This window comes from Quercus robur, chromosome 2 (assembly GCF_932294415.1).
Source record: "Quercus robur chromosome 2, dhQueRobu3.1, whole genome shotgun sequence".
In the NCBI taxonomy this organism is placed as follows: Eukaryota; Viridiplantae; Streptophyta; class Magnoliopsida; order Fagales; family Fagaceae; genus Quercus; species Quercus robur.
The window spans coordinates 87893430-88037608 of NC_065535.1; the positions used below are offsets into that span (position 1 = coordinate 87893430).

The 144179-nt window shown below is 35.0% G+C and overlaps 10 protein-coding genes and 1 non-coding gene across 18 annotated transcripts; 5 read left to right on the top strand and 6 right to left on the bottom strand.

Moving 5' to 3' along the window:
- Positions 1-11294: 11294 nt before the first annotated feature.
- LOC126715631 (transmembrane 9 superfamily member 10) lies at positions 11295-15254 on the top strand. Its single transcript, XM_050416336.1, has 7 exons — positions 11295-11559; positions 12609-12773; positions 12864-12973; positions 13079-13187; positions 13297-13409; positions 13524-13674; positions 13779-15254. Exons 1-7 carry the CDS (start codon positions 11419-11421, stop codon positions 14934-14936), a joined length of 1947 nt encoding a protein of 648 aa, XP_050272293.1. The 5' UTR covers positions 11295-11418; the 3' UTR covers positions 14937-15254.
- A 2444-nt stretch (positions 15255-17698) lies between these two features.
- LOC126715632 (probable cyclic nucleotide-gated ion channel 5) lies at positions 17699-34859 on the bottom strand. 4 transcript variants are annotated; one of them, XM_050416339.1, is made up of 8 exons: positions 34687-34859; positions 32404-32489; positions 31035-31536; positions 30019-30231; positions 26867-27150; positions 21787-21898; positions 19087-19323; positions 17699-18549 (listed from the first exon to the last, which is right to left on the bottom strand). In XM_050416339.1, exons 2-8 carry the CDS (start codon positions 32460-32462, stop codon positions 17851-17853), a joined length of 2106 nt encoding a protein of 701 aa, XP_050272296.1. In that variant the 5' UTR covers positions 32463-32489; positions 34687-34859; the 3' UTR covers positions 17699-17850. The 4 variants fall into 4 exon arrangements, with proteins under 4 accessions (XP_050272296.1, XP_050272294.1, XP_050272297.1 ...); XM_050416337.1 differs by having other exon boundaries at positions 31035-31617; positions 34687-34858; XM_050416340.1 differs by lacking the exon at positions 34687-34859 and adding an exon at positions 33880-34075.
- Positions 34860-43242: 8383 nt separating this feature from the next.
- Positions 43243-49848, bottom strand: LOC126715633 (1-acyl-sn-glycerol-3-phosphate acyltransferase BAT2, chloroplastic-like). Its single transcript, XM_050416342.1, has 8 exons — positions 49566-49848; positions 49418-49461; positions 46697-46772; positions 45690-45884; positions 45192-45598; positions 44917-45018; positions 44162-44459; positions 43243-43511 (listed from the first exon to the last, which is right to left on the bottom strand). The coding sequence occupies exons 1-7, from the start codon at positions 49609-49611 to the stop codon at positions 44247-44249; spliced, it is 1083 nt and encodes a 360-aa protein (XP_050272299.1). The 5' UTR covers positions 49612-49848; the 3' UTR covers positions 43243-43511; positions 44162-44246.
- A 7319-nt stretch (positions 49849-57167) lies between these two features.
- LOC126715634 (uncharacterized) lies at positions 57168-61235 on the bottom strand. The gene is made up of 3 exons (XM_050416343.1): positions 61018-61235; positions 60096-60264; positions 57168-57561 (listed from the first exon to the last, which is right to left on the bottom strand). Exons 1-3 carry the CDS (start codon positions 61075-61077, stop codon positions 57365-57367), a joined length of 426 nt encoding a protein of 141 aa, XP_050272300.1. The 5' UTR covers positions 61078-61235; the 3' UTR covers positions 57168-57364.
- Positions 61236-61259: 24 nt separating this feature from the next.
- On the top strand, positions 61260-61333 carry TRNAI-AAU (transfer RNA isoleucine (anticodon AAU)). The gene has a single exon. It is a non-coding gene; the product is annotated as a tRNA-Ile (tRNA).
- Positions 61334-66502: 5169 nt separating this feature from the next.
- On the bottom strand, positions 66503-73651 carry LOC126715635 (APO protein 2, chloroplastic). 4 transcript variants are annotated; one of them, XM_050416347.1, is made up of 5 exons: positions 73553-73614; positions 72089-72354; positions 70070-70422; positions 67005-67837; positions 66503-66916 (listed from the first exon to the last, which is right to left on the bottom strand). In XM_050416347.1, exons 2-4 carry the CDS (start codon positions 72254-72256, stop codon positions 67006-67008), a joined length of 1353 nt encoding a protein of 450 aa, XP_050272304.1. In that variant the 5' UTR covers positions 72257-72354; positions 73553-73614; the 3' UTR covers positions 66503-66916; position 67005. The 4 variants fall into 4 exon arrangements, with proteins under 4 accessions (XP_050272304.1, XP_050272302.1, XP_050272301.1 ...); XM_050416345.1 differs by having other exon boundaries at positions 66503-67837; positions 72089-72361; positions 73553-73651; XM_050416344.1 differs by having other exon boundaries at positions 66503-67837; positions 72089-72257; positions 73553-73650.
- A 7146-nt stretch (positions 73652-80797) lies between these two features.
- LOC126704958 (early nodulin-like protein 1) lies at positions 80798-82137 on the bottom strand. The gene is made up of 3 exons (XM_050403935.1): positions 81963-82137; positions 80955-81415; positions 80798-80860 (listed from the first exon to the last, which is right to left on the bottom strand). Exons 1-3 carry the CDS (start codon positions 82135-82137, stop codon positions 80798-80800), a joined length of 699 nt encoding a protein of 232 aa, XP_050259892.1.
- Positions 82138-85499: 3362 nt separating this feature from the next.
- On the top strand, positions 85500-86447 carry LOC126715637 (early nodulin-like protein 1). Its single transcript, XM_050416350.1, has 2 exons — positions 85500-85741; positions 85857-86447. Exons 1-2 carry the CDS (start codon positions 85561-85563, stop codon positions 86204-86206), a joined length of 531 nt encoding a protein of 176 aa, XP_050272307.1. The 5' UTR covers positions 85500-85560; the 3' UTR covers positions 86207-86447.
- Positions 86448-87261: 814 nt separating this feature from the next.
- Positions 87262-91751, bottom strand: LOC126715636 (uncharacterized). Its single transcript, XM_050416348.1, has 10 exons — positions 91529-91751; positions 90022-91008; positions 89163-89247; positions 88955-89050; positions 88671-88823; positions 88382-88489; positions 88131-88250; positions 87854-87979; positions 87652-87735; positions 87262-87534 (listed from the first exon to the last, which is right to left on the bottom strand). The coding sequence occupies exons 2-10, from the start codon at positions 90987-90989 to the stop codon at positions 87409-87411; spliced, it is 1866 nt and encodes a 621-aa protein (XP_050272305.1). The 5' UTR covers positions 90990-91008; positions 91529-91751; the 3' UTR covers positions 87262-87408.
- Positions 91752-105978: 14227 nt separating this feature from the next.
- LOC126715638 (serine carboxypeptidase 24) lies at positions 105979-113785 on the top strand. Of its 2 annotated transcripts, XM_050416351.1 has the most exons (9): positions 105980-106527; positions 109727-109834; positions 110198-110293; positions 110385-110477; positions 110574-110659; positions 110734-111134; positions 111325-111420; positions 113168-113273; positions 113408-113785. In XM_050416351.1, the coding sequence occupies exons 1-9, from the start codon at positions 106257-106259 to the stop codon at positions 113555-113557; spliced, it is 1407 nt and encodes a 468-aa protein (XP_050272308.1). In that variant the 5' UTR covers positions 105980-106256; the 3' UTR covers positions 113558-113785. The 2 variants fall into 2 exon arrangements, with proteins under 2 accessions (XP_050272309.1, XP_050272308.1); XM_050416352.1 differs by lacking the exon at positions 110198-110293 and having other exon boundaries at positions 105979-106527.
- A 6080-nt stretch (positions 113786-119865) lies between these two features.
- Positions 119866-126453, top strand: LOC126704964 (serine carboxypeptidase 24-like). Its single transcript, XM_050403941.1, has 10 exons — positions 119866-119961; positions 121841-122129; positions 123534-123641; positions 123727-123822; positions 123915-124007; positions 124110-124195; positions 124278-124681; positions 124908-125015; positions 126059-126164; positions 126295-126453. The coding sequence occupies exons 1-10, from the start codon at positions 119866-119868 to the stop codon at positions 126451-126453; spliced, it is 1545 nt and encodes a 514-aa protein (XP_050259898.1).
- Positions 126454-144179: the final 17726 nt, after the last annotated feature.

Below are 144179 nucleotides of genomic sequence, written 5' to 3' on the forward strand. Positions count from 1 at the left end.
ATGTATGCAAACAGCACCTCGTTTGCCTCAGGACTGGACATGATGGGTGGTCGGGACAGGTAGTCTTTAAGCTGCTGGAAAGCCTGAACGCAATCCTCCGACCATTTGAACTCTTTCCACTTGTTTATCAGGAGGTAAAAAGGCCGGCATCGATCCGCCGATCGCGATATGAATCGGCTTAATGCCGCAATCATGCCAGTGAGCTTCTGCACCTCCTTCGGGTTCCGAGGAGTCTGTAGGCTGTTAATGGCTTTGATTTGGTCAGGACTTACTTCTATTCCCCTGTGGGTGACCATGTACCCTAGGAATTTCCCAGACCCGACTCCGAACGAGCATTTGGAGGCATTTAGCCGCAAGCGATGCTCCCTCAAGATAGCGAAGATGGTTCCAAGGTCTTTCACGTGTTCGGACACCCTTTTGCTCTTCACGACCATATCGTCTATATACACCTCAATGATTTTGCCCAGTTGTGGCTCGAACATCCGAGTCATCATCCTTTGGTATGTCGAACCCGCGTTCTTTAGCCCGAAAGGCATCACCTTATAATGATAATTTCCGATGGGCGTCATGAAAGCCGTTTTCTCTTGGTCCTCCAGCGCAAGGGGTATCTGATGATAGCCCTGGAAGGCGTCCAGGAAACTCATTCGAGGGTGCCCCACGGTTGCGTCCACCAATCGGTCAATTTTGGGTAGGGGGAATGGGTCCTTGGGGCACGCCTTGTTCAGATCCGTGAAGTCTACGCAGACCCTCCACTTCCCCGTCTTCTTCCTTACCACCACTGTGTTTGCCAACCATTCGGGATAAAAGACCTCTTTGATAGCCCCTGCCCTTTTTAATTTTGCCACCTCGTCTCTCACGGCACTAGCGTGCTCCTTTGAAGGGCGTCGGGGTGGCTGCTTCCTCGGAGTGGAAGAGGGGTTGACGTTCAAGTGGTGACAAATAAGGCTGGGATCGACTCCCGGGGCATCGTAGGCGTCCCAAGCGAATACATCGACGTTTTCTCTGAGAAATCTGACAAGTTCCTCCTTTTCTTGAGAGGGCAATTCAGAGCCGACCTGAAAGAACTTCTCCGGGTCATCGTTGACCGCAATCTTATCTAGGCCTTCACACCTTATCTCCTCGGCCAGCCCCTCGTCTTGCTTTGCCGAGGAGGTTGGTTGCTATAAGCTCTTTGGGGCCGAGGTCTCGACCAAGGGCCGATGTAAAATGGCGGCCACCACACACTTCCTGGCCACGGCCTGATCTCCTCGGATTTCTTCTACTCGTCCTCTGGATGGGTATTTCACTTTCTGGTGAAGTGTGGAGGTCACGGCCTCTAGGCTGTGGATCCATGGCCTTGCGACTATCGCGGTGTAGGGTGAATAAGCGTCGACCACGATGAAATTCACCTCCACCACTTCCGCCCCAGTCTGTATGGGCAGTCGGATTTGCCCCTTTGGCGTTACAAGCTTCCCCTCGAAGCTGAGGAGGGGGGAGTCATAAGCCGTTAAATCTTCTGGCGTCAAGTTTAGCCCCTTGTATAGGTCGGGGTACATTATCTCCACCGCACTTCTCGAATCTACTAACACCCTTTTAACATCAAAACCCCCAATCCGCAAGGTGACCACCAAGGCATCATCGTGAGGTTGAATTGTTCCTTCTTTATCCTCATCCGAGAATCCCAGTATCAAAGAGCTTCCCTTTTTTAACCTCTTGGGCTCTCTTTGCCTGCCCATGTAGGGGAAATGATCCACGGCTAATACCTTGGGGATGGGCGGCCCAGTTCTTCCTGGTGCAGCGAGGATGACATGTATCGTCCCGGTGGGGGGTCTTAAAGACACGTCCCTTCGAGGTTCTTGTGCTGCTTGGCCGGGATGGCCGCTTGATGGGTGCAGCAGGTGACGTAACTTTCCTTCTCGGACCAATTGATCCAGGTGATTCCACAGACTCCTGCAGTCCTCAGTAGTATGCCCGTGGTCCTGATGATATTGGCAGTACAAGTTCTGATTACGATTGGCAGGGTTTCCAGCCATCTTTCCCGGCCATCTGAAATAGGGTTCATCCCTTACTTTCTCCAGTACCTGTTGTACTGGCTCTCTGAATACGGCATTCACTGTTTGCGGGGTGCTCTGCCCAGCCTGTCGCGGAAAATCTCTCCTCGGCTAACCAGGATTGTGACGTTCCATTCTGAAATCATTTGCCTTAAAGGGGACGACCTTCTCCTTGCCCTTCCCTTGCAGCTGATCCTCCTCCACTCTTTTGTACTTGTCGATCCTATCCATCAGCTGTTGGACGTCAGTAGCGGGTTTCCCGGTGAGGGATTTCCTTAAGCCATGCCCGGTGGGGAGGCCGCTTGTGAACGTGCTGATAGCAATGTTATCATGGTTGTCATCTAAATCGTTATACACCTCCCAATACCTATCCGAATACGCTTTCAGGGTTTCTCCTTCGTGCATGGACAAGGACAGCAGCGAACTGAGAGGTCGAGGGACTCTAGTGTTTGTAATGAAACGGGAGCAAAAAGCTTGAGTGAGCTGCTTGTAGGAGCCCACGGAGTTTGTCTTCAGGCTGTTGAACCATCTCATCGCCATTGATCCCAAGCTAGAGGGGAAGATTTTGCACATCAGGGCCTCGTTTTGCGAGTAAATTGCCATCTTTTGATTAAACTGACTCACGTGCTCCACCGGGTCTGCTTTGCCATGATAAATGGCGAACGCCGGTTGGTTGAAGCGTCTTGGCATCTTAGCCCCTTCGATTCTATTCGTGAAGGGTGATCTTGAAACCTGATCCAACGCCTTCTTCATGGCGTCGCTCCCCGAACCTTTGCTGGACGGGCGCTCATACTTTCGTACAAGGCGTGGTTCCTTTTCGTAAGAAAAGGTTTCGCTTGGTGGGGTCCTTGACCTTCGTCTGTAACTCACGTCTTCTGGACTAGAAGACTCGCCTGAGTCAGAGGGAGATCGTCTTCGCTGCGCACGTCGTAACTTCCTTTTTAGGTCATCTATCTCTCGCTGCATGGCCTGGTGACTATTTCGCCTCTGAGACACGTGACTTCCTATCTGAGTGTGACTCTGGCTCGTCCGGGTGGTATGCACACTCCCTTCACGATTCCCCCTTTCACCTAGGCCAGTTGGGTTATTTTGCCTCTGGGACTCGGCATGTCGTGTCCGTTGGGAGTTAGCTTGGTGAGGATCCTCTTGGTGCGGGTCTAGTTCTGACATGCTTGACCGTTGCACTAGCTGATGCCCTAGTTCTTCCCACAGACGGCGCCAATTGTAGTTGCACGATTTTCCTGGCCTAACTTCTGTTGATCAGGCCTTCGCCCAAAGCACAACCCACAATAAATATTTGTAGAGAATGGGTTAAAGAACTTGGCCTCAATGAAACTAGCAGGTCTAATGCATGTAGTGTACTGTTCGCAGAAGGAAGTAAGAACGTCAAGAAAAATTCCTCAAGTCTGATTTTATTTCCTTTGTCCCTCTTACAATTCTGCCGTCCCCTTCTTTGAGGGACTTCACTACATTATATATTTTTCTTCTTTTCATCCCAGCCTTACACCTGTTAATCATCCAAGCATCCACTCGAGCACCTGTCCCATCAGACGCCCTCATCAGACCCTTTGTGAGTTGCAGAGGCCAAGGCGGTACTGTTCAGGAGTCTTTTCCTCATTAATGCGGCCAAGAGGGTGGTTGGGGCGCAATTAATGTGGTGGTAGCCTTCCGTGAGATATTTTGAATTTAATTCGTTTTATATGTTGGGAAGGTGAGCTGAAATGGCTGAGCAGAGTTTCTCGTCTGGGCTTCGTGATGTCCGAGGAGGAATTACTCCTCGGACAGGTCTCCTTGACGCTATTGGGGTTGAATAGCGCTTCATATGAGGCTTTTCGTTGGACAGGACACTCCTCGGACGGGCCTGAGCTTGGAATAGCCCATCATTTTTGGGCCGGGCCCCACAAGGGGTATAATAGGAACATTAGTAAATTAATAACTCTTATTTTTAGAAAAATGACAATATTTTAGGACATCCAAAAATGAAATAGAGGACAAACAAAGTGGGACGGAGGTAGTATATTAACCCAACAACTACACAGAACTGCAACAAAATACAAAAACAGAGTAAGCTAAAATAGCTAAACATTTGCAGACACTCCACGGGATGAAACAAAACCCATGGAATCCCAGTAGAGGCATAGCAGCAAAAAAGCAGGGCATGTCTCATATAGCACTTCGCAGCATCTTTGCTTCTCTTTTGTTGTTTCTTTCTTTTATTTTCTCTAAATGTTTGATTTGGTTTGTGTTTTATGGGTGAGGGTTAAACTCAAATGAGTTTTGTTTTCTAGGTTGGAGATTCTATTTTTATGAATTTTGTTTTGTTGGTGGGGATAAATTCAACTGGGTTCTATTTTATTTGAAACAATAAGACCACCAAAACAGCAAAACAGTAAACACCAAAAAAAAAAAAAAAATGAAGAAGAAGACCTTAGACCACCAGTGTATGGGTTCGTGCAAGAGAGATAGGAAATAAAAAGAAAAAGAAGAAAGGAGAAGACAATCAGTGGGTTTCGTGCAAGAGCCGGAAAAAAGAAAAGTCATTCAGAAGAGAAGAAGAAGTTGTCTTTGTTCACCTCAGTGAGTCCCACGAATTTTGATATATTTACAATTGGTGGAAAAAAAAAGAAGAGGTTTTTTTTTTTTTTTTTTTTATTTAAATTTGGTACCGTTGTAAAAAAAAATTTCTCATGTGTACTTTTAATTTGTAATTTTTTAATTAAAATATGCCACATCATTAAAATAAAATATTAAGTTATTGTCCGTTAGCCACATAAGTAATACTGTTAATGGCAGTTAGTAAAGGAACTTATATTGCTCATTTTACAAACTAGAAGGACCAATTGAGCACACAGGATAAACTTGAGGGATCAATATTGTAGTTTCGCCGATATAATAATAGGTAAACCTGAGAGAAAATCCAATTAGATTTTAAATTGGAATTTAATTAAAATCTAATTTTGCACCACTTGTCTCATCTAATCTAAGTTTTAAAATTTTTGTGCTGTAAGAACTGAATTTGGATGGGACCAAGAATAAGATTGGGTTTTAGCCCAACAAGTCCAAACAATGAATTTATAGAGCGTGGGTGAAAGAACTAGTTCTACTCCAAAAGAAAGACAATAAAAATTGCTAAATTGAGGTTATTGAGCACAAGTAAAATGAGAAAATCTGTCATCAGCACAGCCTGAGGAGCTTATGTTATAATGTTTTGTTGATGATCAAAGTCCCATGAGTTCACAATGTTATTACAAAGATTTCTTTAGTTTTTTTCTTTTTGATCCCCCTTTTTAGGTCACCTTCCCATGCTATATATTACAATCTTGGTATCATTCCTACCATACACGTGTAGATTGGATTTTAGGAACTCCTTCTTGTCCCATCCAACACCTCCCAGAACCATCAACTAGTAGCTGTAAGGCTGCTTGATCACTGTTCAAGTATCACCTCTACATTAATGCGGCCAGAGAGTTGGTTGGGAGGCATTTAATATAGAGATAGCAGCTTTTAAAGATATTTGTTGCCATCCTTTGCTCCTCTCTTATCCAATGCCCGACTCTTAGTTGTGATGCAACCTTGAAGGATGCTTGGGATGATAAGACATTCTTACTGACCTCGGATCTCCATTTCCGAGATGAATTTTCTCCTCGGATGTATTTTGGACTATCACATACAATCTTTATTTCTTCTTCTTATACCATTCCCATTATAACCTTATTTAACCATCCTCGGATTGGGCTACAGGCCCAATTCATACAGCTTTAATATTACCTTCTAGATAGTTAGCCCCCACATGTGCCAAGTGAGTTAATTCAATGTAAAAATTAGATTTCAATTAGAGTTTAATTTTACGACATGTGTCCCATCTAATCTAAGTTTTTTAATTTTTATACCAAATGAGTTAATTTAGTATAAAAAACGAGGAGTTCAATATATGTAAACCATAAAAAACATAATTTTTAAATGATTTTATATTTATGAGCCTTTTTTTTTTTAACTAAAAACAAATCAATTTTAAAAGTCATCTATATGTATATGTGTGTGTGTGTGTGTGTGTGTATTAATAAGTAAAACTGAGAGAAAATCCAACTAGACTTTAAATTGAAATTCAATCAAAGCCTAATTTTAAGCCACATATTTCATCTAATCAAAATTTTTAAAATTTTGAATCAAGTTAGTTAAGTTTAGTGTAAAAATTGGATTTCAATTAGAGTTTAATTTTACAATACGTGTTCCATCTAATTGAAATTTTTAAATTTTTGTGCCAAATGAATTAATTTAGAGTAGAAAACGAGGAGTCCAATATAAATAAATCATAAAAAAACATAATCATATATCTAACACTATATATAAAATTAGAGGAAGAGAGAGTTTGAATGATTATATATTAATGAGCTTTTTTTTTTTTTTTTTTTTATAACTTAAAACAATTCATTTGGCACCAATTTTTTTTTTTTTATATATATTAATAGGTAAAACTTAGAGAAAATCCGATTAGATTCTACAATTGAAGTCCAATTTTGCGTCATGTGTCCTAAATTATTTATTTTTAGAGAGAGTTTTATTTCTTAACTTTGGAATCAAATGTAGGACCATATCATAAATATCCATTCAAGTGAGTTATTGTATACAAAAACCAAAGAGTTTAGAATTAATGAACATAAAAATATTTTAAAAATAGACAATCTATATTTTCTACCTAATGACATTCTTACAAGACTTTTTAAATAATTAAAAAATAATAATAGTGACTATCAATAATATTTAAATTATATACGTAAGATTATTATACTATGCATCTTAATGTGTATCTTTTAAGTATATTCATGCATATGCATGAGGTTACAAGCTAGTTTATATAGTAATAAATTACTAAAACCAAACTCAATTCCTAATTAATTTGGGTCAAAGCTTGATTATTGAATTATAAAAATAACCTTTAACTCTAAGAACTCAAATAAAATATTAATAACTTAATTAGCTAATAGGATTTAAAATAAAATCTAATTGACCAATAATTGACTCTTAAAATTAAGAGAAGTGATACGTTCACAATATTTTCAAGACATTTTCACAACAAATCTTAGATTGCAAATTATTACATATTTTTAATTTGAATTCACCACTGAAAATTATTTCCTTATCTATTAGTAATAACTCGTAACAATCTGACACATAGAATTTATTGTGAAAAAATTGTGCAAATATTATGGACGTAGCATTTTTCTAAAATTAAATAATCAATATTCCTGCTTAAGCAAGTTCAGGTCAATGTTGGCCTTTGCGTAGGACTTCAGTTTGCACTGAACCCTTTATTACAAAGCAACTATAATCAATTTCACACTTCATGTACATAATACATTAGTGTGTAGCCCACTATGCCACCACTACCCAGAAAAGGCAAAAGGGAAACTTTGTATAATAAATAGACAAATTATTATTGCCGTACACCTCCTTATTTAATGACATAAAAACCCACCAAACCAAAAAGAGAAAAAATAAATAAATTAAAAAATTAAAATAGGCAATAAGAAACAAACCATAATTTTGTTGGTGCTTAGTGCCTATATTAGGTAGTTGCATTGATAACATTTTTGAGGTCCCTCTACAACCTTGCTATTTTCTGCTGAGTGGTCACTCTCTCACAGTGTTGCATCTCACTGTTTTGTGCTTTTTAATATACCAAATATGATATAAGAAGTTAAGAATGTCATTCTCAAAAGAACGGTTTAAATTCACATGTTTAAAGGGGCCTCTTAAATATTTCTTTCTGAAAAGGATATAGGACAAGACAACTAATTCCCACACCTTTCTAAATTTTATTAGAGATATAAGTAAGGGGGGGACCTTATTCGACACTTACCTTAAATTTTACTACTTTTTTTTAGCTTTTTATTTATTTATTTTAATAGTTACTTTTTTTAAAGCTTTGAGACTGATATGAAAGACTGAAAGTGATATATTACACAAGTAAGGTATGTTACAACTTACAAGTTACAACAACATTGAATTTGGATTTTTTTTGTTACTTCATTCATACCACGTTTGGTTAGCATGGAATTGGGACACGGGGTTTCAATGCAGTTTCTTTCTGCAATCTAGTTTCTATGTATTTTAGTGCATAAAAATCCAAAAACCAATTTAGCTCAACAAGATCAAATGTACTAAGAAGGTTGTGATTAATTGATCCATGATGTAACATGAAAATCTAGTTTTACATTATTAAGATGGAGGCTACAAATTAATCATCAAGGAGGAGGGTTTCAAAAAACAAAGGTGACAAAAACATAAATCCCTATAATCAAAAAAAGAAAAGAAAAGAAACTAGCTTGCTTTATATATAAATTAGCTTGTAATTCCATGCATATATATATGGATCACTTAAAGATATACAATAAGATGCATAATATAATTCCTATATATATAATTTAAATACTATTGATAGTCATTTTTATATTTTGTTAACTCTTTAAAAAATGTTGTAAGGATATTATTAGGTATCAAATATAAGTTGTCCATGTTTATTTATTTATTTATTTATTATTGTGAAGCAATTTTTTATTATTATTTACGATTCATTTATTCTAGACTATTTGATTTTTGTACTTAATAACTCATTTGGATGAATATTTATGATGTGGTCCCATATTTGATTCTAAAATTAAAAAATAAAACTCTTTAAAAATAAATAATTTAGGACACATAGCGCTAAATTGAAACTCTAATTTGGAATTATAATTTGAGTTTCTTTCAGCTTCACCTATTATATATATATATATATATATATATAAAATATAATATAATATAATATAATATATATATATATATATATGTTCCTATTACCAAAAAAAGAAGAAGAGATTTTTTAATTTCAATGGAATTATGGAACTATGCTAAAGAAGAGAAATAGTATAAAATTAAATGGAACTTAGGGTTGTTTGAATTGAGGGAGAAATGAGGGGGAGTGGAGGGGAGTAAAATAGAGTTAACTAAAAAATGCTAATTTTGAGCCAAATTTACTATACTTTGCTCTGCTCCCCCTCAATTTAAACGGACCATTTAATGATCCAAAAAAGTATTTTCTATTTTGACTCAACCCAGTAGTCCAACTGGAAATTGCAGTTTACATCCGTTTTTGAGTTATTACAATGTTTTAATTCTTTATGAAATATTTTTTTACACTAATTATTTATTAATCTATACCCATCTATATTTATATCTATATCTAATATAAGGACAAAACTTATGAACAATATCTTAGGTATTATTTCTTAGGTTATTCTCTTTAAATTCTGCCATGTGACCACTTAACTAAAAAATATACTTCTATCCCATGAGAAAAAAACCACGTGATAGAATCTTATGATGTGAATCTAAAGAATAGCACTTAAGTATTGTACCTAAGTCTTGCCCCTAATATAAAATCAAAAGTTATCTCGATCATCTAATATAAAATAAAAAATTCTAACTTTTGTTGACTTTCTATATTTACACTCTTTTTTTTTTTTGTTTGAAAACTCACATTTTTCCATGCCATTATTGTAATATATGTTTCTTATTAAAAAGTCTTGCCCCTAATATAAAATCAAAAGTTATCTCGATAATCTAATATAAAATAAAAAATTCTAACTTTTGTTGACTTTCTATATTCACACTCTTTTATTTTTTTGAAAACTCACATTTTTCCATGCCATTATTGTAATATATCTTTCTTATTTAAGTTTAAATTTTTAAATAAATATTTCATATAAAACCTCCTATATTTATACATCTGATCTTTAAAGTTTGGGGTTGTTTCATTTTGGTCCTTTATCTTTCAAAATTTTCATTTTGACGTTTTATGTTTGATTCATTTTAATATTGGCCATTTAAATTTCAATATTTTCAGTTTGGTCCTTCATATTTGATTTAGTTTTCTATGTGTTACTTTATGTTTCAAAAGTTTCATTTCCATAAAATCTAAACTGAAAGATCAAAATAAAAAAAAAAAAAAAAAAAAAAAAATTTGAAACTTAAAATTTCAAAAAAAAGAAAAGAAAAAAGAATCAAATATAAATAAAAATTTTAAAACTAAATGGCAAATATGAACATAAAGTCAAATATGACTGACCAAAATTAAAATTTTGAAACATAAAAGACTTAAAAACAAATAACATTAAATTTTACGGCATCAAAAGTTTACTTTGGTCAAGACTTTAATATGCAATCATAGGCTTAGATCTAAAGATTTATTTTAAATTTTATTATCAAAGCTTTCATTTACCTAGGCAAGATTCCGAACTCTTCAACTTTTTGTCTCACTCTATGAGTAGGAGACAACAATAAATAAATGCAGATTTCTCCACCGACGTTTTTTTTGTTTGGCAAGTACACCTACTCTTTTTTTTTAGTACCTGAGAGATACGATCTGATTAATTACTCAAGTCTTAATTTGTATTCATCATTCTATAATTAATTACCTTAGCTTAGTCCCAACTCTAAAGCTAATAATGTTGGCTCATTAAAAAAAAAAAAAAAAAGCTAATAAACTTGGCTTAATTTTTTTTTTTTTTTTTTAGAATACTAAGTATTTAACACACACAAAGAGAGAAGAAGCTTGGCTTAAGTTTTTATAACTATATCACAATTTTTTTGTCATAATTTTGACATGACATATTGTAAATAGTTGTTTATCACTTATTTATAAACTCACAAATTTTTTTTTATCACTCATATTTTACTACATCATAATTGTGATAAAGAAGTTATAAAATAGCTTGTGGTATTAGATTTTTTTTTAAAATATTTTCAAATGCAAGCCCAAAAAAAAAGTCTAGTACCTTACTTTTATTAAGCTTTTGTTTTTAGAAAGAGCTTTTATTAAGCTTTAAGTGGTATACTTTTCATATATATATTTTTATTTTTATGTTTTTAGTTTTAATGGGCTCGAGTGATATACAATGTATAAGTGATATAATTCAATAACTCATAAAAATTATCCGAAAATTGCAATTAAAGTGTCCATAAAAGAACTGAAAGGAAAATGAATTCCCACATTGTAATAAATTAATAATAATTAAAGATAATTAAGGAAGTGGAACCAATAAAAAATGTTGACTAATGGAGTAGATTTCAATTGGTCCAATATGGACCGCATATCACGGTGAAAAAACAAAGATCGGACGGTTAAAGAAGCTTCTGATTGGTGCATCGTAAATTCCCCCCAGAAAAAGAAGAAAGATTTGTATAACATCTCGTTCTTCTCCGATCTCGCGCTATATTAATAAATACACTATCAAAATAAAGAAACAAAGAATAAACTCACACACACTACACATAAACCAGTTGAGAGAGAGAGAGAGAAGGAGGTTAGGGCAAATCTTGGTGGATCTAGATCTTTAGAGAAACAGCCATGGCGAGAGGAGCTCTCGCTTTTCAACAACAACAACGACGACGATGGATCTCTCTGTGTCTCTTGCTTTTCTTCTTCGTCCATGTCGATGTCGCTCGCTGCTTCTACCTCCCCGGCGTCGCTCCCCAAGATTTCCAATTGGTATATAATCATTCTCTCTCTCTCTCTCTTTTTAGGGTTTCAGCTTAGATCTTGGATCCATTTCTGTTTGGATCTGTGTCAACTTGATTCATTTCTATATTTAGGTGAAAATTGTCGGGATCTGTGTTGTGTAGTTGATGCAATGATTAAATTTTTCTGGATTTCCTATGTGTAATTATTGTGAATCGCAGCGTTTTCTTTTGCTATAAACTTAGCTTACATGTTAATCTATAAAGATATATCTTTTCCTATAGGATTTGATAAAAAGTTTGAACTTTGTATGTGTGTGTGTGGAAGGAAATTCTAAACAGTGGTTGAATTAGAAATAGTTTTGACCAATATGAAATTGCGTGTTTTAGGGATTTAGAATTTAGCCTGGGGAGTTGTTGACCGATGATCATCGATTCTTGAACTCTAGATCTATAAGATTTGTTACTTTTGAAGACTTATGTATTAGAAATTTGTTTTCTTGGAGCTATTGAATTCCCTGGATACTTGCATACTTCGCTGTATCTACGAGATATGTGGACATATAGGGAGTTTGTCTCAAATCTGTAGATTAAGCAGCTTACGAACAAATGATCCCGACTCTTGGGATCTATGTTTTTCGGTATGTTGGATTTTATTGACTTCCAAAGTTTTTTCTAAACGGGTGCCATAAGATGTGTAGATTGAGGATGCTTGCCAACAAACCTGTTATATGAATGCGATTTAAGTTTAGATATATTTCATCGAGTTTGAATGCTCATGTGTATACTTTTATAGAAAGAAAAAAAAGTATGTTGCATATACCAGCATGGGCTTTTTTTATCCAATGAAATTAGAAAGCTTAAACTTTTTTTACTCTGGTTACCTAGTACTCCTGCGTTGGTAGAAATCTAGCTGTTTTAGTGGTTATATGATGATAATGAAATCCTCCCATATGTTATCTCATGCTTTGGATGTTTGCCCATTGATGTAACCACATTCCTCTGTTGTGATGCTAAAACCAATTTTGGATAAATTGAGATCGTTTTGATGTTTAAAATTTTATTTTACATTGCCTGCAGGGGGATGAGTTGAAGGTGAAAGTGAACAAATTGACCTCTACAAAAACTCAGCTTCCTTACTCGTACTATTCCCTCCCATATTGTCCTCCAGAGAAGATAGTTGACAGTGCCGAGAATCTTGGGGAGGTTCTTCGTGGTGATCGTATTGAAAACTCTCCTTATGTGGTCAGTTAGATTTTTTGGATGAATTATTTTTCCTCTTGTTTAGTCAATATGTTTGGCTATTGAGCTGCTGATCACTTTTGTTTGTTGCAGTTTAAAATGAGAGAACCACAGATGTGCAATGTTTTATGTCGAGTAACTCTCAATGCGAAAACTGCAAAGGCATTCAAGGAAAAGATAGATGATGAGTATCGGGTGAACATGTAAGGCAGTAATTTAGAGGATTTTGAATGTGAATTATAATCTTATGTGAATAACCAGCTAACTTTATGACAATTTTTTTGGTTACCTTCATTCCATATGTCAAGGATTTTGGATAATCTTCCTCTGGTTGTCCCTATAAGAAGGCCTGATCAGGAAAATTCTATTGTGTATCAACATGGCTTCCATGTGGGTCTGAGAGGACAGTATGCAGGGGTAAGAAGTGGAACAATTACCATTTGTTTTAACTAGTAAGCTAAAACTTTTAGCAATGTAGTCATCCAAGTAATTTTTATTTTTTACTCTTTAATATAATTATTTGCAGAGCAAGGAAGAAAAACATTTTATCCACAATCACTTAACCTTTACAGTCAAGATTCATAAAGATCCAGTGACAGAATTATCAAGGATTGTCGGATTTGAGGTCAGACCATTCAGGTAAGATTATTATTCCTCTCCGTATCATCTGTTTATCAATTTCTGCTAATTTCTTTCTTCGATAATATTTTTTGCCTGTATAATAATGATATTTTATAATTTTTCTAAGTACAGTATCAGGCATGTATATGATGGTCAATGGAATGAAAAGACCCGTTTAAAAACTTGTGATCCTCATGCAAAAGCCTTGGTTACCAACTCCGAAACTCCTCAAGAGGTTGAAGATAAGAAGGAAATTATATTTACGTATGATGTTAACTTCGAGGTCAGTTACCATACCTCTTAGTAAAGGAAGAACTTTGCTGTTTGCCATTGGGTTTATTATGATATTCTCTTTTTGATTATCTTGCCCTTCGTTAAACCCTGCAGGAGAGTGATGTGAAATGGGCATCTCGGTGGGATACCTATCTTCTGATGGCTGATGATCAAATTCACTGGTTCTCAATTGTTAATTCTTTGATGATTGTTCTTTTCCTCTCGGGCATGGTGGCTATGATCATGTTGCGGACACTTTACCGGGACATCTCCAAGTACAACCAGTTAGAGACTCAGGAAGAAGCCCAAGAAGAGACAGGGTGGAAACTGGTGCATGGGGATGTTTTCAGGCCTCCATCAAACCCAGACTTACTATGTGTTTACGCTGGGACAGGAGTTCAGTTTTTTGGGATGATTGTTGTCACTATGATGTTTGCTGTCCTTGGATTCCTCTCTCCCTCAAACCGGGGTGGATTGATGACGGCCATGCTTTTACTCTGGGTCTTTATGGGACTGTTTGCTGGATATTTTGCAGCCCGCCTCTATAAGATGTTCAAGGGGGCAGAATGGAAGAAAATTGCTCTCAAAACAGCTTTCTTGTTTCCTGCAACTGTCTTTGCGATTTTCTTCATCCTGAATGCTGTAATTTGGGGGCAGAGGTCCTCTGGGGCAGTGCCATTCGGAACCATGTTTGCTCTGGTTTTCTTGTGGTTTGGCATCTCAGTTCCCCTTGTTTTTGTGGGTAGTTATGTGGGTTTTAGGAAGCCTGCAATTGAGGATCCTGTGAAAACCAATAAGATCCCTAGGCAGATCCCTGAACAGGCTTGGTACATGAACCCAGCATTCTCTATCTTAATTGGAGGCATACTCCCCTTTGGTGCCGTTTTTATCGAGCTCTTTTTCATCCTCACTTCAATATGGTTGCAACAGTTCTATTACATATTTGGGTTCCTCTTCATTGTCTTCCTCATCCTTATTGTCACATGTGCCGAGATTACAATTGTACTTTGCTACTTCCAGCTGTGCAGTGAGGACTACCTCTGGTGGTGGAGGTCGTATTTGACTTCGGGTTCCTCTGCACTCTATCTTTTCCTCTATGCTGCCTTCTACTTCTTTACAAAGCTTGAGATCACAAAGCCGGTGTCTGGGATGTTGTACTTTGGCTACATGCTGATTGCCTCATACTCATTTTTCGTGCTGACTGGTACAATTGGTTTCTATGCATGCTTCTGGTTCACAAGGCTTATCTACTCATCAGTGAAGATTGATTAGTTAATTTTTGCAAAGTGAGGAATGTGGCTGTTTGGTACCACCTGAGGAAGCGCACAGAATTACCAATTGGGATGAGAAACATGGTGAACCCTTCTGGACCTACCATTCGGGTTCAGTTTTGAATTTTAAAATCATAGAAATTGTTATTATTGTTTAGTCTTCTCTATACAGGTTCTTTGGCAGTTCTTAGTTTCTCCCTTTCCCTCTTCCCCCCTTCCCTTTTGTTTCTAATTCTTTGTTCTCATTGTCTTCTTGTTTTGTATTAAACGTTTGCCCAAATGGCCTACTTTAGAAATGAAAAACAGATTCTTGTATCAACTGCCTGTTGTTTATCTGTTTGTTGTAGCCGAATTCCTTAAAACTAATCAATTTATGCTTTTTAATAATACAATAAAGATGGAAGATCAATTTATGGTGCCCTGTGCTATAATTGTCCTCAAATCTGTGTAGTTTAGTAGTATATCTATTCTTCTCTCTACGCTACTATGTTTATTTCTGTGGTAAAAATACTTTTGACCCTATATGTTCGAGGTGGATCGGTCAAAGATTATCTATTGCAACTTTTAGCCAAGCAAAGAGGCGAGAAGATAAAAGATGACACGGGCAGTGTAGCTGACAGGTTATTCAATTGAAACTGTAGAAGCAAAATGAACTCCTAACCTTTTTTAACTAGCTAAATTGAAGGCATATTGGCAGTTGTGAATACCATTAAGTTATAGTAAAACACATGCTTTAAGCTGTTATTGGTAGTTGTCAAATGTTATACCATTATGTTATAGCAATACTCAAATGTTTTAACTTCAAACTGGGGCAGTACTTAGGATGGAACTTGAAGACCTTAAGACTCCTGTACTGACAATTACCTTGACTTTGAAAACACCTTCATTGCCAACACAAATTAAGGAGACAAAGGATCTCATTGTCTCAAACTACCACTGAGGACCCCAAAATTCATAGGGACACCAAGAACAAATAGGCAATGTAAAGCTTAAATATCTTGAAATTGACTTTTCAACAACGATTCAGTCTTCTCCATCTCCCTTGAAATTCTTAGGTTCATGGTCGTGATATTTCAACGCTAATCAGTTTATTTTAGCATAAATTGTGAACAAACTTCTCAAGTTTAGTATTGTGTATATGTCATACGAACTCGGATATCAGGACATCCTACTTAGATCTTACGTCTTCCCAAAACTTGGTGGTAACCTAACAAACATTATCTATTTTTGGGACTTGATTTTAACACAACCTTCTTTCATTTTGTTGTTCACCCTGGCCTGCTTCCTTTCCTTTTATTTACTTTAGTTTTAATTTATTTGAGAGAAATTCCACTTTAATGCTTTATGGGGGGTTTCAAATTAGATTCTGTAGTTTTATAAGTCACAAATTAAACCCTAAACCTTTTTTCAATTCAAACCCTATGCTCGTGCAATTAGTGACAAAGAAAGAGAGAAGAGAAGGTTTGAATTGAAACATATTAAGTTAAATTTAATTTGTAACTAATGAAATATTAGGATTAATTTGAAAATCCCCTAAATTATAGGGTTTAATTTGCACCTTCTAAAACAATAGTATTTAGCGTGCCTTTGGCATGCTAAAAAAACAGCTGCGTTTCTCTATTTTGCTTAATTTTGTCGATCCCTTTTCACTGTTCATGGGGCCCATAGTTAAAAGAAAAAAACGCAAATTATTTTTGACAAAACGGTGCGTTTAGCAATGGATAGTTTTTGAATTTGGCATTCCTCTTCAATCGTATCTTGCAAGAAGATCTCCCTTCTTCTTCCTCATCAATACCCCAAGTTCGTCCTCAAGCTCTTCAATTTTACATCTACCACCAACTATCCCAATTTATGTGAAGTATCTGATACACAAAAACTCTCTAAAACAACCTTTATTCGGATAAAGTGATACAAACTCTTTGGAACAACTCTTATCATTGTGATTTTCTTGGCTGCAAGAGTCTATCCACCACAAAGCTGATGCTGCCGCTGTGAGGAAGAGATGCCGATGTCATACCACTGTGAGTTGTATTTAAATTTTTTGAGTTTTCTAATGTGTCAGTGTGTTTTCCCTTTTTGTTGGGTGTGGCCGAATTTTGCATGAACAAAATTTCAATGGAATTGTGTGGGTTTGTTTGTGGGTATTGTATTTTTGTGTAACTTATCCGTGGGTTCCTCTATATTTCATTATTTTGTGGGTGTCTTCCTATCTTTAAAGTGGCTCTAATTGAAATGCAATTAACTGTTTGTTGAAATGCCTCTATGAGCTATCTATGGAAATAAGATACATCTGTTGAAGTAATTGCTGGTACATGGTGAAATTTCCTCTTTTAAGCATATTCCTTATGGCTTGGTTAGCAGGTTAAGTGAATCTTTCGCCTTGCTGGGAGAGTGGCTTTTCCTTTTCTAGTTTTCTTTCTCTGAACTTTGTATTCAGAATCAAGTGCAATTTGTATTAAGCAAAAAGCAAAACGTAAATGTCCCATAAGTGGTCAAATGCTTGAGTAGCTCTAGATCTCTTATTAAGCAGAAAAAATTCCTTCAGCGTGGAAAGAATCCACAAAGTTACTCTTAATTTGAAACCCTCCCTAAATATTACAATGCAATTTTTTTCTTTTATTTTTCTGCTTTATAATTTATTTTAATCGGGGAAAAAAAAGAGTTAATTATTTATGCAACAATGTCTAGGAAATGTAACCAACCACAAGGCTTCATGATGTGTGGCACTAGCAAAGCTTAAAGGTTTGATGGAAAGCAAGCAAGTAGCAACACAAGCATACAATCTTTTACATTTTCTTCCCTCAAACTTACAAGCACTATTTCAAGTAGTATTATACATTGTTTTTTAGGCAGAGTATTATCACAAAAAAAATTCAGTCATCAGCGTATCAAACGAATTATTTTACATCACAAAGTCAGTCTGCATCATCAGCAGTAAAATCAGGCTCAGAAGGCTTCTGCAGTTTTACCAATTCCCTAGCTGTCCTTGCATTCCGATTTCGGTGAACACCACGAAGAGCATTTGCTGCAAACCTGGAAGCTAAGAAAGTGGCACCAATACTAAATGAACCTCCACCAACACTGCTGTGGCTTCCTTCTGATGCTTCAGCTTCTTCTTCTTCTTTGCGCCGAAGCTCTGCATTCTTCCTCTTGTGATATCTGCGCCATGCTGCTTGGATAAAGCATGCAGCCCAAGTTCTCCACTGCTGTGAGTAGAAACGGAAGGTATGTTGAACCTGTCTACTGTGAAGGCGTCTAAATTGACTTGCCACAAATTTCAACTCTTCAGCTATTAGGGCAAAAGCCTCAACTTCAGTTATAGCCTTCACTGTCCGAGTAGAAGATGGGAGGTTAGCTCCCGATTTGGGATCCAGTGCCCAGGTCAGAAGCTCCTCCCCACAGAAATCACCTTCTTTAAGAAAACTGCGGTTGAAAAACCCACTCCTCCCACCATCTGTGGTTACACTCTCGAGGCGACCACGTATGATAAAAAGCATCTGATCAACTGGATCTCCTTCCCGGACTATGTAAGTACTCTCTGTGAATAAACATGGTTTCAGTCGCTCACAAATGGCATCAAGCAATCTCTCGTCCATATTGTCGAATAGAGGAACCTATGATTACCAGCAAAACAATTAATGACATTCACAAAGCCAGATGCCACAGCACCAATTATGAAGAGGGCAGTAGGATAAGAAAAGGCAAAGAGCACAGTCCCATAGAGTGACAACAAAGACAGACACCAACTTCTCAAGAACACAATATATCCCTCCTTAATAACAAACCTAAGAACAGTTTGTTATTCAGACAACATTCAAATAGACAAGTCAGCTCAAGAAACCCCTTATTCAATTACTTCGGGTCATGAATTAACTGGGAAAGAATTAAGAATAAATTGGTAAAAAGCAATGCACATTAGGACAAGTAAAGAAGCCTTTATCATTCGATGATTCATTTGACATTTATGAAATTACTGAGAAATTATTAGCTTGATGCAAGCAAAAAATGACATGCCAAGAAGTTTGGTTCCAAAATTTTTGGTATGGTTGTTTTACAATAAAATTGTCACAATGCTTCATTAAAGGATCTGAAAATAAGTATCCTCACCGTTGAAAGGATACAAAGATGCCAAAAAGGGATAAAAAATTTACCCTCCTCACTAAAGCGAGACAGAGGTGCCGCTTGATATCTCTCCTAAGATCCTTTGGTAGAGTCTCAACTAAATTCTGTTCGTCTACTCCACGTGTTTCCAACCACTTGTACTGATCATAACGTCTAACCCGCTCTCTTAGGTCCTGTGGGAGTAAGCGATGATGCATCCACTGTTCTGAATCACGCCTTTTAACTCTCATCTCCTCAAGCCGAATTGTTAGTGACTGAAGATAGGTCTGTCACAATAGCACAATACCCAAAGTTAAATATTCTGCTTTTCATTTTACTATTAATATTTAATACTATGCCGTTGTGATGCAAGGACTGATAAAAAAAATGATAACCAAGCTAAATGCTTTAGTGACATAATTGAAATTGAAGAATAAATTAGATACTAAAAAAAAAAAGAACAAAAATTAATTAATGTTACATGGAATGTAGGACCAAGATTTTATCAAAACCAAAAATAATTAATATATTATTAAAATAATTTAAAAATAATAATAAAACTCTTGAAACATTTAGTAATTAAGTTTTAATCAGAATAGTATTTTCAATTCCTTGAAACTTTGATAATAGAATTTCATTTAAAGTAAACTATGCTAATAATTTTATGTACACATAAGAACAAAAAATAAAGGAGAGGGTGTCCATTTGCCGCAACCACGTGTTGGATGCAATTTTTATTATATAATTAATGTATGATGGTTTAGGGCCTGTTTGGGTATAAAAAAAAATCACTCGTCACTTCTCACTCAAATATCATCACTCATCATTCTATAACTCATTTTTTATCACTCAAAATTCCCCAAATATCTCCATAGCCAGTTTGGCACCTAAACCCGGTTCTGTTCAACTCCAAAAACTCAAAAAATTGGGACCCACACCTAACATATACTACCAATGCACCAGAACCCCTACCCACCCTTCTTTACTCCACTTACCCCAAAACCAAACCAGAGTTCTTCACTACAACTTTCTCAGGGAAATGGTCATGAAAGAATAGAACGAATAGTATAGGCTTCAACTACAACATTTTATTGCAAAGTATAAGCAAGGATCGTCCTTTACTTATTTTTGTTAATATTATTCCAAAATTTTCAAGACCATATTAAGTCTTAAGATTATGTTCTCGACTTTTTTCTGATCAACCTACTTGGGTCAAGTTATAATTTAGGCATCTTTGACATAAAGTAAAGGCATTTTAACTTGCATTTTGGCTGAAATCGGTACAACTGAGAAACTAAGCACAATACCCAATACCCACATAAAAATTGCCGAGCAACTGAGCAACAACTCTTTACTCCACAAAGACAAAAAAAAAAAAAGAAAAAAAAAAGAGGAAGCTTGCAACGAAGAAAAAAAAATTGGCAGAGCATATTTTTGTCTTCCCCACTCCAAATCTCATATTATTTTGCCTTACCCACAGCCCAGATTTGCTGTGTTCCCCACTCCAAATCTCTTACCCATAGCCCATATTTTCTCTCTTTCCCACTCCAAATTTCAGATTTTTTCAACCACCAACAGCCACACAAAATTCAACCATCAACCGCACTCACAACCAAAAAGCCAAACCCACCAACATACAAATGTACAAAAAACCCAAACCCAAACCCAAACCCACAAACATAGCAAACCCAACTCAAATCCGAGCCTTCACCGGTGGAATTCGAAGCCGGAGTCGCCGAAGTTCATTGTGAGGAGTTGTCGGGATTCAGATTGCTGGAGTCATTCAGATCGGGATTCGTTCTTCGTCATCGTCAGGATTCAGATTCGGGTTTGAGGTTTGAGTGGTTTAGTGGTGGCTTGTGGTAGCGGTGACTAGCGGTTTGTGGAGGAGTAGTGGAGGCTCTATGTAGAAGAAAAAATGAAGAATGAAGAGATGAGGAGAATAGAAAGAAAGAAAACTAAAAAGAAAGAAAAGAGAGTCTGAGAAAGAGAGAGCCGTTGGGTGCAAGTTGGCATGACATGACAAGACAAATCTGTCGGTCCCATAAGTTGAATGAAATTACCATATTGCCATGATAACTCATTTCTCATAACTCAGAAATACCTAAAAGTTGTTTTCAGTTTTGCTAACTCATCACTCAAAAATCAGAGAATTGAGTGATGGAAACAAATCTTGAAAGCACAGCCAAACAGACTTCCTCTCCATGGGACCCACTAGTTTTGAGTTATGGGTGATAAAAACAGAGTGATGGGTGATTAAACTTGCAAATCCAAACAGCCCCTTAATTTTCCATTGTGGTAAGATTTCAACAATATATACGCATTTAGTGAAATTTGAAAAGAGATACACATCCATGATACAAAGAAATTGTGCACTTTTCCCTTACCTCTCTCTTGCCTTTTGAATGATATGTTTTAAGAAACAAGATAACAAGAGAAGCAGTCAGCAGAACAATTTTTTTTAGAAGCAGTCAGCAGAACTTGGTTAAGGAAGGTTATAAGATTGACACGGGGTTAGCTACACTATTAACTTCCAAACTCAATTCTATCCATCCAGCTCATATCTTCTGTTCATCTCTTAATAAACACAAGTTCCCAATGAGCATTTGATAAGCAAGGATCTACAACTTTACTAAATTCATGGGCGCAAAAATGCATCACTACCAGAAACTCCAGTAGTCTCGAGCCAAAGAAATGATTCTATCAATTTGTATACAAAAGTTCTCTAAAAAAAAGGGTTCCAAGTTTACCTGCATGTTACCAATCAGAAGTGCAAAGAGGATGAGACCAGATATTGCAAGTGCTATGGAAAATATAACCTCTCCAGGATAGGTGCTGGTTTGAAGTCCCTGGCCAAGTGTACTGTTGACAAAAACAAGGAAAATGTAGTTAAAGTGTTGAAATTTAATTATCATTATTACTTATTTTTTTGAAAAGTAAATTATAGTTTATTGACATAAAATCAGTGGATGAGGGAACTAAAAGTCACATTATTGACTAAGTGATGAAGTTAAGGTGATAAGTTGACTTTCAGAATCTTAAAGGCAAGGTCTAAATCAAACATCTTTATGGAAAAAATGTTCAATAGTCACACAAGCTGTTCAGTTCCTGAACTCAAGTTAGAACATGTTAACACGTTGAGTAGATCAGACAACATTTGTTAGTAAGGAAAATCCACAAAGTTTTGATAATCCATGTTTTTTCACCATGATAGTAAGAAAATTTTCAAAGATCACATCCTCTACCATAGCTCCCCCCAACGCAACCCCCCCCCCCCCCCCCCCCTCTGGTTCACAAATCCACAGCCTCAATCTCCAAAAAATCAACCATGCCATGGACATGACAAAGGCAGAATTATCGCTAGGAGTCAGTGTAACTATACCAGAATCAAATAAGGAGGACTGCCTAAGTCGACACCAAAGACTTCACTCATGGAGGGAGGTCCTTCCCAAAATCTGTGACTTCACTGCATCAAAGGTTGGCGGCAAACAAAGAGAAAACAGGCTACGTACATACAATTTTGCATGGAGGTCATAAATACTGGTAAATATTAAGTTCTTCAAAAATACCTTTAAATTTTGCATAACAATCCTTCACGGAAAGATATTGAGAACCAGGGAGAAGTAATGCTGATGAAGGTCATATATATGTCTAAAATGATTTAAAACAAAGTCTTGAGTCTGTTGCCACACAAGTTTGGCAGTTGGCCAAAAAAGAGGCTACCACTTATTTTAGTCCACACTGTTATGCAGACAATTTAAAATTTGTACATTCTCAACCCTCCAATCAGCATATTTGGAACTTCAACTGAGATTTTTTTTTCTGCCAAAAATGAAAATTTCAACAACTTGGTCCCACTCTGTATAATTACTTCCATTGAGGTGAATGGATGTAATAGAGGGAATGTCAGGAGACAACAAATAATTAGGTCAAACACTATTTGAGTCCACAGAAACACTCTGATCAAGAAACTAACTAGAACAAACACAAATAAGCTCAAGGACCCATGAAGAATACTAGAAAGTAAAAACTAAGCCACCTAACATAAGTGGACAAACTCAACACCATTAAAATAATCCAACCAATCAGTGACCAAAACATTTCTCCCACATATTAACAAGTCCTATTCTCCAGACTCGCTCGCCCACTAGTTGAGCAGAATCAGAAGGGAGAATCAGCGCAATTAAAAAAAAAAAAAAAAATCAACAGAAGCAGCTGAGACAACTGCAGATCAGGGGTCACTACATCAATTAAGCCATAACAAGTTAGATTGGCACCTTCAGATGGAGTTTCAGCATCTCAAAGTTGGAAAACTCTACTGGGTGAAATGGCAATAGAGAGAATAGACTTTCCAACTGGGAAAAACCACCCACTTGTGTTGCTGATAAAGGAGTCAAATGCATTACATGAATGATCCTGACGTGGCATGATGACATGTTGTAAGGGAGTGGCATAGCACAATGCTAACCAAGCCTAAGGGCTGAATTTCAAAAATGCCATATGATTATTGTAGCTAAATCCACATGCGCCAAGTTTGTTGTAGTATTTGAAAATGAGTTCTTCTATGGGCACAACAAAATTTCACAACGTTTTCATAACAAGCTAGTTGCCAATTCACCATAGGTCAAAATAATGAAATGAAATAAAAAATTATACTAGGACCCACCACAACTCAAAACAAGAGAGTAGTGAAAATGTTGTAAGATTTTGTTGTGCCCCTAGACTCTCTCTATTTAAAAATTGGAGGAAAAATTAGTTTGGATTTTAGGAAGTTGTAAGAAGTAAAAGCCATATGCTTTATTAAATCTAGCACGTGATTAATATGTTACACATGTATTCAACCATGTGATAAATGGGTGGTTTGGGAATTCGGAATTTGGCGTCTTTTAATCAAGCCCTATTAGGGAAATAGCTTTGGAGGTATGGCCATGAAACCGCTCATCTGTGGCGGAGGGTCATAGCCATGAAATATGGGGAGGGAAAAGGGGGTTGGTGCACTAGAGTTTGTAGAAGGGCTCATGGTTGTGGTTTATGGAGGAGTATTAGTGCAGGGTGGGAAAGTTTTGCTAAGCATTTGTCTTTTGTGGTGGGAGATGGTTCTCGTATTCTTTTTTGGCATGATAAGTGGACTAGGGATGTTCCTCTTAAAATTCTCTATCCTCAGTTATTTATGTCTTCAGCTAATAAAGAAACTTGTATTTCTGAAGTGTTAAGCCCTCCAGTGGGTGATAATGACAAAGTGTGGAGTTCAAGATTTTATAGGGCTTTCAATGATTGGGAGTTAGCAGCTTCCTACTCCCTACTTCATTTCATCCAAACCTGAACTCCTAGGGGTGGAGGTGTGACAGGCTTTGTTGGGACCTTAATGGAAGTGGGGAGTTTGATATTCGGTCTTTTTATCATAAGATTCAAAATGCAACTCCTTCTACTTTCCCTTGGAAGGGCATTTGGAAAGTTAAGGTTCCTAAAAGGGTGGCATTCTTTATGTGGACAATAGCTCATGGTCTGATTCTGACTTTGGATAACCTTATGTTTCGTGGTCGCCCTTTGGCGAATCGTTGTTGTATGTGTTGTTGTAATGTGGAATCTGTGGATTGCTTGTTACTTTTTTGTTTGATAACTCATTCTTTGTGGACGTATATACTTCGGTTGTTTGGGATCGACTGGGTCATGCTAGGTTCAGTTGTGGACTTATTATTTTGTTGGTATCATTGGCTTGGGAAACATAGTTCTAATATTTGGAATTTGGTTACAGGCTATTTAATGTGGACTATTTGGACTAAACGGAATCGGCGGTCTTTTGAGGATGAGGGGAAAACTGTGGTTCAGTTATTAGATTTAGGCCAACGTACCCTCTTTGATTGGTCTCGGTGTTGGGGTTTCTTGGATTGTTCTACCCTTATGGATTTTCTTTTGTCTATTAGAATAGCTTAGCGGCTGCTTGAGTCTATTTGTTTTCCATATTGTTTTTGTTCACTACCGTAAACTCTTTGTATTTTTCTTGTTTTTCCTTGATTAATAATATTTTCTTCTTACTTATCAAAAAAAAAAAAAAAAGATAACTGAGATAGTTATAGATGATGTCATCCTCTATAACTAACTCTAAGGCTATAAAATGACTTCGTTTGAGCAAGCACCACCTTGCAATTCCAAAGTTCGAAGAGATGATTTTCAAGACCAAGTGCACTCAGTGCCACACCATCAAGAAAGGTGCTGGTCACAAGCAAGGTACTAATCTTATCATCTCTCTCCTCTTCCAAATACATATATTTCTTAAAAATTTAGTTTTTTTTTTTTTTTTTTTAATCATGGTTTTAGTTTATATATATATATATATATTTATATTTATATATATATATATATTCGATTTGGTTGTGGCATGTTCGGATCTGATGGATTCAAATTTTGTGATTTTAGTTTTATATATACTGGATTTTTTTAGAATGATTTTTTAGGAAAATTGTATTCAAGCATGCTTGAATACAATTGTAACATGTTAATCACATGCTAGACTTAATAAAGCAAATGGCTTCTTTTTCTTACAACTTCCTAAAATCTAGCATATGCAAACTTGGCAAATGAGGATTTAGCTGCAATAATTTCTTATGTGTCACTAAATAATTTCCCTCCAATTTTCAAATACTATAGCAAACTTGGCACATGAGGATTTAGCTGCAATAATCACATTGCACATATGAAATTTAGCCCTTAGGCTTAGCTGGCCTTGTGCCATGTCACTCCCTCATGCCATGTCATCATCATCCATTTAATGCATTAGACTCCTGCATTAGTCTCCGAATGCAGCTAACTAGAACTGTGAGTAAATCTCAGCCAGGTGACAACAGAATCAGTTGTCGGACCCAACCAACTTGTTTAGTGAGTGAATCGTGGTCATTGGAGTCAATCAGTGACAAAAGGCTGTGGTTGTGCTTGCCGGCAATATGGAGTGTCTGAGTTAACGTTGATGAGTGGTGTGGCTCTTATATTATGATTAGATTTGGGAAGTGTGAAGGGTTTAAATTATTATCCCAACACAACACATTATTTATGAATGTTTTTTTTTTTTGATAAGCAATACATTATTTATGAATGTTTCTAACACATTCTACGCAATTGGCCCCTCATACGTATGCTACTCATAACACTTATTAAGTTATAACTACATAAACTTTGTATAACTTTTGTATGGATTGTCATACCAGGATGTAGAATACCCAATATAAACCCAATTTGGCCTCTTCTAGTTTATATACATTACCTAGCAAATAAATAAAACCAATTGTTGTTTGTTTCATGGGTTTTATGCTGCACATATTTTATGTGGATCTATTATTGCCTTTTGTTTTTTAGGGTTCAAGTGATAGCCCAGTGATAATGACATGCTTTGTGGTATCCCATGTCTTTGGTTTGAACCCCCCCTCCTCCACTATCTACCTATCAAAATTTATTGCCTTTTGTTTGTTGTTTTTTTATAATTTAATTTAATTTAAATTTTTTTTATTTTTCTATGATAATAATGAAATATTATTGCATCTAGAGGGAAAGGTTGTTATAGAAGGAACAAATGTCATTTAGAAGCATGGATGTAACTGGAAGCACATGCGCTTATAATCCAATGATTTTTTAAGGGGCTTAACAAACAGACATGTTCAAATGAATATGCTCAATCAAAGTCAAATAAGATAAACCAACAAAAAGATAAAACATAAAATATATTACTAAACAATTTACTAGTCCAAACTGAAACTACACTCCAGTCTAAAAAAATTAAATAAAAACTTTTACTGTTATGAAGCAGCACCTAGATCAAATAAAGAAAAATTAATATACCTTAAATTCTGTAGCCCCCACCATAAACAGTAACAGTATTTGGAGACAAACTTCCTGGATGAAACAACTCCAGATGACAAAGCATTTTTATAGATTCCAAAATCAAATGGTGCAGTATCATTTGTTGAACAATTTGAATTAAGAGAAGTCCCCCAGGTATTTGATGCTGGGCGTGGGTTGCTGCAAGACAAGAAACTTTTGCATTTGACATCATCAGAACAAGCCTGCCGCCAGCATGTGTCATTGCGATCTACAGCTAACAGGTACCAGAATGCCCCAACTATCTGCAAAGATTCATCCAATAATTAGAAAATGTGTCATTTCCTTCTCTATAGAATCAACACTGAACTCAGATTCAGTGGGATGTTACATTTTACAGGGCTCTACGTGATTGGGAGTTGGCATTGTTGGAAGAATTTTTCCAGTTGATTTACTCAACAAAATTAAGAAGGGATGTAGAGGATACTATTTGCTGGGTGCCAACAAGAGGTAAGCTTTTTGAGGTAAAATCTAATTATAAAGCACTGCATGTAGGGATGGAAACTCCATTTCCTTGGAAGAGTATTTGGAAGGTTAAAGTTCCTACCAAAGTGGCTTCTTTCTTTTGGACTGCAGCCTTAGGGAAGATTCTTACTATTGATAATTTAAGAAGATGGAGGATTCTCATTGTGGATTGTTGTTGTATGTGCAAGCAAGATGAAGAGTATGTTGATCACCTATTGTTACACTGTTGTATGGCTAGAGAGCTATGTTCTTTCATATTTTGCTTGTTTGGGGTGCAGCGGGTTATGCCTAAAAGGGTGGTAGAGCTACTGGCAAGTTGGAAGGGGCAGTATGCTAGGCACTGTATGATATTTGGAATGCCATCCCTCTTTGTACCATGTGGGTTATTTGGAAGGAGTGGAACAACCGGACATTCAAAGTCTTGGAACAATCTATAGTGGGCATGAAGCTCAGTTTTTCACAAACTTTGTATGCTTGGATGGCTACATTAAGTGGTCATTCTTTCTCTCATTTGTTGGATTTCCTTGATTGTTGTACCTTTCTTGGTTCTTTTTTTTTTTTTTGATAAATAAATTGATCTGAAATCAAATGAGTAAGAAGGGATGGGGCACCTGTGTTATAAATAAGGCCCATGGCCACACTAGAATAGAGGAGTGAAGTATGATGAATGTCGCTGAAAGTATTGTTGGTCACTGAGCACATTGGTTCCTTATTTAACAAACAGCCATACTTCAACACTGAGCACAATCTAGAAATGGGTTGATTCATTGGGAGTTGAATTTTAATCGTGAAATTCAAGATTAGGAATTGGAATCTGTGTTTTTAGATCTACTGTATTCCGCTAAGGTGGAGGGGGCTGGAGTAGGTGAGCTGTGCTGCTGGAAGCCTTTGAATTAGAGAGGTCTTGAGGTTCAATTTTATTATAGAGTTTTAGAGCCTGTTTGGTTTAGCTGTTTCCGTAACTCAATTCTCAATTTCCATAACTCAATTCTCAAAAATGATGGGACCCATCTTAATTCTCAAAAAAAAGTTTGTTTGGCAAGCCATAACTCAGTTTCCAATTTTTTTATTTCCATCACTCAATTCTCTGATTTTTGAGTTATAAGTTATGGAAACTGAAAACACCTTTTGACTGTTTTCAGTTTCCATAACTCATAACTCAATGGCATTTTTATAATTAAACACACATGAGGGACCCACTCAGCCGCACCTTTTGACCAACTGACTTTTCTTTTTTTTTTTCTTCTTCTTTTTCACTGGTTTGGTCTTCACTGGGTTTTTTTTTTCCTTCTTCTTCTTTCACTGGTTCAGTCTTCACTGGGTTTCTTTTTTTTTTTTCTTTTTTTTTTCCTTTCTTCTTCATTGGGTTCTTTTTTTTTTTTTTTTTTTCACTTGGTTCAGGTTTCTGGGTACTGGGGAAAAAAAAAAGCTGCACTGTGACAGGCGTGGGGTCCATGAATAGTGTGAAAAATATTGAGTGATAGAAATTGGGTGATGAAGGCAAACGGATGTGAAAAATTGAGTGATGAGTTATGAGTTATGAGTGATGAGTGATGAGTGATGGAAATTGAGTGATCAAATTTTGTTGGCCAAACAGGCTCTTAGCTCCCTTGGTCCTGATAGTTTCCCTTGGAAGAGTATTTGGAACTACTTGTCCCTAGTAAGGTAGTGTTTTTCCTTTGGGTTGCTGCTTTGGGGAATATCCTCACAGAAGAAAACCTGAGGAAGCGTAACATTATTTTGGTGAGCTGGTGTTGTATGCGCAAGAGGGATGAGGAGACTGTAGACCATTTATTGTTACATTGCCCTATTGCTAGAGATTTATTGGATGTGGTTTTTGCTCTTTTTGGAGTGGAGTAGGTGATGCCTTGAAATGCTGTTGATCTTCTAGCTTGTTAGCAAGGTAGTTTTGGACGTCATCAAAGCTGTAATATATGGAAAGCCACTCCTCACTATTTGATGTGGTGCATTTGGAAAGAAAGAAATGTGAGGAGCTTTGAAGAATGTGAGCGGACAACTTTAGAATTAAAAGCCAATTTTTTGAAGACCTTGCTCAAGTAGATGGTAGCGTCAGGGAAGTTTTCTTTTTCAATTTTTATTTTTTATTTTTATAAGTCTTTTTCAAATTTATTTGTTTACATCATTCGTTGTAATTTTAGATCTCTTGTACCACCTTCAGCTAATATACTTCTTGTGTACTTGTTGATTAATTTGAATAAATATTACTCCCTCCATCTCAATTTGTTTGTCTTCTGTTCCATTTTGGGATGTCCCAAAATATTGTTCTGTTTCTAAAATTTAAAACCATTAATTTACTAATGTTCTTGTTATGCCCCTACTTTATTTCCAAAACTATTTTTGATAAATTTATTTAAGGGTAGTTTTGGAAACTTATACATTTTTATACTACAGACAAGAAAATAGATGACGTTCCCTTAACAAGTTGGATTTTCTAAATAGGACAGACAAATTGGGATGGAGAGAGTATTACTTATAAAAAAAAAAAATGCTAAAACAAGGTTTAAGGAACAGTTCATGCAAAAGAAACCTAAAATAACAAGAAAAGTAGTATCCATATAGTGACCAAGACAGAACATAACAGTGAACTTCAACTATGATAAAACACTACCAAACCGAATAGGACTTACATGACTAGCGAGCATGTATAATAGCAAGTAATATGCAGCACCTGCCCAAGCAGTTTCAGCAAAAACACCTGCTGTCCTTTTCAGTTCCGAAGTTAAAGGTAAGATTCGAATAAATCTGGGGAAGTATTGAAGCAAGACAATGAAAAACAAGGCCTGTTTTGTAGCCAGTGCATCTGGACCATTTGAACTCTGAAGAAATCTCCAAACCACAATCTGCACAATTTCAAGAAATGATAACAAAAATTTATTTTAGATGCTCCATTAACTCCAGAAAATCTGCAAGTGGGGTATTACAATGCCAACACACTTTTCAGGACTACAAATATCTATTTTTGCAAATCTTAAGGTAGCAAATTGTAAATATGCATTTTACCACTGTATATTTGATGATTAAAATGAGAATCTCCATATGTTTGAGAGACTATCCAACCCAAAAGTTTAACCCATTAAGTGGAAAGGCCCAACTAGTAGTGAAACATTATAAAATAAGATACCCAACCGATATGGGTTCTCTTAACACCTCTGACACCCGCTGGCCCAACAAAACAGAATGAAGCAGAAGACAGATAAATGGGCTCAACTGAGTCTGAAACAATGACAAAAGGACCTAGTGGTGGAGTTGAAGAACAAACGAACAAAGCGGGCTCTAATAAGTGATACCATGTTAGATGCCTAACTAGAAAATAAGCCAAATACAAATGCAAAACTCAACCATTGTAGCAAGCTTTTAAAAAAAAAAAAAATTAAACAAGATTTTACAAGGAAAAAGCAAAGATTTCCATATAAAAATCATTCTGTTTTCAACAATTGACATGGAGATCATAAAGAAACAATAGTCAGTGCAACTGTTTTTCATATCTATGGCATAGCAATTGTAAGATGTCAACAGCATATAAAACATAGATGAAAAATGAGCACAAAGTTAAGAGACAGAAGTATATTAATGAGGTGGAAGCAGGCAGCTCAGTTAATTAAGAAATGGATTAAGAGCAGTATAATTGTATAAACATTTTAACCTGTGGTAGGGGTAGCACAGAAAGGAAATCAACGATGAAATACCCCCGCAAATATCGCCTGGCTATTTTTGCAGCGTCTATCACAAGTTCACCTCGTCCAAAAACCCGAGATGATGGGGCAATATAAGCAATTCGGAATTGGAGAGCCATGTGAATGAGATAAAAAGCATCAACAATCGTCCGCAATGTAGTCACTGTGATTGCTAACCTTCGATCCAAACCAATGCAAAATGATGTTTGATTAATGACTGGAAGATAATAAAAGAGAGGGTCCACAGACACTGCCAAAATACATGATACAACAGAAAGTCTATTCCACAAGAGGAGGAATTTGTCTTGAGGATCAAATATCTTCTTCTCTGAAGCTTTAAGATCTTCTGGAAACACTGCCCGAGAAACCCCAAATCTAAGTGATCGACCAATTGATTTAAGTCCTTCGGATCCTTTTTTCATTCCTCTCTTAAAAGATCTAGATGTTCCATCTCTTGCATGAGCTGTGCGGCTAAATCCCTCAACATTAAATCCACATTTATTCAAGCCAGTATCAGAAGATGATGATATTCTAGAATCCAAGTCATCCAACCTAGAAAATAAATAAATAGCACCGCCATGCAAATAAGATGCTTTATTGTAGCAGTAAAAAATTAAGTTCATACACAACTAGCATCAGCCTTAAATTTTCATCATGATAAATAGAGGAAGGTAGAGAAGGGTAGTGTTGGAGGAGAGGACATAACCCCACTTTTGACATCAATTACAATCTGTTGCATGGCTCAAGAAATATCTAAGACCTTTTCAGTGCAGTATATCTAAAATAGTGAAAGTGAAGCCAATGAGCTATAGCTCAACTGGCACTTCCTTCTCCCATAATAATGGGATGGAGGGTGAGGCCGTGGGTTTACAACTCAATGATTGAGTGTGTAACTTACCAATCAAATCTACATATATATATATATATATATTTGTGACTATCAAAGTTGCATAATGAAACTGAAAATGGTCTTGGTCAACATTCTTACTTTTTTACTTTTTTTAAATTGAAGAGTATAGAAATGAAAACAAAATTTGAAGTTTTAAGCTACATCAAAACTTAAAGCCATGCAACAGATTCTGGGGACTCTAGATGACTACGCAACTCATATTCATGTAAAACAGCCAATAAAAGTGAAACTGCCCTTTAAAGCCACGTGTGATTGCTATACTGTCATATGCAGTTTATATGCCCCCCCCCCCCAACAAAAAAAAAAATATACACACACACACAAACACCAGACCAACAAGTACAAGTATATAAACATATAAACAGTTTAACTTTCTTCTCCTTCATAAATTCAGAACCATGATAGTGCAAACAACTATTTTTGTGTACCTTACAAACTTCTCTCGTTGGCCACCCATGTATTGTGACTTGTAACCGCAGTCCATCATTCTTTACAACTGAATAAATAAAGCCACCTGCAACCAAAGAAATAAAATGCAAACCAATTGGAGTCAAATTAATCAAATCAACCTAGGTGCTTGGGCAACCTCACAAGGTCAACACCAAGCAACCAGGGGAACATGACACTAGAAGCATGTCAAGGTCCAACCATGCACCCAAGAATCCTGTGTGTGTGCTTATCCAAAAAAAGAATCCTGTGTGTGTGTAGTTTTCTCAAAAGTCCATGCTCCCTCTGTGATTGATAAAGTGCCATATCAACTAAAAGCATCAAGTTACATAAATCACAAACATGATACTAGTTATTACACATTGCCATTAAAAGGAGTCAACTACCTAGCTAGTAAAAAAGCCAAAACCCAGTTCCTCTATTTTTAACCAAACCAAAACTTGTCTAAGCATCTTAATTAAATAGTCCCAATTAACATGATCACACGCTTTCTGTCCAATTTTCAAATTATCCCTACAGTCTCAGATGAATCTTGCTATTGTATAAGTATTTGTAAAAAAATTTGTCCCTCAACAAGGCATTTTAAGTCACCAGCTTACCACACCATCCTTCTCAACCAACTAGCCAGCATATTAATCAAAAGTTTGATACATTTCCCACCAATATAATGGACCAAAATCTTATATGTACAAAGCACCACTTTCTTCAACACGAGCAGCAAAAGCAGCAATCAAAATTTTCCAAAAAAAAAAACTATGTAACAACATTCTTCACTACTTGCTAGCAATTTTAAGGAAACCAATGGCAAACCTGTCTAGATCAGATGATATATTTGTAATGAGTTGTCTAAGTGCCCCTAAAAACTTCTTCTCTCCAACTAGCCTCTCTAATAACCCTAAAAAAATAAATAAATGAAGGAGCTACATACCATGACTGTATAAAGATTCTCATAAAAATGTAAATCCCTTCCTTCAAATCATTCTCCTCATCCAATGGAACAAAACTTTTCATTTCCAACAAAGTTAGTTTTCCTATGAAGTTGATAAAAATATTCATACTTCTACCTCTATCTTCAAGCCAATAAGCCCTTATGGAAATCTTATGGGCACAGATTAAGACCACTGGAGGCAATCCATTATTATGCAAAACAAGTTCTACAAGAGATTTACTTTATATGACTAACTTTGTTCCCACAGACCTAGTCCATCAACAAGGACACTACTTAAACATGCTTAAGAGTTTTGACAATTTGTGACCTGGATAAACAAGGATCAGATGTTGTCTGTACAAGACTGCAGTGCTACTAGAAATTACTCACGATAGTTCTAAATTCTCTCATTGCAATAAGAAGCATACCAATCAAATTTTAATAACAAAGTCATTTACCAATGACGGGTTAACTAAAAACAATTAAAATAAGCTGCAAGACTAATGAGAAAAAGAATCATCAAACACACCTCAATCAGCCTTGGTCAATCTCACTTGTCAGCAAAAACCCTTCTATCTATCACCTCAGCACTCTTTGTTTCACCAAATGGTTATGAAGGATATTCTCCTCATTTTTTCCATTCCAAATTTTTGCATTTGGTGGCGCTTCACGTCATCAAGAAGTAGTTCCAAACTTCCAATTGTCAATCAAAGTGACACCTATACCTCAAACCCTCAGATGGATTTACTATTTGTAGTAGTGCCCTCATCTAAAGCCCAAAACCATTTTTACTAACTCCCATTATCGTTCAAGAGATGCCCTCCAATTCAAATTCCAAAATTGCATCCTCCTCAACTGCCTTATCAACTTAAAGTCAAAATCTTAACATTAGCTTAAATCATTTCCAACAAATCCAAACACAAATTTCCTCATTTCCTTGAGTATCCAAAAGTCCTCCATGTAACTAAATCTAAAACTAAAACACTCGCAAAAGCCTTATTCTTTTGCTTCTACAATCCATAAAAAGTAAAACAACCCAATACTCCAAATCCTCCATCTCCACCGTTGACCACTAAATTTCATATATTTACATTTTTTTTTTTAAGAAAAGCATGACCAACATGATAGATTATAAGTTATAACCGAAGAAACACGAATTTAAGCTTAACAGTAAACCCGTTCATACCTCCAGATTCCAAAAAATAGCTCAAAAATCCAATCTAAGCTAAAATCAAAACCCGAAACAACTTTCCCTTCACAAAAACTTTATATATCTATATATATATAAATCAACACATGCATATACACATATATAAATATATAAAAGAGAACATACAGATAATCTGTAGAGGGTTTTGCTTAGCTCATGTCTGCTGAGTCTGAGGTGAAAAACCAAGAAAGTTTGGCTGACAAACAGAGAGAAAGATAGACAAGAACAAAGTACTAAACAAGTGGGAAATATATTTTTACCAGAAACAAAGACAAAAAAATTAAGAATAAAAAAATAGTGAGGAAAGAAAGATTCTTGGAAAGTGTACTGTACTTTAAGGATTTTGTAGGAAAATATGTGAAATTACTATAACTGCCCCTACGTGTGCCCGCTGTTTGTGGGCGTGTGTCTGCCCGTGCTGTATATGTATGTATCTGAAGTGGCTACGGGTTCGAGTTCGAGTTATAGACCATTTTGACCTTTTTTTTGTTTAACACTCAAACGTTTGCAAATTTTTTTGACTAAGTCTGTGTGGAAGTCAGAATTGATTTATTTGGACAGTTTGAAAATTCTTGTACTTCAATGATTTTTTTTTTCTCGTTTCTAATGGAGGCATCTAAGTTCAAGTCTGGTTTTCTCTAATATTATAAATTCCGTATAGTATCATTAGTTAATCTGTGAAAATTGTGTTCCGAAGCAAAGTTTGAAACGATCCGAAACAAAATACCAAATAAGCAATTGTTCAAATCTGGTCTTCTCTTTCCCAACTATTAAGAGTTTTGTATTTTTACTGGTACTTATTAGTATTTCTAACTTAAACATACCTGGTTTAAATCCATCCATCCCCAACTATTGAATTTTTAAAAAGAAATTATTCAACTATCAATGTATTGCTAAAAGCCTCATAACTCAATTGTCAGTGGACACTTTTTAGCATTTCCAACCTAGATATTATCTAACCATCGCACATACTTAGTGCAATAGTCACTTCACAAGTGCTCGTGAGGTGTGGGGGGTAAGGGTCAAGGTTCAAACCCTCCAAGAAGAAGTTTCACACGCATATACACGTAGATTAAGTTAGAGTAGAATTTTTATCTTGTATAAAAAAATAAAAATAAATAGACATTATCTATGGGTTATTCTTCTTATAAATTTAAATTGAGTTAATAGTTGAAATTGATTTGATTGTGAATTTTTTACATTTTCATAATTAGGCTGTCCTCGGGTTGGTCTGGGTTGGGTTTGTGCCCAACCCAGAACTTGCCCGACGGAATCGGGTGGCAGAAAATCTCACCCATCATCGACCGCCAGAGTAGTCAGGTCGGGCGGATTAGACCTTCAATGAGTGGTGGACGGGTCGGGCAGCGTCATAGATCTGAGAAAATAATGAGAAAACAGTGAGAAAAATCAGATCTGGCAAAAATCTCATTGGATTCTTTGAGATTTTGCTAGATTCGGCGAAAATCTCACCAAATTCGATGACATTTTGCTAGATTTGGTTAAAATCTCATCGAAACTACGTGAAATATCGTCGGAATTTGGGTTTTTTTCACAAGATCTGGAAAATTATCGCCGAAATCTAGGCTTTTTGCTAAAATCTGAGTTTTTGTCAATTGGTTCAGGTTTTTCAAGTTTTGAGGGAGGGAAATTGAAATTGACTTGCCGAAGTTGGTTTATGGTGGTGAAGACCCATCGCCGACCATCCGATGGTCGGGTTGGCCAGCGTTGGATCAGATCCGGCCGGTTTCTTCCGGTGGATCAAGTCTTTGGATGAGTTTGGACCACCCTATTCATAATAATCTTTTAACACGTGCTTCTTTTATCAAATAAGCTAATTGTTAAAATTTAAAAAAGAGAGAAGGTCAAATTTACTTAATTTTGAAAGTTGAGGAGCTAAATTAGACAATACTAATAGTTGAACAATTAAATTGAAATTTATTTAATAATAAGAGAATCTAATTAGTAATTTAACTTTTAAAAAAAAATGAAAGAGGGGGTTTTAACATGTAAAGGACTTATGTATGAAAATTGTATTCTAAAAATCTATCTTATGGTTATTCCCTTTGATTTTATTTGTTTTGGGGATTTTCTCAGGTTTTATACATAATGGTCTATTCTGCATACCAAATAAAATAATTATTAAAAAAAAGTATTTGAATAGATCAGCCCCACTTGAAGACTTGTTGATCGGATACCGTAAAATAAAACACACAAAGGCCACACTTTTTAGAGACCTTTGTAATAGAATTTTTCAAGGACTTTTGAACAAGATAAATACCTTCCGTGACTTTTTGCTTGAAAAGCTGGGGGACTGGATGCAAATATTTTGTCTTGTCTTACTTTTGGGAAAAACTTTGGTCTCACCCTAAAGAATGGTAAGTTGTTGATTTGAAATTTACTTATTTATGCTCATTTGTTTAGAAAACAAGTTATGTTTATATCTAAGTTTAGGCTCAACTATTAAACAAGTCAAGTTTAAGCATAATAAATGTTCAAAAACATTGAGTTTCAATTAACTATATATAATTATATTTTATACTCATCTAAAAATATATTTATATAGACTTGAAATTGGATTTTGTAAATTTGTAAATAGGTTTATATAATATCAAATTATTATTTCTAGTTTATAGATAATATAATTAGTCCATTTGTAAATTAAATTCATTGATTTGCGAAGGAATAAAAAATTATAATTTTAATTTTAATAATATAAAAAATAAATAAGTTAATCAAGTAGTTTGTGAACATGTTCAAGCTTGTTTGACAATAAAATGTGTGGGGCCCAATAATTTGTGGCCTTGGCCCATTTTTACATTGGGGCCCAAGGCCCGAGCCGAGGAGGGATATAGCCGAGGACGTGTAATAAAAGTCCAAGCAGTCTTGAGACATAGCCGAAGATGATTCTGTCCTCGGCATATCCGAGGTCCCCCTGAAAGAAATGACAAGAACGGTATAGGAACAGTTTTGGGAAAAACCTAAAATATCTATGTTAATAGAGAAAGGATTGCTGGACAGTATGACGACCAAGGACAAAGGGAAAGCTGTCATTACTGCTATTGAATACTCTGCACCTGACAGAACCATGCTCTTCAACTTTTACAACCACCCCCAACCACTTTGGGTATGGGCTAATGGGACAAGTATCAGTCCTAGAAAGTCGAACCTACACGTGGACGTTGGATAAGGGATACAAGCTAATATAAAATGGGGAAGTAAGCAATCTGGGGAAGGGGCTGGGAAAAAGGCCAAGAACCAGAGCCTCCCAGATCGTATCGAAGAGAAAGACTCCTCGAAGCGAACCTGGCTTACTTTTGTATGAACACCATGGTTAACCACCGATCAGTGACCAAGGCCTAGCCTTTTAAACCCACGCTCTACAAATGATATTGTTTGGACCTTTTTATGTGCGAACCCAACACTATTTCGAGGTCGTCACGAACTGAGTCCTTACAATTGGCGCCGTCTGTGGGAAGGCTTGTGTGTTGGCACAGGCGGTGGGTTGAGAAAGTCCCCCCATTATTTCCAACAGCCGGTTGTAGTGTCCTAGCATAAAGTTCCACTAGGGGCTACGTTTCTTCAATAGGGGCTACGCTTCGAAACATCAGTAGCGTGGATGGTTTTAGGGGCTTGGCCGAGGAGCTAATCCCCCTAAACCAATGTCCCATGCCATAGCTGAGGGGTTAATTCCCCCAACTACTTAAAAATCAAGTTTTGGACAGAACCAAGGTATTGCATGGTTCTCGGACTCAAACCTATGGGGAAACCAACTACTTAAAAATCAAGTTTTGGACAGAACCAAGGTATTGCATGGTCCTCAGACTCAAACCTATGGGGAAACCAACTACTTAAAAAACAAGTTTTGGACAGAATTAAGGTATTGCATAGTCCTCGGACCCAAACCTATGGGGAAACCAACTACTTAAAAAAGCTAAGTTTGAACCAAGGTATTGCATGGTCCTCGGACTCAAACTTATGGGGAAACCAACTACTTAAAAAAGCTAAGTTGTGGACAGAACTAAGGTATTGCATGGTCATTGGACTCAAACCTATGGGGAAACCAACTGCTTAAAAAAGCTAAGTTTTGGACAGAACCAAGGTGTTGCATGGTCCTCGGATTCAAACTTATGGGGAAACCAACTACTTAAAAAAGCTAAGTTTTGGACAGAACCAAGGTATTGCATGGTCCTCGGACTCAAACCTATGGGGAAACCAACTGCTTAAAAAAGCTAAGTTTTGGACAGAACCAAGGTGTTGCATAGTCCTCGGACTCAAACCTATGGGGAAACCAACTGCTTAAAAAAACTAAGTTTTGGACAGAACCAAGGTGTTGCATGGTCCTCGGACTCAAACCTATGGGGAAACCAACTGCTTAAAAAAGCTAAGTTTTGGACAGAATCAAGGTATTGCATGATCCTTGGACACAAACTTATGGGGAAACCAACTACTTAAAAAAGCTAAGTTTTTGACAGAATCAAGGTATTGCCTGGTCCTCGGACCCAAACCTATGGGGAAACCAACTACTTAAGAAAGCTAAGTTTTGGATAGAATCAAGATATTGCATGATCCTTGGACTCAAACCTATGGAAAAACCAACCACTTAAGGAGAATTCTAAGTCGCTCAGTCCTCGGACCGAATACCAGAAAAGACTAAGGCTATGAAGGTCATTAGGAAGATGGCGAAACACCTTAGTACTCGGCGACCCGTGTGGGCAGTTCATTTTGGGTTACATATCCTCGGATGATTACCTCCTGCACAGCACCGAGCATTCAGCCATTATCTCGATCAGTTTGGGGTATACAACCCTTTTTCAGGTCGGCTCTATTGTGCAAGATAGTTTCAATAAGCTCAGAATAATATCTTTTTCTTAATAAGGGTTTCTGCCCTAGATATCGTTTTTTCAGGTCGGTATTATTGTGCAGGATAGCTTCAATAAGCTCAGAATAATATATTTTTCTTAATAAGGGTTTCTGCCCTAGATATCATTTTTTCAAGTCGGCACTATTGTGCAGGATAGTTTCAATAAGCTCAGAGTAATATCTTTTTTCTTAATATGGATGTCTGCCTTAAACATCGTTCAGAATATAAAAAGAAAAAGAAATCATATGATAGCACATCTATTCACGGCATAACTATTGCAGAAAAGATAGAATACACAAAATAAAGCAATGTTGACTTTTATTAATATAAAGAAGTAGTACAACGTACAATGAAGGGTTTAAACAAGCCTCTACAGGAAACAAATTACAAAAGCAAGAATTAAAAAAAAACAAACAACAACAAGAGGTCTTTCTAAACTCTGTTCCAGTAGCAATCATATTGAGAGGATGACCCCCTTTGATGGAAGAGGAGAAGAAGAGGAAGAAGTAAAAGCACCAAGATGGATCTGGTGATGAGAAAGAAGAAGAAGGGGAGGCAAAATGAGGCACCAGTAAAGGAAGAGATGAGGAAGTAGGGATACTGAGTCCCTGCGTCAGTCCTAACTCCTAACACGCTGGTGCCATATTAGCTATGCTCATAGGAGAGCGGGTGGTGCTGATGGTGAGCAACCCCAGCTCAATTGCACCAAAAGCTTGATACGATTAGCTCCTACTTCGGATTTTGACTGAGGAAGGATGAGAAGTATCTTGAGTCTCTGCGAACCCTGCCCTGATCGAGCCATCTTAAGTTTCGAAGGGACATGGTGCTTTTGGAAAGGATGTGGTCTCTTCACCCCCGCTTCTGCCTCAGACATGTCACACTATAAGCTTTGACTGTGCTGATAAAGAAAACTTTGAGCACAGCTTGAGGTTCAAGGCTTTAGAAAGTTTAAAGGGTCTTTATGCGAAGGGAATACCCTCTCATCTGGCTTCTTATATGGAAGGTAAGTTCAGTGGCATTTAATCCGTACAGATTTCCAAGAAGATCTGCAAACGAGATCGTGTCTGTTCAAATTCCCCAATGTCATCTATAACCGTCAGGTTTGATCGGCCTCATAATGTAAATCTATTAAAGATGCGCCTCGTACTCTGTAACGGCAAGAGCGCACCGTGTGAAAATCTAGACGAATGTCTCGTAACTCGGCGCATTTCCTAAGTAGATGAAGAGACACCAACATTAACGAAGGGCAGAGCTAAATGAATTGAAATAAAGGCTTGGCATCACCAAAACCCTCCTCTCCGACTAAGAGGTCGGACAACAGGATTTTGAGGGGCTATTGTGGGGCCCAATAATTTGTGGCCCTGGCCCATTTTTACATTGGGACCCAAGGCCCGAGCCGAGGAGGGATATAGCCGAGGACGTGTAATAAAAGTCCAAGTAGTCTTAAGACATAGCCGAGGATGATTTTGTCCTCGGCATATCCGAGGTCCCCTTGAAAGAAAGGGCAAGAACGGTATAGGAACAATTTTGGGAAAAACCTAAAATATCTATGTTAATAGAGAAAGGATCACTAGATAGTATGACGACCAAGGACAAAGGGAAAGCTGCCATTACTGCCATTGAATACTCTGCACCTGACATAAACATGCTCTTCAGTTTTTACAACCACCCCCAACCATATTGGGTATGGACTGATGGGATAAGTATCAGTCCTAGAAAGTCGAACCTACACGTGGACGTTGGATAAGGGATACAAGCTAATATAAAAAGGGAAGTAAGCAATCTGGGTAAGGGGCTGGGAAAAAGGCCAAGAACCAGAGTCTCCCAGACCGTATCGAGGAGAAAGACTCCTTGAAGCGAACCTGGCTTACTTTTGTATGAACACTATGGTTAACCACCGATTAGTAACCAAGGCCTACCCTTTCAAACCCACGCTCTACAAATGATATTATTTGAGTCTTTTTACGTGAGAACCCAACACTATTTCGGGGTCGTCACGAACTGAGTCCTTACAAAATGAATCAAGTTTGAATTGTAATCTTGTTTGGTGGTAAACTCAAGCTTGACTTGTGTTCAAAATAAAATTGAATAAACAAGCTTGAACTTTTAATATTGAATCAGCTCGGCTTATTTATAGCCCCACACAATATATCATCTCAATAAATTGTGAAAAAGAAAATTGTGTCAATAACTAAATTAAAATTAAATACTCTTGCAACACTGTTAGATGAGAGATCTATCGAGAATGTACGGAATACCTTTTGATTTTCAATTGATAATATTATTGTTTGATGTCGATAGAAGCAAATGGTAAAATTTTCTCTTCTAAATTACATGACACTGTTAAGTCTAAATGATCCTATTATAATTTCTTTTAAATTTAGAGGCATCAATTTGCTTATAAAATTAAGAAAACGGAAGGTTTTATTTTTATTTTTATTTTTATATATATTTATTTTGACTTTCTTTCTATGCATTATGTTTGATATTCTTTAAATAAATGATTTGATTCAGTTTTTATTTATTAATTTATCAATTTGCGTTCCTTTTTTTTTTTTTTGGGAGAAGTGCATTTCAGATACAAAGTGCTTTTCCAATGGGTCCCATGCATTATTTACGGGACCCATGAACTTTTTTTTAACAAAAGTTTTATTAAAAATGAGTCTCGCGATACTATTTATATATTTAAAAATTATTTTACTACAGTGTTTTCAATTTTCAACAAAATAAACGGTATCCAAATGGAACCTTAGTATTTAAACTTAAGTTCTATTCATGAAGGATATTGACCAAGTCAATGGATTGAAAGTTGAAATTGAATTAGTGACTTGTTCATTATTTTATTTGATTTCATTGTTCATATACATATATATATATATATATATATATATTTTGAGTAAAATACTATTTTAGTTTATAAACTTTACTAAAAGTTTGTTTTTCATGCTTAAACTTAAAAAAAAGTTATATTTTCCCTTAAAATTTGTAAATTCTTTTTTAATAGTTTAAAGACAAAATAATAATAATAAGAGAACTTTTTAAATAGTTTTGAGATGAAAATTAAACTTTTGGTAAAGTTCAAAGATATAAAGTAAAACATTTTTAATAGTTTTAAGGTGAAAAAATAACTTTTCAATAATTGAGGGATGAAAAACTAATTTTTTAAAATATAATGATTAAAAATAAAATTTTGATAATATTTTAGGTCCAAAATAATATTTTATCTTTTTATTTTTTATTATTTTTATTACCACAGATATAAAGGAAGACAACCGTGAGGTCCGTGACACACAATAGACCTGGTTTACCAGACCCCATCTCCCAGCTGTCCAATCCATCCTCCCCGAGATGGATATCCTATCCAGATTCCATATTTGGTGCAGTGCAGGCACCACTTGTGTTCACAAATACATTTCTACCTCCTTTTTTTTCCACATCTTGCATCGTGTGAACTGAAAATGAAATATTCTGTCTTATCTTTGAATAATCATATTCTTCATATGTTCTTCATCCTCCACATGACCTTTCATTCAATCATTCGATTACTCCATCAATCAAGTTATGAAATTTTTTGTTTCTATATCATGTTGATGTCAAAATATAATACTCTTTGGAATAAAAATTCGATATTTTTTTTTATCATATCTTTTATTATAATTAAAAAGTCAATATTTTTTTATTTACTAGTTGAGGATAGTTTTAAAAATTTGTATTTCTTTACTTGGAAAACAGAATTGTTGAATAATGTGTCCTCAGCAATATGATGAGGAAGTATCCAATAAGTTATAGAGTCAATATGGACTATCAGCAAGCGCACAGAATGGGCCAGAAGGGCAAAATGTACAGGCATCTGTAATTCTATTGAGATAATCATTCACTACATGAAAAACAATGCCTAGTACAGTTCAGGCACCACGACAAATTTGTTAGTGATATATGGTCTGTCTACCAATTTAGTGCGTGGATGTGACTGACCATGTAATGAAAGTCATTACATAGGCGATTGCAGACTGTAGCCATTGACACTGCAGAAAGACCACCCAACCTTCAAGAAATGTATCTGATAGCTCTGAAAACCACCTCAAAATTCCTGAATTAATATTGCAGAAAAAACCCCTGTTATGAGCTCAACAATTGTATCAAACATCTCCCAAAACTGCCTCAAAATGCCTTAATTGACAGGCAAAGCTAAGAGCTATTACAAGTTACAGCCACAATCAGTTCAAACTAGAGTCAAATGACACTGCTTCAGAATTACACAGCCAGCAAAAATAAGAAACAACATCAACCATATTGAGTACCTATATATTTTTTTTTGATAAGTTTTATTGATATCAAAAAAGGGACACCCTAGTACACAGGGAGTGTACAAGGGGTCAACAATTCAAGTACAAAAATTACAAGAATCAAGGAACATATTGAGTACCTACATTAAAAGAATTGCGCATTGATTGGGAAGTAAACTTCAGGAAACAAAAGGGACCAATCTATAAAGCTGAGAAAATGTTTGTTTTGGTAAAAGATGAAAACTTCGATAGTCTCAGTTTGATTACAGAAGTCTTTACAAAAGAAAGCTACAAGTCTAAATATGACAAGATAACAGATTGCAACCCAGAGTGTGACAATCATATTAATTGGCAATAAAAGTCGCCTTACTTTTCATATACTGACACAGTGACTTGGAAAGAATGAAAAAAGAAAAAAGAAAAAAAAAAAGAAGCAAGGACAAGTGATTTATACCTTCCACTTTAAATTTCTTCAATCCACATTAAAGGATTAAGTATCATGCTGTGTACATCAAACAGAACTTGTAGCAGATATCTTGTCATTGGTGATTGAGCTCATCTGCAATTGTTTTTCTAGCCTTATTGCATAGTTCTTCTGGATCACTTCCTTCTATAGGCTTATGAATAACAACTTCCACAGAACCTAAATTTAAGATGCCCTCCATTCCTGCAGGCATGATTTTGCCAGTTCCCTTAAGGGTAATAGGTACTACTGGCACTTTGGTTTTTGCTGCAACACTGAATGCACCTTTCTACATATCACCATCAAAAAAAAAAAAAAAAAAAATATAATCAGAGAAAACTAATAGAACTCCTGAATCTCCCCTCAAGCATAGTTTTCATAAAAAAAATTGAAAGTAATGCAAATTGAGAGAGGAGGAGCAGACTGGAGCCAAATAGGAAATAATTACTGCATAAATTGAAATTATCTAGAGATTGTTCACTTCAACTTTGAACTGCCATGGGGGTGACTTTTTAAATGCAGCAAGAAAAAGTACTAAAGCATGTCAAAGTACACATGTGTTATAAATATGATAGGACTCTAACCTATCTTCTATTTTGGTTGTAGAGAAAATTAAAGAATCAAATTTTTTTCTTCCTTTTTGTTCATGATCCTCAGCAACTAGACACTACAGGTGAGTTTCCGGTTCTTGTTTCCCTAAATGACCATATCAAATCAGCCCCAAAAGATTCCTGATGTGAACTCACCTTGAAAGCACCCAATTTTCCATCTTTACTCCGTGTTCCCTCAGGGAAGAAAAATACAGAGGCCCCCTTCTTTGTAAGATCCATGCATCGCTTAAGGCAGTCCTATATGAGAAAAATCCCAAAATTCAAATCTATAGTTTCAGATCAAGACTAAGTTTACCCAGACAGGAAAAAAAAATTATGATAAAACAGTTGTGGTACATTTCCATCTGACCTAGACATGCCAAATGAAGACAACTGCAATGAGAAACAATGTGAAAGAGTAAAGGAACTACCAACTGGCTTTTGCTGTCCATGCGCTTCAAAGGGATGACACCCAACAAAAACATGGCCCACCCAATAATGGGATAAAGGAATATTGAAGTCTTGCTGATGAACTTAAAGCTCCTTCCAAGAGTGAGAAGAGTATAGATGTCTAAAAAGCTCTGGTGGTTGGAAACATATACAGCAGGAATATCAGAAGGAGGCAGATTCTCCAATCCCTCATACTTAATTTTTATAAATGGAGTGACAGTTAAAGTTGCCCAAATTTTGGCAATGAAATGCTGAGCTTTTCTTCGGTATCGATCAAACAAGAGTACAAATGGATGTACCACCAGCATCAGCAGAAACAGAAAGATGGCAGTGAAAGCAGTGACAACATAAAAACATATTCCTCTAACTTTTGAGCTCAACTTATGTTCTGCACTTCAGAGATTTTAAAAGGAAATGGATTAGGCTATAAGCTTGAATATAAAGATGGAGAGTGTCTGAAAAAGGCGGAAAAGAAAAACCTGATAATGGGTAGCTGGCATCAGGGTACCCTGTTTCAGCAAGTTCAGATCTTACAACTATGTATCTGGACAATCTATTTTTATTGCAGACTTTATTATTAGAATAAGTTCTATTCAACTCTTCTTTTGGCTTAGAATAGTTCCACGGTACGCCGCCATCCTTCCTTGGAACACATGAATACCTACTTTGAGCAGCTTTTAAAGAAAAAGAGCACAGTCAAAAAATTTAAAAGATTATGGCCACTAGATAAGGGATCAACTAAAAGAAGGAATAACAAACAGTTTGATACATTGTCTATAAAATCATGAAGATATATCAATAATTTGAGCAAAAACTTTTTATGTGGTCATATTTAAAGCCAAAAAATAAAAAACAAATGAAAATTTCAAGACATTTTTTGGCAAGGATTGGGACCAACATTGATGATTTCCACCACCCGCAAAAGCACAGAAAGCAGGGAATCAGCTAATGAGGATAAGTAACAAAGTGGACATTTTAATCTGCTGTTCAGGTGACAAAGTAGAGTAGTTTGTAAGGGGAACGAATAGGAAGGACAATTGTGGGCTTGGGGCTACATTTTCTTAAATGGCAGTTCTTGGAAGTGCATCCATATGAAATTAAATATATATTCTTGTTATATGATCACACAACATAAAAATGAGAACATAAACCACACGTCATTATTTCTACAACCCATTACTGTAATTTTTAATATCACTCAACTCAATTAATCATTAACCCCGACTAATTGAGGTCAGCTATGTGGGTCCTTTTAAGCCACTCAACCATATCAAGGGAAATTTTTTATAATATCACTGATTTCTAGTCCAAGAACTAATTTCATGATCCAGGTGGTTAAGCAAGAGATGGAGAATCGGCCACATCACCAGTAGTAAACTTTCAACATAAATCTTAAACAGTTAAAAAATGCCGCAAGTCATTAATCATTTATTTGGGCACGAAGCATATTTATAGTGTGCTTATATGATAGAGATACATTACTCACAGATGGTTGAATTTCTCAAAACTGCCCGTTTATGTGGAAAGCAATGGGGATTAAGTCCTCTGTAAGTGCACGATTGCTGAAAGAAGGATCAAAAGCAACGAAATCATAAAACAAATTTCACAGGAAATAACAACAGCATCAAAGGCAGAGGAAAATTTCCATTTCTCAAAGTCGCTAGATAAATGTTTTTTTTTTTTTTTGGGGGGGGATAACAAATTTTATTAAATAAGGCGATGTGTACTATAGACGCACACACAATTAAACTCTAAAATCAAAATGATCAATTAAGTCAATTGCACAAGCCATGCCTACCTATGCCATGTCTTCTTTCAACATCCCCACCAAAATATGTGACAAGCTTGATGCTTTAGCAAGACGATTCTGGTGGAAACCTAAGGCTTTGGATGGTAAGTTTGTTGCTTGTAAAGCTTGGGACAAGCTTTGTCAACCTAAGTGCAAGGGAGGCCTTGGTTTTAAAAAAGCCAAGGATTGCAACAAAGCCCTCCTGGCAAAATTAGCTTGGACGGTAGCATCAAGGAGAGACAGTCTCTGCATGAGAATCCTAAGAGCAAAATATAAAGTCAATCATGATTGGCTACACAGAGATCCTCCTAAATATGCATCTCTAATCTGGAAAGCCATTGAAGGTGCCAAAGAGATCATAGTAAAAGGAGCTTGTTATCTCATTGGTGATGGAGTCTCAATCAATATATGGAAGGATCCATGGGTCCCCTGGATCCACAACTTCGTCCCCAAACCAAGGATAGATATTTATGCTCTCTCGCCTCTGACAGTTTCATAGCTTATTGATTGCGAATCTTGAAGTTGGAGAGCAAGCTTGGTAAAAGAATTGTTTGAGCCTACCTCAGCCCAAGCTATCCTCTCACTCCCAATTCCCTTCAATTCGAGAGCTGACAAACTAATCTGTTTACCTACTTCCAAGGGAGCCTTTTTGGTTAAATCTGCCTATCGCACTTGCACCAACCAAGCCAATAACAATAACCATCCCAAAGTGCCATGAGGAAAGCTGTGGAAGTTCAAGGCACCTGAGAGAATTAAAATACTATTATGGAGAGTAGGTGTTAATGCTCTGCCCACTAGAGAGAACCTGATGTCCAGAGTTACTGCCAGTGATCCAAGCTGTATTCCCTGTGGCAGTGAGATTAAATCATGCTGCCATTGTTTGTGACCTGTCCAGTAGCTCGAGCACTATGGCATTCTACCTGCTGGGGTTTTAAAACAAATGAAGCTAATCTCACCACATGTGAGGACATCATCATGTTGGTTTTGAACCCACCTAAGACAGCAAACTCCTCTGTAACTCAATGGTCAATTTCTCTTACCATGGCATTCGTGCTAGAAGAGATTTGGAGCCTGAGAAATCATAAATTGCATAACAGAGGTAATATCGATATTCTGAAGGCTAGCAGGCAAATTCAAGCCAAATCTTTGGAGTTTCAATCCTTGATGGCAGCTGAGAACGGTAAACTAACAAGCTTATCCCACTTGACATGGGAACGTCCCCCTCGAGGCTCGATCAAGATCAATACTGACGCAGCAGTCTCGGATTCAGTCACTGCCTTAGCTGTCATAGCTAGAGACTCTAATGGTAAGGTTATGAAGGTTTGGGCTAAATTGCATGAAGAGTGCTCCCCTCTCCAAGCTGAAGCTACTGCACTCTTATGGGCGGTTCAGATTGCTGCTAGCAAGCAATGGAGCTATGTCATTTTTGAGGGTGACTCTAAAGTTTGTTTTGAGCCCTTAATTCATAGAGACCTCCCATCTGATTGGTCCATAAGTAACATCATTTGTAATATTATTAGTATCTCCGATTCTTGTCTTCGTTTTAGTTTTCGATGGGTTAAGCGGGTATGCAACTCTGTGGCTCATACAGCAGCAAAGCTTGCTATACGCTCCAACATGTCTTTTTATTTCAATAATGATAATCTGCCTGCAGAACTTGTCTCTGCTTGTAAGGTAGACTATCCTCATGTTTCCCTTGTTTAATGTCAATAGACGATTATCAAAAAAGAAAGAAAAAAGAAAGTAATCCTGACACTGACATCCACTCAAACAAAAATATGAAAAACAACAGTTTTAAGGTCTAAAATAGTCGTCTCACATCCCACAATGCTTAAAGTGTTTCTTCCCCCAGTTTCAGTTCTAGTCCTTCTATGAAACGGTTTAGTAATAGCCTATCATATAAAGGCTTTATTATATCCAACAACATTGATATCTAGCAGTTTATTTTTAAGAGGGTAGTGTCTACCATTCTTTGTTTCTTGTTCCATTCACTGTTTTAACACCAAACAGCCATCAAAACATATTCAAGATCCAATCTTTTTCATTACCTAGACCCTTCAACATCAATCAATGAAGGCTTCAAGATCTCATCAAGAAATCTAATTTAGTGCCGAATTCCTAAAGATCCTACATAATCATTCTAGAACAGAACTTCTCAATTAACCAAAATCTCTAAAAAAGCATTTCAATAATTTTTCTTTGATAAGTAACTAACTAAAAAGCAATTCATATTACAGCAACTAACAATTGAAAGCTTATTTCCGATCAAGAAAACCTAGTATTATGCTTGGTTAGTGAGAAAATGAAGAAATCCAATAAAGTCAAACTTCCGCTAACACTGACAATTTCACTCATATCCTAATATTCTCTTTTTTTCTGAGCAAGCAAACATAGGCTAAGGGTAAAGCGTAAAATTACCGGCAAAAAAGATGAAGCAGTGGAAAGCCTCGAATCCTTGTAACCTGAAATTTGAAGCAACAAGAACAAGAGAGAGCAATTCAGTTCAGTTACACACAAAGTGTGTGTGTGAGAGAGAGAGAGAGAGAGAGAGAGAAAAGGAGCGTACCAAAACGGTGTAGTATTGTAGTGGAAGAGTGGGAAACGACTTCCATAGATAGAAAAGAAAAAAAAAAAAAAAACTGTGTCTCAGTTGAGAAAACGATGTAGTATTCTCCAAAAAAAGCGGGGCTGAATTGTGATTGCAAAGTTCCTTATCTTCTCGCGTGTGTTTGTCTTGTCAATCAGAAAATTCTCTGCTTTTTTCTGTTTGGGTGTGTTTGCGAGTTGGAGTTGGCGTGGGACTGACTAGGATTACTCTCTAGCTGTGTCTTCTTCTCCAATGCACCCGCCTGCTTTTTTTTTTTTTTTTTTTAATTAAAAAAAAGAATCTTTTTTGACAAATTAAAAAAAAAGAATCTATTAATATTAAACAAAGAAAAAAAAATTGGGTGAAAATAAAACAATGAACAAGAAATTCATTAAAAATATTTAGAAGATAATAATGAAAATATTCTTAATCAAATAAATATTATTTAATTAATATTCAAATACAATAAATAAAATAAAAGGTCTCACTTGAAGTTTTTGCTTTATTGGCCTCAAAATTGGTTGATACATCCTGGCGCTCACTAACAAGGAATACTCAAACATTACTGCTATGCCACTTGCCATATTGGCGTTTTGTGTTGAATGTATCATCGATCTGTTTGTTTCGGTCAAAAAAACCTTACATAAAGATAATTTTTTTGTATTTTGCAATGTTTGGTAATGTGTGGCCCAACAATATATGGGCCAGGCCCACTTGTTCACGGGAAGCTTTAAGGCCCAAGCCGAAGGAGGTGGTAGTCCAGGCTCATTAGTGTAAAGCAGAAATGGGCCCAGAGAGGCAGCCGAGGACGGTGCAGCCCTCGGCTGGTCCAAAGCTCCACCAAGAAAAGGGGCAAAAGCGGCATAGGGACAATCTTAAAAGAAAATCTGAAATATCTAGGAAAGGCTGCCCTTACTGCCTTTCCCAGACTGAGTTTTGCACCTAACAGAGCCGTGTTCTTTAGCTTTATCAACTACTCCCAAAGACTCGGGTATGGGACAGATGGGACAAGTATCAGTCTTAGAAAGGATGACCCTACACGTGGACGAAGGAAATTGAACGCATGCTGGTATAAAAGAAAAAATATGTAACCTAAAAGGAGGCTCCAGTCCCACTAGGAAAGGGAGGGTTCCTAAAGTGAATACACCTGAGCCATGTATGAACACCTTAACAAAAACCACCGCCGGGTAAACGCGACTTAGCCTTTCGATCCCACTCTCTACAAATGATATTGTATGGGCCCATTCACGTCCTGACCCAACTACAATTTTGGTTCGTTCTGGAACGTGACCCTACAATTGGCGCCGTCTGTGGGGAGGCTTACGTGTTAGCTCGAACGGTGGTGAAGTTGAGCTTCTGTCGAACAAAGGACTACGAGGGTGCCTTTGTCACCGGTGACACATTGTTGCTATTCCAACATAAGTTCCCACTAGGGGCTATGTTCCACGGTGTCAATGACATGGGCAAGTCTAGGGGCTTCAAACATCAGGCTAGCTTCCCCCACCTTATTCGAGGAGCTAAACCTTCGGAAGATAAATAAATAAAGAAGAATACAAGTTTTGGACAGAACCAAGGCCTTGTATGGTCCTCGGACCCAAGCCTCTGGGGAAACCAACTACTTAAGAAGAGAATACAAGTTTTGGACAGAACCAAGGCCTTGTATGGTCCTCGGACCCAAGCCTCTGGGGAAACCAACTACTTAAAAAGAGAATACAAGTTTTGGACAGAACCAAGGCCTTGTATGGTCCTCGGACCCAAGCCTCTGGGGAAACCAACTACTTAAAAAGAGAATACAAGTTTTGGACAGAACCAAGGCCTTGTATGGTCCTCGGACCCAAGCCTCTGGGGAAACCAACTACTTAAAAAGAGAATACAAGTTTTGGACAGAACCAAGGCCTTGTATGGTCCTCAGACCCAAGCCTCTGGGGAAACCAACTACTTAAAAAGAGAATACAAGTTTTGGACAGAACCAAGGCCTTGTATGGTCCTCGGACCCAAGCCTCTGGGGAAACCAACTACTTAACAAGAGAATACAAGTTTTGGACAGAACCAAGGCCTTGTATGGTCCTCAGACCCAAGCCTCTGGGGAAACCAACTACTTAAGAAGAGAATACAAGTTTTGGACAGAACCAAGGCCTTGTATGGTCCTCGGACCCAAGCCTCTGGGGAAACCAACTACTTAAGAAGAGAATACAAGTTTTGGACAGAACCAAGGCCTTGTATGGTCCTCGGACCCAAGCCTCTGGGGAAACCAACTACTTAAGAAGAGAATACAAGTTTTGGACAGAACCAAGGCCTTGTATGGTCCTCGGACCCAAGCCTCTGGAGAAACCAACTACTTAAGAAGAGAATACAAGTTTTGGACAGAACCAAGGCCTTGTATGGTCCTCGGACCCAAGCCTCTGGGGAAACCAACTACTTAAAAAGAGAATACAAGTTTTGGACAGAACCAAAGCCTTGTATGGTCCTCGGACCCAAGCCTCTGGGGAAACCAACTACTTAAAAAGAGAATACAAGTTTTGGACAGAACCAAGGCCTTGTATGGTCCTCGGACCCAAGCCTCTGGGGAAACCAACTACTTAACAAGAGAATACAAGTTTTGGACAGAACCAAGGCCTTGTATGGTCTTCGGACCCAAGCCTCTGGGGAAACCAACTACTTAACAAGAGAATACAAGTTTTGGACATAACCAAGGCCTTGTATGGTCCTCGGACCCAAGCCTCTGGGGAAACCAACTACTTAACAAGAGAATACAAGTTTTGGACAGAACCAAGGCCTTGTATGGTCCTCGGACCCAAGCCTCTGGGGAAACCAACTACTTAAGAAGAGAATACAAGTTTTGGACAGAACCAAGGCCTTGTATGGTCCTCGGACCCAAGCCTCTGGGGAAACCAACTACTTAAAAAGACGATAAAAGTTTTGGACAGAACCAAGGCCTTGTATGGTCCTCGGACCCAAGTCTCTGGGGAAACCAACTACTTAAAAAGAGAATACAAGTTTTGGACAGAACCAAGGCCTTGTATGGTCCTCGGACCCAAGCCTCTGGGGAAACCAACTACTTAAAAAGACGATAAAAGTTTTGGACAGAACCAAGGCCTTGTATGGTTCTCGGACCCAAGCCTCTGGGGAAACCAACTACTTAAAAAGACGATAAAAGTTTTGGACAGAACCAAGGCCTTGTATGGTTCTCGGACCCAAGCCTCTGGGGAAACCAACTACATAAAAGGAAAACTGTGTTACATGGATTCTCTAGCTTACCCTCGGATCCTCAACACTAAAGGGACCAGTATGGAATGGAGTAACGTGTTTCCAAAAGCATAACTGAAGTCATGCAATGCTCGGTTACTCCCTCGGATGAATTATTTAGAATTTGTCGTCCTTAGACAATATTCTCGCGCTTATTACAGAACGTTCAAACGCTATCTCGGTTAGTTTCCTAAATTCAACTTACCATGAGTTATTATTATTATGCCTGATAGTGTCGGTAGATTAGAATTAGTTGGATTGTGTTTCAAGAGTTCTTGCTTTAAATACTGTTGAGGGGAAACACCCACGCGGAGCACACCAACTCACAAAGTAGTGTTATCAAAGGAACAGCATTCAAAACAAGTAAAGAAATCGCCATTTTTTTTGACTAAAGCAAAGGAATAGTACAGCGTACAATGAAAAGCTAGAATCAGTTTGTGTCAAAGCTCACTACATAACCAAAAAGAAAGGAAGATACAAGAGAATAAAGTAAAGCCGAGGAAGTAGATTAGAGGAGAGGTTGGCTACAGCTCCAAGACCTTGTTCTTCCTCAACGCTTTCACTTGCCCACAACTCAAACAGCAAAAGAGACCCAACTTGAACCTGACACCGCTGAAGGAAAGGTGCAGGGAGTTGGAAGTCGAGGGGCTTTCTCTAAATATTCGCCCGCCACAAGGCAGAGGCGCTGATGACGGAGAATCTTTCTTCTGACACACCAAAGTTCTGGTATGAACAGAACCTGCTTCGGATTTTGACTAAAAAAGGGAGAGACATCCTTTCCCCTCGATTGAAATGGAGTACTCTCTTGAACTTATGCTTCCTGTGCCCATACCTCACCATTTTCAGTCTCATAAGGGCACGGTGCTTCGATGGCGGAGAGATTTCTTTCTTCCCAACCCTCGCCTCAGACATATTGTGCTAAGGGAGGACAGCACTGAGTATAGGAGCTGTGATTTGGGAGAAAACTAAAGAATTGGTGTGAGGATGAAGTGACTTTCTCTCCTATTTATTAAAAGAGATAAGGTGGTGGCATTTAATTCACGCAGCGTCCCAAGGAACGCTACGGACAAGATGGCGTAGGCTCAATCTCCAACGCCACCTGCAACCAGGGGATTAAAGGAGTCTCTGGAAGGTGCACCTCGAACATTGGGACGCCAAAAAGTACTAAGTAACCAAAAACTACATAAATACCCTATAAGTTATGGGCCAAGTGAATTCGCGGCCCAGGCCTGATCTGCATGGGAGCCCAGGGGCAATGGCCCACACCAAGGAATAACTGTTGCCGAGGACAACTTCCTGCTCGGCACCTCGTGAAATACCTGAGGACAGGGAGAAGCTGAACTCAAAGAGTCTTGGACAGAACCTAGGCCTTGTATGGTCCTCGGACCCAAGCCTATGGGGAAACCAAGTACTGAGAAAACCTAAGTTTCGGACAGAACCTAGGGTTTGCATGGTCCTCGGACTCAAACCTATGGGGAATCCAAGTAATGAGAAAAAATCTAAGTTTAAGACAGAACCCAGGTGTTACGAAGTCCTCGGACTCAAGCCTTTCAGGAAACCGACTACTCGAATGGGGAAGGTTCTCGGCTCAAATACTGTAAAAGGTTAAAGCCAGTGTGTTAAAAAGATGGCGAAACGACCCAACTTTCATTAACCTAAGGAAACTGTCCATTTGGCGAGTGAAATGTCCTCGGATAGTTATTTCCTACACTGTATCGAGCACTTAGTCCTCATCTTGGCTAATTTTAAGGTGAGTTTCGTTCCTCACTGGTCGGCTTTGCTATGTTAAATAATTTTATTAAAGTTATGGTGACACCTTTTTATTAACAAATATTTCAGCCTTAGTTGTCATTAATTTAAATGCTATATTATTGAGCCGAGCAGCATGTGTAAACTTATAAAACATAAAAACAGAACATGCGAAATAAATGAATAGCAACTTTTATTAATATGGAAAATTGTTACAACGTACAAAGAAGGGCTTAAACAAGCCTCTACAAAAGGTGAACTGCCGAAGCAGCAATAACCACTGCAATACAGATAAGTAAACAGTCAGGTGCCTTTTAAACTCGCCTTCAAAGCTTCTCCAATCTCTGCCTCAGTACTGTTCATATCAGGAGAAGAACCTTTTTTAGAAAAAGATAAAGGAGAAGGAAGAAGAATTGGAACACATGGAAGCACTTCAGCAAGCTCTTGTCACCAAAGAGCACAAAGGAAGAAGAAGATGGAGGACATGAGCAGAAGATGGAGGAGATGAATGAGGAAGATGGAGGACATGAGCAAGAGAAGGAGGAGAAGAAGAGGGAAGAAATGAAAAGAAGGAGAAAGGAGCAAAAGAGAGAGAAAGAAAAGCCCCAGGATGGAGCTGGTGGTGGAAAGAAGAAGAAAGAAAAGTAAAGGGTGGCGCCAGTGAACGAAGAGAGGAAGAAGCAGGGGCATTTAGCCCCTGCCCCAGTCCTGACTCCTAGCACACCGGTACCACATTAGATATGCTCGTGAGAGAGCGGGTGGTGATGATGCTGTGTGTCCTCGGCTCAGTCACGTCGAAGGTGCGACGTGACGAGTTCCTGCTTCGGATTTTGGCTGAAAGGTAGGCAAGACAAATCTTGAGTCTCCGCCATCCTTGCCCCGACCGAGCCATCTCGAGCTTGGTCAAAACAAGGTATTTTTGGGAGGGAGAAGGTTTCTTCATCACCTATAACTGTGGCGAACGTATTACGAGTCGGGATATAATCAAAGGGTAAATGTAAATTCTGGGAAGAATCTAAGGACTTCAGTTTTCTGGGGGATTAAGGGATTCATTTATGGAAGAAACAACTCATGTCCACCCACTTTATATAAGGGACGAAGAGGATGGCATTAAATGTGTTCAGATCTTCAAGGAAATCTGCCAGCGAGAATGCGCCTGTTCCGCTCCCCCACGTCATCAGTAGCCATTGAATTTGAGAAGTCTCGTGAAGGGAAAACATTAAAGACCTACTTCGGGTAGCCAAACGGACAGAACGTATCAAGGCTAAATCAAGAAGGATATCTCGTAGATCGGAGCGTTCTCAGGGCATTTGGAGAATTGCCAACGCCAGAGAAGGGTCGAATTAAATGAGCCGTAATAAAGGCTTGGAGTTACCAAAACCTCCCTTTCCAACCAAGAGGTCGGACAGCAGGGTTTTGAGGGGCTATTGTGTGGCCCAACAATATATGGGCCAGGCCCACTTGTTCACGGGAAGCTTTAAGGCCCAAGCCGAAGGAGGTGGTAGTCCAGGCTCATTAGTATAAAGCAGAAATGGGCCCAGAGAGGCAGCCGAGGACGGTGCAGCCCTCGGCTGGTCCAAAGCTCCACCAAGAAAAGGGGCAAAAGCGGCATAGGGACAATCTTAAAAGAAAATCTGAAATATCTAGGAAAAGCTGCCCTTACTGCCTTTCCCAGACTGAGTTTTGCACCTAACAGAGCCGTGTTCTTTAGCTTTATCAACTACTCCCAAAGACTCGGGTATGGGACAGATGGGACAAGTATCAGTCTTGGAAAGGATGACCCTACACGTGGACGAAGGAAATTGAACGCATGCTGGTATAAAAGAAAAAATATGTAACCTAAAAGGAGGCTCCAGTCCCACTAGGAAAGGGAGGGTTCCTAAAGTGAATACACCTGAGCTATGTATGAACACCTTAACAAAAACCACCGCCGGGTAAACGAGACTTAGCCTTTCGATCCCACTCTCTACAAATGATATTGTATGGGCCCATTCACGTCCTGACCCAACTACAATTTTGGTTCGTTCTGGAACGTGACCCTACAGGTAACATTAGAAAAAATAAGTTAAAAGAAAACTATTTTTAGTTGATATAAAAAATATTATTTATTTTTAGATTATTTTCCACTATTTTTTTTGAAAATAACTCAATCTTTCAGTAAACTAAGTAAAGAAAGTTAAGAGATTGTTTTTCAACTCATTTAAAGTACCAACACATAGAAAAATGAAATAGTTTTATAGATTTTTTTTTTGAAAAATAACTAATTTTCTAGAAAACATCATTAATAAAACAAACAAAATGTAAATTCCACATTAAATAGTGAGGATAAAAATGGGTAATTAATATAACATCACTGACAACATTCTCATTGCGCTGCCCAAGGTGTTATCTCCCCCCACATTTTGGTCATTGTCTATTGCTTTGTCTCTTTTACACTTCCTCTATGATATGTTCTCTCTTTCTATTTTTCTCTAATGTGCATAGGTTTGAGTTTCATTAATAGAGCACAGTCAATACTGAGCTAGGCCATGACACAGAGTCCACAAGTTTAATCAATTTTAACAATATGATTTTTGCATACTCCAATACAAAGAAAATCTCTCCATTATTGAATATGTCATCCCGCAAATGCTTAGTAATTTGCATAAATAAACATCAGAGTGTGACACAAATCAAATATATAGTTATCTTACACAAACTAGAAGATAAGATTGCTCTGAAAATATACATTCAAAGGTAACAGATCAAAAGAAAATAAAATCAGATCCAAGTTGCAGAGAATATCATCGGCCCAGCAAGGCGACACAATCCTTCTGTACTGTCTGCGAAAGGTTGAAATCAAAAAGCTCACACCGTATAGGCATCTCTATCTCATAGAAGGGATTCTTCAACACATAATCTGTGTACAATTCATAGATGACTTTCAAGAGAGCTTCCATCTGCTGTGTCCCAGGCTCACAGACCACAAAGAACTTTGTCCCTGCCAAAGAAGCAATTATTCTTTTAAAGTAAAAAATTTCCAGAGAGAACATCAAATACATGCTCATTATTTAAGAGAAACTCAGGTTAAATTTCACTTCCAAAGTGTATAGTACATTGTAGTAAAACCCAATCATATTCCTATACTCATGAAAGAGCATTTCAACTTAATATCGTGAAGCTCACATAGCAGACACAATGAGCCCCATATAAATGCAAGAGCAAAACATACCAGCATTGAAGCAGATGACAAATCTTTAATAAAGTAAATATTATTATTGGCTGATTTCAAATTATACGGATAATATCTAACTAATAGGTTGTTACAGTAAAAAATTTATGAATGCTATAGCAATCAAAATTTGACCAAAATTAAAATTCAGAAGTTATGAAGTGGACCTCATATCATGCATCTTACCCTGTTAACAAATGGTAATAGAACAAACAAAATTGTAGACATAATCACATAACAACAGTTCACTATGAAGTAGAGCATAGGGTAAAAGAGCTCTCTTTGATATGGAAAATTGCACTAAGACCCCCGAACTTTCATGTTGTTGCACTAACACCCTCCTCTCTCTCTTTTCAGCCAATTTTGTACAGTCAACTTTGATACTTTATCAAATAGGCCCCTTATGGCCTTATGTCAATACTCCATCCATTTGGGGAACACATGGGTCCTATGTGTGCCTAGTCTTTTGGCACCAAATTGTGAAAAAGGGCCTGAGGGGAGCACAGAGGAAACCATCCAAAATGCGAAAATCAGGTCTGCCGTGAAGAAAAAAAAACTCATGAAACAAAAGTGAAGAAATGAAGAATGAAGAAAGAGTGAAGAAACGAATGAAGCTAGATCTTCATTGAAATTATTGCTAGTGAAATTGTCACCAGCCCTTTTTTGAATCCCATTCTCAAGGCACGTTCTCTATTTTCTCAATCTTTTTTTAATTTTTTTACTTTTTTAAAAAATGAACTTTTATTATCTGTTTGGTTAGTGGGGAATCACTGACAGCTTTGAAGACTGTACTGACACCTCTTCCTTCTTCCATGGACAAGAACGCTTTTTAGAATAACGCTCACATTGTCTGAGAGGCCATGACCCTTTGAATTTTTTTTTTTTTTGGTAATCCATGATTGTGAGGAACCCTCAAGATTTCAGGTCTGTGAATCAAAATTGTCGACATATCTAGGTTAGGAGCTGTGGAACCTCCAGAATTTGTTTGGGTTTTGTTTTTGTTTTTTGTTTCTTGTACAGCTATATGTCGGAATTCTGGATGGATTAGAGTAAAGTGTGGAAGAGATTGCTAACTGATAAGAAGGTGTTTGAGTTTGTTTAACCCTGCAAATAGTGAAGAAACATGCTATTTATTCAAATTTTAGAACAAGGTGTTTTTTATTTTATTTTATTTTTTTTAAAAGGTGGCGTGGAATTGTATACCTGTTTTAAGTTTAACTGTATACTCCATGGGTCTAGCTTCATTCAATTCTTCACTTTTTTATTCGTCCTCTGCCCATTCTTCGTTGCTTCACATTTGATTCATGCAATTTTGTTTTTTTCCTTCACAGCAGATCTAATTTTGGCATTTGGGATGGTTTCTCTATGTTTCCTGCCTTTTTTCATGATTTGGAGCCAAAAGATTAGGCATATGTGAGACCCACATGTTCTCTCCGTTAGAGAAAGGACAGAACATTGACAGAAGGGACCTATTTGGTACAGAGTTACCATACCAAATTAACTGGGAAAAAGAAGAAGATAAGAGGGTCTTAGTGCAATCTATCCTTTTTTGTGTATGAGTAACTCCTAAAAGTTTTATCATGCTCAAAAGTGGCTCTTAATCCACCGACATCATAAGAGGTGATCTCATTAGTGAAAAAGTAAACAGTTGGAAGCTCAAATCTCCCTTGTTCTAAAATATCATCAACACTCCAATTTTCCCTCAATACTTGAAAGGAGATCCATAATGAACTGATTTCACAGACCATGGGATAAATAAACAAAAAGCCACCATATTGTCATAAATATTTGATATCAACTTGCAATATAAAGGTTGCTAACTCAAATCTTTATTTTCTAGCATTTCAGAGCATAAATTTCTCTATACAATTTAGTTTCATTTCGTTATAATCATAAAAATGGCGGCAATGCTGGACATAAATTCACGTCTATCAATGTCAAAACATACCAGTCCACATCCATGGAGGCTTACCAGATATGCAACATCTAGGTACAAATAAGTCTTTTTAGCTCTTATATGCACAAGTATAAAATATTTTCATATCTTGACACTCTCAGAATTACAACCTTTTTTGTTTAGATCAGTAAAGTTGTGGCCCCAAGGGACAGGTACAACCTTAAAATTACTATGCTTAATACAAAATTGTATGAGTAACAAAAACATAACACTGATATGCAACGATTTGTTGAGGCTTATTAGATTAACAACATACAGGTTAGCAATAACTATGCTTAGCTTGTAGTATCCAAGTCATAATTTTTTTTCACATGTTCAAGGGTGATAAGTTAATATCGAAATGTACCAGTGAGTGATTGGAAGCAATGGAGATCAAATGTATCAGCTTCGAGAAGCTCAATGCCCGAACAACCTGCAACTGGCGATAACTGCTGAGAGATTGCGTGCATCGAGTGCCATAAACTCGCAACCCGCAAGCTATCATTTGTGTCCATCCTTCCAGCAGACCCATAATCCTAATTGTCAAACACACACACAGATTTCATCAGACAAGCCCTATTTCCAATTAACAATATCCACTCTTTTCCAGGATATATCCATCAGTACTACCTTCACACACACACAAGTAACAAGTTTTATTAGAAAAATAAAGAACACCAAGTACAGTGGATTTATGCTAGATGTTTATCACATCTAAAGCTTTAAAAGTACAATGATCAAGAAACTAATATAAGATTGAGAAAGAGATACTCCACGAGGCTTATTATGCCTTGACATATATAAACAGGATCAATCTACAACTACTGTAACTCTTTACAAGTGTAATTCTACTGGAAAATTGGAATTTATCCGGGAAAGGAAATAAATAGCCACTCATTCATCAGACCCATGATCCAAAGTTTCTATTTTTTTTCAAAAAGAGAAAGCTAAACATTTCCAATATTCAAATCACTAACACACTGCTTTTTTCCATGGTAAATCGGAAAAAAAAAGTACCACATACCCATCGGTTTGATTTCGAGTTGCAAACTCCTACAAGTGAAAAGGCCAAGTCTTTCTCAGTCCCCAAATTCCATTTGGCTCGTTTTGTTTTTCCCACATTTTCTCAGCCACCCAACATAGCATATACAACCCCATTCAGTTTTCTATCATCTCCACATTTTCAGTTTTCTATAAGGTAAATGTTTGTGTATATAAAACCAAAAAAAAAATGAAACTTTCTCGGGAAACAAACTGAAAATTATATACAAAAATACATAAAAATTTACCTTGTAGAAAATCAAGCCACCTGATTTGTTGATGATGTAGAGGCTGTAAATTGCTGCCATTTCAAAGGGCAATTTGCGAATATGATAAACTGTTGAGAAAGATAAATCAAGAAGATCGATGATGAAGCAGAAAAATGGATTAACTTTGCAGGGTTAGATCCGAGTGCTGTTTCGTAGAGTGGTAGATGGGACTCAGGAATTGAATAGAGAAAATGATATACTTTATGCCTTGAGGAACATCTGGCCTATTAGCTCAGCTGGTTAGAGCGTCGTGCTAATAACGCGAAGGTCGCAGGTTCGAGACCTGCATGGGCCATTCTATCCAGTTTTTCAAAATTGTTTTACAAAATTGACTTTTGTCGTTGATACAAAAACGTTTTACAAAGTTTTTATTTTATTTTAATTCTTAACAATAATACCAATATTAATATAAACACATCTTACAATATTTTTTTTTAAATTCTTAACAATTTTTAAAAATTTTTAATACAAGAACATTTTACAATATTATATATGTAGGGATAGGGGCCCAAAATTATATATTGGCCCTTGGGCCTTGGGCGAGGATGTAGGTTGATCCGAGAACGAATAAACAGTGGTGAGAGTGCTAAGCTCAGAGTCCAGTGAATAAGTTGCAAAATGGAAAGGTTGGAGAAATTGGTTCGAGGAGGAGTATCTTCTCGGATGAACAAAGTATAGATCAAATGTATATCTTATCGTTCAAGGTGACCTTCCAAAAAATTCCACTAATAGGGACGTGCATTATAAACATACAAGAGAGATGGAAGCTCAAAAATGTCTAGGAAAAGGCTACTGCCACAGCATTAAATACTCTACAGCTAACTTCCTGACCGCATTAATGTAGAGAAGACCCCTCAACAATGCTGTCTTGGCCACTCCAACTCACAGAAGGCTTAAAGGGTGTCCGATAGAACAAGCACTCAAGTAGTGACTTAGATGATCAACAAGTGTAAGACCAAGATTGTTCAAAGGCGTCTATATAACGTGAGAGGCCCTCCATGGAGAAAGGGGGGGGGGGGAATCTAAAAAGAAACACTATAGCAATCAGGAAATAAACTTGTAATCATACGTAAGATAAATATACAAGCACTGTTTTAAAAATCGGACCGGACCGGCCGGTTCGACCGGGAACCGGAGGCTAATCCGGTTCGGTTAAAAGGTCAATAACCGGTCAAAAACCGGAAAACCGGCCAAAAACCGGGGTTGAACCGGAAATTAAAAAAAAAAAACGGTTCTTTGACCGGTTCGGTTTTTAAAACCATGTATACAAGAACTGATCTCCTCGAACTTGTCTGAGGACGATTTTCTTTAGTTGAAATCCATCTATCTTTCTGTTCTTGTCATTTGAATCCACCTTGTTTGCTATCTAACTCATTCTAGCTCAGTTTTCCAATTCACTCTTTACAAATTTATTGTTTTGTGCTTTTGGGCCTGAGCCTATTCATTCTTTGGGCTAGGGACTCAAACTCGGTCCTTACAATATATATTTATTTATTTTAACAAATTGTTAAGGTGATAGTTATGATTGGAGTAATATTGCTTCTAACATTTTTTTATAAATTTTTAAGGTGATTAGTGTAACATTGTTTCCATATTCATGTTAGAAAATGATGTCTCCATTTAAAATGAATCAATTTTTACAAAATTAACTTTTGCCGTTAATGCAAAAACATTTTACAAAGTTTTTATTTTATTTTAATTCTTAACAATAATACCAATATTAATATAAACACATCTTACAATTTTTTTTATTTAAATTCTTAAAAATTTTTAAAAAAATTTAATACAAGAACATTTTACAATATATATATATATATATTTTAACAAATTGTTAAGGTGATAGTTATCATTGGAGTAATATTGCTTCCAACTTTTTTTATAAATTTTTAAGGTGATTAGTGTAACATTGCTTCCATATTCATGTTAGAAAATGATGCTCTCCATTTAAAATGAATCAATTTCTTGATTTTGAATATATATTACCATTTAAATTGTAAACCAACTTTGAGTGTAACTTTCTAGTGAAATGGAAGGTATCATCTTCAAGTTCACCATTAGCACTGCTTTTATTGCACACCAACTATTGTAAATTAAACTTAGAACTCAATTGGTACATTGTACCAAAGAATTGCATGGAAACATTAATTAATAATTTAAGGAATACAAGAAATTATAATGTGGTAAATACTATCATCTATTTATTTGGTGATGTCACAAAAATGTAATTATGCAAATATATTCCAGGGTTTGACAAACATGATAAGATGATGGAATGAAATCATATTTAATTCAAATTTCTCTTGTAAAAAAAAAAATTATATATCTTGGTATGATTTTTAAGGACCTTTTTGAACTCACACCTTATTGATAATGACCAATTAAGGGGAGCTTACTCAGGGTCCATTTGGTTGGGAGGTAGAAAAGTGAGAGAATAGAAAAAATTTTAATTTCTCTCATTTTTGTTTGGTGGGGAGTGAAAAAGTGAAGAGATGAAAAAAGTGAGTTTGTATAAATTTATTCATATACCCTTATTAAAAAATGGTGCCAAATTAAAACAAAAAAGTGAAAAACAAAAAAAATACAATCACTCAAATTTATTAAAAAATAAAAATCACGTCTAAACTTAAAAAAAAAAAAAACACAAAAAAAAAAAGGAGAAGAAGTGCAACGTATTGGACAAGCCTGCCCAGGAAATCAAAAGAAAAAAAAAAGAATAAGGAAGAGGCAACGTGCAGGAAAAATGAAAAAAAAAAAGAAAAAGAGAAAAAAGAAGAAGAGGCAACGTCCAGAGACCAGAAAAAAAAAAAAGAAAAAAAGAAAAAAAAAACAACGTATTAGACGAAGCCAATGTGCAAGTGCACATGGGCATTTTCGTCATTTACCTATCAAACTCCCCTCACTCAGCTTTCTCCCATTTTGGAGAGAACTTTTTGGCGAGTCTAAGGAGAAAACACTTGGCCCCAACCAACATTTTTCTCTCTCTCTCTCTTCCAACCAAATACTCTCCAAAAAGTTTTTTTTCCTCATTTTCTCTCATTTTTTTTTTCATCTTCCCTAAAATCCACTCTACCAAACACACCCTCAATGTCAAGAATGCTCCAATGTGACATTTTCAGAGTCGCATCTAATTTATAACGACCAATTAGAGAGAGCTTCCTCAATTGTCCCGGTGGGTTTTTTGTTTTTGTTTTTTGGATTCACATCTTGTCAATAACAACCAATTAGGAATAGGAAGAGCTTTAGAAGCTGATATCTAATTTTCTGTGTAGGAAGGAATAACAATGTTGCCCACAATCTAGCTAGCAAGGCTCACTTGAAATATATTAAGCAATGCTGTAGATATAAAATTTTTCAATAACATTTTTTCATAATTTGCTAAGATGATAAGTTATGATTAAAGTAAAATCACTTTTACTTTAGCCTATTATTGACATTATTTTTATTTTCTACCAATCACGCCACATCAATAATTATATTTGTAATGCATATTTTTCAATAAATATCTATCTCTTTGCATATCGGGAAAAAAAAATTATATCACTTATGGAAAATGGCTGGAAGAAGAGTCATACAACACATTTTTCAATAAAAATTATTATCCCTTTACAGATAATAATTTTTTTTTAAAAGTTGGTTGAATTCAACATATTAACTTGCATAATTTACACATGTATTTCCAAGATATAACCATATATGTCAAGCTCGATCTCATGTCATGTCGTTATGTTATGGATTACCAATATGGGAAAAACCATTCGATGTCTTGCACTCTTGCCCATAATGCTTTTCCTGAATTTGATTAAGTTCACATGCTATAGACATTTCTTCAAATCAAATTTTAGAACCCTGAGCTCAATTTAAATAAGAAAAATTCTGATATAATTTATGAGACTTATAGTATAATATGCAATGGATATTTTATTTGCACTGCATCTCAAGTCAATACAATGAAAGAAAATAAAAGAAAATCATACATCTAAAACATAAACAAGAGAAAGAAAGCAAAGATGATAGCAATCACAAGACAAAAAAAAGGAAGATGTCTAGAAATTAATAGAGGCATTAATCAAGTTGGCAATGATATCTAGTGGCGTGGGCCGGTGATTTCTGGATGGGAAATTCCAGTGGTAACTTTGGCAACATCAAGTGCAGAGGCTTCAGGCTTCTTCTTGGAGTATAAGACAAAGAAACCAAGAGTGGCAGTGATGGCTAAGCCACCAATGGCCATGCTCATAGGACGGAAGTGTGGTTTACTGCGCTGGTGAAGTATCCCAGTGGCATGCTGCCCTGGTGATGGCTGCTTCACTCCCTGGTCTGCCATTGCTTTCACTTCTTCTACTCCTGCTAAGGCCTTCTATGTCTATAGCTTTATTATCTCTTTCACTCTTCCTCTATGTTGTCTCTCTTTCTGTAAAACTGTGTTTTGTGTGTTTTTTTACGTGGTTATGAAAGTTTTAAGCTGGAGAGAGAAGGGGACATGAGGGTGGTGAAAGAAATAGGAGGCGAAAGTGAATCTTTGATGGACATTTGGAGCATGTAGAGTTTGAAGTGTTCTTAGTTTGACATGTGGTGGTTGACTTCCACAACTTCAATAATTTTAGGAGTGATGTTAGGGGAAAAAAAATCTAGTAACACATACTATTACTTAATTTTTTTGTTATAACTATGATGTGACAGAGTGTGATTGGTAAAAATAAATTGTAAATTCATGTGTAAGTGATGAGTAAACAACTCACAATTTATCACGTCAGAGTTGTGACCAAAAAAATTAAATAATTTGTAGTTCTAAAATCACTCATTTTAGGAAGACTACAAATTTCGTTTTAGTTCTTTCTAGTGGATTTGAGTGGTGGAAGGGGACACGATACTGACATGTGTTAGTCCTTTGTCTCATCCTATGCTCCTATCCAAAGAGGGAAGCCTTGTCCTACCAATTTTATTACATGAACCTTCACAAACTAATGTATCTCTAATATAAGAAAAAATTAATTAGTTAATTCTATTGTCCCCAAGTGGACACTTTTGATCATATCACACCTTCTTAAGGTCATAAGGTGTAAAGGGTTTCGTTCACTTCAAAAAAAAAAAAAAAAAAAAAAATTGTTTCCTTTAACTTTTTCCATACGGCTATAGAATCACTCGGTATAGCTTTACAATGGGCAAAATAGAAGATCAAAATCTATTATATATTATTCAAAATTTATTTATTTACTTATTATTCAAAAAAAAATCTATTATTTATTTATTTTTATTTGAGAAAGAGCTAGAACGGTCATCCAATTAAGCATAATAAAATAGAAGATCAAGATCTATCTACATTTGTCTGATAATAATTTTGGTGCCAACACTATTTGTCAATAATCAGACGATTGCTATTGCGACCACTTTTTTTTTTTGATGGTTATTGTGACCACATTTTAAGGATATACAAAACCTTGGCTACAATTAATGGTAAAATAGCAGATTAATAATGATCACCCTACATATATAGTAAATATGTTACAATCTGTTTTATAACAATTTTGGTATCAAGCCTATGCTATGCTCATCCTCTTGCTGTTGCAATTCTGTCATTCTGTGTCCCCATTGTTCTGTAGAAACAAGTGGCAACTGCGATTAATCTGCATTAATATGGTGAACACCAATATCTTTGCAAATGCATTCATCTCGAAGCTGCTGCTAATGCAGCTGTAATAGTTATTCATTGGTCCAGGTCTTTTCGGATATTCCAACAATGAAGTTAACATGGTCTCAGTGGCGGGATCAGAGTAACTCCGTAATCGCAGGATCTCCCTGTCCTGATGAAAGGCAATTGTGTGACGTAGTTCTTGTTGCTGACCACCATCAGATTGAGCTTTCCAAGTTTCCACACTGTATTCTATCTCAATATTCTACATACATTATATTGTATTTGAAAGAGGAGGTGTAGGGGGGCAAAAAGAAACTGAAGAAAGAAACAAAATCACCTTAAACTACCAGTTCAGCTTCTCTAAGATCCGAGGGGATCCCCACATCCAACCTCATTGTTGATTTGTACTCATCCGGCACAACAGCGCCAGCTTGTGTGCATATTTCGACTACAGCAGGTGCTTGACCATAGAAGTTCCTCAGCTCTCGCTGCAATGGTGGTCCATTTACATCAGGAACATGCCACACATATCTTGGTGGTATCAAGTCATTTAGCACTGCCGCCTGCCAACCATGCTGCCCATTCCGCTGCTGGTGCTTGTGAGCCCCACAGTTCTGTGCCTTGTGCCCACTAGGACCAACATGTACCTCTGGGCAATACCCACAAACCCTTACCAGGTACTTCTTCATCAACCTGCTGGCTCCTCCCCTCATCTTTTCCCATGCTTGTAGTGTTTCCTCAGCAAGCCAAGCAATGCTGGCTTCATCAGATGGGGCTACTATCTCTGAATCAGGTATTTCCGTTAATAATGGCGTCTCAGGAACTTCAGGGACAGGATCTGGGAGTTCACTTTCATCTGCATCAATGAACTCCTTTCTCCCAGTGCGGATGATTGGCTTTCTTCTCCTTTTTGTTGGAAATTCAGGAATATTGACACCAGCTTGGATGCAGAGCTCAACTATGGCTGGAATCCGAGGAATTGAGAATCTCTCCTGATGAGGAATACGCTTTCCAAGGCGATCATAGAGGTGGTAGGCTTCTACTTCCCAGACTATGTCATCAACAGTTGCATTTGTCCACACATGAAGACCCTTGCGGAAGCCAGCATTTGGACCTCTACAAGATCTGAATGGATGTCCAACAGGTCCCACGTGAATTTCATTACAGCCGCTGCATTTGCATTGCACAAAAAAGTCACAAAACTGTTCACAAAACAGGTTGAATGAATTTTATTAAAGAAAAAGGGTTGAATATATTTTGGTCCCTCTAAATTTGGATGTGCTATCAATTTAATTCTTATAGTTTCAAAATATCAATTTCAACTTCATAGTTTCAAGTACTGGATAATTTGGTACTCTTGTCTATCCCTGTTAATCATAGGCAAAGGGTCATGTAAATTATGCCTGAATGAAACTATTTTGATAGTTTTCTTCTTCTTCTTCTTCTTCTTCTCTCTCTCTCTCTCTCAATATGTGAAAAAACAGAAAAGAGGGAGTTGGGAGGGAGCTCAGGTTCAGGCAGCATGTCCACAATGGAGTCACCAATGCCACAGCAAAACAATGTAGCCAAGGATTGTCTCTGGTAGTAATCCACCATCTATTCACCATGTAAACAACTGCTGGTGTTGAAATCAGAAAACATCAATTTAGTTTAAAATTTCTTCCTATACCATTTTCTTCACTTTGAACTCTAGAAGATTTGCCAATCCCTCAAAAACAAAGCAGTTGCATGCTTTGGTCATGAAGTTGCAGCTCTATCAGGATCCATTTCATCCGACTAGAATATTATTTGTTTAATTGCCGATTGTCTCAAAAAGTTAAGCTGTTAGGAAATGATGAATTTAATCATTTAACCATAATTCTAACACTCCCTCTCAACTATGGGCCTAAACTCCCCCTTAATAAATGAGGCCCAACCAGTGGGATTTTTAATATTTTAAATGGGAATTAGAGTGGAGACAGAGATCTAACTCAGGCTCTTCTGCCTTGATATTATATTAAATAACTGATTGTCCCAAAAAACTTAAGCTGTTAGGAAATGATACATTTAATCTTAACCATAATTCTAACCGTATTGATTCTATGCCATCATAAGGATATTTGTGTTACTTGCAGCTTAGTCAACAAAAGTTGCCTCCAAGGTTTTTTTGGGAACTCCAATTATCAGGCTGAGATTTGTTCTTGGAGGAATAATAGTTTATGGGTTAGCATGGATTCAATTAGTAGAAGTGAATTTGAGTCGCACTTGCATCTATAGTCCCTAGCATTGGTGAGGAAGCCAAAGGTCAAATTCAAATCTGCTGAGCCAACAGAAGCAACACTAGCAACAAAAACAAAGAGAACATACCATTCAAACCTTAGGAACAAGTTGAAGACCAAGGAAATGTTCACGAAGAACAATAACACAATGAAGGGAAGAGGATTGCAAGGTTTGCAACAAGATTTCCAAAAAATCTCTCTTGTATTTTCTATTTGATTCATTTGATTTATTTTATCATCTATTTTATTTTTCCTCTAAATAAAAGTTTTGAAATGACCTTGTTTTATGCTCACCTGCAACATCACATAAAATTTAATGTTCCTATGATTAGCAGAGATAGACAGAAGGACTAAATTGAAAATAATCCAAAACTTCAATTTTTTTTTAAGAGTACTTTATAGATACTATAAGATTTGAAACTATGACATCAGTTTCATGATGATTGCTCTTTACCAGGAAGGCAAGACATCAATTTGGCCAAAACTTTGAAGTTAACGCTGCTGGAATTAGAACTACACGGACCATATTGATAACAAACTCAAATTTACAGGAACCAATGCATATTTTAGCTTTAAAAAGAAAAAGGAAAAATGAAGAAGAATCAATTTAAGTTTCAAGCAAAGTTGACACTGCTAAACTTGAAACTAGATGGATCAAAGTGAAAAAAGTAACAAACTCAAATTTAGCCTAAAACAACCCCAGTTTAAGTACCAAGCAATTTTTTGACAAGAGATAATATTTTGTCTTAGATAACAGTCATCTAATATTTGTTCAAGGAGAGAAAGATGCTTACTGGGCAAACATTAAAAAAAGAAAAAAGAAAAAAGAAAAAAGAAAAAAGAAAAAAAGAAGCTCATCTAAAGAAATCACATACAATGAAAGAAAATTGAAATTCAACCCAGTAAAGAGAGCTAAATTTTTGTCACATGGACATCAGCTAATTGAAATATTTTTCAATATGCTGTTGAGTCAACATGTCTGCATTCATCATGCAGTATAGATATATCTCATGAGACACATGCAACAGGTCAGTTTAACAGATTGATTTGGATAACCAAATAAATTTCTGTCACAGTGCTTAACAAAGCTGATTTTATTTTTTTCCATTCCATGAGTCAAATATTAGCAGAGGAATTGAATTACCTGCAAGCATGCACACGAACCACCTTTAAGAGTTTCTTGAGATTGTTAATCAGTGTAATCCTCGCATTAAACACATCATAAGCAACTGGTATGAGCCTCTTGACAAGTAGGCCATTCTTTGGTGGTGGAGCAGGTCGTTTAGGCTGGCCTTTCATCTTCTTGACCCTCTCCCTAGCAGCCCGCCTCAGCTCCACAACGGGTACTGGAAATGGCTTTTTCTCCTTCTTTGAATAGTAGCGTGGAAAATCAGCATTTTGAGGAAGTTCACTCCTGATGACCAATGGATATGATCGACACAAGTTCAGTGATGGACTTCTATACTTCAATGGGAGTTTAATTTTAATGCTACTATGCTGCAAAAGAATAAAAGTAGAGTCATGAAGCATAAACATTAGATGGGAAGTTCCTTAAGAGTTACAGTTATATAGGAACAAAAGAGAGTTTCGCACAGGCTAAATTTTCAAGCTGCTATACAGAAATTGGAGACACTTAATTCTTGATTTTGGCTTGTCAAGAAACAAGCTAACAATCAGAATTGATTGTGTAAAAAGCTTTAACAGAAAATCACAGTGATTATTACAGTAGACCCTAAATATGTTATAACTTGAAGCAATGGCACAATATACAAGCTGTGGCTGGGGCTATTTTTCAAGGCCATTACTAGGAAGTTCACCCAAAACAATAGTTCATTTAATTCAGGTCTTTTCCTTTTTTATTTACTTTTTCCTTCTTTTATCTAGTCTTTTATAAGCACCGGAATACATGACTGTGGGCAGGGACGTAGCTATGCTTGGACCAGGGGGGGCAATGGCCCCCCCTGGCCCAATGAGAAAAAGCAAAATATAAATTATATAAAGCTTGGTTTTGAATTTTCATGCTCCATTTTTGTTCGATACTTCCATGCTTTCACAAAAAGTACACTTTCTTTATTCAAATTTATATTAAATTTTGATTCTTTTTGTGAGTTTCTATCTAGATTCTAAATGATTTATGAAATTTATCTTAAAGCATTAGCATAGGATAATTGCAGCTAAGTGTTTGATGAAGTTCCCCAAAGAAGCTTGGGATAAACACACACACACACACACATATATATATTCTTTTATAAGTAGCTTGGATAAAAAAAACATGGTTGTCTTTGGGTTAATCTAGAGGTACAATATGAAAGTTTAGGCTATAACAAATTTTTTAAGCATTTGGGTTTGAGTGTATCTCGCCCCCCCTCACTCGAAATCCTAGCTCCGTCCCTGACTGTGGGTAACTTATTTGGGGGTTTGGAAGACCATAAAATTGGCTAGCCAAGAATATTATAATTGGTTTTTAGTTTTTTTGTGTTTGTCAAATTTTATAAAATATGGAACTGGTTATCAATTTGTCATGTTTGCATTCAATCTTGGTGCTTAAATGTTTATATAAAAAGAATAAAACACAGTTATCACATGGTTTATAAAAACTACATATAAACCGAAACTAGTTCAAGAATAAATTAATTTTCTTTTATAGGTGAGTTCAGTGTTGTTTGCACTAGAACTCGTTGACTTAAAAGGAAAAAAAATGTTTTATCTAGTGCCAAAGCTTCCACTTTTGCGGGTCTTGGAGAGGTGATTGGTAGGCACCCTTGCCTTCCCACCCACCCTTTTTTTTTGCAGAGGCTGATTCCTGGAACTCATTGACTTGAACTTGAACTAATTTTTTTTATTGGTTCAAAACCAGACTGAATTGGTCTTGTGTGTTTGCCAAACACCCTAATTGTAATTGGAAGTTTGACATACATACACTTACAAGAACAAAAAACAGCAATAACTGACTAATAAGCAATGCCTGAGTGTACAAGTACGGAAATACAGCTGTAAAAATAGAGGGTCCCTAGAACCTTGCATACGATGAATTGGCTTAAAGCTAGATGGCTAGTACTCCACAATTTTCCCAAATAAAATATCAAGAGCTTTCATCAATGTTTTCCAATCAAGTGCATTACACAACCAACAAACTGAGCTGTGAATTCTCAACAAGGCATACCTGGAAAGAATCAAGTGAACCAAGACCCCGATGTCGGCTAAGCTTCAGGTGTTCTGCATTCTTTTGGAAGGAAGCATTTAATGGCCCCACTTTGGGTGTTAGAAACTTTCCTTTACCACACAACAAGACCATTGCGCTATGTGTAAAGGTTAGAGAACCACAGTCCATCCTTAAGACCAAGATAAAACGTCTGCTCAGAAACTTTCTAAAACAAGCTTTGAAAGAGTACAGCTTGAGAATTCACATCAATCTCAATATATCTTTTGCTAAATTCTTGCAAAAAAAAAAAAAAAAAAAAAAAAAGAAAAAAAAAAAAAACTATTTTAGCTAACCCACATTTCACATACACCTGCATCAAATTCTCTATTTTTACTCAATTCCATTTGAATAGTCTTTCTTCATTCTTTCTTTACTATTTTTCCAACCATCACATTTCAAATGGTCATATTTTCTCCATTGGTTATAAATTACCTCTAATATTTTATTAACTAGTAAGTTTTATACACACAACATAGTTTCATTTTTCTAAGTTTTAACTCCTAAGTTTCAAAATTGAAACTCAAAAAAGATTACAAAGAAAGAATTGAGGAACCTGTGCATATACTTAATAATATTTTGAAAATCACAAAAGGTACTTAAAAACTTTTAAAAGAATCATAAAGTCCAACCAAGAAAGTTGTTGTTTGTTAAGTTAGAGTATCAAAATATGTCATTACATTGCAACCACAGCACACAATCATGAATAGCATGTTAGCCCTACTATTTTGAAATAGAGGATCAAAACCAGTCTATTTTGCCTACAAGGACAATGAAAGACATTTGGAAAAGACAATTATTCAGACAATTAAATATTTTTTTTGTATTTCAGTCACTATTGATTACTTATTCTCAGTCCCTATTCAGGAACTAGAAGCAGTCCTTAGGATTTGCCTCTTAATTTTACACAGGTGAATTCAAAACTATGCTACAAAAGGAGCTAAACATGGACTTTTCTTCCTTTGGAGAGACCATTCTGGACATTTTTAACTAATGGCATTGACAGCAAGCCAAAAAGGAGGTTCTTTTACAATGAGAACCAAGTTGATTCTAAAACCTCTTTGCAAGAGGAGATAAAAATTGGTTCTTGAAGTTACTTTCACAGACACATGCGTTACACAACCAAGTTCAGCTCCAGTTTCTGCTTATGCTAAAAACCCACCACCCCAATTCCTAAAACCGTACACCAACTAAACCAAGACACCATTAATATGAACTAAAATCAGCTAAAGTCAAATGGGTATGTGCAAAATCAACAAACTTTAGATAAAAACACACCAACACACACTCAGCAGGACATCATAGTATCATACATTCATACCCATTATCAAAACGCACAAAAATTCATCATATCACAAAACAAAACAAAATGCAACGATTTTTTTTTTTTGGGATAAACCGAAATGAAAAAGAGAGAAAGGAGGGCACCTTTTGGCTAAGTTTTGGAAGCGAGCTTAACAGAGCATGTTTTTGAGTCAGATTTTTGTTTGTGTGGACAACTCTCTGGCTGTGGTGGATGAAAAAAGAAAAGGGTGTTCTTGTGATTTAGAAAAAAATGTGAGGGCATTTTTGGACTTCTGTCAAATTCATTGGACCTCTGGGCTGGAAGCCGGTTTTTTGATGCTGGAAAAAGCCCATTACTAAAGTGGGCTGGGCATGTCCACCTTGGTTTTTCTTTCCTTCCATTTTTAATGGACCAAATCAGAATTTTTTTTTTTTTTAAGAAAGAAAAAAAAAGAATAAATTTTTTATATGTTTAAAGTTAGCTTCATGTTCCATATTATGTAATTTTTATCAATTCTATATTATTTGATAATTTTTTATTATGTTTTTTTTTTTTAACAAATCACTACTAGATTATATTGTTTTATAATGCCAACCATGCTAACAAAATATTAAAATGATCAGAAATTAATAACTATCTCATCTATATAATGTTTAAATGTCAAGTTTCTTGAACTTTAAAATTAAACCAAAAAAATGAGTTTATAGATTGGATAGTAAATAAAATTCATATAAATTTGACATATATGTTAAAAACAAAGATAACATGTAATCAAATGATGAAATTTTAAAAATACAAGTCAATAAAATTTTATGAACTAGTTTTAATAAGTGTAACTTGATTATGATTCATTTTTCTATTTGAAAAATGGTAAAAAGTAGTATAAGTAAGACTAAGCATGCATGCACACATACACACACAAGTGGAGGAGAGGATTTGAACCCAAAGTTCTCCATATTGCAAAAGCTAATAATATTAATGAATTACAAGACTATTGACACGGTTATATGGCAATATGTATCTGTTTACTTAGAAAAAGTACTAGAGTTCTATAAAAAATAAATAAACTAACCAATAAGAAGGAATTTTCTTTAATTTTTCTTCGGGACTTTTCAACACAATGCCTTTTAAATAGAAATCACCATTTTAGGTAAAAGTGTAAAAATATTGTGAATTATTAAAAAAAGAACAAGATAATTATGTAAATTAGATATTTATACTATCTTTATAATATATTTGTAGCTTTATTCTCACTTTGCTAACGATTTTTTCTTCTTTGAATGCTCTTCACTTCTGGAATATTTGAATTTAAGGCATCTAAAATTTCTTTTTCCTAAGGGGAGCTCATAATTTTTGGACGGACAAGAGAAAAAAAATATTAATTCTAATAATATTTATATGACAAATTGATAGTTTCTTTTTAATTAATTATTTGGGCTTCCGATCATTCTACCTAGTTTCATCTTAATCCACGAAATGACACTTCTCTCAAAAGAGAAAATGACACTCAACCTCTTAAGGTTTGTATAAATAACAATTCACCCAAATTGAAGGATGTAATTTGTCCCCTACCAAAAAAAAAAAAAAAAAAAAAGAAAGTGTAATTTAGATTTTGACCTATAAAGTACAATAATTTATAAGAACGCTAAACAATTGTTAGTGCATTTTGTAATAACAAAATTTTGTGCCAGATGGTTTTAATTGTATTAGCATATTCTTATGTATTTTATTCATTTTGGGTTGTATTTACATTGGAGACAAGGGGTTCAGGAGCTAATATTAGTATACATGTTTTGGAATTTCGCTCAAGTGAAATTATGGTGTCAGGCGGATTGCGAACAAAGTGAAAAATATTCAAATAGAGAGTTTCACTTGAAATTAGGTCGAGTGAATTTTCCACTTAGAAAAATTAGTTGGTTTTATTTCTCTTATGTTCCTATACAATTACCCTTTTTGTAGTCTTATAAATCCTACGTTTTCCCACCCTATTTCTGAGATGAAAAAGAGAGAGAGCTACCCATTCCCATAGAGAGAAAATCCCTGTAGCCTCTATCCTTCACCATCTCCAAATTCACATAACTTTGAGAGGAGATTATCCAAACACTCCATATTACCTTTGACTGATCTTTGGTTGAGTGATTGGTGTTGGAAATCATAGAGCAATCCCATAAATCCAAGAAGAGATGGTGGCTTGCAGTTGGTGGCTCAACTTGCAGAATCCGGTGAACTAGTGAGGAGAAATGGCTTGACAAAGTCGGCTGCTAACAAGAGTTTGGGGGGCTTGAATACATTTGCGGTTTTATATATAGTAAGAAAACCGTACAAACAACACCGTGTCGCACCATCTATATATATATTAATATATTTATTTTTTTAACATTAAATATATTATTAATAGTTTAATAACCCTATTTTTCAAAAAAAAAAAAAGTTTATTAACCTTAGCAAGTGTTGATTAGAAAAGCTAGTCCAAAATAAAGAAAAACTAGTTCAATAGTTTAAAACTTTGCTCAAAATAAAGGTAAAAATTAGTTTTGGGCTGGGCAGAAAAAACCTAAAATGTGAAAAATATACCAGTTTCAAATCATTCAAATTGTATCTTATATATTGCACCGCACATGTGATCTCAAAAATGAGGTGCGATGCGGTTATGGTTTTGGCTAAACTTTGAACTGCACCAAACTGCACTGCACTGCACATGTAATTGCAAAAATGAGGTGCGGTGCAGTTATAGTTTTAGCTATACCGCATCGTAAAGTGCTGTGCTAAAAATGGCCCAAAACCGCATCGCACTGCACCGTGAACACTCCTAGTCACTACATAGCTTGGAAGGTTTTGTGAGTTGATATGTATTGCAACTACTTTCACTAGTGGATTCATTACTAACTGGACTCGGAGAGTTTTTGCCTGATTTGGGTTTTCTTTCTAGCATAACATTGTTTGTCAATGATATGATTTTTGGGATTGTTTACTGTTTCAGTTTATTTTCATGCAATTGTAAATGAGCAAATCTATCAATAGGGCTTAAATTGTTAATTTGTTTAAAAATTGGTAATAAGACATAATTAGGGTTCTAAACAAGCATTAATTATCACATGTAAAAAATGGGAAAATACTAAAACTATTGCAAATTTTACCACCTAATAAATAAATGTCTAAATTACTTTATATCTATGGAATGAAGGACTACACATCAAGAAATAATATGCTCAAAGTACTCTGAACACCCACGTTAGTGAGGGGAAAAAAAAAACCATGCAAAAGTAAAAAGAAATAGATTAAAACTGGTTGATCATATTTAAATGTATTTGAACATCAAATATAACAAGCCAATCCTTAACATGTAATATTTATTTTTCACAAGTTCATGTCTCTCTTTTGCATCCTTACCAAAACAAAGCAAAAGAACGATTGTTAGGGTACTTTTTTTTTTTACACCTAAGTTTATTTGAGTATCACCTATTTATTTTCAAACACCACTAATAAGTTATTGGGTTTTCCCAAATATTTTTTGCTCTATTATTATGTTAATCACAAATGTTTCATATCTCATTATTTAAATTGAGTTATGATATAAAATATCACAAAAAAACCTGAAAACTCATATTATATCCAATTTTATTATCATTATTTAGCTAAGCCCAAAACCGGCCCTATGAACCTAATAAACACATCCTATTCTATTTAAAGCCCAAGAATATTTGGCAATATTTGAAAAGCCCATGATTCAAATCCATGACAAAACAATTTTATTAATGGAATTCAAATCCATAATCAAAACCTATGGTTTAAACCCATGACAATTTATTTATCCAAAACTCAATTCACATTAACAATATCAAAGCCCAATTCTCATTGGCAATATTAAAACCCAGTTCTCGCTAGCAATATTTAAAACCCAATTTTTATTGGCAACATCAAAGTCCAATTCTCATTGACAATATCAAAGCCCAGTTCTCGCTGGCAATATTTAAAACCTAATTCTCATTGGCAATATCAAAGCCTAGTTCTCGCTGGCAATATTTAAAGCCCAATTTTCATTGGCATCATCAAAGCACAATTCTCATTGGCAACATCAAAACCCAATTCTCATTGGCAACATCAAAGCCTAATTTTTATTGGCAACATCAAAAGCCTAACTTACGTTGGCACTATTAAAAACCCAAGCTAACTACTTGATACTATTTTATCAAAAGTCCAAGGTTATTAATACTTGGCAAAATACTATATCATAATTATTTCACTTAAAAGTCCAATAATGAACAATACTTTAGATTCTTAAACCTATAATATTACAAGCTCATGGAATTTATGAATTATCTATTCTCAAAACCCATGGCAATCATCTTATAAAAGCCTATGGAAAGTTATGATTATTAGACCCATGACATTTATTTATTTCATGTTATAAACTCATGTTCACTATCTATCTTACATCACAACATTCATAATGTTTATTACCAAAACTCATGGTAATTATTCATCCTACTTGTCCATTATGATTATCTATAGAGAAACTCATGAGAACATCACATTATTCCACTATAGTGGTTGTTACCATATTTATTTAAAACCCATGGTAAATATTATTCTCAAGAACAATATTGGAGGTCATTATTTAAAGAGCCCCAAAGAAAATATCATTTACAAAGTAATCCATAGCAAAAATTATGAGAAACTATACAAGTTATTGTTTAAAGCCCATGGAAATTAATACCCAAAATCTATTATAAATATTTATTAAAGCTCATGGATTCATTTTATTTCTACTAATAACTAAAACTCATGAGGAGCAAAAAACCCATGGCAAAGCATGTCTTTAATGCCTATTTTGTAGGCCCAAGAATCTCATGGAGTAAAGAACAAGCCCAAGCAAAGAAAGGGCCACGTGGCTCGACTAAAAGTGTTGAAATGGAGCAAAGTTCTAGCCCAAAAAAGGTCCCCAGCAAGAGGCTTGAAAGTGGGCAACCAACCCTTGTCCATCCCTAACCAAAAAACAACTAGAGACCCACAAGAGAACCAAGCTTTTGAGGATGAACTAGGGGTTATCGCATCAGTTTTCTGCCACCTTCTACTTGATGTGAACAGTGCCCAAGGGCTGTCATATCGGCTGAAGTCTGAAGGATAATAAATTACTAACAATATAGATTGAGGATATTTCTAATATAAAAAATTACATTATTGAATCTGAAGTATCTTCGGATGTATTCCAGAATTTTCAACGTTAAAATGAAATAATATCACGACTTTCTTATATATAAAAAATTACAATATTGAGCTATGTGATCAAATAATTGAATAGTTTAATTAATTAGTGTATTTTATGAATTCTTTAATTTGATTCTATTTCAGTTTATAATTTAGATACCATGATAATATCTACATTTCACTGATGTTTTGAAGACAAATAGATTTATAAAATCTAATAAAAATTCAAATAAATTATAATTCAATTCCCCTGCGAGAACCAAACGAAGTCCAGACTCAATTCCCACGCCAAATTTAGCTGCAAATGGAACTACTTCACATTTGGTGATGTTGAAACTTGCACATGAATAATGCATATGCTTCTGTGAAGTTAATCTTTGTGGCCAACAAAATTTACGAAAACGTCAAATTGAATTCAAAGTTGAATCAGGGTTTATGGTATATTATATCATTGGGCCAATAACAAAAAGATAGCAAAATCTTGGCATCTTATCTCTGTTATGATATCTTATAACAGGTTACAGGTGTGAGAAACTTACCCCTAAATATATACTAGGACAAGCGGCGGGCTGTTTCATATCATTGTTATGATATCTTATTTAAATCCTCTACATTTTTTAAAGTACTCTACCAAATAGATTTCTTTCAATCTTAACCATTCTTTAATGATTTAATGGTTTAGATTTTGCTATGTCAACATTTCACTAATAATAATCTTAATTGTTTTATTTGTAACATTATTTTATTATTTTAAGAGTATTATTAGTGGAATGCTGACATAACAGAATCTAGATCTTTAAATCATAAAAGAGTGGTTAGGATTTAAAGAAATCTATTAGTAGAGTACTCTAAGAAATCTAGAAGATCTGATAAGATATCATAATAGTGATATGGAACAGCCCGCTTGTCATGGCATATATTTAGGAGTAAGTTTCTCGCACTTGTAAACTGTTATAAGATATCATAACAGAGATAAGATGCCAAGATTTTGCTATCTTTTTGTTATTGGCCCAATGATATAATATACCGTAAACTTTGATTCAACTTTGAATTCAATTTGACGTTTTCGTAAATTTTGTTGGCCACAAAGATTAACTTCACAGAAGCATATGCATTATTCATGTGCAAGTTTCAACATCACCAAATGTGAAGTAATTCCATTTGCAGCTAAATTAGGCATGGGAATTGAGTCTGGACTTCGTTTGGTTCTCGCAGGGGAATTGAATTATAATTTATTTAATTGAATTTTTATTAGATTTTATAAATCTATTTGTCTTCAAAACATCAGTGAAATGTAGATATTATCATGGTATCTAAATTATAAACTGAAGTAGAATCAAATTAAAGAATTCATAAAATACACTAATTAATTAAACTCTTCAAAGATCACATAGCTCAATATTGTAATTTTTTATATATAAGAAAATCGTGATATTATTTCATTTCAACGTTGAAAATTCTGGAATACATCCGAAGATACTTCAAATTTAGGAGTAAGTTTCTCGCACTTGTAAACTGTTATAAGATATCATAACAGAGATAAGATGCCAAGATTTTGCTATCTTTTTGTTATTGGCCCAATGATATAATATACCGTAAACTTTGATTCAACTTTGAATTCAATTTGACGTTTTCGTAAATTTTGTTGGCCACAAAGATTAACTTCACAGAAGCATATGCATTATTCATGTGCAAGTTTCAACATCACCAAATGTGAAGTAATTCCATTTGCAGCTAAATTAGGCATGGGAATTGAGTCTGGACTTCGTTTGGTTCTCGCAGGGGAATTGAATTATAATTTATTTAATTGAATTTTTATTAGATTTTATAAATCTATTTGTCTTCAAAACATCAGTGAAATGTAGATATTATCATGGTATCTAAATTATAAACTGAAGTAGAATCAAATTAAAGAATTCATAAAATACACTAATTAATTAAACTCTTCAAAGATCACATAGCTCAATATTGTAATTTTTTATATATAAGAAAACCGTGATATTATTTCATTTCAACGTTGAAAATTCTGGAATACATCCGAAGATACTTCAAATTCAATAATGTAATTTTTTATATTAGAAATATCCTCAATCTATATTGTTAGTCATTTATTTCATTGAGGATATTCAAAAGAATATTTGCTTTTATTTATTTATTGAAAAGGTAGAAAAACATTTACATCATGATAAATTGATAATCTTTTCATATCTCCGAAGTTCAAGTTCACATCTCTCTTCTGCAATCTGCAGCATTCACACAAGATAAACTCATAATAAAAGTACAAGTTCACATCCTTCTCCTCTTCACACATGTCCCTCAAATAAAAAATATTCTCACCAAACTCAAAATTCCCACAACAATACCAAAAAATCCACCCCTCAATCCAAACGCACCAGCTGTTAGTGGCTGAGACAATGGTGCTGGACTTGATGCAGGATTCTTTGGTGGAGGAGCCGGTTGTGCTGGACTTGGTGCAGGACCCTTTGGTGGCGGAGGCAATGTTGCTGGACTTGGTGCAGGACCCTTTTGTGGCGAAGACAATGGTGCTGGACTTGATGCATGACCTGGTGGCGGAGGAGGCTTAGGATGCTTGTGCAACACAACCACAGTCAGCTTCTGGCCTTTCTCACAGCTCACCACAGCGTTACTTATGAAATAGAATGGTCCTGACCTGTCCAACTCTACTTTGGTGTTGACATCCGTATGTTCTTTGATTGGATTTGATACGTAGCATTTATCGTAGTCATCCTTTGTCACTTCAAGTACTGAGTCAATCAAGGGGTCGGATTCATCAAAGACTGAGATTCAAGAAAATGAAGAAATTGTGGTTATACGATTGAGAAAAAAGTGGAACATCAAAATAAACCTTACGGATTATATAAAAGAGCAATATGCATTAAAATGAGACCCCAATCTTTTTAAAATAAAATAATAATTTTCTACACAAGCATGCATCATGCACGAACTGGGTTTTCAATTTCTCGTCAAATGGGGTTCATTTATTAAGCAAAGACGTGAATAAATCCAGTTTGTAAATATAAATTATAACCCTAACAAAGAGGATTAAGAAAATCAGAATCGAATCCATATTCCCATTATTATAACTATCAAAATTTATAAAATAAAAAATGCCCTAACAGTCTAACCAAATAACACCATTTCTTTTCTAAAAAAAAAAAAAAAAGAAGCAAATTTCAAAAAAATTATCCAAAGAAAAAAAAAGTTTAACAGTAATATTTCTAAATACAGTTTTTAATCCTAAATTAATCTTATTTTCAAAAAATTGAAAAGTAAGTTGTACAAAGCATCAGACTAATCTCAACAAATGAGAGAGAGAGAGAGTACTAAGAATATCGCCAACTTCAAATCGCTCTTTCTGAGCCCAGCCATTAAGAGAGTCTGAAGAAGTTGGAAAACTCCATGAATTTTCATGGCCTCCAACCACAAACTCTCTAGCTTCAGAGAAGGTAAACAACACAATCAAGAGGGTGATTGGAATAACAATTTTCAGGGAAGCCATTGATATATTCAAACACAGTGAACACTGACCCAAATGCTACACTGACTTGTACTGATCGAGAAACAAAGGTAGGGTTTTTGGCCCTCTTTATAGCCCTTAGGTTCAGTTTAAGACCATGGCTCGGTTGTTGGTTCGGAGTACTCGAAGCTGCTCATGAGTGCCACGTGTGAAACACAACTAGTCACAGTTGTACGTATAATTGGATTCTGATTAACCCTGGGCTGTAAACGTGAACCGGTTTTGTTTGTTTTCCAAGAAAAGGGGATTCAAGCATTTTACCTTATTTTTTAAAAAAATTTAGTAATACGTCTCTATTTTGAAACTATTTAGGATTAAACTTGATTTTGAAAATCGAGTTTCAATGTAAAACTCGATTTGTAGAAAATCGAGTATGGGGCGATCAAACTTAAAAAAAAAAAAAATGCAACTCGAGTTCATGGAGCTTGAATTCCAATCAAAGTACTCGAGCTACAGGAACTCAAGTTCCACTATTTTTTTATTTTTTATTTATTTTTAAGTTTCATTTGGCATAACTCGATTTTAAACAAATCGAGTTTTACATTAAAACTCGATTTTAATAAAATTGAGTTTCAAAACAGGGACATGAACCTAAATAGTTTCAAAAAATAAGAGCATAAAAATTTTCAAAACAGGAATATATTGTTAAATTTTTTTAAAAATAAGGGCATAAAGCTAGAATTCCTAGGAAAAGTGCCTCTTCATGTTTATTAGATGACTTAAACATAAAAATACCCTTTCAGGTTTGATAGTATTACAATCAATTATTGCATCAATCATGTAACATATGCCACTTTCCCAGATAAAATTTAAGGGTTACATGGGGAATTAGGATGAGAAACTTGTTACTATTAACGTGTTAATTAATAAAGGATTAATTTTTCCATGCTGATTTGGAAAATGAACTGGTCTTTAAGCTATGGATAGGATACTATGTATGAACATTAGTGAAATCGTATAATGTCAGTAATAAATTATTATTAATGAGATCTACTTAATCTAATTGACTAGTGAAAATTGAACGAATCTGTTTTGTTTTTAACGTCAATTATGACTGGACTGTGTCCTATTATATTATAGTATAAGTTATCTCTTTATTAATTATCCTTAAAATTGTTATTTGGCTTATTTCAAATTTTAATCTAAATTAAAGTGAACTCACTGGCCTGTTTCTTTTTTTGAGAGGGCTGTTATTGTTAATTGAAATATAGCAATATCTTAAATCCCCTTTTCTCCCCTTTTAGAGCATCCGTAGCAGATGTTCCAAAAATTATGTCATTTTACCACATCAAATGCCTACTTTATTATTTTATCACATCATTTTACAACATCCCATTTATCAGATGTTTTATAATTCAATTCTATACATTAAAATAATATTTACTACTCATCAACACAATAAACAAACAACAAACAATATACCACATCTCTTCCGTACCGTGGCAAATTTGCCACGGTACTGTTCAATGTTGCAAAAAAAAAAAAACAATATCCCACATCTACTAAATGGGCTAAAATTGGGTTTGGTGTGGGATATGTGCCAAATATTTAGCATTTGGCACATATCCCACATCTAGTGTGGGTGCTCTTACAGTGATAACTTGTGGTCGCTTTCTATTAATTTGCGTGCCCCAAATATTCAAAATTACCAAAAGCACTTTCATTATAAATTTTTCTTAAATGAAAAACATGTTTTTTTTGGGGGGGGGGGGGGGGTTGGTATTAGCTTTTGCGTACATAATGATGCTACTAGATAGCGGAGATTTCCTGAATGTGAGTTGCTCTTAGATACCCTTAGGCTTGCTATATATCATCATATACTACTAGTATCTGAGCACGTGCGTGTTTAGAGATTCTTCAAATTTTTTTTTTTTTTTGGTAAAAGTTAATAATTTACATATATTATAATTTAGAAATATATATATTTTTATTTTTCAAACAAATAAAAAGGATAAACTTTAGAGATAAGCTTTGAGAGGTATTACGTCTATAACATTTCCACAATAAATCAGAGGTAGTTAGTTGTTATTGATTCAAATTTGAATTTATCATTTAAATTATTTTTTTACCCCACCATTAACAACTTGTACCAACTTGCTACATAGAATTTGTTGTGAAAATGTTGTAGACATAGCATTTGCTACGTTGACAACATTTTCACAACAAATCAGAGGTGGTTAGTTGTTGTTGATTCAAATTTATAAGAGAGTTTCCAGTATATTATTGTTGGCTTTGAGGTGGTCCGGCCACTTGATTAGAAAACTGGAAAACAGTGAAGCGAAGAAAGGGAAAATAGGGGAGGAGAGAGAGTGTGGGGTTGAAGCCAATCCTAACTCTCTCTTTTTTTTTTTTTTTTTTTGGCATAAGAATAAATAAAATCCAATTAAAAATGACATGGAAACTTTATAATTAAATAGCTGATATGGCATAGGACACTTAAGTTGCCATGTCAGTTTGTAAATGCCTGCAGTAAAATTACAAATGCCATGTCACTTTTCCGTTAGCCACATAAGTAATACTTTTAACAGAAGTTAGCCGAAGGACTAGTACCGCTCATTTTTTAAACTTTATGGATTAATAGTGCTCACTTGAAACTTAAGAAACTAATTGCGCTCACATGATAAACTTTAAGGACCAATAGTGTAGTTTTGCAAAAAAAAAAAAAAAAAATTAATTAAGGGGATCTATTTGCTATAATATCAAAGTTTATATACAAATTGGCTAAAATAAAATTACATTGTGTAAATGATTTTAATTAATAGCTACTAAGTGAAAGTTTATTTTGGTTGTCTCTCTTGTATCACTTTCTTTCTCTCTTTTATTTTGAATCATAAAGATTGGTTTAATAAGTTCTCCTACAAATGTAACAACTTATTAAAGTAGTAAATTAAAGTGATAGATTATCACTTTCACATATACCCTCACTTTTTTCTACAACTATAGTTGATCACCTCAACAAGATATAGCAAAAGTTGTAAATACTTCATCTATTTTAATAGGGTAAATACTAGTACATAATTATTACACACAACCGTACATACACACTTTTGCATTGAAATCATGACTTGAATTCAAAACTTTTTGAACTGAAATTGTGATTTTAAATCATGAATTGAGTGTAAAAAGTATAAGTGTATGGTTGTGTACAATAACAAGTGTGAAATAAACACAATCCATTTTAAGAAGCCCAGGTCTGAAATGGGTCCACCGGATCTCGAACGTTAAAATGACAGGGAGAAAGCATAAAGATGATGCGGCGGCAAACCACTTTGTCACCTACTTTCAGAACCTGCCGTAACGGCTAGTTTTCTTTATTGTGCCACTATATAAACAGGCCACAAAGGCCTCCTTCTCCTCACTACTCTCTCTCTGTCTCTTAAAAATCTTAAAAGAATTATATCCACCATGGCTTTACACAGAGCTCTACTATCTTCAATGTTGTTCATATCTCTCTTCATTTCCTTCACAGAAGCTAGAGAATTATTAGTCGGGGGCAACAGCAATGCATGGAAAATCCCATCCTCAGAATCTGAATCCCTCAACAAATGGGCTGAAGCCTCACGTTTCCAAATTGGAGACTCGCTAGGTACAAACACAATCCCTAAAATTTACATTTTTTTTTTTTCACATTTCCTCATCTGGGTCTTGTTTATTTGATTCAAGAATTTGCATACTCATCTGGGTTTTGTTTTGCTTTACAGTTTGGAACTATGATCCTAGCAAGGACTCTGTGGTCCAAGTGAGCAAAAAAGACTATGATAGTTGCAGTACTTCCAGTCCTATTGCTGTATACAAGGATGGGAACACCAAGGTCAAGCTTGACAAGTCAGGACCTTTCTATTTTATCAGTGGAGCTGACGGCCAATGTGAGAAGGGACAAAAATTGGTGACTGTGGTGTTGTCTGGAAGGCATGGATTCTTCCATCTTTCTCCGGCACCTTCTCCGGTGGAATTTGAAGGCCCTGCTGTGGCTCCAACCAGCGGTGGTACAAGTTTGAGGGGTGATTTCATGGTGATTTTTGGGGTTTTGGTGGGGTTTCTGTTGTTCTGAGGAGGAGACGGAGATAGTTTTCTAATAGTTCTAGTAATTGGTGGAATGATTCAATTTATTGGTTGTAATTGATTTACAGGGACATATTTATGTTCTCAATTTTTATTTTGTAACAATTTTTTTTTTTTTTTTTGTAATTGATTTACAGGGACATATTTATGTTCTCAATTTCTATTTTGTAACATTTTTTTTTGAGATTACAGTTAAAATATAATTATGAATGATATTTATTCTTTTAAATCGTCCTCAGTATGATAAAATTAGAATTAGCAACACATATAGTAGCAATCAAAAGATTCAAACTCGTCCTCCATTTTGCATGCGTTTATTTGCAAATCAGAAGTCTGAACACTCGAAATATGTATGGGTCTGAAGTCAACAATTACTGTTAAACTATGGCCATCTTGGAAAACATTGGGAAACATGAATTCTGGGATCTGAAGCTTTGAATCCTAAGTCCTAACATAACACAACCCGTCAACGCGACAAATTTAAGTCTTCTACATGGATCACAACTCCATTAATATAGTTTACCAAAAAAAAAAAACAACTCCATTAATAAAACATGCTCCATTCACCACATCAATAAATCATTCTTCAACACCAAATAAAACATCATATCATTCTGCACTTCTTGGATGCAAAAAAATACGATTGACAGGACTTTATAAAGCCACAACTTTCAATTTGTCACCCACAACTTTTAAGCACACAAAGCTCATCCATCAGCATTACAAAACCAATCATCTTCCTTGATGAGGACCATCACAAAATTTGGATGTAAAGCACACAAAGCTCCATTACATCACCCTGAGAACTTCAACTTCTATCCAGATTAATTCTTAGAAACAATTTATACTTTAACCAAGAGTGAATACTTACAGAGTTTAGCACAAAAGTCTTCTTTAGTAATTTTATTCTATTGCTTTTGACCAAAATTCTGAATGCATTATTTTTAACCCAGCCTCAATATGGGCATTATATGGGTGCATGTGTACAAGTGGGCTCACACACACACACACACACACAGAGGACTCACAATGGAACAGATCAAATAACACAATAAATTTCAGCCACAAGGGATTTATTCACCTCCAACAAGTCATGGGGTCATGGGATTACACACAAGTTCAGCAGCAACATAAATGTCCATAACTGACAGACAAACAGTAAGCAATGAAGGATGAAACTAGAACACATTCTCATTTAAGGAGGGTCTTGACAATTGATTTGACATTGAGTTTCTTGAGGTCTGTATATGACTGCCCACAGCCAACAAACATGACTGGTGCCCCAGATATGTAAACCATTGAAAGTGCAGCTCCAACCTATAACATGAGCAGTTACAAACAATAACATCAATCAACAATTGTAGACCATGAACAGGATAAAAGAATCAAGCAAGAGAAAATCTCAACACTCCTTGCAGTTTGAAGAGTGACTACCTTATCATCAATTGTATCAAACTTTGTGAGCAAGATCCCATCTATCAACCTGGCACTAGGTGAAGATGAAAGGTCGGCTAATTTCTGCAGGCACAACAAGAAACATAGTTCAGATAACTTCTGATAAAATAATGATTGAACAGATCATGTTTTAAAAAGAGCCGGAAAACAATTTATGCAATCCTGGATAAAAAAATCAAACCTGATCGAATTTGGAAAGTTGATCAACTGCATCATTTCCAACCAGTGCCTCTCCAACAAACAAGACCAGATCTGGCTTGTTAAGGGAAATAAGCTTTGAGAGTGCTCTCATCAATGGTTCATTATCCTGAAAAGCATACAAATTGTATCAGAGCAAAACAACAAAGAAAGAACATGTAAGAAATACTTATATAGCCCTGTCATACACATAATTAGAATTATACATGTAGCATAGAACACTACTAAATCTTTCTGATAATACCAGCTAAGCATGATACCTGCATTCGACCGGCTGTATCAACAAGAACCACATCAGAACCATTGCGTGTTGCCTCCTGGATGGCTTCCTTTGCAACTACGGCAGGATCTTTCTCATAGCCCTTCTCAAATATAGGGATCTTACAAGAGGAAAAGATAACAAGTCAGTTATCAAAATCCACCATGCAATTATGATATATTGAGTGAACATTAATCCTCCCTGAGTAATGCTAGAGACCATGGTAACCCTATGCTACATCAAATATTATACCTGGAGTCTTCGTGCATGAGTGCGCAGCTGCTCAACAGCTCCCGATCGGAATGTGTCACAAGCAGCCATCATGACACTGACCTTATGCTGCTGAAGCCAGTAGGCAACCTGCAAAGTGATTTTTGAAAGAAACTATCTGATCAAAAGCAATACCATTTTATCTGTGTGCCCACAGGACATACATATATAAATACACACGAATGCAAACTCTACTACAGAGGATAAGGGGGTTAAGCTTAAACTTTGCTAGATTGGTAAAGTTCCCATGAAAAAACAACACATCGCAAACCTTGGCAAGATTAGTAGATTTCCCAACTCCATTAACACCGACAAAAACAACAACGTATGGCTTCCCTTGTTCCTTGGCGACGTGCACATCCCTTAGTATGTCAATAGAGCGCCGTGGTGTTAGAATACGAACAAGAGCTTCTTCCATAGCTGCCTGCAGTCATTGTTTCAAGCCATGATGTTAATCTTATTACAGTGTGAAATAATAAGAAACCAATTGGTTCAGATTAAGCATGAGAGAGAGAGAGAGAGAGAGAGAGAGAGAGAGAGAATGCATTCACAAACCTGCACTGTTGAAGATACCCTTGTGAATGAAGCCAACTTTTTCCCTTCAAGACTAGCTGCCACTGATTCACAGAGTTTCTCAGCTATCTCCTCAGCCTATGAACATCATAACATGAAACTTCCATTAGAAGGCTCAGCGAGACTGAGAAGAACCAACAAAATAGAGACGAAACATATGTAGACCACAGTAGCGGGAGGAGAAACATACCACATTCTTGGTCATAAGCCTATCCTTGAGAGCTTTCAAAGCTGGTTCCAGGTCTGACTTCTCCAAATTTGCTTTGCCCGCAATGCTGAGCACAGGAAAGTAAATAAATGATAAGGCAAGTATCTGCTAATTTCAAAAAAAAAATTCAATGAAAACGGATATGGCAGCACAATAGTTGCAACATTAAAGCCATTTACATGCTGGAGACCTGAAGTTGACAGTTAATCTTAGGGTTATTCTAAACTACAAAAATATAGAGGAAATATTTAGCCATCATTAAGTTAAACCTAAGGAAGCACCCTTGTAAACTCCAGCATTTAAAAAATAAATGAATAAATAGAAATAAAAAATTAATCCAATCTATAAGACAGATATATTATTGTCACAGGAAGCAGTCTGAATCTGAAAAAAATTTCAACAGAAGATAAAAAATAAATGAATAAATAGAATTAAAAAATGAATTCAATCAATATGACAGAAAATATTATTGTCACAGGAAGCAGTCTGAATCTGAAAATAATTTCAACAGTTAATTTCAACAGAAGTATATTAACCGATGCAATGCTGGTGGGCACTGACAACCAAATACGAGCCATCTAAATTCTTGTTCAACCATTTACATTGAATAATTGAAATAAATGTCTGGAAAAAGATCCTTGCCTAAGGGATTTTTCCCCCCCACTCCCCAAAAAAAAAATCTTGCATAAAACCCAAGCAACATCCTTGAACTGAATATCTCTAAAGCAACTACAAAATGCAATAATAAGCAGAAGTTTAAAAAATAGAATTAGACATAATCAACTCAACTAAGTCATAAATGCACATAACTATAACAAAGGATTGAGATCAATAAATTTACCTTTGGAACATTGATGAAAACCACCCCTTCTTCTTAGTTTCAGGTTTGCTGTCCTTCCCCACTTCCTCATCTTCTTCAGACTCACTTTCACTGCTAAGGATCTCTTCCTTGTCCATCATACTTTCACCATGATCTGCTGCAACAACCTCTATATGATCTCCATTCTCACCCACAGAATCCGTAAAGTCCAATTTTTCCTGACGAGGCGAATCGTCCCAAACTCTATTCTTCTTTGTTACCTTTTTCTTCAGCTCTACCTTGGAGCCCTTGCTAACAACAGTCTCTGTTTTCTTCCCACCTTTAGTTCTAAGCTTCTGAAGCTTATTTACATCAAAAGCCCCACCATTGGAACTTGTATTTTCTACACTGTTAACCGAACCATTCACCTTAGATCCACCAATATCAACATGATTGCCATTGGAGTGGCCATTCTCCAATTTACCACCTTTCCTATTATCACCATCCCCACCATCATTGGCTGAAGCACCCTCACTCTTTTTCATATTTCCTCCTTCAAATCCAGTTTTTTGCACCTGCCCTTGCTTCTTACCATTACTTAAAGGCTTGCTCACCTGCTTTGATTTCTTCAATTCCTCAGCCCGAGCCTCAGCCTCTTTTCTCAGTTGCCTAAATGTTTCGTCAAAATCATTGTAAACCGTCCGTTTCGGGTCATAAATTTCCGAAAACTCACGCTTCACCATTGCAAGCAGTTCATCTACATACAACAGATGAAGGATCCGCTGATACACAGCAACAAAAACAAGGCCAAGCTCATTGTGGAAGGTCCACTTCAGCGTGTAAGCGGCACCTGGGCCATCATAGTTGTATGATGCTGCACTAGATCGTTCTTCCAAAAGACAAGACTGGATCAAGTTGTCAATTGGTGATCCCTTAAGAGCGTTTATAAGCTCTTTACATGACCAGAGGATTAATCCCCCTCGAGTAAATATTAGTAACTGCTCTAACATCTTTTATTACGTCTACAACCTGCAATCAAATCCAGCCCAATTCAACATCAAAAACCACCCTTTTCATCTCCATTTTTTAAAATTGAAAGAACCTCGCTCTAATCATATTCAAAAACAGTTTAAAAGATGAATTTGAATTTGAATTTAAACCCATAAATAAATTTTGAAAAGCAAGCGTTTTCCTTAGGTAACAGAATCAAATTCACCGAGAGTTGAGAATTGCCACAATAATTTTTAAGATTGTTTCTGGGCAACCAAACAGAACCATTTTGATATCTATGATTTCCTACTAACCATGCAAATAGCCCTAATTTAAATAGGAACCCCAAAAAAAAAAAAAATGAGATGAATTTGAATTTAAACCCATAAAACTGACAGATCTTGGATTCAAAATTACGAGAAATACGAATCAGATACATCAAAATCATTCACCAAATCGAACCCAACAACAAAGTTTGTGATCTTAGAATACACGAATCAAAGAAAGAAAAAAATAATTGTGGAATTTGAAGGAATCAGAGAAAGAGAAATCAAATTACCTGTCTTTCCTCGGAACTCTCCCTACAAATGAAGAAAAAGTGAAAAAAAAAAACCCAAAATTGGAAAGAATTAGTTTTTTTTTGAAAAAAAGAAAAGAAAGGCACAGAAAGAGATAGAAACAAAGAAGAAAAAGGAATCAATTTGAGAATTTACGAATGTTCCTGTATAAATAGGTGCGTTTCTGGTGTTGGTCGGTGGGGGGCTGGTTAAATTCGTTTAGTTGGATTGTAAAGTAGTAAAAAGTAAAAATCCGCCGTTAAAAGATCGGTTTGTGATTTTAAATTTTAATAGACTTGAAAAAAAGTCTCATCAAGTTTTAAGTCCAATTTGCTTCAATATTAAGGCCCGTCTAGTATGTATGTTTAAATAACAGTTTTAAATTTTTTTAAAAATACGTGTGAGTGAAAAAGTGTGTAAAAATATATATAATGTTGTGGAATGGTTGAGTAGGGACTAGACTAGTTAGACTGAACATGACTCTAGACTTTTCAAGTTACTACATATCATTTTTAAGATTATGAGTCACCAGAAATCAATTCATAGAGTTTTTGGGGGTGTCTCTTATTCAATTACCAACTAAGCTATTGGAACTTCAATGATTCAAATTCTATTATTTGTAAATTCAAGTATATATATATATTTTGGGTTATATTTTGATTGGAAAGGGTGTTTCAAAACTTTGACCTTGGAGATAGAAACATTAAAAAAAAAAATTGAAATATTGATGAATTATGTAAATTTTTAGATATAATACAAGGAGAAACTTATGGTTAGCTCATTAAATGTCATTTTATATAATAGGTGAGTGACTGTCTTAAAAATAACTTTTTTGTATTTTTTTAAATGTGAATATATAATAAAAGTTTGTATATTTTTGTCAAAATATTGTAGTTTAAGTGATATTTTTTAGTGTTTTCAATCGAGGTTTCAGAATTTAAGTCCATTCTCCCTCGTTGTTGTAAGTATTAAATTATTTTAAAAAATTGTATACTTAAAAAAAATTGTGTATAATAGAGATATGGGCAATTGGATTTTGGATATTTTGTTCATGTTTGCTTGGGTTAGTTGTAAGTACGGTGTACTTATAGCCTATCAATCAGGTAATCTCTAAAAGTTATCAAAATCACTAACAAATCATATGTTTCCATAAATAAAAACAAATCACTAATATGATGTGCACAAAAAAAGGGACCGATTATGTATGCATTGTAACTATTAATTTACTACTTTCTATTTATATTTTTGCAGATAAACTTGTAGTACTTATCAAAAAAAAGAGAGATAAACTTGTAGTAAATCACCTATCTTCTTTGACCTCTTTTGAAAGATCAGGTATTTCCGCGTACCTAGGCCAAACAATAAAAAAATAAAAACAAATTCCCATTAATTGTCATAAGAAGTCTTCCTTTCTTTTGTGGTCAAACAAGTCCTTCTCTTAAAAGAAGTCAACTTTTTCCTACCCATAAACTTGCTGAGTCAAAATCGGAATAATCATTACCACCTTCCAAACGCAGTCTCTCTCTCTCTCTCTCTCTCTCTCTCAAGGTCTCTCTGTTTTTTTTTTTTTTTTGGTTGGAAAAGTTAACCTAACATGATGAAATTTTGATTTGGGAGCGAAACGGACTGGATAACCTTCCAAACACAGTGTCTTATTGCTTGTTGACGTGGAATCTTAAATGAAAAAAAGTCTGTAACCACAAGATTTGCAATGGCTTTAATTAGTTGCATCTGACCTAGACCACAACTCTATTGGAACATTGGATCACAAATTATGGATTTGCCCTTAATGGATATGACTAACAAGTAAATTGAGAAAGGGATGGAAACATCAAAGAGAAATTAAGTATTCGCTCTTGTAGGCAGACCAAGTCAAAAATTTGCATTGTTGATGTGGTCCTCTGGTCAGAACGAATAGTTTCTCCAGATGTAAATGGGGAGAGTTTATTGTGAAGTTAATCTATTATTTACTTGACTCAATCCAATATTGAATAAGTAATGAATCACTTAAGACATGTTTGGTAGATTGTAACAGTAATTATATATGAATAGGAATAGATATTATAGGGAATACAAAATGTTATAATGCAATGTTTATTACTATTCATTTGTTTGGTGACGACACAATAATAGAACCCTAAAGACAATGAAATGAAATCATTTTAAATTAAACTTAAAATATATTTTAGGAAATATCTTATTCATCAATATATTATTATTATTATTATTATTATATATATAAAACCGAAACCTTTGAAACTCTCACAATTTTCCACGTTAGTACAATATTAAAAAATATATAAACACAAAAAAAACTATAAACACAAAAAAAAAAACTTTTCTAAAACCAAAAATAAAAATATAAACGCAAAATAAAACTTTTCTAAAACTCGATAAATGGCTCTGCCGTTCCACCACACGCAGCTCTCTGCCTTCTCACTCCACCTTTAGTCCAAAATGCAGGCCATCATCAGTCCTTCTCTCCCACAACTCAACGGCTCCACCTTCTCTAGCACCACCCTTCTTTAGCTCTACATTTGTCAGCGCTACCCATCTCTCACTCACAATAGTTTCTCCCCCTCTCTCACCCTCAATTCTTCTCTCCCACAATCTTGTCGACACCTGGGTTTCTACCATCGGGTTTGTTGTTGGGTTCTACCCCTATCGAATTTTTATTTTTATTTTTGGTAGCTAATTTGAGTTTGGGGTGAGTTTGTAGAGAAATTCGAGTTTGGTTTTGAGAATATCTGCTTATACATGGCTGTATTTTGATTGAAATCAGAGAAGTCCCAACACCCTAAGGCAAAACAACCCCACTTGAGGGCGTGGTTGAAGAGAACAGAATCCCAACCCTTCACCCTCAAAGTGTTTGACAAAATTCTTGAGCCCCAACGCTTCCATTCCTCTTTCTCTTTTGTCTTAATTTAAGGTTTTGTGTGTGTGCGCGCGTAGAGTTTCCACGTCTTCTTCTTCTTCCAAGTTTGGGTTTGAGAATATCTGCTTATTCATGGCTGAATTTTGATTGAAATCAGAGAAACACCCAACACCCGAGGCAAAACAACCCCACTTGAATGGTTGCCTAAGTCCCTACCATTAAGCAAATCCTACCACATGTCCATTTGTGGCAGAGGGTGTGACTACCTTTTTGGTTGTCATCATTGGCCACTTGGCCTCACCAGGTCTATCTCTATCTCTCTTCAAATTTAGACTCTCTGTTCTATAAATTTTTTCCCTTTACAAGATATTTTTTATGGTGGAATGCTTGTGATTAAGATGACTGATATTTAGTTAATTGTTATTTGAAGCTTGGTTTTATGTTTAGTTTAATTGTTTCATTTCAAGACTTTCATTGTTTTTATTACTTCTTTATCTAATTTTAAGAGTAGCATCTACATTTTTGAGGGGTTTTGTTTGATTCTAATTTTTTAGTTATGCTAAAATTTGTATTTTTAATTTTGGTATAACCATGGCAGCTAAGATCCATAACTATCAGCCTACTACTGATTTTTATATTTTGCTTTCTGCCATGCACATCGAAGGACCAAGTTCATAGAGTTTAGAAGCTGTCTACAAATTCCAGCAATAGCAAAGTGAAAAGGTAGAGCTATGTTTTTTACTTCTTCCATATCTATTTTTGAATCTATAGTTTTTTGATGTCTCTGCTTCTCCATTACTTTCTTTGGGGCTTGATTTAAATTTTATTTTATTTTATTTAAAGTTTGGTTGGGTGGGCTGTTGGGATATGAGTTGCATTTCAACATAATACTTACCAATTTAAATTCTGCTCTTGCAATATGCCTTAATGGCTATCCTTTTTTTTTTTTTTTTTTTGGGTGGATTACTTCATGCTTCCTGAATCTCATTCGAAATAATTTGTTGATTGATTGATATTTTTTGGCAACATGTAAAACCAAAAAAATATGGAATCCATGATTCAATGAAAATTATTAATGCTGAAAGACTGATTGCACAATTTTTATTAACATTTTCTATCAAATGTAAAACAGCATATATAGCCACCAAACACTCTACAGCTGACATGAAAAACAAACTGAATTTCTGTCCCAACATCAAACAATATAATAGAGGGAAATTCAGTGCCACCAAAATTAAGCCTTTAATAGAATGAAATGGAAAGCTCTGTTTGTATAGAGGATAGAATGAAGGAAATGAAGGTCATATTACTTGAAATTGATTTACTTAATATTGGGTTTCTTCCTTTTAAGACTTGTATGAGCTTTATTTTAGACTTGCTTGAATTAGAGTAGGATATCTGTGGTTGTCAATACATGAGGTGAGATTAGCCAAATAGGCAGTTTGCTTAGCTACAGGCTATTTGATTAGCATGGACTTTAGGAGATGATGGCTAAAAGAAATTGACTTAGGACACCAGTTGCCTCAGTTGTTGCAACTCTGAGTGGAGAGATCTGTTTTGTCGATTAAGTCCATGAACTTCTTGCTTGAGATTTCTAATTTCTTGATAAGTCTATCCTCTTGGAAGTACAATTTTTTTTTTCCTCAAAGTCATAATAAATTTAGTGTTAATTTAGTGATTTTTTTGGGGTTGTCCTTGATTAATTTAAGTTGAATATTTGAATTGAATAGTGGGAGAAATCCCAATTCATAAGGTTATTATTGTACAATCTATTTGTATTTTAGATTGAGCCAATTGTTTGAGAAATTCACTAAAGCTATTTGATCTGTCAAATATGGGCTTAGATAGCAAATTTGGAAGTACTAATAGATACATGTTTTGGAATTTTTTCTGTTACATTTGTAGTTTTGCAATGATTTATGACTATTATGCTACTATTTTAAAGTTGAGTATAGACATTTTTAATAATGTTCACTTTCAATAAGTGTTGTTTCTTTTACATGTACACAAGGTGTTTGATGAAATTTCTTATGAGTTCTAGAAGCCATAATACATGGAGAGTCGTAAGGAGGAAGATAGGTAAGAAATGTGATACTCTATTGTTGATTTTATCAAGGTAAGCTGTGTTTGATTCTTATTACCATTTATCAATTAAAAATGTATTGTATAAATGTTTTTTTTTTCTTCTAAACTTTGTCTCATTATTTTTATTTTCTTTTTTCTCCTGTTTTATCCTGTACAATTGTTCAACTCAGGACCACTCCACCAAATTTTAGATGCCTTTTCAATTGAACTACGATAGGCTTTTAGATATACATACTCCAACTTATAGATAGACTATCCATTTGAATTAAAAATTTGTTGTTTTTTTACCTCCGGTAATATGCTATTACATCATTTATGAAATTTGTGTTACCAAGATTTTGTATAGCTCAGTTTGTTGAGTTGTTTATAGTGATGGAGCTATTGAGAGTGTACCGTGGTTTCTTCAATGAAATTGGTAGGTTTAAGAATATTTGCAAAATTGAGAATATTGTTTAATGGTGGGGAACATAATTTTTTGTTGGCTGGAAGCATAGAAATTATATGTTGTTTTAGGTTTCTACAAGTTTTGTGTTTATTTTTATTTTTATTTTTATGTGAACTTTTATTTTGAATAATTTTTTTTTTCATATATTTTCAAGTCAATACCTTGAACAAAATAAATATATTTAATTTCTATTTAACTATCCCGTGCATTGCACATGTTAGCAACTAGTATAATTATATTTCCAAAAAATAATATATATTTTTTAAAATTTAAAAAAAAGATTAGTTATTTTTATGATTTTTTTTTTATTTTCATAATTGTTATGTACATATGAAAAATTTGTTTATTTAGAAATATATTAATTGTAGAAATTTATACACCTACTAAAGAATAACTATTACATCCCTTTTATAGATAAATAATTATTAATAAGGTATGAACCATATGAATAACTATTACATTAAAATACTTATTACAATCTATTCAACATACTCTTGCCACGTAAATTATGGCAACTCAGGATTCATGAAAGACTAAAAATGCATTTATGAAGAGCTGCATGTGGTGGAAATCCCACAAACAAAAGAAAGGCTCTCCCAGTTCAGCCACTTGGCACACATAGCATGCCCCATTTGCAATAAGGCAGCTGAATCCTCACTACATCTATTTCAAACTTGTGATTTGTGAATTTGCTAAGGCAATCTAGTTTTGCAGCAAATGGAATATCAAAATTGAAAATTTAAAGGTGAACAGTGCTTGTGCTAAATTGGTTCAAGAGCTCGTAGACACTAGAGATTTCCGACTTCAGAAAATGGGTTTGAATCAGAATTTTGTCTATTCTCAACTATTGGTTTTGATCAAATCTGGAAAGCAAGGAACCAGTTGGTGTTCGCAAACAAGAAAATTAATATGGATCACTTGTCATCCTGGGGTTGAAATTTCATGAGCCATTTAATAGAATATATACAAAAATAAATAAGATATGTAAAAAGATTAAATTATTATTAAATTTTTTTTAGAGAGTTTTAATTTATGGCATCTGCTTTTGACTGATAATAGCTATTATTATTATCAGACCAAGATATTAATCAATATGTGGTGTGAGTAGGGAGAATATTTTAAATATATATACATATTATGGGCTGTACAGGCAAGGCGAACAAAACTCATCCCCATTCTGTCACTTCTTTAAAGAAGAAGAAGAAAAAAAAAAAAAAAATCACACCGAACAAGAAGAAAGAAACTGAACAAAGAAATTTTAATATCCCTAAATTTTATAAACATGATAAATAAATTTCTTAATGACTACATTAAAGTCCTGTTCGTATAAGAAGTATAAAGGGGTTATGAATGATTCTATCTCTCTCTCTCTCTCTTTAATGAATGTAAAGTTAATGCATTTTTATAATCAGGGACTAGTTGATTATTTGAGATAGTAGTACAACTGTACAAGTACACCATCTTTTTTCCATGGGTACACTGGTGAAGGTAGATATATGTTTGAGGCTTTGAGAAACTTCTTTGCTATTTTCCTTCTTCTGACCCTTTGGGTCGTTCAGTTGTCACTGCCCACTCCGTGTGCGCAGAACCCAACATTAGGCCCAAAGCAAGACGAAGGCCCAAATACAGCTGGGCTTTTAGTCAATATCTTTACACTAGCTTGGACTAAAATCAGCAAACCTAGAGGGGTTGGACAAGTCCAAAAATCTATTGTGAATGATAACTCGTACAAATCCTTTTTTTTTTTTTTTTTTTGAAATAGTTACAATATGCTTGCAAACCCACCACTCGAACCATTTTTGCTCCTAGAGCTCCAAGCATTTTGTTATCTCATTTCTGCTGCAAGACCTACTATAGATGCCTTTAGTAATATATGTTTTTCTCACACACGTAGACAAGACAATTCTATAGCACGTAACCTGGTTAGACATGCTAGTTGTTATTTAGTGTGGATGGAGGATGTTTCTCCACACCTATAGAATGTACTTCAAGCTGATTATGGCTAATTTGCTTTAATGAAAGTTTATGGTCTTTCTTCTAAAAAAAAAAAAATTGAGTTAAACTTAGAAATCATGGTTGCGCCAAGTGGATACTCTTACTAATTAGTAAATAATTATCAACATTTTAAGAATAAATAATTAGTAAATTAATTTCATATTATTTGTTATGATATATTACCTCAAATTAAGGGATAACATTTAACAATTGTTTAATTTAAATAAAACTAAGGATCGGTTTGGGATTAGATTATTTTGTTGAAATTGGAAACTTTTTGCTAAAAATATTATAGACAAAGGTAAAAGTTAGCTGAAATAGTATAGTGCGACCTATAAATAGTATCAAAAAGTGTCATGAGGCCTATGAATAATAGCAAAAATAAGTTAAATGGTAAAATAACCTGGTTTTTTTAATTTTTGCCAAACGCACATTAAAAGTCTATCTTCAAAATCTTCTAAACTTAAATCCCACCCAACTCATTTTTTTTGTTTTTGTTTGTTTTTCAAGTTGCATCTTATTAAATTAATATTTTATTAGGATATTAATTTGGACTTAAAAGTCGTGGTTGCGTCATGTAAATACTCTAACTAATTAGTAAATTCATTTTATATTACCTTTTGACTTCTACTCCAACTTAAAAAAAAAAAAAAAAAAAAAATTCCATTATCAACATTTTAAGAACAACAAATTAGTAAATTATTTTCATATTATTTGGTATGATATATTTCCTCAAATTAAGGGATAACATTTAATAACTGTTTAATTTAAATAAAACTAAAAGTCTTTCATCAAAATTTTCTAAACTTAAATCCCACACAACTCTTGTTTTCATTTTTATTTATTTTTTCCTTTAGCTGCTTCTTATTAAACTAGTACTATTTTATTAGGATATTAAGTTGGGCCTAGAAGCTGTGATCATGCTAAATGGATACTCTCACTAATTAGTAAATTCATTTTATATTACATTTTGACTTCTACCCTAACTAAAAGTCCATTATCAACATTTTAAAAACAATCAATTGGTAAATTATTTTTATATTATTTGTTACGATATATTTTCTCAAATTAAAAAATAACATTTAACAACAGTTTAATTTAAATAAAACTAAAAATTTATCATCAAAATTTTCTAAACTTAAATTCCACACAACTCATATTATTGTTTTTGTTTTTTCTTTTTTTTTTCTTCATAATCTGTTCTTAAAAAAAAAAGATCATGCTAACGAGTGCCCTTAGGACACTCATTAATAATCCATTTTAGGAAAGTTTTGATATCACTTTTATGAAAAATGAAAAAAATTGTTAAAATATTAATTACTTTTTTTTATTTCCCATAAAATTTTTCTATAAATAGATTATTAATTAGTACTCTAAGGCTATTCATTAATATTAAAAAAAAAAAAAAATCTTTTGCTCCATCACTGCCATCAACCCATGAAAGAAAAAGCAACCCTTAGGTTAGGTTAGGTTAGGTTGGTGCCATAAATGCCCTAGTCCCATCTTGGCTGTCCTCTTGAAAGTTATTTTTCCTTACTTTATTCACCCAAATAGACGTGTTTTTGTTGTCACTCGTCATTGATGTTATCATATTATTTTATTTCAATAAGATTTTTATCATTTAAGATCGCATTTGGTTCCTCATTTCCGGGTCAAAGGTATTTGTTGACCAGGTGTTATTAGTATATCAATATCACACACGTTTTCCCATCAAAAAAAAAAAATATCACACACGTTAAACCAAAAAGATGTGGAATTCTTTATAGGATTACATTAATTTATTGAGATTTGAGAGGCTGTTTTATGATTGATTTGGTTATAATTTTATCAAAATATCCCACCGACTTCTCAACATCATTTATTATTGAATATGAATATGCGTCTTTCATTTTATTTTTGAGCTAATATTGTTAACATTTCTAGTTTCACATGTTATTTTAGTAATATTTTCAGCCACCTTATTTATTTATTCCAATTTTTAATTAGGTGAACTCCATAATAAATCATCATTAACGGGCACAATCATTAAATAAATTAACCTTAAATATAATAACATACTTGTAAATAAGCTCGTGAATATAATGATCATTTATAAATTATAATATTTTTTCTATAAAAAATTATACTTTATAAACTTACGAATATAAATATTTACATTCTTATTGATAAAGAGAGAGAATAGCACTACAAACTGACGTTTACCAGTCCTGTAGCCATTGAGACATAGTGCCTCGGTGGCTAAGATCATGCCCATCATATGAAACTAATATTTGTAATAATAATCCATTAAACGCTGTTTGTTTTGAAATAAAATATTATTAAACATAAAAAAATTTATAAGTAAAAAATTTTACATGTAAAATTTTTTCAGGTATTTTGTATTACAAGTAAAAATTTTCAAGCAATTAAATCACAAAAAACTGGTGACTTAGCCATTGGAGTCATTGGATCGAAATAGGCCACCAGAATCGACAACTGGACTATCAGTGATTGCAGCTGAAGCGGTGTCTTTGGTGACCGGAGCACTCTCATCGATGGCTTCGGTTATCGAACCTCTGACACTTGTTGTAGAAACAATTTTTCTGATGATTGGATTGCCAACATCAGTAGTATGAGTGGTGGCTTTGGCCACCGAACGACAAACACCGATTGCTAAATTGACAGCTTCTATCACATGACTTGCAGCACCGGTCACTGAAACGGATTGTCAGCATCAACCATCAGAGCGACAGTTCTAGCCACTAGTTGCCTAGTGCATTGGACTAGTGACCTAGCCACCAAATGGAGTCATGGAGCATCACTGTGTGTTTCTGTAAAATATTTTAGGAAAATTTTAAAGGTCTTACAACTTTTTATAAAGGATTTTACGGTCAATGGAAAATATTTTACAAGTTTGATCACATTACCTACAAAAAAAAAAAAAATTTCAAAATGAAAAAAAAAATTTCAAAAAAATTTTTACATCAAAACAAACAAATATTCTAATCTCTTTTCCTAAACTGAGATATTATCACCACCAACTTCTCTAATTCCTCCAATTAATGTTGATATGGGAAAAATTGTAACATTTGACTCCAAGGAAAAGATTTTGATCTTATCCAGTTAGCGCACTCTATTATATGAGTCACAAATCAAACTTTTAATACTTATTTTTGTCTTATTAGTTATTTGTTCATATTTTGAACTTTGACCTTGATGGCACCACTGCACCACAACTCAATGCAGCTTTTGGTGATGGAAACATACTCATCTTCTTTAGAATAAAGAATGAAGGAGAAGCTTCCCGGACAGTGATGTTCCTCATGGTACAGATAGGTTTTGCACGATTGCATGCACATGAGTATTGTGTAAAACCCAGTGAAAAAAAAATTGAGTAGGAGTGAAAAAGCAACACCTTGGAATGCTCAGAGATCTCATTTAAATAGTAAGAGTTTTACAAAACGAGTGAGCATAATTAGGCCAGACTGGTTTCTGGGTATGGTACTATTTGAGTATAATTAAAACCCCATATACATTGTCAATGTATGCATGTGGTGCTGAAGTAGAATGGTCAGCAAGTGCTGCTATGAGACAATTAAAAAGAGATCATATATGGGGAAGGGAAATCGAAGGAGGACCCATCGATTTTGAGTCTTTGACTAAATTAAATTTAACAACTAAGCAAAGTATCTGATGATGTGGTAAGGATATATTAAATATATCATTTTATTTTTTTGGTGAAACGGAAATTAAGTTTGATGTATATATATATGTGTGTGTGTGTGAGAGAGAGAGAGAGAGAGAGTGTAAAGAAAACAACGGAAATATTATTGTTGATAAAATATTTATAGTAGTATATGCTGTAGGGAACATAGTGCCTTTGAGAAAATTACAAGAAAAATTTAGCCAGACAATAATACAATCTGGAAACAAAAACGAATGCCCAACACAACCACAGTCCCATGAAAAAGATTCTCTAATTTACTAAGAATAGAAGACAATATTTTCAACAAAACTTGTTGCTATCATAAAAGCTTCAAAAAAGATAATGCAAATAAGATCCAAACGAAAACTAGACACGTGAGCGCATCATATTGTGTTTAGAGCATTGCTGCACTGGACAGAAACTTAAACCCCAAAAGTTAAAACTAAAAGTTTAAATCTAAATATCAATTCATTAACATCTTTATTTTTTCTTATGACTTCCACTCATTTTTATATTCAACACTTTAGACTTACGCTCATTTGTCAAGTTCAATCAAATTGTACATGCACCTAATTCAAGGTCACTCATTAGTCATCTATTAATCCTTTTTCATTTGTCAAGTTCAATTAATCAAATTGTACGTTAGCATACTAATTCAAGGTCACTCATAAGTCATCTAATAATCATTGCAAAATGATTACTAATGAATATACCCACTACAAAAAAGATTGCGATTTGCGACGAAACTTTTTCAATGACTACAAAAAGCCATCGTAAAAACTAGCTTTTTTGAAGGTAAATCTCTTCCATCGACAATAACTCGTCAAATATTAATATATTTGTGACGGAAAAATGAGGAAAAGCTAAATGATTTTCATGAGGTGAGTTGAGACAAAATTTGAAATTTGTCTTTCAACCTGCAGATTTAATAATTAAAATAGATTAAGAATTATCATTAAGAGTGAATGCCATAGATTAAAACTTTCTTAAAAAAAAAAAATCAATCAAATTTGGTGAACTACTTTCATCAATATGAAAGATATTTAATATTTGTGGAAGGATGACCTAACTCCAAATCACATCCACTAGACAAACAAGTTTTTCTAGGACATGTGAGATTAGCCAATTGATTACAGATAATTTTTTTAGAATAAAAGTAAATTAGCAAGCCAATTTCAAAAAAATCCAAGTGGTTTTCCTTTTTTGTTGAGATTTTTATGCTATCACTGTCTATTCTTTTCACTTTCATTATAAAATAACTATGAAATAAATAAACACATTATATATTGCAATTGATGGAACATAAAATATAATTTGTTTTTGTTCTATATTTTGGTCTTAAACAAAAATTCTTTATCCCATTTTTTTATTCTACTTTATACGTCACCAATCACAATTCCAAAGTGTCCTAATTTTTTCTCTATTTTAAGTTTTTGTTAATTTATAAAGAAAGAAAAAGGAGTATGTGGGAAGTTGTACTTGGTGGAATATAAAATAGAATACAAAAAGTGAAACATAGGACTTTTATTCATTTGTATTCTATTCTATTTATACATCTTGGGCATCATGTGGAATTGGGGTGAATGTGTTTTTTAGAATCACTAAATCAAGGTATGCTTTCTATTATTTGTTTTAGAATTCAAGATTGTATGTTATCTTTCTTGAAAGAAGATCTTTGTGTTGCTTCCATTGCATTCTTTTGTATGTAATACAAAACTATATTTTTCAATAGTCAATGCATAAGACCATTGGTGCGTTTGGTTTGAGAAAAAAACATGGAGGATAGAAAATGGAGAAGAGAAAATAGGAGAGATTTTGGGTGGGAGGGGTGTTTGTTGGGTTAATTTTGGGGGAGAAAAAATGGTTGGGTTTGGCTTTTTTTCTCCCCAAGCTCACCACTTTTTAGCTCCCTAAATTGGAGAAAAAATGGGGAGGAGAAAAGGTTGGGTGGAAATTACACATCTACCCATTCTCCTACTCCAAACTAAAGTCAATGTTAACTCTTCTTTTTCCCATTTTATGGGTGATTTGTTAAATGTTTGACTTGCTTATTTTATTCCAAAACAACACTTTTTTTTTCTTTATAAAATATTTATATTAAAAAATTTATGTTATAGAGGCATGAGAGTAAATTTATACAAACTTTATTTTTTATCTCTCCACTTTTCCATCCTCCAACCAAATACAAATGAAGAAAACTAAAATATCTTTTATCTCTCCACTTATTCGCATCTTTCTTATTTTCTATTCTCCAACTTTTTCATTTTCTAACCAAACGAATCTTATGTGTTAAATGACATTCCTTTATAAAACTGGATTTTCTAAGCATGAATAGCAATATGAGTCAGAGGGAATATAGTCTTTTTCTCTCTTTATCATTCCATTTCTTTTTAAAATTTGAAGAATCAAAATCGTAGACTCAAGGAAAAAGATAATCCTTTTACTTATTTCTTTCTCCCTTTCCTTCCAATAAAAAAACGAAAGATTTTTTATCATCCTTCCCTTTTCCTTTGCTTCTCCATCCTCTTCCTTTTGAGAAAATATGTCATGAGATCGTCTTCTACAACGTTCTTCTCAGATTTGTTGGGTCCTATACACTTGGGAGATCCATACGTTGTGACTTGTGAAAGGGGCTATATAAGACGGTCTCATAATTTTTTTTTTTTTTTTCATCCGTAAACAAAATTAAAAAAATCTAGTGGAATTTGACAATTTGACTTGCACCATATTTATAAGAATCAGCCCCACCATATAGGTTCATGAATAATGAGCACTCTTTGTTCTGATTTCCAACATCTTTTGTCTTATTCCATATCCAAAGGATCAAAGACACAAGCCGATAGAGTTCACAAGAGTTGCAACCCCACATCAACTTCACCTTTGCCAGCCTTCTCTCTATTTGCTTAGGACCACCACAGAGAGAGAGAGAGAGAGAGAGAGAGATTCTCAAGCCAAACTTAAATAACTTGGTTTGACTCAACTTCTCCATTAAATAAGTCAGTATATATCATCCTAAAACTTGGTTAAACTTTAAACAAATGGACCTATAAAATTAAATGTAAATTTTCTTTATTTTATTTCAACCTTTCAATTAAATGAGTGAGAGTAGCACCAGTGGCTTGACAGTTGATACATTATATTTGTAAATTAATAATTATTAGATATTCTAAAAATAGAGCAATATAATATTTTATTCTTTTGTGAATTTAATTAGCAACAACCACAATTACGTGAAATGAAAAATACGACTGTACATCACTATAGATCCATATTACTGGATAAAGATAATTATTATTGTAGCCCTCAGTGAGAGATCTCTTGTGATGCATTTATGATCGATACTGCTGGCTAATTAACTAAGTTCTGATCCAGGTTTCAGTTGGCTTGTAGGACCAGCTACCGTCTCTCTCTGGAGAGAGAGTGAGAAGAGAAGGTCCACAGAGGAGCACAACTTGCAATCGTGTAGTAATGCAGCAACATCAGACTGGAATGCGAGCCCTACTAACCTATAATTGAGGCATCAATTTATTCACTCAGTTCTATGCACCAATATATACCCTTAAATACATGTATAGATACTAGCTCTTTGACCTTTCCGAGAGAGAGAGAGACAGAGAGACAGAGAGAGGGAGGACTAAACCCATTATGGAAGGTCCAGTGGTGTTCCAAAATGTAGTCCTTAATCTCTTCATGTCCTTACTCTTTTTCTCTTCAACCATCACCACTGCCATTGCTGCCTTGCCAAAACAACAAGAGCTAGATCGAATTTCAGCACTGCCTGGACAACCACCAGTCACATTTTCTCAATTTTCTGGCTACATTACGGTCAACAAGCAATATGGACGAGCTCTCTTCTACTGGTTGACTGAAGCCACTTTTCCTGAAAATAAACCTCTTGTTCTTTGGCTCAATGGAGGTTAGTTTAGCTTCTTTCTCGCTTTGTTTTAATTTCCACCGACTACTATTCTCTTGAAATTCTAGGGTGATAGTATGTAAAATAGCAGTTATGAAATAGTGTTCTGCCTTACCAAATGTGATAGAGGCTGATTATGCTTATCACTAAGATAAGGATAGACTTCTACGGACTTAAGGATTTCTATTTGATGTGGTTGCTAGATACCTCATTATCTCTATCTCTTGTATTTGAATCCTTTAACATAGTCTAGCTCTATTAGGAATGAAAACAATATATATCCATCTTATAGCACTCTAACAAAATTTATATGGGAAACATGAATTACAAGGTCTTTTACTTCTTATTTTATTTTATTTTTTTTGGAATACTTAAAAGAGTAGAACTTCAAAAAAACAGTCCGTTCGACACTTGCCTAAACCATTAGACATTGATTTCGCCAAAATAAACATAAATGATGTAAGGAATGCAAGGACAAGAGTTAATGAGAGGCCATAAATTAATTACTCTACAGGAAATTAGTTAAGCAAATGAATTGTTTTTTTCTTCTTCTTATCACTTTTGAATGTAACTGTGATTCATGATGAAAACTTTCATAATGCCAAAAATGATTGAGCAAACTACTCCTCTTGACCACAATAAATTCGTCATTAACCGTTCTTAACCAACCAATTTACCTACATCTTGCATGTGTCCCTGCCACACGGGTCCCACTGTATCCATTACTTCACAATTTCTCACATACCCCTCACTTTAAAAGAGCTATCTACCACCAAAAAAATAAAAATAAAAAAAAATAAAAAAATCTAGTACCACAAGAGCACATTAGCAAATAGGTTCTAACCAAGGCTAGTATACGCCAACATCAACATGGGCTTTGGAAGTAATATATAATTAAAGTGAGAACTCACTCAAAAAATAATTAAAGTGAGAACAACTGGTTCTCTGTAGTGTACAAAATGTACCAGCAAGAAGAAAAAATGCACCCACATGGGTCCTCGTGATCTCTCTCTGTCTTTCTCTCTCCATTTTTAGGGTTTATTCCTTCCAAAACTGACTTTTATTCCCAGTTTGGAACAATCTTTTACCTCAAAAATGCTATGCGCAGATATCACATATTTTTTCATCACTTTCTTTTGTTTGTGTCTATGAGTGTGGGGGATTTAAGAAAACGCCAAATGTCACTACAAAGTGATCCAACTTTTCCATTTTGTCCTGGAAGAAAGATGCTTCTCTCTCTTACACACACACACATATCCACAATCAGACAGTGTGTACTTCTCCATCTTTGAAGCACGCGCATTCAGAAGTCACAGATGGTGATGATGATGTGGTTTTTTTTTTTTTTTTTTGGGGGGGGGGGGGGGGGGGGGGGACATAGAATTGGAAAAAAAAAAAAATCAAAACAAGGAGTTAAAAATTACGTTTGGAAAGCATTTTAGAGTTTAGGAAAATAGAAAGAAAGAACAATAAAACAAAAATGAGTCAAGCATATATTAATCATCCATTGAATTAATTTATTTTTTTATAAAAATTTAAAACAGTTGTCAAAAAGTTTCATTAGTTTTTCATAATAACCCAATAAAAAGGAGATCTAAAGAACCCAACAATTTTTACTATCTTTTCCACAATTATTGGAAGTGACATATGATGTGATTGATGATGTTAATAATAAATTTATGAAAAAATAATGTTTGGTTACTATTAAATGTGTTGCTATCTACCTTTCTCTCTCTTTCTTTCTTTTTTATTTTTTTATTTTTTTTTATTTTTATTTTTTTAAGAAACAAACAGGGAGGACAGGGTAAGTTATACTACACATAACACACTCTCTTAAACAATATGAGACAATTACTCTTTTTTTTTTTGAGAAACAAATACAAACACACTTACACAAAAAAGAGGGAAATGAGTTTTAATACAAAAACACATCACAACTCCACTTAAAAATCATAGTAACTTTTAAGAGAAGATGTGACAAATTATACTATACATAACATATTCACTTAAACAATATGAAACAATTACTTATTATTTTGTTGAGAAACAAATACACATATATTCAGGAAGAGGAAAATAATTGAAACCAACATCACTAACAATAAAACGTCACTATCTAATCGTGTTTAAATAATGGAGACCGACACCAGAATTACATTAATTAATATAAAATATAAATATATATAATAACAATTAATTATTAATGAAAATGGTAGGTTATAGCCTCATAGGTGCTTCAATGTCAATTACTAAAGAGACACCTAATATGTTTGTCAAAAGGTTGTACATAATTATAAATATCTATAAATAAGGACAAGGTTAGTTACAAAATTAATTGTAACTTAAGTATACAGTTTTACTTAATATTATTAACATTACTACATATTTCAAAAATTTAATTGTTGGATTGCATGTTCTTTACGTTTTTAATATATATATATCAAATTTTGTGCCAATCGGATATTATTTACTATATGATCTATAAGATTATATTTTATTTATAATTTTAAACTACAAAAACTTGCAATTTAAACAATTTATTGATGACATAATTATCGACTTTTAATTTTCTCAAAAGTTCGCAAATATGAAGGGTATAAGAAAAAAATGTAATTCAATTATGGATTTGTCAAAATTCACCTTCAATAAAAAGATATTAAGTAAGATTATAGCCTTAGGCTACAACTAATTTTGTAACTAAATTTTTTCTTATAAATATTTTTTTTATTATAAAAATAGTAGAAAAGTTGTTCGGATATTATGCAGTGAAATTAATTCATATCTACATAGTACGTTACCCATTACGTATTTTACTATCCTTTCATGAGAAAAGTTAACAATAAAATAAAATAAAAAATATACTTTTAAAATAATCTTAATTTTTTACAACTTTTTATAATTCCCATAAAAATTGTGTCAAAACATTTCTAAAATGGTTTATTAATAATTGTCTTAAAAACGTCCGTTAATAAGATCTAGATTTCATTACTAACTCGTGACTGCACTAAAATTAAGCTACTTACCAGATAACAGCTGCACTAAAAGCTAAAATCAATATCTCTACTCTATATTTCTTAACCCAAAAAAAAAAAAAAAAAAGTCTCTACTCTATTTTGTGCCTTCCACAACCACATGGCTTAATTTCTCAAAAGAATGACCAGAACTATCTAATTAATACTTTATACATTGTGTAATTGTGCAGGGCCAGGTTGTTCATCGGTAGCATATGGAGCATCGGAGGAAATCGGGCCATTTAGGATTAACAGGACCGGTTTATCTCTTTATCTCAATAAGTATTCCTGGAATAGAGGTAACAACCACTATTCAAATAATTAATATTCAATTTGGTTCTTTTAATGAATGCAATTATATTGTGAACAATATAACATATTTGCATGACACAATCCTCATATCACATGGGTCATAAATTGCACACAATTTTTATAGTCTGTCATTCAAATGATTAAAAAATTCTGCTCTACCAAATTAAGCTACTCCATGCAAAGAAACGAATTGTAATGGCACCATGACCATGCCATTAATTTATGATTTAAAAAAAAAAAAAAAAAAGAAGTAGATGCAAGTTATGAAAGCTGCTAGCAAGTTGGTAAACCTTTATATTTGCTAATTTTGTGGCTAAAATTTATCATGGGTTTACTTTTTGTACTTACAGAAGCAAATATTTTATTTCTTGAATCGCCTGCTGGTGTTGGTTTTTCATACACAAATACAAGCTCTGATCTTAATGATTCTGGAGATAAACGGACCGGTATTAGATTATGATGATTTTTAATTATTATTTTATTACCATAAAATTATTTTGTAAGTAAATCCTATACATTACCAATTTTGTGACACAGCTCAGGATGCTCTAGCATTTCTAATTAGATGGATGTCAAGATTTCCACAATACAAGCATCGAGAATTCTACATTGCTGGGGAGAGCTATGCTGGTATATATAGAAGCAACAAGCAACTAGTAACTTATTATTACATAATTATGAGGAATTCTAAATAATTATAACCTAATTTGTTCATCCTTTTTATAGGGCATTATGTTCCCCAGTTGGCAAAGAAAATTGTTGAATATAATAAGGCACTCTTGCGACCCATCTTCAACCTTAAAGGATTTATAGTAAGTAATACATAATTAACACAAATTTGAATACTGAGTAACTTGAATTAAAAATTTTCAATCAAATTATGTAGGTGGGAAATGCTGTAACTGATAGCTACTATGACAACATTGGAACTGTGACATATTGGTGGAGCCATTCAATGATATCTGATACAAGCTATCGATCAATTCTCAAGAATTGCAATTTCAAAGGGGTACAATCATCACAGCAATGTGATGATACAGTGAGCTATGCCGTGAACAATGAGCTTGGAAACATAGATCAATACAGTATTTATACACCTTCTTGCATTGCATTGCATAATAACACTATGAGGTCTATAAGGCTCAAAAATACTCTATTGCATCGAAGGATTTCTGGGTATGATCCATGTATTGAGAATTATGCAGAGAAGTATTATAATCGCCCGGAAGTGCAAAAGGCAATGCATGCAAATGTTACTAGAATTCCTTACAAATGGACTGCTTGCAGGTTTTCTATTTAATGACTCCACTTTTTTTTATTTGTTTACATTTTAATATCCCGATAATTAGGAGAAAGGAAATTGAACATAGATATCTTCGTTAGAATTACTAAAAGATGTTGGTTGAGTTACAAAACATAAGCCTAGCCGCATTTGATAAATGCATCTAATTCATATATATACTTTTCTATTGTGCAGTGACGTTCTCATCAAAAGTTGGAATGATTCTGAATTTTCTATGTTACCGACATACAAGAAGCTGATTGCAGCTGGATTAAGAATATGGGTTTTCAGGTAAAATTTTTTAAATTCAAGGGATAACATTTTTTATAACTGTAGTAATATCGATCGATTTTATACTAGCATCACTTATATTAACACCAATTACAATATTTGTTTCCTAAAGTTTGAAGTTTTTATAAATAGATATGAGTAAATAACTTATCTGTTCACAATGTATGAGAAATTATAAAACTTAGCAAAATTACCACTGTTTTTACTTCCCCCTCCCCCCTCCCCCCTGAAAACTAGTATAGAAATATGATTTCCCTAAAGTATTTTTGGCTAGTGTAAATAGTGTTTCTTGGAAGTTCACGGGAAGGGCAATTTGTTTGTTGTCTACTAGTCCACATGTTTTAACTCTAATGTTCTATTGGGGGCTTCCACATCATAATTTGGTAAAAAAAAAAAAAATACAATCTTGATGTAGAATTTTCTTCGGTTTTGTGCACTAAATTGTCACAGATCAAATTTTGTACTTGCACACGTGGAAAGTAATTTTTGGCCGGTGTCTTGGATTTGGCTATGTACAGCTACAAGTGACAAGACAATATTGAGACACAACGACAATGAACAAAAAGACTATTTATATTTTAGAAAACCTATGTGAATATAAAGTTTCAACACGACCCAACAAAGAAAAAGAACAGTTCTTTAACCTGCTTTTTGATTCAATAACATGCGCACTGTAAGACTATCTGTACAAGATTATGGCCCATTATAAATCATTTTCTCCAAACTTGATATTCGGAATCCATTTAATACTGTTTATTTTACTAAAATTAAAAATTTATTATTATAAATAAAAATAAAAATTAATTAAAATAATACAATAAAATTTATAAATAATATAAAAAATATAGTAAAACTAATGAATAATAATAAAAATAAATTAATAAAATAATTTATAATTTTTATGGTTTCCAATCCACTCACAAAGAAACACTCGGTGAGTACTTGGTGGCGTCTGAGGCTCTGAGCAATTGAAAGTCATTGATAGTTTGGACAATATCCTTAGTCCAACAGTTCTTACCGTTTTGTTTGACATCAATTTCACAATGTCTAGTCACATGACATTCCCAGTGGATTGATTTGAATGTTGAGTAGTGTTAAACTGTGCTTGATGAGACTCTGTTCTGACTGGAGTCATCAATCAGCATTTAACACCATTTCTTTTCTTTTTGACCGTAACATTAATGTCGGTAGAAGTTCTTCCGTTGAAGTCATCAATTCCTTCACTGTAGGGTAGATTTCATCTCTTTATTTGAAAGGCCCTGATATGTGGCTAATGACCATAACCTTAGGTTTGCCCTTGCCTAGTTCCCTAGCTGCCATCTTCCTTGTAGATTTCTTGTTGTACCAAACTTCAAATTTTGATCAACTTGAGATTGAATGCTTTGAGAGAATTGTTTATATTGCCACCACTCTATAGTCTATATGTGGCTCTTGCATGCAATTTTTTTTTTAAAAAATTTTATCTTTCAAATCTTGCATGCATGTTATGATCCTCTGTGTTTGCCTCCCATGCATTATTGATAACTTAATTTTGTTTATAGACACACAATTCCATGTCGAAACATACACCTAAGCAATATAAATATTCTGAAGCTTTGGCTACGTGAGAGATTATGTGGTGATATAGATTAAAATTAAATATTAGACTGGTGTAGATGCAATTGCTTCTGATTTGAAAAGTAAGAAGTACAAAAAAAGAGAGAGATCAAATTTTTTAAGGCAATTGCTTCTATATATGTTGATGCAGTGGGGACACAGATGCAGTGGTTCCAGTGACTGCCACTAGGTTCTCCCTCAACCATCTCAATCTCACTGTTAAAACTCGGTGGTATCCATGGTACGCAGGTGATCAGGTAAGCAAACACACAATTTCATACCAAAAATCAATCAGAAGCTCCAACTCACTAACAAAAATATATAGATAGGTAGATAAAAATATTCACAAAGAAATGTTACAATAATTTGGAAATTAAATTTTCATTTATAGGTAGGAGGATGGACAGAGGTGTACAATGGGCTAACTTTTGCTTCAGTGAGAGGGGCTGGCCACGAGGTTCCACTATTTCAACCCAAGCGAGCATTTATTCTTTTCAAATCTTTTTTGACAGGGAAGGAATTGCCAAAATCTTATTCTTGACAAATTACTTGGAGATGATAACTATTTGAGCAACTTGTTAAAGTGTAATTGTTTCAAGTAGCATGAAATTCCATATAATGTTGGCTGAACTGGCTAGAATAGGAACCATTCATTGAAAACTAGCATTAATAATTTGATGACATGTATTTAATTCGCCATAATTTGCTTAATCTGTATTCCTAGGAGGCCTCTCCATTTCAAATGGTTTCATTTCATGATTTGGATTTATGATATATTGCAAATCCAAAATTACTGCCTCTATACATGGAACAAGATCATCTCAATTTCAATTACAAGTCCAATAAATAAAGTCTTAACTGTATTTAAGATTGAGAGGATAAACCGTGGCATTTTTACCAATGGCTTCCCAATGTTGTATGTCATTTAGATACCAATTTAGTAATACAATGTCAATCCTTAATTAAGGACCAAACAGAAGAAAGAGTCGTTCTCAGTCATGGTTTGGATAATAGGGACACAGCAAAATTGAGTCAGAACTATAACCAACCTTGTTGCATTCCAAATCAACTCGAACTCCTACGGGAATTCCAGGTAGTGTAGCAACCTCCCCAACCACAGTCCACACCGGTCCGAGTTCATTGGAGAGCTCCTATCTTGGACATGGTTAAGGTCAATCTCGAGGATGCACTATTCAGTTGGGAGCAAAAATTAGGGTTTGGAGTGGTTTTGGCGAGATGATTTAGTAAATTACACTATTCTCATGTTAAGAGAGAGGGTAATATGGTTGCTCATGTTTTAGCTCTTTTTGTTTTAAATGTTTTAGATTATAGTGCGTAGATGGAGGATGCTCCACTACAGTTTCTTTCTTTTGTTTCTAGCAGACTTTGATGGTTTTTCATTGAATAAAAAGCATTACGTTGATTCTAAAAAAAAAAAAAAGGACCAAAGGCATATTTGATTTTTTTTTTAAAAGCCATTTCACATATTATGGGAAAACACATTAATAGCACCTGGAAAATGAATGGAAATTTCTACAACAAATCTAACCGAATAAAGGAAAAGACATACTTTACAATTTTAGGAAGACATGTATAGGTAAATTAGATGCACACTAATTTCAAAGATCTCTACTTATTAATTTGAAAAGTACATTGCTGGATTCAAGGTTGTATGGTACAAGCAAGTATTCCTGTCTTGGTTCGTAATCATATACATTTTACTAGTTTTTCCTTCCTTTTCCTTTGTTGGGAAATTTAGACCCCGGTTGATAGAATTAACAAATTTTAAATCCAAGTTGTTAATTAGATTTATTATGAATAAAACTTGTTAAAACAAATAAACACCAATATCATGTCAAAATCATGCAGCTGAAAAAATAAATAAGACTAAATATGATGACTCAGGAAAACCAATGAAACAAATTAGTTTCATAGTAAAAAACCTGGGGGGAAATCTTCTCAAAAAGCAATTCACTATAGTAAAGAGAAGTTTCAGATCTAGTACAAAAACTTTTGTTCCTAGACTCTACAATCCCCGTAGATGAACTCACAGCAGAAACTTTCTACCGCTTCAGAACCTCTGAACTTTTTAATATATGAATGCCATCCTTTTTGTTGCACGGATCCCAGTATGTGACTAACACACTAATTTGAAGAAGATGTTGGCTGCAAAGTTCTTCACTTCATCAACAATGAAGATCAAGAAGCTCTTGGTTACAAAACTCTAAGGTGCAAAGACGTAGTAGCTTCTTTTAGAGAGAATAAGGCATCGGTCACCTTTTGCATATGTTCTCATTGTATTATCTTATGTGACGGCCTCTAAAATAAGCCTTATATAAGTCTAGGGTTGTGAGAAAAGAAACCCTACACAAATACAAAAGCTTGGGTCGAAAATCAGATTTGGAAATCTAAATCCCCATAACCTCAATCGATCGAGAGGTGTCGAGCTTTAAACTTCGACAGATACAGCTATCGAGGAGACAGGAGCTTTCTCGATCGATCCACCTAGCTATCGAGAGGTGTTAAAATTGTGATAACAATCAACTGAAGAGCTCGATAGATAGCTTAGCTGTCGAGAGGTGTTGAGTAGTTGTCGAGCTATTTGTCTGCAGGTGTCGAGTTATCTGTCCAGCTTTAATGAATAGCTTTTTTTCACTTATTTCTTAGTCCAATCTTCATGGCTTTAATACTAGACTTGAACAACATGTTTCTTGAAGTATTAAACATATCCTAGATCTACTCAAATATAAGTAAAGTGCGTTTTGTCAAAGGATTAGCCAATTACATAAAAAATTGACATATGTTCTTAACAAGTGAAACACATATGTCCTAACATCCTTCTTTACCGAAAATTCTCTTCAACAATTTTTCAGTTAACATCTTTTCCAAAATTTATTCTTAAAGAGAAAAAAAATAGGATATTGACAAGGTTAAATCCCAATTTTTGCAAACCCCACCCCAATAAAAGGAGCCCGCTAGGGAGAAGAGGAGGGGGTGTTAAGAAGAGATGAAGAAAGAATCACATTTCCCATTTGCGTACCCAAAAATTTTCACCAGTTGAGCCAGGCCATCAAACCAAACTAGAAAGATCCTGCTACAAGAATACGTTTTACATTTTTTTTTAAGACCATCTCCTCCCCAATATATAAGCGACAAAGAATGAAGTGATAAATTCAATCTTATACCTGTTTATAATAAAAATAAAATAGGCAAACTACATAAACTTCCCTCAAGGTTTTATGAAATGATACCGTCCTTCAAAAATTATGGAAGAAATGACACTCCTTCCCTTGAAGTTTGTATAAATACAACATATAAATCCATGAATGCTTTTTGTAATGAAATATTTAATTTTAGAAAAATAAAAATAAAAGTTCCTATCCAAACAATAGACAAAATGACACTTTTACCTATAAGAGATTGCACCCCCGACCTATTTTGAATTGATTAATTTTAGGAATGGCAACGGGTTAGGTTCGGGTCGGGTTTTTTCATACTCGAACCCAATCTGTGGGCCCGGACCCGCGGTTCGTTTATTAAAGGGATTTTTTTTACTGGGTCCAGGCTTGCCATGCTGGGCCCCACAGGCTCGTTTAGGCTAACTAGATTTGGGCCCAATCCATGGCCCAAATTGTGGCCCAACTGGAAAAAAAAAAAAAAAGGAGTTGAAACCTAAACAGAGCCCTAATGAAAATCTAATCATAGTTTAGTAACTAAAATTATTCAAAAACCTCAAAATCAAACTAAAAACCAAAAAATACATGAGAATTGAATCAAAGCAATGAATAATTAACCCCAAACTCAAGGAAATTTTACTCAATCAAACTATTCCAAAAAGCAAAAAATAGAACAGAGTTAAAGAATCTATCTCAGAGTTAATGTTGAAAACACAATCTATTAAAACTCTAACGATTCCTTTTTTTTTTTCTCACACTTTCTCGGTAACCAAACAGAGTTAGGCCTAACGAAAATCTAATCACAATTAATTACAACCAAAATGATTCGACATCCTCAAAAAATCACACTAAAACACTAAAAACAAATGATCATTGAGATAAAAATTAACTAGAAATTCAAAGAAAAGTAGAGAATTACAATTTCAAATCGGAACGAAATGCGATTGGTTTGATATAAATTAAAAGCCTTGGGATCACAGAAAATGATTGAGAGTGAGTGAGAGATTGAGAGTGAGTGAAAGTGTGAGAGGAGAGTTCGAGTGAGATGAGAGGCGGCTGAGTGAGGTCTGAGGTGTGAGTTGAAGAGTGAAGACTGAAGTGTTAGGGTTAAGAGAGAGAGAGAGAGAGAGAGAGAGAGAGAGAGAGAGAGAGAGAGAGATAGGGGTATTTTAGTAATTTAAGTAATAACCGGGTCGGGTCCGGGTCCGGGTTCGGGTTTTTTTTTTTTTTTTTTTTAACTCATACCTGACCTTATTCTTTATCGGACTGGGTAAAACCCGACCCATTAGGGTCGGGTCGGGCTGGTACCTACGGGTTAGGCAGAAATTGCCATCCCTAATTAATTTAGGCCAAACCCATATTAATGGGTGGGTTCATGTTCATGTTTCTCAAAATGATGGTTCGACTAATTACATTTTCCCCCTAGATTAAGGGTATTACAATAGAGTTATCATTTATTTAATTATTGGTAAAAATTAGAAAACCATAATTGAAAAATTTATCATTTTATTGATTTAAGAGTAAATATACATTGATCATAAGAAATTACATTGATTTTATCCTATAGACAATCTAAGGTAAATTACATGATTTTGTTTCCTAGTTACAATCTAGAGATTAAAAATTACATAGATAAGTATTTGATTTACTAATCTTTAATTTAAGATCGGAGGCTATGTTACAAGATGGGAAGGTATTAGGCTCTCACCTTATCGTGTGAAACCGGTCTTCTACATTGTGGTGGTCAATGTTCATGTCACATAATCCAATCAATCAACATATTATCAATTAATTGCATGTTTATTGCTTTAATTTAAAATGGATAATAACGAATATGCCCTTTCCGTAGTTGTGAGGAACAAGTAAATGATTTTCATGAATTAAGCTATAAGTCAGAATTTGAAAATTTTCTTTTAACCGGCAGAACTAATAATTAAAATAAAACCAATCAATCAAATTTGGTGCACTACTTTCATTATAAGCCAATATAAAAGGGATTTAATATTTGTGGAAGGATGACCAAACTCCAAGTCACATCCACCAGACAAACAAGTTTTTCTAGGAAAATCCACCATATGGGAGAGTAGCCAATTAATTACAGATAAATTGTAAGAATAAAAGTAAATTAACAGGCCAATTCCGATAAATTACAAGTCCAAGTGGTTTTCCTTTGTTGTTGAAACTTTTACGATTCTTTTTTCCTTTGCATCACCATGTATTCTTTTCACTTTTCTTATAAAATAACTATAAAAAATAAATAAATATACACATGATATATTGCAATTTAAGGAAAATAAAATAAAATACAAAAAATATGATAGAGAATTTGTTTTCGGTCTATAATTTGGCCATAAACAACAATTTTCAATCCCATTTTTTATATTTCACTTTATACTCCAATCACAATTTCTATGCGTCATGGTTTTTTTTATTTTATTATTTTTTATATATTTTAAATTTTGGTAATTTTATAAGGAAAGAGAAAGGAGTATGTGAAAAGTTGTAATTGATGTAGTATGAAGTAGAATATAAAAAGTGAGACATTATTATTTTTTTCATTTGTCTTGTATTCCATTTTAGAATGTCACAAAATATATTCCTATTTGAAAAGTTAATAGATGTAAAATTGATTACTTCTTTAAATTACCCCTTACTTTATTTAAATACCACTATTTCACTAAAGGTTAAATCAAATACTGTAATTTTAGAGACCTATATCTTCTTTATTTGGAAGATAATGTTAGGGTTTATGCCCTAAAATCCAATTTATTGTCATATTTTATGTAATTAAAGTATTTAATTATATGAGACTATTTGTAAATGAACTTGTAAGCGCACGATTTGCGTGGAACCGCAGTTGGGTTGGGTTCGCACGTAAACGGGCCCATACAATATCATTTGTAGAGAGTGGGATCAAAAGGCTAAGTCATGTTTACCCGGCTGTGGATTTCTTAAGATATTTATGTATGGTTCCAATTTCTTTTCCTTTGAAGCACCTCCCCTTTTTCCCTAGGACTGGAGGCCCCTTGTTTAGGTTACATATTTTTTCTTTTATACTCGCATGCGTTCAATTTCCTTCGTCCACGTGTAGGGTCGACCCTTTCAAGACTGATACTTGTCCCATCAGTCTTAGACCTGAGTTGTTGGGGAGTGGTTAAGTAGGCTAAAGGAACACGACTCTGTGAGAGCCAAGGCTCTGTCTAGGACAGGTAGTATGGGCAGCCTTTCCTAGATATTTCAGATTTCTTACAAGATTATCCCTATGCCACTTTTGCCCCTTTCCTTAGTGTAGTTCCGGGCCAGCCGAGGGCTATACCCTCCTCGGCGGCTTCTCTGGCACATGGATGCTTTGCGTTATTGGGCTTGGACTACTATCTTCTTCGGCTTGGGCCTTAAGTCTTCCTGTGAACAGGTGGATCTGGTCCATCTGTTGTCGGGCCCCACAGAACTAATTGGACATTATTATATAGTTCTTGAGATGTATTGTATGTGATCAATGTGATTTAGTTACAAAAGATATAAATCACAAGTTCCTTTTAAACTATAAAACGTAGTTCTTAGTTGGGGATGAAATATGTTGTTTCATCTGTGAAGACTATAAAGCCTGTAATTATATTTTTTATAGTGATACTTGTTATATAATTAATAATAACTTTGGCATGTCAAAGAACTAATGGTTGCCCCGAGCCTATGGGAGTTAGAGCCTTATTTGTCCATCTGGTCCCAACTCAAGCCACAAATTAATACCCAATTGCGTTTGTCCAAAAAGGCAAGTCCAATTAAATAATCAATTGGTTATTTAATAAGATTTATTAAATAAAATAGCTACCTAGACAGTTAAAATATACATACGATTAAAATGAAAGAAAATAGGTTTCTCTTGTATCTCTCTTCAAACAAACTTTTCATAACACAAGAAAAAGAACTTGTTAAGGTCAGCATGAGGTTAGTTGCGAGAAGCTGTTACAAATGAGTGTACTTTAGTTAATAGGTTACTGATGTGTCAAAGCTGTGCTGATGTTTAATGGATTGATGTGTAATAATGTGTTGTAATCGAGAAAGTAGTTAGTTAGTTAGCTGGGAATATTAGAATTGAGAACGTAGTTTGTTCGTTAGTTTGCTAGGAATACTAGAATTGGTTACAAATATTTCGCAACTGAATTTAAAGTACTTACTTACTTGGCTAGGAATACTAGAATTAGTTAGTTATCTAGGACTAGGAATACCAGAATTGTTACAAATAGCGAACAAATGAATTGTATAAAGGGGAACAAGGATCCCAATAATGGAATCATTGAAGAATTAATAACCCAAACCATTACCTAATCTCTCTTATCTCTTCCACACTTCCTGGAGGCTGGGTTGGCCTCTAATTCAACCCAAACTATCCTCCTCTACTACTTAATCCTTAGAATGATTTTAATAAAAAATACAAAGAATTGATTGAGAGACCACACATCTTGAGCTCCAAGTGAAATTAGGGCAAAGGTAGAAGGTTTTCTAAGATCGATTTTCTACTTTGGTTTTTAGAATCGCCACATTAAGGTATGCTTTGTATTCTTTGTTGTAGAATTAAAAATTGTTTGTTATCTCTCATGAATAAATTAGATCCTTTTGTCATTTCTGCTATATTGTTGTATGTGATGCAAAACTATATTTCCCAATATACAATGCATAACACTATTGATGACTTTGATTGGAGTGAAAATAGGAAAGACAGAAAATGGAGGAGAGAAAATAGGATAGATTAAAGGTAGAAAGGGTGTTTGGTTGGAGTGATTTGGGAGGAGAGAAAATGTTGGACTTGATTGTTTTCTCCTTGAGCCTACCACTTTTCAGCCCTCCAAATTGAAGAGAAAATGGGGAGGAGAATAGGTTGGTTGGCCCACCAATCTTTTTTGTTTTTTTTTTTTTTTTTTCTTTCTTTCATTTTTTGGGTTATTTGTTAAATTTTTGACTTGCTTATTTTATTCCAAAATAAATCTTTTTTTTTTTATATAAAAAAATTTCTTTGTAATAGGGACATGAGATTAAATTTATATGAATTCTATTTTCTATCCCCCAATTTGTCATCCTCTAACCAAACACAAATAAGAAGAACTAAAATCTCTTCTATTTTCCTACTTTTCCATCATCTTTCCCATTTTCTATCCTCCCACTTTTTTATCTCCAACCAAACAAACTCTATGTGTTAAATGACATTCCTTTATAAAACCGGATTTTCTAAGCCAAACTTAAATAACTTGGTTTGCCTTAATCTCTCAATTAAATGAGTTAGTATATTCTTGGTTTGTGGTAATCTCTCAATTAAATGGTTAAGCTTTGAACAAATGGGCCTATAAAATTAAATGTAAACTTAGCTCATTTTATCTTAACTTCTCAATTAAAGGAGTGAGAGTAGCACCAGTGGTTTGGCAGTTGACACATTTTTGTGAACTAAAAAATCATTAAATATTCTCAAAATATAGCGACATAATATTTCCTTTTTTGGATAATTTTAATTAGCAACTTCCTTAATTAAGTGAGAGAGAAAATACTATGTCACTATAGTTCTAGATTACTGGATAATTATTATTGTAACCCTACGAGAGATCTCTTGTGATGCATTAATGATACTGTGCTGGCTTATTAACTAAGTTCTGATCCAGGTATCAGTTGGCTTGCTGGAGGGTCCAATGGTGTTCCAAAGTGTAGTCCTTTTTCTCTTCATGTCCTTGCTCATTTTCTCTTCAACCATCACCACTGCCATTGCTGGCTTGCCAAAACAACAAGAGCTAGATCGAATCTCAGCACTGCCTGGACAACCACCAGTCACATTTTCTCAATTTTCAGGCTACGTTACGGTCAACGAGCAACCTGGACGAGCTCTCTTCTACTGGTTGACAGAAGCCACTGCTTTTCCTGAAAAGAAACCTCTTGTTCTTTGGCTCAATGGAGGTTAGTTTATCTTCTTTCTCACTTTGTTTTAATTTCTACCGACTACTATTCTCCTGTAATTCTAGGGTGGTAGTCTAGCTCTACCAGGAATGAATTACAATGTATCCATCTTGTAGCACTCTTAAAAACATTTATATAGGAAACATGAATTACAGGGGATTTTTTTTTTTTTTTTTTTTGTTGGGAAAACCTAAAAAGTAGAACTTCAGAAAAACATTCCATTCGAAGCAAAGACAAGAATAAATTAGAAGCCATGAATTAATAAGCATTCAGAAGTCACTAATGGTATGATGATATGTTTCTTTCATTTACTTTTGGGGTCCCAGTATTTAAAAAAAAAAAAAAAGGAGTTACAAATTACGTTCGGAAAAAAATAGAGATTAATAAAAAAAAAAAAAATAAAGAAGAACATTAAAAAAAAAAGTGTGAAGAATACAACAATTTTCACCACCTTTTGCACAATTGATTTAATTGACATATGATGTGATTGATGATATTAATAGTGAATTTATACGAAAGTGATATTATACTAATTACAATAATTTGCCATATGTGAAAAATGACTAAGAAAATTATTACCTCCTAACATTACTTGCTATAAAAGTTGTTACTATCTACTTGTGTTTAAATAATGGTGACTGACATCCGAATTAATAGAAAAATATATAGCATAAGAACAATTTTTTATTTTGTCAAAGGCCTTATAGCTGAATTGACACCTCCCCATGTATAAGTGCTTGGAGGTTCAGGGGGGAAAATGTTCGAGTTGTGGGATTAGCAGTACGTTGTAATTATAAAAAAATAATAATTTATTTTTATTTTTATTTTTATTTTTTGAGAAGGAGCATAATAACAATTAGAAATGAAAAGGGAAGGTCATAACCTCATAGGTGAGGTGCTTCAATGTGGATTACTAAAGAGACACAAATAATATTTTTGTGAAAAGCTTGTACACAGCTACAAATACTCATGAATAATATTTTTAAAAAATAAAAAAGTAGAAAGGTTATACGGATATTATGTAGTGAAATTCACAACTACATACCCAGTTCGTATCCTGTTATCCTTCATGTGAAATGTTAGCAATGCTTTAAAGGAATTAGTTTTGAAATATTTTTAGAAACTTTTTATTAGAAAAAAAATGTAATTAATTTTTTTGATTGGTTTTTATATTTTCTATAAAAGTGGTGGAAAAAATTTACTAAAATTATTTATTCACAATTTTCCTAAGTGCATTCCTTAACAAGACACATCTTTCATTACCAACTTGTAATTGTACACTGTACTCAAATTAAGCTACTTAAAATTAAGCTACTTTGTTAAGTACCTTCCACATGGCTTAACTTTACAAAAGATTGAGACATAATCACCTAAATATTAATTATACATAGTGTAATTGTGCAGGGCCAGGTTGTTCATCGGTGGCATATGGAGCATCGGAGGAAATTGGGCCATTTAGGATTAACAGGACTGGTTTATCTCTTTATCTCAATGAGTATTCATGGAATAGAGGTAACAACCACTATTCAAATAATTAATATTCAGAAAGTTAATTTGTGGCTAAAATCTATCATGTGTTTACTTTTTGTGCTTACAGAAGTAAATCTTTTATTTCTTGAATCGCCTGCTGGTGTTGGTTTTTCATACACAAATACAAGGTCTGATCTGAATGATACTGGAGATAAACGGACCGGTACTAGATTATGATGATTTTCCTATTATTATTTGATTACCATAAGATTATGTTGAAAGTGAATTCTATGCGTTAACAACTTTGTGACACAGCTGAGGATGCCCTAGTATTTCTAATTAGATGGATGTCAAGATTTCCACAATACAAACATCGAGAATTCTACATTGCTGGGGAGAGCTATGCTGGTATATATATATATATATGCAACAAACAACTAATAACTTATTATTACACAATTATGAGTAATTCTAAATAATCATAAGCTAATCTTTTCGTTCTTTTTATAGGGCATTATGTTCCCCAGTTGGCAGAGAAAATTGTAGAATATAATAAGGCACTCTTGCAACCCGTCCTCAACCTTAAAGGATTTATAGTAAGTAATACATAATTAACACAAAATTGAACAAAAAATTTAATCATAACTCTAATTAAAAATTTTCATTCAAATTATGTAGGTGGGAAATGCTCTATTTGATCAGTACTATGACGAAATTGGAAAAATGGAATATTGGTGGAGCCATGCAATGATATCTGATAGAACATACCAATCAATTCTCAAGAATTGCAATTTCAGTGTGTCACAATATTACTACTTACAACCATGTGTTGAACCAGTGTACCATCTCCTTAAGGAGCTTGCAAATGTAGATCAATCCAGTATTTATACACCACCTTGCTTGGCATCGGGTGACAATACTATGAGCCCTGTAAGGTTCAAAAATACTCTATTGCGCCGAAGGCTTTCTGGGTACGATCCATGTACTATAAATTATGCTAAGAAGTATTATAATCGGCCGGAAGTGCAAAAGGCAATGCATGCAAATGTGAATGGAGTTCTTCGCAACTGGACTGATTGCAGGTTTTCTATTTAATGAGTCAATAATTTTTGTTTACGTATTTACTTTTTAATAATTTGATAATTGGGAAAGAGTGATTTGAACTTGAATATCTTCATTAGAAACGTTAATGAAAATATCAGTTGAGCTATAAGACTAATTAATTTTGTTTGTTTCTAAAATTGAAAACATAATCCTAAGCGTTTGATGAATGCATCTGATTCCTATATATACTTTTCTATTGTGCAGTGCTGACTTCGGACTCACTAAAGACCTAATTTGGAAAGATTCTGAATTTTCTATGTTGCCAACATACAAGAGGCTGTTTAATGCTGGTTTACGAATTTGGGTTTTCAGGTAAAAGTTTTTAAATCCTAAGGATAACAATTTTTATAATTAATTAAAGTAATATCGCTTTTATACTAACATTACTTATATTAATATACATTACAATATTTGTACCCTAAACTTTGAAGCTTTATAAACAGATATGAATAAATAAATTATTAATCACAATGCATGAGGGACTAATAAAACTTAGCAAAGATTTCGCCGTTGTCTCAGTTTTTTTCCCCTCCTCGAAAACTACAATAGAAATATGATTTCCCCAAAGTATTTTTGGCTAGTGTAAATAGTGTTCCTTGGAAGTACACGGGAAGGGCAAGTGGTTTGACTTCTGGTCCACATGTTTAAGGTTCTATTGGGGAGCTTCTCCATCAGAATTTTCTTGGGTTTTGTGCTCTAAATTGTCGCCAGAGATCAAAATTTGTACCTTGGTACTTACTGTAAGTTATTTTTGGTCGGTGACCTGGATTGGACAACTTACAACTACAAGTGACAAGACAACATGGAGACGCTACAACAATGAACAAAAAGACTACATTTAAGAGAAGCTATGTGAATAAAATTTCGACACGACCCACAAAAGAAGAAGAACAATTCTCTAACCTGCTTTTTGATTCAATAACATGCGCTCTGTAAAACTATTTGTACTAGGTTATGGCCCATTAAATCATCTTCTCCGACCTGATATTTGACACAGTTTCCACACTAAAAGAAGCACTCTACTAAAACTTGTAGGCCTCTGGGTCTCTGAGCAATTGAAAATCGTTGATAGTGATCTGGACAATGTCCTTACGTAGTCCAATTGTCCTTGCCCTTTTGTTGAAAATCTATTTCACAATGTCTACTCACAGAACATCCTATTGAAAATTTAACACCATTTCTTTTCTTTATCACCATAACATTTGGAAAAACTCTAAAATCACAAAAAATTTCACAACTTTTTGCCATAATTGCTATGAATATGAATGGTGAAAAAAAATTATAGGTCTATTAGTCAATTACAATATGCCAGAAAGATCTATTTTTTTAAGACAATTGCTTCTATGTTGATGCAGTGGGGACACAGATTCATTGGTTCCAGTGACTTCCACTAGGCTAGCACTCAGGCATCTCAATCTCACCATTAAAACTAGGTGGTATGCGTGGACCGCAGATGATCAGGTAATTAAACACAATTTCTTACCAAAAATCAATCAAAACCTCCAACACACTAACAAAAATATATAGATAGGTAGATAAAAATATTCACATAGAAATGTTACAATAATCTGAAAATTAAACTTCTTTATAGGTAGGAGGATGGACAGAGGTCTACGATCAGTTAACTTTTGCTACAGTGAGAGAGGCTGGCCATGAGGTTCCAAAATTTCAACCCAAGCGAGCACTCGTTCTTTTCAAATCTTTTTTGGCAGGGAAGGAATTGCCAAAATTACCTGGATATGATCAGTAAAGAAAATTAATTATGGAATTGCCAAAATTACTTGGATATTATAACTGAAGAAAATTGATCATCTTTGTGCAACTTAATTTAGTGTACTTGTTTCATGATTCGTATTGATTACAAATCCAAAATTAGTGTTTCTATATATGGAGCAAGATCCTCTCCATTTCAAGTCACAAATCCAATAAATAAAATCTTAACTATGGCATTTTTACCAATGGCTTCCCTATGTTGCATGCCATTTAGAAACCAATTGAGTAACCCAATTCAATCCTCAATTAAGGACCAAAAGCATATTTAATTTTTCTTAGGCCTCGTTTGGGAGGAGGGAATGAAATGGAGTGGAAAAGAATAATTTTAGAATATTCTTCAATTCCTTATTTGGGAGTTTTAATAGAGGGAATGGAAAGCTCATTCCCCTATTTGGGAGTTTAAATAGGAGGGAATGGAGCGGGCAGGAGGTAATAGTCATTTCTCTCTATTCCTTTAAAATCTCAATTTTTCATTCCCCTCGAAATTGGAAGGAATGAGAGGGAATGAAATTAGATTTAATGATTTTTTTACTAAAACTCCCAAAATACCCCTATATATTCAACCCTTTATTTTAAAATAGAGGTCTAATAGTAATATTGTCATAAAATGATTCCATTCCCTTCATGTTGCTTCCAAATAATATTACTTATATTCCATTCATTTTTATTCCTTTATTTTAAAACATCCAATCAAGGTTACTTAATTCCATTTCATTCCTTTCCCTTACTTAAATACATTCCATTCCATTTTATTCATTTTCATTCCCTTATGATCATTCCATTCTATTCCCTTATGATCTCCCAAACGGAGCCTAAGCCATTCCACATATTATGAAAAAAATAGATTACTAGCACCTAGAAAATGAGGGACAATTTCTACAACAAATCTAACCGAATGAAGGAAATGACATCCTTCACAATTTTAGGAAGACATGTACAGGTAAATTAGCTGCACACTAATTACAAAGATCTCTACTTTTCAATTTGAAAAGAACATTTCTGGATTCAAGGTCATAGTACAAGCAAGTAGTCTTGCCTTGGTTTGTAATCGTATACAAAATTGAAGTGTATCTCAGATACCAGTGTGAGATGAAGAAATAATTACTCTAAACCTCCATCGATGCCTGGAGGCATTCCCGAGCTCTGAGCAAGATCACTCATCCTCTCCTTCATGGCCTAAAAAATACAAATGCCTAGACTTTCGGTTTTATAGTTGTAAAGTTGTGATTTACAACTATTTTGTGTTGGATTTAATTCCGTGCCAAATTTGATTATAATTATGTTCAATCTTATGTACCCTATATTTTATGTGGGATTTATTTGTAAGGGTTGTGTGTGAGAGAGAGAGTGTGAAGACTCAAGGCAATTGAAGACTAAAGAAGTTTTCGCGGGTAGTTCACGAGAAGGCTTCCCGCGAAGTGAAGCATGTGCACAACACATGACTAGAATGTGAAGAGTCAAGACAGGAGGGTGATAGCTAGTTTTTGCGAGTGTCTCGCGGGTAAGGCCTTCCTGCAAGATACTTGTGAAACATTCTGTTTTGCCAATCTGTCATATCTGATACACACTATCTTTACCCACACTATTTATACCCCTATTACCCACATATGTTGAGGAGTGCTTTTGAGAGAAAACCCTAGCCATAACCCTTGAGAGTTAGAGATTGTTATACTCACATTTTTCTACACAATTCATTGTGGTTTTTCCTTAACTCCTACCTTTCCATTTTCATATCCTTGAGAGGTTGATAGCCCAAACACTTACCACACCCTTTCAGAGTGTCAAGTGAGGTTTAGGTGTTGTTGGAAAGCATTGAAAGGAGCCAAGTTTTGGCAGATGCAATTGGGTGTATTACGGGATCTGGAGAGCTAGACAAGACACAATTTCAAGAAGCCTTGTTGGAATAGGAGCTTGGAGGGTTTATGTGCATTGGGTAGATTAGGCTTGGAGGGTCTCTTGCTATTTGTGTATCCCAACTGATTGTCTAGTGGATCGATTTACCGCTTGGAGGGCGGCAGAGAGGTTTTTCGCCAAATTTTTTGGTTTTCTCTTCGATAACACATCGGCGTGTTATCTTGTGTTTGCATTCTTCTTTCCTACTCTTTTAACTTTCATTTTACTGCAGCGTAGTAATGAATATGGGTTAGAGTAATTTATTTGTTTATCCGCTTGCATTTACTCTATTCTGCACTTAGTTTAAGTTAGAGTAAGATCAATTGTGCCATAATTTTAATTTGAGGTTCTAAACAGCTCTTGTGTTTTAACACATTTTCAAGCTTTCAATTGGTATCAGAGCGGGTACACTTGCTATGGTTGTATTACCTAAGTGTGATCCTTGACCCTTTTATGATGGACCAATCACAATCACTTAATGCTCCACCACTCTTTGATGGGAGCAACTATGCATTTTGGAAAGTCCGTATGAGGACATTCCTTTGTGCTATAGATGAGTCGGTATGGGATTCTGTCAAGAATGGGTATGTTAAACCCACGACAGCCAAGTCCGAATGGGACAAGGTAGCTCTTGCTTTGGCTAATGTAAACAGTAAAGTTATTAATGCTATATTTTGTGGTGTGTCTACTGATGAATTTCATAGGGTATCGCATGTGGAGACTACCAAGGAAGCTTGGACGATTCTTGAGACTACCTATGATGGTACCAAGAAAGTCAAGGACACGAAGCTCCAAATGCTTACCACCCGATTTGAAGAGCTCAAGATGAGTGACGATGAGTCTTTTGATTCATTCTATGGGAAGCTCAATGAAATTGTAATTGCTAAGCTCAATCTCAGAGAGAAGAATGAGGATGCTAAGGTGGTGAGAAAGATTTTGAGGTCCTTACCGGAGAGCTTCCGTGCAAAGGTCACAGCTATAGAGGAAAGTAAAGATTTGGATGAGATTAAGATCCAAGAACTCATTGAATCTCTCCAAACATATGAGCTTAGACTGCTTTCCCAGAAGTCGAGCAAATCACTTGCTCCCAAAACCATCACCGAGCGGATGGATGACTCCTCCGAAGAAGATGATGTGGAGAAGGAGGTAGCATTCCTTGCAAAGAACTTCCAGAAATTTTTGAAGATGAAAAACAATGGGAAGTCGTTCAGCAAAGGAAATTTTTCATCCTCCAAAGGTGATAGGAAGGAGTTCAAGAAGAAAAATGAGAAGGATTTTCAATCCCCTCAAGGAATCATGTGTTACGAATGCAATGGCCATGGACATCTCAAGAAGGAGTGTCCTAACTATTTGAGAGAGAAGGATAAAGTGTTTGCCACTACCTTTAGTGATTCTGAAAGCTCAAATTTAGACACGGAAGGAGAATGTGACAGTGAAGGAAACTATAGAGCCTTCATGACAATTGCCTCCACTGATTCAAAGAATAATTTGAGCAATTTGGTTGACAAACTTGGTAATCTTTCCGAGGATGAGGAAGTTGAAGAATTGGAAGATGAAGACATATACCAAAATGAAGGTGAGAACAACCTTCAAGAAGCATATGATTCTTTGCTAGAAGATTGTGGAAAATATGCCAAAGTTGTGAACTTTGCTGTGAAAAAGATGAAAAAGATTGAAGAAGAGCACAAGTGTATACTTGTGCAACTCAAGAAAGCAAAGTGTGAAGTAGAAGGACTCAAGGGAGATTTGGTTGAAGCTTACTCTAAGATCAAGTTTCTCGAACTTGAAATTATCCAAGCTAATGTCAAGGTTGAGCGCATCTCTACCAAGAAACTTGACAACATGCTGTCCTCTCAAAAATCTTCACATGATAAGATTGGTTTAGGCTATATCGGAGAAGGAAGCTCTAGCAGCGAACTCAAGAAGGAAGTAAGGTTTGTTTCAGCCAAGAATGTTGAGAAACTCAAAGAAGTGAAGCCTGAGATTAAGACCCTTGCTACTGTAAAAAGAACCCTTGGTGAAAAGCCAAAGGAAAAATGGAAGTCATTACCCAAAAATCAAAGGGGGCTTCAAGTAAAGCATTTGTGTCATCATTCGAATTGGCTTCATGCACTTAAGAATGTTGACTCTATGCATAGCCAAGAAAGTTCAAAGAGAAGACCAAAGGGAGCACAAGCTAAGGCAGACAATGAGGGACATCTCATTGGAGATGTTATGAAAATGTTGAAGAACATATCACTATGCCTTGCTAGCTTCTCTTCGAGGTTTAAAAGTTATGTTGGTTGTACTCCTCCATCTAGGGCTCTCACCCAAAACACTCGTAAAGTGTGGGTGAAGAAGGGTACTTATGCATGATCACTTTCTATGCCCATGCATTAATTCTTCCGATGTTTAAGGTCATAGGTTCATGCATCATGTCATACATAATCCTCTTGTGTCATTGCTTCCGGTTTATAGCATGTTTCTTTTACAAGTTTTGTTTTGTACTTGTTTTTGTTGATCTTTCTTTACATGTTCTATTTTTGAGTATGTTGAAAAATTCAAAAACCCATAAAAATTGAAAAATCTCCAAAAAGTTTGATCGCTTGTGTTGTGTATATCACATGTGAGTTTGGCCTAGTACCTTCGTACTAATGGCGTAGTGCATTTACGAGTTTAGCTTGTTATGTATGCACATATATCTTCGTGGGAAAAATCTTAAAAACTATGTGTGACTATTGTAAATCGATCTTCAAGCTTGTCATGAATGATTGGTCAATAGTCTTGCTGGTCTTGATACTTGCATAAACTTGTGCCTATATATCTTCCCACTTTACTTTTATGTTTTTGCATTATAGCTCACCAAATGTAAATCTCAAAATGAAAAAGAGATAATGAGTTGCAAAAGCCGTTGCATATACTAGTATTTGACTAGGAAAAAGGGAAAGTGACTTTTTATTGAAATGTATGGTGCTCAAAAAGCCAAAGGCTCATTCTCAATATTGAAATATCAAAAATTTCAAGTACCGATCTCAAAATGAGATGTATTGTTCATAAATAATAAAGTGTTATGATTTGTATAGAAGCCAAATGAAAAGCTTCTAAGATTTCTACTCATTTTCTTGTGGGAGGTTATATATGTTCATTTCTATAATTGAGATAGATTACTTGACTTAGTACTGGTTGTATATGACTTGATTGAATTGATCATTGAAGCTTCACTCTGGTCTAAGGACTATTCCACATTTAATACTCACCACAACACACAAGACTTTAGTTCAATCAATGCTTATTTCAGTTGTGTGATTGTACATGATCAAATGTGATGTGTATGCTCAATGCTTGCCGATCAAACCCAAAAAGTTTTTTGAGTATTTTATATGTTTTTGAAAGTATTTTTATGCTTTCGTGTTTTTAAGTTTTTGTTCAAAATGCATTTTTGTATTGTTCTTCGAAAACTTCTTCAAAGGCATTTTCGCGAGAAGCTTGTGACTAAGCTCTTCCAAAAAAAGGTTAAGGCAAAAAATGGAAATCACAAAATTTCATACAGAGACTTTCGTGACTGTCTTGTGACTAAAGGCTTCTCGTGAAAGGTTTTGTGTTTTAGAGGTGTTTTTCGCGAGTAATTTCACGAGTATTTAACTCGCGAAAAACGCGTGTTTTCAGTTTTATAGGGTTGATGTGATAGTTTTTTAAAACACACTTGAGTTTCCTCTCTTCACCTTCCTCGTGCCTCTTTCAAACCCAAATTGATTTTCACTCAAAACCCCATCAATTTCAAGATCAAACTCTGCAAAATCATCATTAAGGTATGTTTTTCAAAATTTTTTTTACTCTTTTACTTAGATTATGCAAAAAAATTTCTAGGTTTCATTGATTTGGGGATTTTTGAAAAAGGGGTTGGGAAAGTTAGTTTTTGTCAAAATTTCTTAAAATTGTTGATTGGGCTTTGCCCTATGTGACTTGTTTGTATCTGTGTTGGCCCCATGTGGCAATTTTAACTTGTATTTAGGCATATTTTCACATGATCATGCATTGTTCACATGTTAAATGTAGTGTTGCATATCAAGTGTTTGACAAAATGCTTAAGTGGCATTTTTGTGTTGTTTTGAACTCCGATGAGTCCCAAATCTTGGGATTACCTATGATTGAACTTGTGTAACATGTTTTGATCATTGGGTGTGTGTTTTACACACTCTGACCTAATTGTGCCTACCCATGCCTTGTCATGCATCTCCTAGGCACACCTTATGCACACCACATGCACACTAGATGCACACACATGCATAATTGTCATTTCTTTTGCATTTTAATGATAATAACAAGTTTTAGCACTTAAACCAGGTTTATTTGACATTGCTGTGCTCTGTTTTAAGTCTTTGTGCTTATGATTTGGACTAACTTGACACTAATCAAGTTTGTGTTATGTTTTTGTGTTTTTGCACCTCTTTTTTTTTTTTTTTGTGTTCACTTATGCAGTTGTCTCCCACCAAACACTCTGCTTCCAAGAAATCCTCCAAGCGTCCTCGTATGGACTCCGACAACTGCAAGTCCATTGAGGCAGACATGGCTTATAACGATTGCTACAAACGAGCAACAATCATTATGGAAAGGGTTTTTCGATTGGATACTCTTAAGGACACTTCCATCCCTGATGTGTTCAAGGAGAGGACATGGACAAAGCTGCTAAATCCAAGTGGCAATGTGTACGCAGAAATCATCAAAGAGTTCTTTTCAAATGCTAGTGTGGATGGAGACCACATTAACTGCTGGGTGCGTCACAAGGAATTTGTGATTACAAGGGACTCAATCCAAGAATTCCTCGAAGTTCGTCCACCTTCTCAGCTAATTACTGTGCAATACAATGATTGATTGGATTTTATTGAGCCAATGGTAGAGGTTCTTGGTGGCTCGCTACATAAGAAGTCAATGAATACCATTCCATTCAGCACGGAGATGAAGGCATTAGCATATGTCATGATCCACAACTTGTATCCGGTCACTAACTTGACAACATTGTCCGCTTCGAGGACAATTTTCTTATACGATCTCTACACACATAAAGAGATTGACATTTGTGGACACATATTTCACCTCCTGACCAAGAGCATCACCAAAAGGAACACAAGGACAATCATGCCATTCCCCACTCTCATCATGGGCTTCATTGCAGAGACAAGGATCAAGATTCCGAGCGGTCTCATCACTGTGCCAAGAGATTATCCCATTGGTGCTAACACTGTGACTAGAAGCAAGGCTTACATCACCGACCCAAAACTAGCGTCTTTCAAATACCGAGGGATAATGTTGAGGAAGAGGGTGGAGATACCGAAGAAGAGATTGACAAATTCACCTCAGCACTAGAAAGTTCTACTCAACCATCCTCCCAAGCACAAGCACGAAGACCCAATCGTCTGGATCGTCTCATGGCCCGGATAGAGCAGATGCATGGCATGCTCGAATCTCATGTGTAGCATACCTCCGATCAGTTCCCATACATCCAGGGGCAGATTACTGCACTATCTTCACATATTGAGGATATGTTGATGGAGTAAGGATTTGATTCAAAGTTAGAGCAGTTCTAGCCTTTTTGGCCATTCCGGTCAAAAAGGGGGAGAAAATTCTGAAGGGGAGTTTGCACAGTTGAGGGAGAGTAGAACATAGTCATTGGTTTATTGTTGGTGGTTTATGGTTTTATTTTTTTGTTTGGTTTAAACTTTATTTTTTTTTACAACTCTTGGATAGTTTTTATTGCTTTCTTTTAAAGCTTAAGTACATTGGTTTTATATTCAGTACTTGTATTTATTTCATTGCTTTGTAGCGTTTTTTTTTTTTTTTTTTTTTTTTTTTTTTTTTTTGTTGTACTTTTAGATGTTGCTAAACTATCTTGAGTATTACACACTTGTACCCTTGTAGGATTTTGTATCCTTGATGCAAATACTTCTTGTATTTTGCATTGGTTGTGTGTTGGACATGCAATTGATCCTCATGTTGGTCTTAATTGCATTGCATGTCTGGATGATCATTTACTAGCTAAATGTTCAAATGTTCATTGTAGTTATTCTTTAATGACTGTTCTTGTATGATCAAGTTATGTTTAATTGTTTATATAGTGCTTATTACTTTGATCGCACTTTACTTGCGAATATACATGATAGGCCAAAAACGAATTGACCCCTTGTGATAAATTAACCAATTAATTTAGCCAAGTGAATTAATTAAGTTAATTAATCATGCAAACGCATGGTAGCATAAACAAATCACCAATACGGTGCACATACACAACAACTTCTTCACAAGAATGATGAACTAGGGCAAAACTTTGTCTCCGGTTACAAATTGCTTGAACAAACTTTGCTCAATACTTGTGCAACTTGTATATACTTTGACAGCCCTTAAAATAATCCTTTTATATGTCTAAGGTTAGAAGAAAAGAAGGCCCAAACACATAATCATGGATTAGAGTCAAAACAAAACTGGAATTCTGTTTTTCATAAAGCTCGACAGATACCTATCTGTCGAGATACTATCGAGCAGCTGTCGAGCCTCAAGGTTGGAATAGCTTCTTAAGCTCGATGGATAGCTAACTGTCGAGCTTTAATGAACAACACTTCTTCAGCTTGAATCTTGGACAGACCTGCATGTTTTCAACACTTGATCTTGAAACACAATTTCTTGAAGTATTAAATACATCCTAGATCTACCCAAATACAAGTAAAATGCGTTTTGTCAAAGGATAAGCCAATTACATAAAATAGTGTCATATGTTCCTAATAAGTGAATCACATATGTCCTAACAATACATACCATGTATTCAACTTGTCATAAGCTTAATGAAAATTTTGTTTGTATGTGAGTGTTTCAGGTTATAGGTATATACATGCAAGTGCTTCACAACTTCTAGATTAGGTGTGAGTGAGTTTTGCCATTGTTCCCAAACTCATGTTTAAGTCTAGAGTCTGTTTTAGGGATTTTGTCATGGAATAGCCAAAGGGGGAGATTGTAAAGTTGTGATTTACAACTATTTTGTGTTGGCTTTAATTCCGTGCCAAATTTGATTGTAATTATATTTAATCTTATGTACCCTGTATTTCATGCTGGATTTATTTGTAAGGGTTGTGTGTAAGAGAGAGAGTGTGAAGACTCAAGGCAATTGAAGACTAAAGAAGTTTTCGTGGGTAGCTCGCGAGAAGGCTTCTCGTGAAGTGAAGCATGTGTATAGCACATGACTGGAATGTGAAGAGTCAGGACAGCATGGTGACAGCTGGTTTCACAAGTGTCTTACGGGTAAGGCCTTCCCGCGAGATATCCACAAAATATTCTATTTTGCCAATTTGTCATATTTGATACACACTATCTTTACCTACACTATTTATACCCCTATTACCCACATATGTTGAGGAGTGCTTCTGAGAGAAAACCCTAGCCATAACCCTTAAGAGTTAGAGATTATTATACCCACATTTCTCTATACAATCCATTGTGGTTTTTTCTCAACTCCTACCTCTTCATTTTTATATCCTTGAGAGGTTGATAGTCTAAACACTTACCACACCCTTTTAGAGTGTCAAGTGAGGTTTTGGTTCTACTAGGAAGTATTAGAAAAAGCCAAGCTTTAGCGGATGCAATTGGGCGTATTGCAGGATCTGTAGAGTTAGACAAGACACGGTTTTGAGAAGCCTTGTTAGAGTATGAGGTTGGAGGGTTTAGGTGCATTGGGTAGATTAGGATTGGAGGGTCTCTTGCTATTTGTGTATCCCAACTAATTGTCTGGTGAATTGATTTACTGTTTGGAGGGCGGCGGTGAAGTTTTTCGTCGAGTTCTTTGGTTTTCTCTTTGATAACACATCGGCGTGTTATCTTGTGTTTGCATTTTTCTTTCGTACTCTTTTAACTTTCATTTTACTGCAGTGTAGTAATGAATATGGGTTAGAGTAGTTTATTTGTTTATCTGCTTGCAGTTACTCTATTACACACTTAGTTTAAGTTAGAATAAAATCAACCGAGCCGTAACTTTAATTTGGGGGTCTAAACAGCTCTTGTGTTTTAACACATTTTTGAGCTTTCAATAGTTGAAAGCTCGATAATCTAATGACTAGAGCTAGTTTAGATCCCTAATTTTTAATTGCGGCTTGATTAATTTTAGGCTTAACACAATGCGGAATATACGTGGTTAGAAAATTAATTAATCAAAGCATTCAATAATTGCATGGATGAAAAAATAGATGCAATGCTAAAAGGTAAAGGGTAGTAGAAATAAGAGACTCAAACCCAAGATAACACGGTGATGTGTTATCGAAGAGGAAAACCTAAAACTCGGCATAAAAACCTCTTCGCGGCTAGGGACGAACCTAGGATTTTAAATTAGCGGGGGCTGGAGTATAAATAAAAAAATAAAAAAAAAAATCTCCAAATAGGTATACATATAGTATTAAAAAAAAAATATAAATTCAAAAAATCGTTATTTCTAAATACATTAAGATGCAATCATCTACAAATAAAGACAAAAACAAAACAAAATAATGTTTTTTTTTTAATGCTAGGCTGGCTAGGTTTTTTTTTTTTTTTTTGGTTGTTGTTGTTGTTGTTGAAGTTAGAGTATTCACGGTGGTGGTGCTAAAAATTTTAGCTTTTAGCACCTCAAAAAGCAACTTTATCTATTTTATCACTTCACTTTGCAATATACCCAATATCAAAAGTTCTACAATATATTTTTTTTATCACTTCATTTATACTAATAAAAACAACTCATTAAAATAATAAAGGAAGAGAGAGAATTGGAGTTTTTTAATTGAAGAAAAAGATATAATCTTAATAAAATATTGTATTTTATTTTCAACAATTTGCTATAGTCAACTGGTATTTATATTAGTTTACTGTAATTGTAAAAAAATTAGCTTTAGTTTTTCCAATAACACATGATTTTTTGATTCTTTGGTGGTAAAATAGTTTTTTTGGCTAGAATACAATCACCATTGTGAATGTTTTTGTTAAGTTTTTGGGTTTGATAGCTGTTATTTGGGTTAGGCTAGTTAGGTTGATTAAGGAGGAGGCCTAAGATTTTGGAAGGGAGGCCTAACTACAAAAATAAAATATATAATAACTAAAAAAAAAAAAATTGGACCCGGGGGGGCTCGGGCCCCTACTTGGGTCCATCCTTGTTTGTGGCCCTTCAAATTGAAATGATCCACTAGTGAATAAGTTGGAGTACGAGGAAATCAAAAAGACCTTCTAAGCCTAATCTACCAAAAGTACTTGAGCCTTCCAAGCTCCAGTTACTAATAGACTTCACCAAACCATGTCTTCACTAGTTTCCTAGATCTCGCAATACTGCTCGATTGCATTGCCAGGCCTCACTAGCTTATTTTGGTAAAGACCCAATGGCTTCTCAAGCTCCAAAATACTATCTACACTCTAAATAGGTGTGGCTTATATTTGGGTACAAATTTCCTCTCAATGTATGACAATGGGAGAGGGGAAGAAGAAGAGACTACAAAAGAATTCTTACTTAATGATAAGCAGCTCTCTCTAAAAGGTGAGTGTTGTAGAAACTTCTCTAGAGTTTTCTTTTGAATAGCCTACCAATAATTTTATGGGTAATGAAGGTATATATATTGTGAGTGAAGGGTAGGAAAGTCCCACAAAAATCCAGCTAGTCAGTGCATCTCGTGGGTTGGCCAAGTTGTGAGATACACTAACTCTTGAACTTCCACATGTGCTCTTCACATGACCTTTTGCGGGTGCTGAGTCCTGAGCTAGTCACGAGATCAACTGTCTTGAAAACTCTTCACCAACTTAATACTAAACCCATTATAATTTGTAAGGTTGAATTTATTCAATCATGTGTTGGCTTTATTCCGTGCCAAATTTACTTGTAATTTAGCAATTAGATACCCTGTATTTAGGTAGGAATCATGTAAGGGTAGTGTGTGAAAGAGTGTGAAGAAAACTCAAGAAGTGTGCAATTCAAAAGAGTCTCATGACTGGATCTTGCAATTTGCAACTGGCAAGTCGCCAAAATGGCACACGTGTGAAGCATGCAGGGGGAGCTGAAGGGTCATGCCAGCTGGAGCACTATAGGAAAAAACTTCCAGTCTGGCCAAGTAGTTAGCTCTCGACTCAAACTCGCGACTCGTTCCAGTCGTGAGCTTGAGTCGCCAGAATACCCTGTTTGGTTGAAACATGACTTTTCGCATTCCTCATACACACCACTATAAATACCCTTATACCCACGAAATGTAGAGAGCTTCCAGAGAGAATTTTGAGAGAGAAACCTTAGAGAAAAACAAGATTGATTCATCCACAATCGTCATCTTTGATTCTCCAAATTCCTTTACTCTCACCCTCTTCATTGACATATCCTTGAGAGATACATTTAGCCAAATCCTTATCTCACCATACCCATATCAGTGAGGAGGTATTTTGGTGCTTGGGAAGTTGTTCAAAAGGGACCAATTCATTTTGGTTGATGCAATGGGCGATTGCGGGATCCGGTAAGCTAGAGAAGACAAGGTTCGGTATAACCCTGTTGGAGCAAGAAGCCTGGAGGGCTTAGGTGCACTGGGTAGATTAGGCTTGGAGAGTCTTCTGCTATTCATGTATCCCAACTTTATTCTCTAGTGGATTATTGACTACTTGGAGGGCGGCGGAGAGGTTTTTCGCCGAGTACTTCGGTTTCCTCTTTAATAACACATCATCGTGTTATCTTTGTGTTTGCATCTCTCTTCCCTTACTCTTTACCTATTGATTACTGCTATGGTTGTGATTAATTTCGGTTTAAAGTGTTTTATCAATTTTGTTTTAGCTTATATTCATATTCCACACATACATTGTTTGATTATAAGCTTGTGTTGGTTATTTTATATTTGGGGGTCTAAACGTTTATTGGTGTTTTACACACTATTTGAACATTTATAATTAAATCCCACAAAATACAAGGAAATAAATTAATGAAATTACAACATTTTTTGTCATGGAATAATGCCAACATAAATGTTATGTAAAAGCCATAACTTTACAATAGCAATTAGCAAAGGTGGAAGAAGAGTTTCGAATACAAAAAATTGAAATTCTCATGTCCTGGACACTCTTCTGATGTGCATCCTTGTATGCCTCAGTAACTAATAGCGAAAGTTTCTGCACATAGTATCCCATTTAGTATCCCATCCATCACTGTAATTAGAACACCAAACCAATTGGATCATTTCATAGGCATGTTTCTTAGCCTAAACATCAAATGGTTGAGCATCATTAGATAGTTATCAAGATTTTTTTTTTGTTAAGTGTTACCCTGAATAATTTTTACTAAAGGGAAAATCTAAAGGATATTGACAAGGTCAAATTCCACTTTCTGCAAACCCCCACCCCAATAAAAGGAGCCCGCTAGGAAGAGGGAAAGGCCAGTCGCCAGGCCATCAAACCAAACCAGAAATTCCCCCTAATAGCCTCCCCAAACTTCTAACTTTTGTATCATATAGTACTTTCGTAGTTTGAACTAAAATATGTATACATGCTATTATAATAACAATACAGCTAAATGGAATTGGACCAGAAATAGCAATGAACATGCCCTTACGTGTACAGGGGCAAGATAGTGACAATGCAAAGACCCAATTCCTACAAAAGTTTTCAATAAACAAGAACACCTCATCCAAGATGAAGTATGTTGCTTTAGGGTTCATTTGGTTGTCTCAATGGAATTGAGTGATTCTATTTTCTTGTGTATAGAATGTAATCAAGAAGTCCACATTCCGTACCAATTGGGGGGGGGGGGTTGGAGGGGAATTGTTCCATGATTTCTGAACAATGGACCATCCATTCCCTTAAGCTGATGAGTTATTTATGGCCTCCCTTGTGATGGATTTCATATAAGATCACACACATGATAGGGAGAACCAAAATAGGCCCTTTTTGGAGTTCAAAATATGCTAGAAGATCCTGCTATAAGAATATGTTTTACACATTTCTTTTATGACCATCTCCTCCCCAATATATAATAGGGATGGTGAATGAAATGATAAGTTCTGTATAGTTGTGATTTCCAACTAAATTGTGTTAGCTTTAATTCCGTGCCAAATTTGATTGTAATTTCTTCAATCATTTTCCCTATATGTATGTGGGTTTATTTGTAAGGGATGAGTGTGAGAGATTGGTGAAGAATCAAGCTTCAAAAGATGAATTAGTGGACTTCGCGACTAGCTCGCGAGAAGCAACTTGCGAAAAGACCATGTGTGGAGCACATGACTGGAAGCTAAAGAGTCATGCCAGGCTATCAGATTCGTGAGTGTTTCACAAAAAGGCCAACCCGCGAAGGACCCGTGAAACTTTTTGTTTGGTAAAAAGTTATGTTGCTTTGCCAAATTCTTTACCCACACTATAAATACCCTCATTACCCACAAATTGTAAGGAGTGCTTTTTAGAGAGAAAACCTTAGCAAATACACTTGAGAGTTAGAGATTGTTATACCCACAATCACCTACGTATTTTCTTGTGGTTTTCCTCAATTCCTACCTTTCTATCTCTAGATCCTTGAGAAGTTGTTAGCCCAAACACTTACCACACCAATTCTAAGTGTCAAGTGAGATTTTGCTATTGTTGGGAAGCATTGAAAGGAGTCATTCATTGGCGATTGCAATCGGGCTGAATTGCGGGATCCAGAAAGCTAGAGAAGACAAGATTCTGAGAAGTCCATTGGTAGCAGGAGCTTGGAGGGCTCAAGCACATGGGGTAGGCTAGGCTTGAAGGGTCTTTTGTTATTCGTGTACTCCAACTTTATTCTCCAATGGATCGATTTTGACTTGAAGGGTCGCGGAGAGGTTTTTCGCCGAGTTCTTCGATTTCCTCTTTGATAACACGTCTCAGTGTTATCTTGTGTTGGCATCTCTCTTCCCTACTCTTTAAGCTTTTATTTTATTGTTGATGATGGATGAATATGGCTTAGGATAGTGTTATCGGTTCATTGCTTGTATTTACTCTTATTCCGCACTTTTACTAAGTTAGAATAAAATTAATCTAGCCTTATTTTTTATTTGGAGGTCTAAACAAGCTCTTGGGTTTTACCCCAAATCTAAGCTTTCAAGTTCAATCTCATACCTAATTATAATAAAAATAAAATAGGTAAACTACACAAACCTCCCTTAAAAGATAGAAGAAAGAGAAAAGGAATGGCAGCCACCGTTGTTGGTGGTGTTGCCATTATCAATGATGGCCCTCTCACGACCTTTAGCTATTGGATTTAGGATTTGGCTAGGTCTAAGAGAGAGAGAGAGAGAGAGAGAGAGAGAGAGAGAGAGAGAGAGAGAGAGAGAGAGAGAGAGAGAGAGAGAGAGAGAGAGAGAGGCGGCTTGATGCATTTGGGGTTTAAGGCGAAAACTAACATTGAGGCCTTAAATATATAAGTGGGGACCTGAGGACCGAGGAAGGATACAACAAGCTGTGACTATCATTATAAAAGCATTCTAAGCCCGAGGAGGGGATTCGCTTGAGGATAGGAGGAGAAGAGACAAAATACTTCCTAGAAGTACGAATGGAGAGGATGGTGTTCAAAGATAGAGTCAAGGTAGGTGAACGAAGTTTCCAGTAAAAGCTCACCTAATGCCTTCACATTAAATGACTGGCAACAGTTTATCAGTTGCATTGATGAGGAAGTGACCTGAACAGTAGAATTCATAGCTAAGCAGCTCCTTCTACCACCTTCAAGAGAAGTTTAAAGGGACAAGTGTCCTAAGGAGAGTCTAGAGGATTGTAGATGGAGGGCTAGGATGCAATAAGCTTAGGAGTATATAAAAAAGAGGACTTCCAGATGAATGGATCCAGAAAAAAGGAGAAAAACAAGATTAGAACAAGAACAGTGATAGAAAGGGGGAGAGAGAGAGAGAACAAGGTACATCCTTGCGCAAGAACATTGTCCTCAGGTGAGATTGTAAAGAACCATTTATATACTTAATCTTTGACTTTTGTTCATTCCCTCTCTGTCTGAATCCTCAGGCTAAGCCCAACTTGTTTTACCCCACTCTCTTTACAAATATCTATTGGTATGGGCCTAGCTAGATAGCACAAATTTCACCATTCTAAGTGAGTTTGGGCCACCAGATTTCCATGGCCCTACAATATATATATATATATGAATTAAAAAAAATTAAATATTACTTAAACTATACTATCTTATTTTATATGCAAAATTATTACTAATTAAGATGAACCACGTATTTTTTTTTTTTTTAAAGAAAGTTTATAGACATAGACACAAAAAATTTGTCAAAAAGTTTCATACCTATTGATGTGGTAGATTAATAGTGGTAAGTAAAAGAATGATGTTAGTGATTGACCTAAGTAAGAAGTAGTAAAAGTCTTTCAACTCAACTATTGTGAAAAATATTGTGAACTTTTTTTTTTTTTTTTTTTGCAAAGTGCTATATTCACAATATTTTTTACAACAAACCCTAGGTGTTAAATTGTTACTAATTCTAATTTGAAATTGCTACTAGAATTATTTATTTGCCATCAATAACGGCCTATGACAACTTTCTACTTAGGATTTTTTGTAAAAATGTTGTGAAAGTAGCATTTTTTTTTTCTCTTTTTTTCATCTTTCATTTGATTAAAAAAAATTTATTTTATTTGTTAGCTAATATTTGGGCTTAATAAATAAATAAATAAATAAAAAACCCTATTGGTTAAAATTTGGGGGCTTTCTTTCTACTTAAGGCCTTAGGCGATCACATCAACTGCATCTACTGTAGGGCCAGCATTGAGATGATGTAGAACGTTGCTAAAAAAACTTAGATAATATAGCAATTCCAATAAAGCATGCTTTTTTTTGTTGTTTTAGAGAAAAAATAGCTCCTATATGAATGCTTATTAGTTAAAATGGCTTCCATGTTTTGAATGTGCTAGCCCTCACGAGAGAGAGAGAGAGAGAGAGAGAGAGAGAGAGAGAGAGAGAGAGAGAGAGAGAGAGAGAGAGAGAGAGAGAGAGAGAGAGAGAGAGAGAGAGAGAGAGAGAGAGAGAGTATTATCTTGATTAGCTCACCTACTCAGTAACTATCAAACTCAGCTGTGCAAAAAAAAAATATTGATAAAAATTATTAGTAATAATCGATATAGAGGTCGAAGTACAGAAGCAGTTGCTTATAATTTGAACCTCCTCTGAGGCCTTGTTTATGATTGAATACAATGAAATAGAGATGCCGTTTCTTGTCGGATGTTAGGACATATGTGTTTCACATGTTTAAGAACATATGTCACTATTTTATGTAATTGGCTAATTCTTTGACAAAACGCACTTTACTTATAGATCTAGGATGTGTTTAATATTTCAAGAAATAAAGTTTCAAGTTCAAGTGTTAAAGCCATGAAAGTTTGTTCAAGATTCAAGTGTGAAAAGTGTTGTTCATTAAAACTCGATAGCTAGCATTTATTGAGACTTGAAGAGCTATTCCAGCCCATGGCTCAATTGCAACTCGACAGATAGGGTATTTTGTCAAGGTTTATAAAATTTAGAATTTCTGATCTGATTTCATCAAATCTGTGATTGTATGTTTGGTCTTTTTTTTTTCACAACCCTAGACATATAAAATGATTATTTTAAGGGCCATCAAAGGTGACATAAGTTGCACAAGTGTTGAGCAAAGTTTGTTCATGCAAATTGTGACCAGAGACAGAATTTTCCCTAGTTCATCTTTCTTGTGAAGACGTTGCTGTGTTTGTACATTGTAGGGTTTTGTAACCAAGGAACTTCTTGATCTTCATCGTGTGATGAATTGAAAAAATTTGCAGCTAACAACCTTCTCTAGTTGGTGATTGAAGTCGCGTACTGGGATCCGCGTAATT

Coding starts and splice junctions, on each gene's coding strand:
- LOC126715631 (XM_050416336.1), top strand. CDS start 11,419: ATGGCGAGAGGAGCTCTCGCTTTTCAACAACAACAACGACGACGATGG. Junction 13,410..13,523: donor TTTGAGGTCAGACCATTCAG/GTAAGATTATTA, acceptor TTCTAAGTACAG/TATCAGGCATGTATATGATG. Junction 13,675..13,778: donor CGTATGATGTTAACTTCGAG/GTCAGTTACCAT, acceptor TAAACCCTGCAG/GAGAGTGATGTGAAATGGGC.
- LOC126715632 (XM_050416337.1), bottom strand. CDS start 32,462: ATGATGGACTGCGGTTACAAGTCACAATACATGGGTGGCCAACGAGAG. Junction 30,232..31,034: donor CTGTGCTACCCCTACCACAG/GTTAAAATGTTT, acceptor GAAATTGTGCAG/ATTGTGGTTTGGAGATTTCT. Junction 21,899..26,866: donor TGGGGGCTACAGAATTTAAG/GTATATTAATTT, acceptor TTTTGTCAACAG/TACACTTGGCCAGGGACTTC.
- LOC126715633 (XM_050416342.1), bottom strand. CDS start 49,611: ATGGAAGTCGTTTCCCACTCTTCCACTACAATACTACACCGTTTTG. Junction 45,019..45,191: donor TGGACAGCAAAAGCCAGTTG/GTAGTTCCTTTA, acceptor TTTCTCATATAG/GACTGCCTTAAGCGATGCAT. Junction 44,460..44,916: donor GAAAATTGGGTGCTTTCAAG/GTGAGTTCACAT, acceptor GGTGATATGTAG/AAAGGTGCATTCAGTGTTGC.
- LOC126715634 (XM_050416343.1), bottom strand. CDS start 61,077: ATGGCAGCAATTTACAGCCTCTACATCATCAACAAATCAGGTGGCTTG. Junction 60,265..61,017: donor GTGGCTTGATTTTCTACAAG/GTAAATTTTTAT, acceptor TTTGACAATTAG/GATTATGGGTCTGCTGGAAG. Junction 57,562..60,095: donor TTGCTTCCAATCACTCACTG/GTACATTTCGAT, acceptor CTTCTTTGGCAG/GGACAAAGTTCTTTGTGGTC.
- LOC126715635 (XM_050416345.1), bottom strand. CDS start 72,256: ATGGACTGTGGTTCTCTAACCTTTACACATAGCGCAATGGTCTTGTTG. Junction 70,423..72,088: donor GTTCACTTGATTCTTTCCAG/GTATGCCTTGTT, acceptor ATTCTTTTGCAG/CATAGTAGCATTAAAATTAA. Junction 67,838..70,069: donor GTTCGTGTGCATGCTTGCAG/GTAATTCAATTC, acceptor ATGCAAATGCAG/CGGCTGTAATGAAATTCACG.
- LOC126704958 (XM_050403935.1), bottom strand. CDS start 82,137: ATGGCTTCCCTGAAAATTGTTATTCCAATCACCCTCTTGATTGTGTTG. Junction 81,416..81,962: donor TGAAGTTGGCGATATTCTTA/GTACTCTCTCTC, acceptor CTTGAATCTCAG/TCTTTGATGAATCCGACCCC. Junction 80,861..80,954: donor TTGTGGGAATTTTGAGTTTG/GTGAGAATATTT, acceptor TGAATGCTGCAG/ATTGCAGAAGAGAGATGTGA.
- LOC126715637 (XM_050416350.1), top strand. CDS start 85,561: ATGGCTTTACACAGAGCTCTACTATCTTCAATGTTGTTCATATCTCTC. Junction 85,742..85,856: donor CCAAATTGGAGACTCGCTAG/GTACAAACACAA, acceptor TTTGCTTTACAG/TTTGGAACTATGATCCTAGC.
- LOC126715636 (XM_050416348.1), bottom strand. CDS start 90,989: ATGTTAGAGCAGTTACTAATATTTACTCGAGGGGGATTAATCCTCTGG. Junction 89,248..90,021: donor TTTTCATCAATGTTCCAAAG/GTAAATTTATTG, acceptor TCCTGTGCTCAG/CATTGCGGGCAAAGCAAATT. Junction 87,980..88,130: donor ATACAGCCGGTCGAATGCAG/GTATCATGCTTA, acceptor TATGCTTTTCAG/GATAATGAACCATTGATGAG.
- LOC126715638 (XM_050416351.1), top strand. CDS start 106,257: ATGGAAGGTCCAGTGGTGTTCCAAAATGTAGTCCTTAATCTCTTCATG. Junction 109,835..110,197: donor TAAGTATTCCTGGAATAGAG/GTAACAACCACT, acceptor TTGTACTTACAG/AAGCAAATATTTTATTTCTT. Junction 110,478..110,573: donor TGCTGGGGAGAGCTATGCTG/GTATATATAGAA, acceptor TCCTTTTTATAG/GGCATTATGTTCCCCAGTTG.
- LOC126704964 (XM_050403941.1), top strand. CDS start 119,866: ATGGTTGCCCCGAGCCTATGGGAGTTAGAGCCTTATTTGTCCATCTGG. Junction 122,130..123,533: donor TGTTCTTTGGCTCAATGGAG/GTTAGTTTATCT, acceptor GTAATTGTGCAG/GGCCAGGTTGTTCATCGGTG. Junction 124,682..124,907: donor CGCAACTGGACTGATTGCAG/GTTTTCTATTTA, acceptor TCTATTGTGCAG/TGCTGACTTCGGACTCACTA.